This window comes from Stomoxys calcitrans, chromosome 2 (assembly GCF_963082655.1).
Source record: "Stomoxys calcitrans chromosome 2, idStoCalc2.1, whole genome shotgun sequence".
Classification (NCBI taxonomy): Eukaryota; Metazoa; Arthropoda; class Insecta; order Diptera; family Muscidae; genus Stomoxys; species Stomoxys calcitrans.
This window is the reverse complement of record NC_081553.1, coordinates 165,380,098-165,513,844: the sequence shown is the minus strand read 5'-3', so window position 1 is coordinate 165,513,844 and position 133,747 is coordinate 165,380,098. Positions and strand designations below refer to the sequence as shown.

The window sequence follows — 133,747 nt, the reverse complement described above, 5'->3', positions numbered from 1 at the left end:
TTTTTGCAGATAAAGGCCAGAAGTTCTATGAGCGTGGAATACTAAATTTGCCAGGAAGATGGCAAAAGGTTATCGAACAAAATGCCAATTATATATTTGATTAAAGTTCATTCTAAGTTTTATTAAAAATGCATTTACTTTCTTTTAAAAAATCCGCAATTACTTTTTGAGCAACCCAATACATTGTAAGTAGATAGGATGTATCGAATACATAAAAACAAAGTGCATGCGGTACTATGGCATATAGGTTAGGTTAGGGAGGCAGTATATGTTCCCAACAGACTCACTTAGACTTCCTGAAGTATATCTCTTAGAGTGCTGGGAAACTTCCCCTAACCGCAATTGCCACGTCATCAGACCACTTTTTCATCTTTTTTTTCCAGATACAATAATATATTGTTAATGGCTACACCTCCTTGAGGTGCTCCTCTGCTGACCTATCTTTTTAGATCCACCGATCCCAAACCTGCCGTAATGCATCTTTTAGTAAGTAAGTTATTAAAAAACTTTCTTAAGGTAGAGTTAATGTCTAGAAACTCCAACACCTTCATGATTGACGTCGGTTTTACATTATTGAAAGCATTTTCAATGTCAAGAAATGCTACCATTGTATATTCATTGACAGAGGGAGAACCCTTTATGTAACCGTAGGTCGTGAAGGGCAGTTTTAGTGGATTTGCCTTTACTATATGCATGATGCTGCCGATACAAGCGATCTCCAGGGATCTTTACCCTAAGATATGTTTCTATCAACCTCTCAAGAGTCTTCAGCATAAAGGATGGAAGACAAAAAGGACCAAAAATTTTTCAGCTTCGTGTGGTAAGGTTTTCCTGCTTTCGGAATCAAAATGACCTTTGGGTTCCTCCATCCCACAGGTAAATATGACATGCTGATACAATGAATGAAATGAAGAATATCGGGGATTAAAGATTTTTTTACTATTTTCTCTAATAACTCCCCGCCTGGATACTAGAAAATCTAATAGTATAAAACCTCTACTATAAATAAAAAAAGTTATTTTTTTTGTTGTTTCTAGCCAAGAGGAGAGTCGAGCTATTAGGCCATTAGAATGAATATAACCCATATTCATAAACGAAGAAATTCCTCTGGGGGTGGAATAGATGAAGCCCCCCAGAATTTTTAAAATTACTTCTTTTTTGACTAAATTTGCTAATTTTATTGATTATTGCCTTTCGTAGAATTTTTAATTATTTTTTTTATTAGGTTTAGCCACCAAATAAACCATTCGTTTAATGTAACTAGTTGAGGGCCTATAAGTCCAATTTTTTCTCCTATTTGCATTTAATTCATTACATTAACTACACTTAGGTTACCAACACTCACACCAAAGCAAAATAGGTCAAAAAATATATATGTACATATAAACCTATGCCCCCCATTTGACTCCTTAGTCGTTAAGGCTCAGCAATTACCATCCGATTTGGTTGAAATTTGATACGTGAAAAACCATACCAAACTTCATCCAGTTACGTCCATAGATATAACCCCCATAGAAACAGATCCAACGATATGACTTCAATTTTAAGTAAATTTTACCGTAATTTGGTTCGTTCCGACTAGGTTGTAAGTAGGAGGAAATCCCTTAACATTTAAATAAATATTGAATAGGGCAGCACATACTGTTGTTATCGCTTCCCCTTGTTAAGTTTAAGTAAAGGATCTATGGCTATGGTAAGTCTTAGTTACGTCAAAGGGTCTACACGACACAATTAGCTACTAAACGTTCCCTTGCGTTTATGAAACTGTTAGGGCAACTTTTATATCGTATGGTTCTTCTGATTTTCTAATAAATCTTATTGGATGTTTTCTTTTTTTTTTATTAATATTTATTATATTAAATTTTTTTTGTTCTTGTTGTTGTTGTAATGTAACACTAGGTGTCTCAGACTTATTTTTGCACATGATTAAAATTGTAGAGATGACGCCGTTCATAGGTTGTCAATCCTCTTATTGCAATGCGCGGTGTTGCAACTATTCACTCTTCTATGGCTACTGAATAGCTCTCCTATTAGCTGCATTAGTAATTCACCCATGAGTTATGAAGTTTTAGAAAGAGATAGAGAGCAGACAGAAGAAATGCTAGCTTTGGGTTTATCTACGCGATAGCATGATGCTTATAATATTTCCAGTATTATTTAATAGTCGGCGAGCTTCGCTTATGGTAATACTAGTAAAATCATTTCCATCCACATCGAGCAATTTGTCATACAAGCACAGTAGACGCGAAGCTTCCGTGTCCGGCGTGGTCGATATGACGTAGATGCCTTCTTTGTTGGGCAGTATATCTATGTCGAAACCTCTTTGGTTTTCCCATTTCAAAGAGATTTGTTTAACGGTTGGATTTTTGTGCGCCCCAAAAAGCCATGGGGATTTACTTTTGAGAGTGTTACTGTTGTTCTTGGCTGTCATTGGTGCAGCCTTAGCATTGTCCATTGGATTATTGTTTTCCTTTTGAACAGTTGAATCGCGTTCATGTACCTCTTCGTCTGTCTGGTGGTTATTTTGTTCTTTTAGAGAATTCTGTGTCACTGTAACTGGGTTGTCATCGTCATAGGTAATATGGGCAGTTTTTAAGTTATTCTGGTAGTCGGTTTCCTTTGCTAACGGTTGAATCATTTGGTATATGGCATGGGAATGTACGTTGATATTATCAGTTTTTGAATAGGCATGTTGTTGTTGCTTTTGTCGTATTACCTCATAATTTGTCAAATCTTCTGGTGTCTTTTTGGTAAAACTTCTAGCAATATGATAAGGTGGAGGATCCAACAAGCCATTGCCATTGGTAGGTTCTAAAGTCATTTGTTCCACCATAGGAGTTATGTTGGAATGATAATAGATTTGTTCTGGTGTTTGGGATTGTAACTGGTTGTGCTCGGCATGTTGGTAATAGTATTCCTGTTGGGAGTGTGTGGATTGTGGCACTTGTTGGTATATCGGTCCATTGTAGGTTGGTAAATTGTAACCATTTTCATAATAGATATTCCCATTCGGTATTGCTAAGCTATTACGTTGCTCACTTTCAGCCACTGGCACTTGCTGCCAATTGGCATTCGAAGCATGTGCTTGAAAAATGTGATGGGCCGAGTCTGCAGCGGCATGGTGCAAAGCATAATTGGTAACGTATGTGGCAGACTGACTGCTTGGCACAAATTCAACAAATTCTTGCTGATCATCCGCCATCGCTATAGCTTCCTCTCCTCCGACTTCAGCCTGAAATTGTTCTTCGAAGGGCTTATGTTGATTGCGTCGTAGATATTTTGCCATGAGCCGTAGCTCCTTTGGATATGGCGTTGGTGATCGCATTAGAAAATCCTTAGGTCCTGCAGGTACAAAGTTAACATTATCTCTTGTCTGTGTCGTACCACTGCCACCATACGCATTGTTTGAGGGAATAGGAAGAGAGGATGTGGTTGGCTGTATATTGTTATCACTGGTCTTCCCCGTAGTCTGGCCTAACGTGGGCGAAGTTTGATTTGTATTGAGTATTGTGGTCTCCTCGGCAAAGCATATGCGGCGAGTGGGACTTACACAGTTATTGGCTGGTGTGATAGGCGCCTGCCGCCTTATGCTGTTGTACAATTCTTCTGTCTCATCACTATTCCGAGGGGTTTGTTTAGAACCCAGTTGAGGCAACATAAAGCAGGTCAAATGTGTTTTCTTTGTGGCATCCACATATTGCAAGGGGACTAACGGCTGGGCTTGATTGTTGCTTATCCATAGCGATGTTAAGTTAACCAAACTAAATACCGACACTGGTAACGTGGCTATATGATTTTGTACAATATTTAATACTTTCAGCTGCCGCAAGTGGCCAATATTGCTAGGCAATTCCGTGATTTTATTGCGGCTCACACTTAAAACGCTGAGATTGGAACAGGAGCATATCTCCTCGGGCAGTTGACGGAGATCATTGTCATCGGCAAACAAGTATCTTAATTTCCTCAGCATGCCTATGGTGCTGGGCAAACGTTTAACTTTGTTGTGGCTTATAACCAACTCTTCGAGATTATGCAAATTTGATATACTATCGGGTAGTTCGGTGAGCTCATTAGACTCACACTTAAAAGTAACAAGGGATTTTAGCATGCCTATGCTAAAAGGGAATGTGGAAAGGTCGTTGGTGGATATAGAGATCACCTCTAAATTGTGCCAACTGCTAATCTCATTTGGAAGGGAGCTTATGAAATTCCCATTCGCCTCAAAGTGTTGCAGCTCCCGCAGCTTGCCCACCATTGGTGGTATGACACGGATTTGATTGAAATCAAACCAGAACTCACGTAATTGCTTCAGCTCAAAAATGACTTCCGGTAACTTGGTGAATTCATTTCCGCCAATGTCCAGCCTTTGCAAATTAACTAAGCGCTGCATGGACTTCGGCAGCGAAACCAAACTATTAAGCCGCAATTCCACAATTCGCAGATTCACCAAGCGACCAAAGTTGGCCGGCAGGAATTCCATATAGGTCTCGTTCAACAACAGCTCCTGCAGAGATATTAAGGACGTAATTGCATCAGGAAGGCGTTGTAATGTATTACAACTAAGATCCAAGTGCGTCAAATGCTTGCAGGACTTAATACTTTCGGGAACACTGGAGATATAGTTGCGATTTAAATTCAATTGCTGGAGCTGGCGCAGAGTGCCCACCGCCTCGGGTATGTTTTCTATATTGTTGTTGTTGGCATTTAGAATCTTCAGCCCCAGACAATAGAAGAGCTGGGGCGGGAGGTTGTTTATACGGGTGGACGTTAAGTTCAGCTCTTCCAAAGTTCGTTCATGCTGCCAAACCAAAGGGAACATATCGGTGAGTACAGTATTGCTGTAATCTAGCTTTGTTATGACCTCCTCGTTCTTGAATTGCAGACAAGGAAAGCATTTCGATAAAGGCATTTTGTTGCAGGATTAGTTTACATTAACATGGGGAAGAGATAGTATGAGTTGTAGTAGTATGAGAACACAGATCGTATCACACAGAAGGCACAGTGAAATAAATGCTCATTAACATCAAATGCACATGAAGCGTGGGTTTGTTCCAATATTAAGAACTACGAGTATATTGATTTTTGTCCACTTTTTTCCATTGTTTATTTATGAATAATGATGGTATAGGGATCCTAAAAGTCGATTTGTTTCGATTATACTACTTTCAAAGTAGATTTTTGGTGGTGAAAAATCGAGTTATCGATTATAAAATCCATTCATCGACTTTTGGCGATATTGATTAGTGACTCAAACCAAGGCAAATAAAAAGAGGTATTTTCTGCCGTGTTTTATGTTTGTGACACAGAGAAATTTACTTATTTGTGAGTAAACAAAAACAAAAGTACTTCGGTTATTGTTTTAATTTATTTTTTTATTTGAGAATACAATATTCCAGTTTTTTCATGCAGTCTTGAAAATGGCATCGGGTAAACGGTGACCCCCATTGCTCATTCACCGATTAATAAAACTTGGAGGAAATGTAGATAAAAATTCATTGAGTCCCGTGCTGTGGTTTCATCATGCTTGGAAGAAAAAATCTTAGATCATGTTCCTGTAACTAGCTGCATTCACCGTAAATGGGCGTGCGTTTTCCTAAAAAATTACTAATAAGGATCAATTATTCACATTACCGACATCGCACACCATACAGTACTCGTTCACAATGAAGTTGCTTCTGGTGAGTTTACACATATTTAAACCACCCCAATATCGCAAGTAGTTAAATAGAAAATATAGCCAGTTTGGTCCCTAATTAAAAATACCTCAATGATAGCACTACAACAATAAAATGTTTTTAAAGTGAAAGGCTCAAAAACCAACTGTACATATTCTGCCAAAACTTAAATTAAGGCGGATTTAAAAGATGTTCTCAAGCGAACAGCTGTTAAAACCCGACCAGGTTTGACGGTATTAAGATGTCAACATTTTTTTAACATTCTCTTTTTATACCCTCCACCATAGGATGGGGGTATACTAATTTCGTCATTCTGTTTGTAATACCTCGAAATATGCGTCTGAGACCCCATAAAATATATATATATTCTTGATCGTCATGTCATTTTAAGTCGATCTAGCCATGTCCGTTCGTCTGTCTGTCGAAAGCACGCTAACTTTCGAAGGAGTAAAGCTAGCCGCTTGAAATTTTGCACAAATCCTTTTTATAAGTGTGGTCGGTTGGTATTGTAAATGGGCCAAATCGGTCCATGTTTTGATATAGCTGCCATGTAAACCGATCTTGGGTCTTGACTTCTTGAACCTCTACAGGGCGCAATTCTCGTCCGATTTGACTGATTTTGCACGTAGTGTTTTGGTATCACTTCCAACAACTGTGCTAAGTATGACTCAAATCGGTTCATAAACTGGCATAGCTGTCAAATAAACCGATCTTGGATCTTGACTTCTAGTGTTTCGGTATCACTTCCAACAACTGCAGTAAGTATGGTTCAAATCGGTCTATGTTTTAATATAGCTGCCATATATACCAATCTTGGGTCTTGACTTTTGGAGCCTCTAGAGGGCGGAATTCTGGCGCGTTGCTACTGATTGCAGGGTTGCCTTATATGCCGCATTCTTGGCTTCAGTAGCATCTCGACACTCTTGGTCGTACCATGGGTTTCTTGGAGGAGGCATTAGGTACCCAAGTACGGATTTCGCGGCATTTTCCATGAAATGGGCAATAGTTTGCCACTGCTCGATTATATCATCGGAACAAGGAGTGCTTTCATCAAGCAGTTGGATCAGTCGAGTGGAGTATGCCGCTGCTATTTGTTGAGTTTGCAGCTTTTCAATGTCCAGCTTCGATGCAGTGTCAGATCGTACTTTCCTCGCCATGTTCAAACGGGTGCGAACCTTTGCTGCAACAAGGTAATGATCCGAATCTATATTCGCTTCACATATGGATCGTACATCTAACACGCTGGATGAATGCTTTCCATCTTTCACAACGTGATCACTTTGGTTTCTCGTTTTTTATTGGGTCACAGCCATGTGGTTTTGTGAATATTTTTATATTGAAATCTGGTGCTACTAACTACCATGTTTTTGCCGCGGGGAAATCTATCAGCCTCAACCCATTACTGGACGTTATCTCGTGGAGGCTAAACTTTCCGACTGTCGGACCAAAAATGTCTTCTTTCCCTATCTTCGCATTAAAATCTCCCAGAACGATTTTAATATCATGGGCGGGCAGCGGTCATATTCTCTCTCTAGACGCTCGTAGAAAATATCCTTGGTATGCTCGTCTTTGTCTTCCGACGGGGCATGGGCACAAATAAGGCAAACACTTAGGGGTATTGCAGTTTTCAGGCTAAACTATTTTTAGGACCCATTTTATGTAAACTTGACCGAAGACGAAGGGACCCCATATATTAAAAACAACAAGTAAGAGCGTGTTAAGTTCGGCCGGGCCAAATCTTATATACCCTCCACCATGGACCGCATTCGTTGAGTTCTATGCCTTTTAAGGCATAGAACTCAATATTCTTTGTTTAAGGCAAACAAAGAATATTGAATAAGAACTGTTATGCTATTGGAGCTATATCAAGTTATAGTCCGATTCCGACCATAAATGAATGCTGAACATTGTATTAGTCATTATGTAATATTTCAGTTCATTCGGATAAGAATTGCACCTTGTAGGGGCTCAAGAAGCAAAATCGAGACATAGGATTATATGGGAGCTGTATCAAGCTATTGATCGATTCAGACCGTATTAGACACGTATGTTGAAATCATGAGAGAAGCCGTCGTGACATATGACATAGCTGTCATATAAACCGATCACGGATCTTGACTTCTAGTGTTTTGGTATCACTTCCAACAACTGCAGTAAGTATGGTTCAAATCGGTCTATGTTTTGATATAGCTTCACGATCCATACGTGAAGCGAATATAGATTCGGATCATTACCTTGTTGCAGCAAAGGTTCGCACCCGTTTGAACATGGCGAGGAAAGTACGATCTGACACTGCACGGAAGCTGGACATTGAAAAGCTGCAAACTCAACAAATAGCAGCGGCATACTCCACTCCACTGATCCAACTGCTTGATGAAAGCACTCCTTGTTCCGATGATATAATCGAGCAGTGGCAAACTATTGCCCGTTTCATGGAAAATGCCGCGAAATCCGTACTTGGGTACCGGATGCCTCCTCCAAGAAACCCATGGTATGACCAAGAGTGTCGAGATGCTACTGAAGCCAAGAATGCGGCATATAAGGCAACCCTGCAATCAGTAGCAATGCGCCAGATAAAAGAGTGAGATATCGGGAGAAAAGGAGAGAGGAGAAACGTCTATTCCGCAGCAAGAAAAAGGAAATGGAATGACGTGAGTGTGGGCGAATTGAGATGTACAGGAGTCAGAATGAAGTCCGGAAATTCTACCAAAGAATTAAACATCAAACCGATGGCTTTGGTGCAGGTACATCCTCCTGCAGAGACAAAGAAGGAAATCTGGTAACTGACACATATAACATGCTGAGGATATGGAAAGAACATTTTACCCAACTGCTAGTGTACGACGTTGGCGGCGAAGAGGATACCGTAGAACCAATTCCTGATGATGGCATAGAATGTTTACCTCCTAGTCAGAATGAGGTCCAAGTAGCAGTGACCCGACTAAAGAACAACAACGCAGCAGGAGCCGACGGGTTACCCGCTGAACTATTTAAGACCGGAGGCAACACGCTGATAAGGCGTATGCGCAATCTGGCTAGAAGAACGCATACCCGATGATTGGAACCCCAGCATACTGTGTCCTGTACACAATAAAGGAGACAAGACGAAATGTGCCAACTACAGAGGAATAAGTCTCTTCCTCTTCGCATACAAGATTCTCTCGAGTGTACTGTGTGAAAGATTAAAACCTAAATTCAATGAGGTAATTGGGCCCTATCAATGCGGCTTTAGATCTGGTAAATCCACTAGTAAATGGAGATAAGACGAAATGGATGGTTTCAACTCCCAAAACGCCTTGCACAACCGAGCAGATAAAAAAAAAATGGAGAAAGTTGGAACCACAACTTTGAGACAGTCAGTAATTTTATCTACCTCGGTCGTAACCGAAACGAATGACACCAGTTTTGAGATTAAGCGAAGAATAATATTGGCAAACAGATACTACTTTGGACTAAGTAAGCAGTTTAGAAACAAGGCTACCTCTCGACAGACGATGATTACACTATACAAGTCACTGATACTATCCATGGTGTTATATGATTCTGAAGCATGGGTACTTGTGAAAGCAGTTGAGGCAGTGCTTGGAGTATTTGAGAGAAAGATTCTTCGTAAAATATATGGACCAGTTTGCGTTAATGGAGAATATAGGCGACGTATGAACCACGAGCTGTATGACGACGATAGCATAGTCACACGCATCAAAATACAACAGCTGCGTTCTCTAGGTAATGTTGTCAGAATGGATGAAGAAGCTCCAGCAAAGGAGTTTTTTGAAGGCAAACACGGTGGTACCCGCAAACCGGGAAGACCAAAAACCTGGTGGAAAGATCAAGTGGTGGGAGACACCTCGAAACTTGGTGTCAGAGATCTTAGAATGTAAGAAGAAGATCGAGGCGCTTAAAACGTTACTTTATGTTCGGCAAGTGGAAAAAATGTTCTGTCATAGCCAATTAAAGTAAAGCAAGTGTATCGGTCGACTCAGAATTACTTCCTAGTTCAATCTAGCCAAGTCCGTCGGGGCGCGAATATGCTTGTTTGTCTGTCCGCGTTTTGTAGAAATTTTGTTTTGAAGAAATTTTGAACATATCACTTTTTAGCCTAGGGACAAAAGCTATGCATTTTGGTGAAAATCGGTTCAGATTTAGATATAGCTCCCATATATACATATATATCGCCCGATTTTCACTTAAATGGATGTAGATGCCCCAATTTTTAATCGATTCGCACGAAATTTGGCATGAAGTGTATTACTATTCACCTGGATGCCTCTGCCAAATTTCATCAAAATCGGTACAGATTTAGATATAGATTACTGGCTTAGGTGTATGCCCATAATGGCATGGTGCGGATTAATATCCGCATCCTCTTTTCAACCTTACCTAACCTTTTCTAGATATAGCTCCCATATAAAGATAGTAGTCGAAGTTGAATTTCAACTATATCCAAATCTGAATCGATTTTGATCAAATTTATCAGATGAGTAATATAACATTACCTGGAGTTGAGTACCTTACTACTGTCCTCAACCTGTCTTTGAACACTCTTATAGTTCCCGATGTCTGGAAAATGGGCAGAGTGATCCCGCTATTGAAGCCTGGAAAGGACCCGAGTTTGGGGGAGTCGTACAGACCGATCTCTCTTCTCTCACCATTGGCAAAGACGCTTGAGGCATTACTCCTCCCGAGGCTCGTAGGAGAATTTCCCATTCGCCGAGCATCAACATGGATTTCGAAGACTGCATAACACAACAACAGCTTTGCTTGCCATCACCGCACACATTTGCGGTGGCTTCAATCAGCCCAGGCCATGTGATAGGACGGTCCTCGTGGCACTGGACCTATCGAAGGCATTCGACATGGTCAGCCATGGCAATTTATTTGAGGACATCGCCAACCCGACCCTGCATACAGGCCTGAAACGCTGGGTGGCGAATTATCTGTGTGGTTGACAGTCATTTGTGGAATTTAGGGATAAGAAGTCGAAGCACCGTAGAGTGAAACAGGGAGTTCCCCAAGGTGGGGTGATATCTCCGGCACTGCTAAACCTCTACCTATCCTCCATTCCATCCCCTCCAGACGGCATAGAGATCATGGCATCAGGCCCCCCACCCATAAATTGAACGTCTACCTCAACGAACTTGCCTTATATTTCGCTGCAAGAAATCTGAAGATATCTGCCACCAAATCTTCAGCCACATTGTTCTCTACAAATACGGGTGAGGTGAATACTGAGCTGACTGTGATGGTCGATGGAGAAATGACGCCGGCCATCAAGTGTCCCAAAATACTTGGCGTCACAATTGAGAGCGCTTACACATTCTCTCCACATGCCACAGCAATTTGCGATAAAGTCAAAAGTAGAAACAAGGTCCTCAAGTCACTTGCTGGCAACACTTGGGGTGCAGACAAAGAAACCTTGTTGACCACGTACAAAGCAATTGGCCGGTCTGTGGTAAGTTATGCAGCGCCAATGTGGTCTCGTCAACTTTGTGACACGCAGTGGTATAATATTCAGAGCTGTCATAATGCCTAACTGCGCCGGGCTGTCTCCTCAGTTCTCATGTGGACCATCTCCATTAGGAGACAAAGATCCTACCAGTGTGATGACATAACTACATGCTGTCTAAGCAATACCTTTTGGGCTGTTATCGCAAAGATCATCCAAATCATCATCTTGTGGATAGATATCCACCGTCCAGAAGCCTTAAGGTAGATCTTCATGATATAGAGCGTGAGGTTCAGCACTACAACAGAGAACCTCTAGATCAAGCGGCATTTCAAGCAGGTCTAGACTACATTCATGCTGATACGGTAGCAGATGCGGTAAATGGCTTCCCGGGTGAATGTTGTCCTTGGAGAACGACCGCAACCCATTGCACCTGAAGAAATTGACCTCTCCAGAGAAGTTCTGGCTCAATTGCGTTCCTGCAGATGCAGCCGCCTCAACTCCTACAGAGCAAGGATTGATGCCGACGTGCAAATGGTATGTCCCGATTGTAACTAGGGACCGCACGATACACGTCACATGTTTAACTGTCCAGCCAAAACCACACGACTCAGACCCAGATCACTGTGGACGCACTCCATCTTTGTCGCAGAGTTCCTGGGTCTTGACACTCAACAGAATCAATCAGACTAAAGATAGAACACAACAAACTGCTACAACAACAACATCCCATATTAAATATATGGTAGCTATATTAACCGCCCATATATAGCTCAATAGAAAGGCAGATGAGTGTAACGTACGAAATTGATATCCAAATTCTCGGTGAAAAGTCTGAGGAGCCGTCTCAACACGAACGTTAATCCACAAACTGGATATGGGGCTTAAGGCGCAACAGAGGGGCCCCGGTTTAGCCAGTAAATGAATAAAAAATACCGATAGTAAATTTGAGATTCAATTAAGATTTATTAAAAATATTCTAAATAGGTATTTACAAATGTATGTAAGTATGAGTTGTATCTTGTATGTGGCCAAGATACCTCCATACGTTCTTCATAAGTAGCTTCTGCAATTACAATGTACAATTTATTTCTAAATAATTTAATCACTTTATTTTCTTTCAATAGTTTATACGTCCAAACAACTTGTATTTCGTTTTATTTATTTAATTTTTTCAAATAATTGACATTAGATGAGTATTGTGTTTAAGGATCATACACTGGTATTGTTGTCAAAAGTAACAACAATTTCTTTGAATTCTTCTCATTTACTCTAAATATCGACAATTTTATTTTTTGTTGTTAATGTAGGCATGATGTGCAGTAGCTCCTTCAACAAGTGTTTGGTGGATGTTAACTTGCCATTTTGAATTGGAAAAAATCTCTGGGGCTCTACGCTCTACGTTACAAATTAAAGAGGCAGTGTGATTAGCTTAAATGATAACATTTGAGTGAACTAAGCCATCAAAATTGTTCGTTGTGTATTTCTAATCGTAACTATTTATATGTAGATATGTATGTCTGTATGTTTGTATATACATTTGAAGGGCGAATTACGAGTAATTAGCACATAAACAAGTAACAAAAAAATTATATATATATATTATATAATAAACATATAAGAAAAAAAGGCAGTTGGCAAAGGGCAGTAAAATGCGTAAAAAGAGAAATACTTTAAGAAAGCAATAGAATATTGCAACGGCAGTAGCATTGGGAAGACAATAAACATTTTTTTTAAGTAAAGAAAGATTTGTGACAGGGCTTAAAACTATTATGAGATATTATAATTTGTAAAAAAAACACTAATTTATATAAATTTAAATAGTTTCGTCCTAAGTTAATAGCAGCAAATCTGGTGACTTCTTATAAACGGCCCGAACTGTTGCTATTAGTACCCCATGTAACCTGCGGCGGATTTCTGGTTGTTAATCTTAGAGAGTTGACTTCGTCTTCTTCAGTCACATGTTCGTATCCTTGGTTGATGGTGCCACCGCCATTGGAACCATAGATTTGCTGAAACGACGAAAAACAGATTAAATACATTTTTATGTTAAAGACATTTTATATACATATTTAGTAATAGAAGCATTGATATTGATGTAGTTGCTATTAATTTCGAAATTGTCCAGTTTAGACAAAATTTTAAATTCATACGATCAGATATTGTCCGTAGGGTTCTTTGTTTCATTACAAATAGAAAAACAAAAAAACTTATTTTTCAAGTTTTTTGCCTGTTAGAGCGAGATCATTAAATTTTACAATTTTTGTTTATTTCTCCTTCGAGAAGAGCTCAATGATCGCAGAATGCATATAGAAAAGGAAATCCAAGGATAGCAACACACACTAACCACTATGGGACGCGTTTCAACCATATTAGGTGTGATGGCTTCAAGGGTAGTGCCTTGGTATGTTGTATTTGAATCGTATTTAGTTGCGAAAAACTCATCTATGATACAATTACCATATTAACCAAGCTCGACAACCCTGCTTATAAGCTGTACTTTTCCCAATGCATGTATTTTTGTATAATGGCAGGCATTCTGTTTGTTGTAAATTACACTTCTTCCGTACCACACATGATATTGATCATCTGTTGGAAGTCGTATTGATGGCTTCGAACGCTAAGACAACGGCAATAGCTCACGCTGTTGCTCCGTGTGCCCAGGTTCGAATCCTGGCCGGGCTCTGCCGAATTTTTAATTTTTCAAGTTCTGTCTGTGGTAAATTACACTTCATCCGTACCACAGCCATCACACCTAATATGATGGAGAAGTCTTCTAACCAAAGACGAAACGCCCCATAGTGGTTGATGTGTGTTGCTATCTTTGGCTTTCCTTTTCCATTTGCATCTCCGATCATTGAGCTCGTCTCGAAAGAGAAACAAACAAAAAAACTTATTTTTAAACTAAACTCTCAAGAGCATAGTTTTAGCCTAGAAGACAGATCCTACCGACGAGTTTTGTGTTCTTCCAAACGAAATAGCGATGAAGAAACCATTCAAATGCTATTACAGCAGCAAACACATTTTTATACCCTCCACCATAGGATGGGGGTATACTAATTTCGTCATTCTGTTTGCAACTCCTCGAAATATTCGTCTCTGACCCCCTAAAGTATATATATTCTTGATCGTCATGACATTTTATGTCGATCTAGCCATGTCCGTCCGTCTGTCTTTCGAAAGCACGCTTACTTACGAAGGAGTAAAGCTAGCCGCTTGAAATTTTGTACAAATACTTCTTATAGGTGTAGGTGTCCATGTTTTGATATAGCTGCCATATAGACAGATCTTGGGTCTTGACTTCTTGAGCCACTACAGGGCGCAATGTTGTCCGATTTGGCTGAAATTATGCATGAGGTGTTTTTTTATGATTTTAAACAACTGTGCGCAATTCCTAACCGATTTGGCTAAAATTTTGCTCGACGTGTTTCGTCATGACTTCCAACAACTGTACCAAGTAAGGTTCCTATCGGTTCATAACCCGATATAGCTGCCATGTAAACCCATCTTGAATCTTGATTTCTTGAGCCACTGGAGGACGCAATTCTTATACGATTTGGCTGAAATTTTGCTTGAGGTGTTTCGTTATGACTTTCATCAACTGTGCAAAGTATGATTCAAATCGGTCCATAACCTGATATTGCTGCCATATAAATCGATCTGGGATCTTGACTTCTTGAACCTCTATAGGCCGCAATTATTATCTGATTTGGGTGAAATTTTGTACAACGGCTTCTCTCTTTGACATACGTGTCAAATATGGTCTGATCGGTCTATAACCTAATACAGCTCAGCTATAAACCGAATCGGACCATAACTTGTCTATATAGACCAATCTCTCGCTATATTCACATCTGGACCGATCTGGGCCAAATTGCAGGAAGACGTCGAAGGGCCTAACCCAACTCACTGTTCCAAATTTCAGCAAAATCGCGTAATAAATGTGGCTTTTATGGGCCTAAGACCCTAAATCGGCGGATCGGTCTATATGGCAGCTATATCCAAATTTGGACCCGTCTGAGCCAAATTGAAGAAGGTTGTCGAAGGGCCTAACACAACTCACTGTCCCAAATTTCAGCAAAATCGGATAATAAATGTGGCTTTTATGGGTCTAAGACCCTAAATCGGCGGATCGGTCTATATGGGGGCTATATCAAGATATAGCCCATCTTTAAACTTAACCTTCTTATAGACAAAAAAAGAATCTGTGGAAAGTTTCAGCTCAATATCTTTATTTTAAAAGACTGTAGCGTGATTTCAACAGACAGACGGACGGACATGGCTAGATCATCTTAGATTTTTACGCTGATCAAGAATATATATACTTTATATTTTGATGTGTTGCACGTGTTGATGTGTTGAACGCAATGACAAAATAAATATACCCCTTCGGTGATGGGTGTAAAAAATTAAACAAACAAACGGTACAGAAAGAATATGTAGATAGACGGACATGGCCAAAGCGAATCAGAAGAATTACTGAGTCGAACCGTACACTGCATTACGGCCGCAGTAGTGGCCCACGGTACAGCTCATGTTTTAATCATAAATGCGAGGTAAATGTGTGCATTGTTTGATGCCGCCAATGGGACCTCAACATACTATACCCAAACAAAATGTTCTACTATGCTCAGACAAATCAGTTCTACCAAATATAGAGCAAACAAACTCTTTCCCATAGTTTAATCAGTGAGATAATTAGTATGGTTTTAAATCTGTTCATCATCGTCCAGACCTAAAAGAAACAGATGGAAACCTTCCATCTTTTTGTCGGACAGTCACATAGTGAAATTGACCTTAGGTGACACTCGATCCCACAGGTCAAGGATATGAAAACAGTTGAGTGTTTTCTCCGATTTTTTGTTTGTTTTTATCTCAAATAAGCGTGTCAATTCCAAATCTGGTAACGCTTCTCTTTAACAGCTTTTGTTGTTGAAATATAGCTTATGGCCATAATTTACGATTTTCGTTGTTTTTGATACTTGATCATTGTTATTGATTTTTTCTATAAATGAGGGGTGTATATATTCCCAAAAAAATTAAAAAAAAAACATGTATATCGGACAATGTCAAAATGGCGTATAGGCAGTATTTTAAAATAAAATCAGGTCATCAAGATAAGCCATTGGTGTCTCATAGGGCATGTTAAAAATGTGTGGTATTGCTATGATTATGGCACAGTGGAAAATCACCCATCGTTTGCAAATACATAATTACTTGTGAAGTATTTTGATGTGTAACATCGGAGGCCACCGTAGCGAAGAGGTTAGCACGTCCGCCTATGACGCTGAACGCCTGGGTTCGAATCCTGGCAGGACCATCAAAAAATTTTTCAGCGGTGGTTATCCCCTTCTAATGCTGGCGACATTTGTAAGGTACTTTGTCATGTAAAAATTTCTCCCCAAAGAGGTTTCGCTCTGCGGCACGCCGTTCGGACTCGGCTATAAAAAGGAGGCCCCTTTTCATTGAGCTTAAGATTGAATCGGAGAGCACTCATTGATTTGTGAGAAGTTTGCTCCAGTTCCTTAATGGAAGGTTCATGGACAAATTTGTATTACATCAGAGACCAAGGTGGCGTATGACGTATATAATTATTGAACATACATTATACACACCCATGTCCGATAAAATTAATAAATAAATGATTTTAATGAAGTAAAATCGTGTTACGTTCTACTGAGACGAATCTTGGGAACTCACCAGCATGAATTCTGCTAAATATGTACGCAAATAAACTTAGTTGAAGGACATTGTTGCACGTACGTACCACATTTCTGTCAAAGGAGACAAAAACAAAACTACTAATGGCAGTAGAATGCTAATCGGGGAGATCCGTTTATATGAGAGTCATTTCAGCTTGTAGACCAATTATGACTATACTTACTGAGGATATTGGAAGTCGTAAGCGAAAACTACATGCAAAATTTAAGTCAAAGCTGATTGTAAATGCGGCTTTCAGGAGCTCAAAATGTTAAATCGGGAGATCGGTTTATATGAGAGCTATATCAGATTATAGTCCGATTCGGACCATGCTTGGTAAGATTGTTGGGAGTCGTAACACAACGTGACCAATCATATAACAATTATGGTTTCTGGGGACTCAAGAAGTCAAGTCGAAAAACAACTTTATATGGACGACTATATCCAAATCCAAATCGATATGGCCCATTTTCAATCTTCAATGACCAATGTCAAGGCGATCAAGAAAGTATATACCTTAGGGGATCTCAGATATTTCCATGTTTTACAAAGGGAATGACTAGATTATTACACCCATACACATTCTATGTTGGTGCGTATAATCACTGATGCTGTGTCAGAGCTTTACGTCAAATCATGGGTATACCAGGAGACAATAACAAACTGGGCGGTGATATTTACCTCATGGGTGGATTAAAATTATAACATAAAATCAAATTATTGGTGTCACTTAAGTTTTGTGTCTCCATAAATATTCGGTTTGAGATAAAATCTGAATTTTTATGTATAGATCCACAATTTGTCACCTGTGACGATCTTTTCAACGTATTTGAAGCACAGCGATCGTATTTTTTAAACATTTCTTAGCACTTATCGATACGGGCCATTTTTTGGTTCTCAAATTTTGCGGAATCCAACGAGGACAAACGATCTTGCATTATTAGTTCACACATGGTATCAATGCTCTCTGGTACAACGGCCATTTTTGGACTACTTTAACGGAATTTGACTTTGAGCGAGCGTCTGCCACGATTGAATTCATTACACCAGTTTTTCAACAGTGCTATAAGACGGTGCTTCATCGCCATACAAAGACTTAAATTCATCAATGCACTCTTGTCGTTATAAGTTCAAAGTTGTGAAAAACGGTCGCATGAAAATATTCACGACTTAATTCCATTTTTTGTCAAATTACTTTTTTTAAGGCACTGTAAACTACGTAAATGATGGTCGTACGTCGAAACGCATTGAGTGCGATTATGCTATAAATTGTCTAACTTTCCAATGGAAATGTTAGATTGGACCAAATTTAAGGCCCATAAAAGCCACATTTATTATCCGATTTTGTTGATTAGGCCCTTCGATATCTTTCTTCGATTTGGCTCAGATCGGTCCAGATTTGGATATAGCCGCCATATAGACCCATCTCTCGATTTAAGTTATTGTGCCCATAAAAAGCGCATTTATTGTCCGATTTTGCCATAATTTGGGACAGTGAGTTGTTTTAGGCCCTTTGATATCCTTCTGCAATTTGCCATATAGACCGATCTCTCGATTAAGGGTTTTGGGCCCATAAAAGGCGCATTTATAATCCGATTTCACTGAAATTTTACACAGTGACTTATATTAGGCTTTTCGACATCCGTGTCGTATATAGTTCAGATCGGGTTATTTTAAGATACAGACTAATACAGAATTGAACAATGACTTGTACTTATTTGTATTTGGTCCAAATCGGAACATATTTCGATATAGCTGCTATGGGGCCTTAGGTATGCATTTTTCACCAAATTTTGACGAAATGTAGTTTACATATACCCTGGTGGGTGGTGGGTATCCACGCCTTTTTACTTGTTTTTTTTAGTTTTTGCCTATGCAAAGAACTTAACAAAGAAATTTGATGAAAAATTCAACACTTATTTCTTACACATTACAAGAACCATGTTAAGCTAAATATGTGATGTTTTGATCGATAGTATTTTGCCTATTCCTATTAAATTATTTCTATGATTTTATAGATTTTTTCAAAAATGTTACGACATCATTCCGAATTTTAGTCATTTTTAAAATGTGGATTGCAAAAATGGTAAAAGCGGGACTTTTGAAGAATTAATTAAATTAATATTATCAGATTTTCACTGGTGGCGACCAACAAAACTATAACCGATCTTTTTTTTTAACAAAAATCAAAAAAAATTAGGTAAAATCTCTAAATGATCTCTAAAAAAATAATAGTTGCTGCTCTTTTGAAAAATCAGTATTTTTGAAATAAGCGATGGCTTAGGAAACCCCAGATACATATTTACGGTGGGTCAGTTAATAATCAACAATCAAATTAATGAAAATAAATGGAATATTTTTATTCAATCCAAAATATTAAATCTTTTTTGTTACTCTTCTCATCTTTAGCGAACATATAGTAATTTTGTTAATTTTTTAAGGAGGAAAAAAACTTAATTGACTCTTTGTTAAAACCTTTCAGGCAGTAGTGGACAAAGTATTGTGTATGTGCACTAGAACATAAGCTTATGAGCTTGGAAATAGTCTGTACATGTACTGCTTTAAAGTCATTATATTTCGGCAACCAACTAATTATATAAATAAATTTTTCATAATTAACATACCTCCCCTGGTCCACCGTTGACATTGAACACATCTTTAATGCTAATGCCTGCATTAGAAATACGACCACTGCGAGCATTTGGTATGCCACCGTTATTGTTTAACTGAAATTGCCATAGTGTTAAACTCAAGTTCGTTTTAACTATTGACATGTGAATATTTAACTTACCGCTGTTGCAGTTGTAATGCCATATTCGTTCTTTGCCCCCAAGGTTTGCATGGCCGATTTCCTTCTCTCGGCCATAACTGAATTTTTGCGAACCTCCAAGGCCCTTATGGTTTCGGCACGCATTGTTAAACGTCTCGTCAAAATAGGTGTTGCTGCAGTGCACAGAGCAGTGGTGTTCGAATAAATCAGACAAAAAAATTACATGCAGTCATTTTTAACTTACAGGGATTATTTTCTGCATCCGCTGTTAATTTCATAAAACGCTTCTTGAATGCCACATCAAGAGTACCAATCTGTCGTCTAGGTTGGCGGGCCTTTTCCAGATTCTGTATAGTTTTGCGTCGAGCGATGCGATCGGGACCACTGCCGGAATCATTGTCATAGTCTCCGTCGATACCTTGCAGTCGTTGGAGATTTTTCACTATTTCAACCGCATGCTAAATTGTAAACGGAGAAGAAGTAAAGATCTTGTATTGTTGTTCAAATCTTAAATTAGACATTTCAAACTTACCTTATCTATTAGAGCATCCTGTGACATGTCCTCAGTTTTCTTTTTACAGAAATTCAATTCTGTCGAAGACAAAATGTGCGCCAAGGTGCCGAAACGATGGAACAACATGGCCGTAAATTGTATGACCAAAATCAATGCGAAGAAGAACACAAACACCAAACCGATGGGTTCCAATTGTAGATACTCTTTGGATATGTGGACCTATTAAATGGAGAATATGGAGGAAAAGCAACCGGAAATTGGAATTAGTATCAATCTTTTGCTGGGGACGGCAGTCACTTTTGGTGTTAGTTACATAAATTATTTAACAAATTTTGGATTTTTTTTTTTATGTTCTATGAAATCATGATTTTGGATAATTTGTAAGGATGTAACGAGTGAAACGATTATGTGCCACGTGTAGGTGAATTGAATGCATGTCTCTTGTTTTAGTGCCAACACTGATTGATTTCCAGTACACACCACCCACCGATCCATTGGCTCATTCCCAAGTTTTAAAATGTTATGTGGTTGTGGATTGACTAGCCACCGTAGATAGAAGTTCATACCAGTTGATCAGTTGTTTGAGGGAGAACATGTGAATGAACTGATTAAGTCGAAATGCCGAGGGAGCGTGTTATGCTCAGGAGCCGTGGTGTGGATAAAAAGAAACTAGAACAATTAGCTTGAGTTTGAGTTGTATTAGGAAGATATGAGAATGAAAACGAAAACCTTTTGTTTATGCACGAATGACATCATGTTAGATTAAAAAAAAGTATAAAATTAATTTCATTATTACAAAATCCATACATACATATATGATGAACAAAAAATTACATTATGCATGCGGTGTTTAATGGTGGTGGTAGAAAAAGAACCATTTTCATAAATTTTGCATCATTAATACAATTAAAAAAAATTGTTTTTTAATCAAACAGAGCAGGTACTCTTAGCTTTCCGAGTATGCTATATGAAATTTCCTTAAAATCTTCTTAACTTTTTTAAGTTTAAGTGTAAGCTAAAGTCTGATGAAGAAATCAAGTCCAATCAAGTCCAACTTGATTGCCTGAACTTTCGTCATTTTCTTCCTTAAACTAATAAATTAAAAGATGATCGTTAAGGATTTAGAATCTAACATAAAATGTATTCCGTAGGATTACAGCTTTAACTGCAGTTCTATGTTATCTGTAGAAATACGGTGTCGTAAGTTTATACTATAGAAACGAAACTTATCTACACAGAACAAAATATCACAATAATTTTTTCAATTAAAAATTTAATTGAAAATAAAAACATTTTTAATTAAAAAATTAATTGAATCATTAATTTTTAAATTCAATCTGTTTTATTTTTCAATTACGATCATGATTGAAACTTTTGGCAGTTTTCAATTAAGAAATTAATTGATTCAATAATTTTTTTAATTGAATCTAAAAAAAAACTTTTCAATTAAAAATTTTATTGAAAATAGAAATCTTTTCAATTAAAAAGTTAATTGAATCACTCATTTTTAAATTCAAACTGTTTTATTTTTCAATTACGATCATGATTGAAACTTTTGGCAATTTTCAATTAAGAAATTAATTGACTCAATAATTTTTTTTATTGAATCTTAAAAAATTGATGTATAAAATGTGATTGAAAATTTAATCTTCTTTAATTAAACACTAACGACCAAGACCACCAACTTTTTTCTTTTTGTCACTCAATTCGTTCCTCAATTCATTGAAAACAGCTGATTTAATAGAGGAAAAGAGCAGTTTGCATTGAATTGGCGAACGAATCGAGTGACAAAAAGAAAAAAAATGTTAGTGCTCTAGGCAATAAAGTTCTTTCACTAATTTTTTAATGTAATCGGAAACTTTTTAGACCCATCAGCACTGTAATGACTGTCTGTTTTTGAAAAAGTCTAGCCGTTAAAAATTTTGATAAATACTTTTTATATATGGAATATAAAACCTCCCAATAAACAGTCCTTCTACTACCTTTTTACATTTCTACATGCAATTCTAATGTTATTAATGATCAAAATATGCATATTAATGGCATAACGCATCGATCTAATTACAACATATTTTAGATAAATGTTTTTCTGTTGGGTTTACTTCCCCAATGCCGGGAATTCACAAAGTTTCTGCCTTGCTACTCTTTGTTTTATAATTCGGAAAACAATATTTTTCGTTTAATTTTTGGGAAAACCCCGAGATGTGTCTTGTTTCTAAGGAGTGATGAATGACCCGAACATAAATCTCAAATTCGAGTTCTAGGAGTTTTACATATGTGAAGCATCTTCTAGCCATTTTCGACTTCATATGTTGCGATGCACAAAATTATCTGCCCCGGTTTTAAACCATTTTTTTTCATTTTATCCCAGTGTGTGACACTAGAGTCATCAGCGCCACGTATAATGGTGACAGTCCTATTGGGCTCCCTCATCGACATCACCTCCAGTGTCTTTAGGACCGTGAAGACATCTACCTCAAAGACCGTGAAGATATCTACCTCCAGAAGCCTATATGAGTCGATGGGCAACTCAACAAAAACTCCGGCGACCGTAGTCCCATCAATGTAGATACATCCGTGTAGACAGAATGTCCTGAGCCCCCTCCCCCCCACACACTAAAGATTCTTTTCCGGAAAATATCCAATCAGCCAATTGGGTATTATAAAGTTAATTGGATATTTTGAAAATTTCAATAATTTTTTTTAAATTGTATCAATTAAAAAATTGATTGGAAATTTCAAAAATTTTCAATAATTTTTTAATTTAAAAAATTTTCAAAATTTTCAAAAACAGTGATTGATTGAACCAGTTTCAATTAAAAATTTAATTGGATCAATTAATTTAGTGATTTCTGTGTAAGCATAAGTTTCTGCTAAAAGTAACAGCGTTTTCTTTTCAATTGCAAATTATTTCCTTAGAAACTTTAGAACACCATTTAGATAAGGGCTGAGGGGTTTGTAGAAAACTGTGTTTAAAAGAACTTGAACTATGTAATGTGTAATGTGAATATATGTAGCTGATATTTCGGATTTACAAAAATAGATATTATAAATTGACGTGTTTCAAATTGAAGACTGACTACTCTAATATATTTCCTATACTTGTAGATTATCTTGGAAGATTAGAAATAGGTCTAAAGAAGTGCTACAATATAATACACCCAACTGCTTGGTAGACTTCTCGTCGATTTGAAAGCTTCCATTTGGTTACACTCAACGCATTTTATTGTTAGACATGGCAAAATAAAATTGATACAACAAGAAAAACTCCGCTTTAAAGAGGAAAGTTGGAATTGATATCTAAAACTCAAACGCTTTCCATTTCTGTCCGGTTTAAAGATATTGAGTGTCCTAAAGCACAAGAAAGCAAAGGATTACTTTTTTATATTCGGAGTAAAGTCCAGTACGCAACTTCTCATATTTTAAACAAAATGTTCGTTTTCACTAGGTGTTACTTTTTTTCGATATGAATGAACGAAAACTAATGATTAGAACATGTCCGCCTTTGACGCTGAACGTCTGAGTTTAAATCTTGGCGAGATCATCACGAAAATATTTTAAGGGTGGTTATCGCCTCACTAATGAATCGGACAGCACAGAATGCACAGTGGGGTATTTCGCATCCACAATGGTCAATGAAAGGAAATGTATTTGGCCGTTGAGGAAGGTAACGGAAATGATACGTCTAGATGCAAAAAAAAAATTAGTAGCTATATCATTGTGTCAAATTTAAGTGAAATCGGATTATAAAATCGCCTTTTATGGGGCCAAGACTTTAAATCGAGATATCGGTCTATATGGCAGCTAAATCCAAATTTGGACCAATTTCAGCCAATTTACAGAAAAATGTCAAAGAGCCTAACAAAACTCACAGTCCCAAATTTCGACGACATCGGACAATAATGGGGCCTTTTATGGGCCCAAAACCGATAATCGAGAGATCGGTCTATATGGCAGCTATATCCAAATCTGGATCGATCTGTGCCATATTACAGAAGTATGTCAAGGGGCCTAATTTAACTCATTGTACCAAATTTCGGCAACATCAGACAATTGTATGTTGTACAAATTTTCTGCCAAATCGGATAAGAATTGCGCCCTCTCCCAGATCGGGTTATATGGCAGCTATATCAGGTTGTGTACCGAGTTGCACCATACTTAGCACAGTTATTGGAAGTCGTAACCAAACATCTCATGCAAAATTACAGCCAACTCGGATAAGAATTGCGCCCCCTAAAAGCTGAAGAAGTCAGGAGCCAAGATCCCAGATATGGCAGCTATATCAGGTTAATAACCGATTTAAATCTTACTTACTTATCACAGTTGTCTGAAGTGATACCAAAACACCACATGCAAAATTTTAATTCTTCAAATCGGGCGAGAATTGCGCCCTCTAGAGGCTCAAGAAGTCAAGACCCAAGATCGGTTTACATGGCAGCTATACCAAAACATGGACCGATTTGGCCCATTTACAATCCCAACCGACCTACACTAATTTCCTAGCCGCTTTCTAATTTCAAGCGGCTAGCTTTACTCCGTCTTTCGTCCGTCTTTCGACAGACAGACGGACGGACATGGCTAGATCGACTTAAAATGACATGACGATCAAGAATATATATACTTTATGGGGTCTTAGACGCATATTTCGAGGTGTTACAAACAGAATGACGAAATTAATATACCCGAATCCTATGTTGGAGGGTATAAAAATACGAGCTAGCTCAGTCACATTTCGGAATGTATACCAATGGATGGATCCGTTAGCTTCTTTACAGTAATATTCTATTCTATAAATAAATCTCTCCCAACAAAATGTCCAAAAAAATCTTAAAAATGCTCAAAGTAATCAAAACAAGTAACAGGCAACCATAAAATGTAGCATAAAATTTTTTTTCAACAGACTTGTGTACTCAGAACAGCAGATTTTCTTAGTTGAAATCGCAGTAAAATATGTTTGCTAATACAGCAATCCTATGTTTGCAAAAACATCAGTAATGTCTGCTTTCCCAAATGTTTGATTTCGTTGTTTGTTGTTGTATATTTTTCCCAGCACTAGGTTGAAAACAAGATATATTCATTTACAGGTAGTGGCAGTTGACCAACAACAAAATATTGAGTGCACTATCTGTCAAATCTGTGATTAGTGCAACTCTGATTTTGAATATGTAACCATTTTTCGCCATTTTTCGTTGTTTGTGTGTGATATGGTTCTTAACTTTAATACACACACACAACCAAAACTCGTTGACAGATAGTGCACTACGCGAGAAAATTTTGTTACGGTACACTACATGTTAATTATGTCATTTGTTCAAAAACGGTGTTACCAAAATACATTAAATAATCTGATTTGCACTGAACATTTAGGTTTGCTGTTTTCCCTTCTTTATTCCTAACAAATCAAACACTTTTAAACCTCAATAGCAGAGTTTCTTCTGATATAGCAAACATTTGCCGAGTCCACAAATAAATTTTTGAGTGTAGTTTGCTAACAAACCTCTTAATATTCTTTTTTCACAATAAACAATAATTGTTTTCTATTGGAAATTTTGAAACTATTCTAAGAATAATCTAATATTTTACAAAAAAACATGCCCCAAACATTTTTATACCATTTAATGAGAAATAAGGATTGCAGTTTATTACAACAGAAGGGAAAAGCGATTGATAACACAATCACTAACAATGTCCTGCTTCCCAAGTGTGCATATGTAACTTCAACAAATAGTACAATTTACATTAAAAAACACAATGTGTTAGTGTCGAAATCCCAAAAAAAAAAACAAAAAATAAAAAAAAGGTGAGGAAGGGTATGTACGCATATCTTGAGTGATGGAAATCTAACAACATAATAATAATTAATGTCTATACAGCCCAATTTTAAGGGTAAATAAATTTCCTGGAATTATAAAAGTTGCTTTATTTTCCTTCACTACAGGTATGCGTATGTACCGAATAAATCACAGGGATGTGTTTAGGAAGAATATATAGGACAACCCAGAAACAATCATCCAAAAGGAAGAGAAGGGTGGTAAAGTGGGCGAGGTAAGTTGATTGGTTGGTTGGTGGACAGGCAGGTTAAAAGTTGGAGTAGTACATGTTATTGCGAGCTGTTGTCAAGGAAGAAAAGTGGTAGTGGGTGATTCAGTGGGAGTTCGGGGTATTAGGAAGAACATATACACATACACAAAAGGAAACACACTGAATTAAACAAAGAAACGTTTCAAAGTGTTAAAAATTATTAAAGTTCGCTTTTGTTTTTTTTGTTGTTGTTTTTTAAACGTTTATAAAAACCTCAGATGTCTCTTCAATGTATGTGATGTTCGTCTTGACGCCCAATGGCCACACAATGTGGAGCTTGTCCTTGTTCAATTGCAACAAGAATACGATCAACACAAACAAGGCGTTGGCCATGAAGAAAGCGAACACCGATTTATTCCTCAATTCAATCAGATCCGAGGCTATGCGAGCCTACGCTCAAATTTTGCCAGAGTTGCCAATATAGAGATATGTATTGCACAAGAGTTAGCATGTGTTGCGCAGGCGGCGGCAGGCAGTATACATCGCATAAAATGGTGGCGAATTTTGTTTTCAAACGACACACCCACAATATTTTTCGATAGTTATATTGATTGATTGTTTTTGAATGCCAAACGATAATAAATATTTTTGATTTTGAAATAAATGAAAATAAGAAAAGAAAACAAAATAGGTTAGTACAGTTGTTCCATAGGGATTTCCTTCGGAATAGGCTGATCTTTGAGACGTCTGGGCTCTATTCTGCTGGAAATCCCTTATAAAATTACCTCCTGTGTGGATTCATCATAGGTGATATTTGTGCGTACACCGAATGGCCACTTGACGTGGATATTATCCTTGTTCAATTGCAATAAGAACACGATTAGTACGAATAGGGCATTCACCATGAAGAAGGCGAAAACCGATGAATCGCGCAATTCTTTAAGATCTTTAGCAATTCTTGCCTAAAATTTTTAAAAATGTTTAAATGTTAATAACGTAATCATTTATTACTAATATACGGGCTAGGCGATTTTTACAATTCGTAAGTGTTTGTCTTTTTTGCACAAGAGTGGACTGTTGGCTATACTCCGAAAAATCACTAAATAAATCGGAAAAAATATGTAGTTAAACTTAATTCATTATCTTGGGGAAATTCATTTTCTACAATCAGATTTTGGCTGTAGTTAAAAAAGTAAATATATAAGCACAATGACAAATCATAGAAGCACTTCACCATGCAACGCGTTATGATTCACTAAAATATTACAACTTGATTGTGTAAGATGTGCGCCCCATAAGTGTTTAAGACTTCCAATCCCGAGATATATGGGAGCAATATACTAACTTAAACAGATGTTATGGTCTGTGGCATGTCTACAGTCATAAAAAGCATGTATGCCAAAAACATATCAGTCATATAGATATGCCATGTATTCAGAAACAAAACAACGAGAACGGTTTATAAGGGAGCTTTATGCCATAATGGATATTTATATGTTGCACAAATGGGTAAAAACATATCAATCATCTGAATTTCAACAAAATCTGATAGCAAATGCGACTTTAATAGGCTTAAGACCCTTAATTGGCAGATCGGTCTACATGACAGCTATTTCCAAATATAGTTCGATTGGATCCATTCAATAACTTAACCTGGATATGAAAAACTACGGCTCTGTGCCCAAATTCAACTCAATATCTCAATTTTTGAAGTCTGTAGAATAATTACAACAGACGGACACACATTCGGACATCGTTAAATCGACGATCAGAAATATATACTTTGTAAGACCGGAAATGGTGGCCATCGTGTCGTAGAGGCTAGCATATCAGCCCATGACGCCAAACGCCTGGGTTCACAACCCCGGGGTGAACATCAGAAAAATTTTCATCGATGGTTATCCGCTTACCAATGCTGGGCTAACATTGTGAGTTATCCCGCCATGTTAAAACTTTCTACAAAGAGGTGTCGCTATGCGGCATGCCGTTCGAAATCGGCATAAAAAAGAAGGCCTCTTATCATTGAGCTTAAACTTTAACCGGACTGCACTCATTGATATGAGAGAAGCATCCCCTGTTCCTTAATTGAATGTTCATGTGAAATTTAGTAGTAGTTATTCCCTTACCAATGCTGGCTACATTTGTGAGGTATTCTGCCATGTTAAAACTTCTGTACCAATTGGTGTCTCGGCATAAAAGGGGAGGACCCTTATCATTGATCTTAAATTTTAATAGGTTTGCACTCATTGATATGAGAGAAGTATCCCCTGTTACTTAAGGGAATGTTCATGGGAAATTTAGTAGGGTCGGAAATGGATATTTGGAAGTATTGCAAACGGAATGACTAAATGAACATGCCCCGTATGCTATGGTGTTGGGTAAAATAAGAAAAATTTTGTGTTAAATCTTTCTGTCGCTTGTATTTTTTTTTTGAGCTATGATCTTTACTTCAAATTTGAAAAAGTGCACAAACTTTTGTCAAATTCGCTTTAAAATAAACATTTTTTGCTAATTTGGAGTGATCACATGGAAACTACAAGCTCTAGTGAAAGTCACGCTTGCCTCAAAAATTGTATTTTGTTTGTTGATTTGAAATGTATTTATCCACCTAATCGTACTATGTAAAAGAAATTCCCTTCCCTATTTTTCAATAACTTTATGAAAATCCTCAAATAGTGAAAGTACGTGAATTCTTTTTTATTAGGCCAACTTTTGCTCGAATTTCTTAGAAAAGCTAAAATTCACGACCTATAATTGTCCATCCTTGTGCAAACTTACGTATCACACTGTATTGGTGCATAAGATACTAAGCAATTGATATTGATGTAAGTCTCAAGCTGAAATAAATAGTCAGTTCTTTAAGTGGTGCACATTTCCAGAGAATCCACATTTTATGTCGCAGCTTCAGTCTCTAGACACGTGCTACATACCTGTTCAACGGGATCATTATCGATGGGGAAGAGATATTTGTCAATCAAGTCTTTCCAGAATTGAATTTCAGAGCTAGAGAGGAAATCCACTTCACCTTTACGCAGATCGGGGTCTTCTATCCAATAGGGATTCGTAAGGAAGTCTCTTTCCTGCTTGGGCTCACCGGAAGAATCGGATTCGGTTTCATCGGATTCATCACCAGACTTTTCTGCCACGGAGGATAACAAATGGTGGTCCTTTGAACTGCCTGAGGTGGTACGCCGGCGACCGTGGCGATGTGAAGTTTCGTGGGGATTGACTGTCTGTTCAATGCTGTCAATGCGCGTCTTGATGGTGTCCAATGATTCGGCAATGGCTGTAAGTTGCTGCTTCTCATCGGATGTCTTGCCATGTGTACAGAAAACACAACGGAATAGACCGGCCAAGGAGAACTCTACGGAGCCTTCATCATCGGCATTGCTGCCCATGCCACCCTGTAAGAATCCCAGCATACTTTTTTGCTTAACCTTTTTGGCTGCCTCCTCGGCGGCTTTCTTCTCGGCCTCCAATTCCTTTTTGGTCTTCTTTGCCACCACTTCTCGTGTACCCCAGGAGACGACATTCAAATTTATAATCGAATACAAAATCAAAAGCAAGTACATAGAAGGAATGGACAACAGATAGATGAGACCACACGATATACACCAGAACTCTTGCGGATGGAGACACGCCGCTATGAAGAAAGACCCAGTCATGGCTATCAAGAAAATGGCAGAGGGTGAACCAATGCCGTCCTCGCCTAACTGTAATGCTGTACCAACTATGACCGCCATCATAATTAAGGCATATGCCGTGGACAGGACTTGAGCCACAAACAGCTGTATATTGGATTTACACGTGAAGCAGACTACCATAAAGGCTAAGATCGGTACGATGTTGTAGTGGAAGGATGTCCAATTGTCAATGCGGAAGGCGGCCACGAAAGCACCCACCAACATAAGAAAGATCGTTCCGGGGCCCAGGATGGTGCCACCCATCAACATCATTTGATAGAAGATGTAGAGCAGCGAAATGTTGTCATTGATTTTGATTGTGCGTTTGGCATCGCCCAGCAGATCCATAATGTTGGCAATAGTTGAGGGTACCCAACGACGACGTTGATTGTAGAATTCATTGAAGCCTTCTGGACAATGGGTGTAGGCATCTGAGGCGGCTGAGTATTCGACACGATAGCCTCTCTGCAAGAGCAATGTACACAGCCAACGATCTTCGCCCTGATCGTATTGCACATAATGCCGAGCCTCGTCTGACTGGGTAGTGTACTTCTTCATGACATTGTCGTCCATCAAGGCCTTTCCACGGAAGAGTGAGAAACAACCAGGACTACAAAGTACACAACCGATCATATGTTCCGTGGCCTTTTGCAGCCAATGACCAATGGCGTACTCGAACAGCTGATACCATACCATAGGCCCCGAACCCACGGGATGAATACGTCCACAAGCCGCACCTAAATTCTTGTTCTTCTTCATCAAATCCACCAACAATGTTACCGCATTGGGCTTAAAATCAATGTCACCATCCAGAGTAAGCAGATAGGTATTCAGGGCAATGGTGTCCTTGCGGTCTGCGGAAATAGGCAACTCCATGAGGCGATGGCCCAACAAGTAGTACATGTACATGACTTGAGACCAACGCTTACGATGACGAATACGATCTTTGTCCTTCAAGTGAGCTATGAACTTTGTCTTGCCCGGCAGGGTCCATACCAAACGCCCACCATAAGGTGTGGGATATTTCTTAGGCGGCCGCAAACGAATGGTGGTTTGATGGATTTCCGAGGCAGCGTCGTCCATTGTGGCTACCAGCAATTTGACGAAACGATTAACTTGAATATCATCGTCACTGTGATCGGAAATTTCAAAAGCGTCATCGAAGAAGGTGTGGGCTGTAAAAGAAAATGCCATAAAGTTGTTGGGCCTGTCAGTTGGAGGAAGTACTTACTCTCAAATTCATAGTAATCGGGATCGACAATCCTTAAATATTTCTGAGCTACTCGCCGAGCGCACTGATCTTCATCCAAGCGCATGACACTCTTCAAGAACTCCATCATCTCATCTTTGGTTTCATGCCACATAGTAGCACAAGCATAGATGCGGGTAATATGATCGGAAGACTTGACGGTGGGTTTGCTTTGTATAGCGGAGCCATCAGTGTGCACCGATATGGTCTCATAGTATTCATCTCCTTTTTCCTTGTCAATTTCAGAGAGGTCCTTGAAGAAGAAAAAAGACACAAATTAAACATCCACCTCCCGTTTACCACTTGGGCCTACCTCAGTCTTAACATCCGCCTGATCATCTCTTCTTCGGTTCATGGCCATCGACTGATCTATTAGCAGGGCACAATACATGGGCTTTACGAAGAGTTTTTCCGTGGTGGCCAAACGTTCACACTTCGGGGTCCAAATGTGCAGGCTGATCCAGGTCTGGCTAAGCAACCACAGAATCCAAGCCCATGCCATTTGTTGAGTGACGAAATCATTAAATCTGAAGTTCGATGGACTGGTAAAGAACAAATAGTCCGGTATGGTATCATGAAAGAAACAAGGATCGTCAATGCGAATGCCACAGGCGGCAATAAGCAGTGATACTGAGATCGGTATGGTCAAGCTGACGGGGAAGGCATAACTGAAGCCCTGGATCAAAATTTTGCAAGCAAACTTGCCGAAGATGTAGCAAAGGTAGGCTCCGAAAATCTGTATCAAAAGGACATAAATAACAGTGTAGTGAGCTGCGTCAATGTCTATGCTATCGATGTTGGCTGCGTCGATAGTGTCCGGTAAGCTTCCCGAGAGCGTCGTGGCCAACTCGTCGACGGAAATTTTGTGTGGTCCAAACGCATCGCCAAACATGGTAAAGATATTTCCTGGTTCATCTCCTTGCGTCCAATAGATGAACAAGACCGAGCACATAAACAGCGCAATTTTCCAAATCGATAAAAACATGTGGCTAAAGTAACGGGTGTATTTCAAATCGTCCTTAATTCTGCCCATAGCGCGTATTATGCCAAACGATGACTGAGAGTCCACATAGTTTTCCCACCAGCCACACGAAATCATTAGACAGGCCACCGGAATAACCCAAAGTTCTTTGCGGTTTTCTAGTAGGGGCCAGACCACGAAGCCAGTAACCTGCGCTGCCAAGGCCACCAGATCGATTAGCATTTTTGCGAAACGTTTGCCCTCCTTTGATGTTCTCGACATTAGGCCCAATATACCCGGCACCACACAAAGGCAATTGGTCAACATAGCTCCTTGTATGGCATCCAATTGGGGCAATACCACGAACATTAACAAAGCCGTCCCGAACGTGTTCAAGCTCTCCATGATGAACATGAACATGAAATGTGATTTTTGTGGTACTTTGAAAGTTTTGAAAAAGCAAATACGTGTCGAACGTATGAGAGCACCTACTTCCGGGACAGCGAACGCAATTATCAAAGCCCACAGCCATGCAATGCGTTCCTCTTCTGGTAATTTTACCACGAACGTCTTATCACGACCCTGTAAAAAGAAAGTCGATGAGTGGAGTTTTCTGAATTTGTGAAAACTTACACTAATTTGAACTTACCAAGTCTTTATTACAAAATTCTACTCTTTTGTCTTTATTGAGCTGCGATGTCATGAACAGGACAGTGCCCTTTGCCATTACTCCGCCACCCAAAACTACAATAAAGGTAATGATGTAGGCCACGATTTTTAGGATTTTCACCGTTAACTCCAAACATTCCTGATTCGCCGTTGAACCTGTTTCAATTTTAATTGGTGGATCTCGAAATACATCCCAGCCTTTTGTTTCCTGTATTGTTCGTTGGCTGCAAGAAAAAGGAGCATAAAAGGAAGAGTTGACAGTTGAGGTTGATAAAGAAGATATTTGCATGATTGGATGCTACTTGTTGATCTAGGCAAAGGTTAATTGTTCACCTTTTTTGTCTAGAATGTAGATTGCATGTTGATAATAAGTTCTCATCCTAGTAATTTCATATAATTCGAAAGCGTTTAAACATAACTTTTTGTTTGAAAATTACACCCATATTCTTATTATTCCATTAAAATATTGAAATTGGCATTCCATAAAACCAAATCGTAGCAATACGGTACACTGAAAAAAAGTTGGCCGAAAATTAAAAATTTTCCTTATACGTAGGATTTTAGCAATGAAAACGAGCCAAAGAACCAAAACTTTATGAAAAGACGCTATCTTTAAAATAAATTTCCTATTTACTAACGGACTTGACCATCCGTTTCAAATTTTGATCGATGATTGATTCTTATTTTACTGAAAAATTATTTTTTTTATCTTAGCATCTTAATTAATTTAAAGATTTAAAGACACTCCTATTTGTAAGGCTATTTGTGTCTTGCTTTTTTCCTAAGGTCAATTTCCTAACTTTCAACGATATTTCGATCTTCATGTTTTAAATAACAAGACGCAAAGTAAAGGATTTGTTAACCCACCATTTAAAAAAAAACAATCCCTAATATGAAGGAAAATATTTTTCGCCAAAGGGAAGGAATCATTGGAAAAGTTGGAAAATTGATCATCTTTAAATTAAATGTGATCATTTATCCAGCGGACCTTTAAATATACTGATTCCTTGGCTATCAGTTTACTTAAGATGCTGCATTTCTGTCTTACATCCATTAATCGGGGAAGCTTTCTCATATAGAGGTTAACCTGCGGTTGGCCATTTGGACTCGGCTTTAAAAAGAAAACCACTTATTATTGAGCTAAAACTTAAAAAAGGCACTCAATTAAGCACAAACTAATGCTGCAATTTCTGGACTACTAAATACTAACTTTTCCATGAGCATTCCACTAAGGAACAGGGGATACGTCTCTCATATCAAGGAGTGCAGTTCGATTAAAGTTAAAGCTCAATGATAAGGGGCCTCCTTTTTATGCCGAGTCCGAACGGCGAGCCGCATAGCGACAGCACTTGGCAAAGAAATTTTAACAGGGCAGGATACCTCACAAATGTAGCCAGCATTGGTAAAGGGATATCCAAAACTGAACATTTTTTTGATGTTCACGCCGGGGTTTGAACTCAGGCGTTCGTCGCCATAGGCGGACATGCTAACTTCTGTGTCACGGTGGCAATCTCTAGAATATTGAATAAGAACTGTTGTGCTATTGGAACTATATCAAGTTATAGTCCGATTCGGACCATAAATGAATGCTGAAGTCATTGTGTAATATTTCATTCGGATAAGAATCGCGCCTTCAAGTGGCTCAAGAAGCAAAATCGGGAGATCTGTCGGATTGCGCCCTCTAGAGGCTCAAGAATTCAAGATCCCAGATCGGTCTATATGGCAGTCAAGACCCAAGATCGATTTATATGGCAGCTATATCAAAACATGGACCGATCTGAACCATACTTAGCGCAGTTGTTGGAATTGTTGGAAGTGATACCAAAACACCACGAGCAAAATTTTAGTCAAATCGGACGGGAATTGCGCCCTCTGGAGGTTCAAGAAGTCAAGATCCCAGATCGGTTTATATGGCAGCTATATCAAAACATGAACCGATTTGACCAATTTGCAATCCCAACCGACCTACCGACTAAAATTTTAAGCGGCTAGCTTTACTCCTTCGAAAGTTAGCGTGCTTTCGACAGACAGACGGACGGACATGGCTAGATCGACTTAAAATGACATGACGATAGAAGAATATATATACTTAATGGGGTCTCAGACGCATATTTCGAGGTGTTACAAACAGAATGACGAAATTAGTATACCCCATTCTATAGTGGAGGGTATAAAAATCCTCTTATTATTGAGCTAAAACTTGAAAAAGGTACTCATTTAAACACTAACTAAAGCTGCAACTTCTGGACTATTCAGGGGTAATCTAGGCCGAGATTCTCGTATAGTACAAGGCCTTAACGTATGTCTACCGCCATGGGATATGGTAATGATTTTCACTTCGGGGCCACGGTAGCTCAGGAGTTAATATGACCGCCTGGAGTCAAATCCCGACGAGAACATCAGAACAAAGTATTTTAGCGGTGGTTATCCCCTAAAACAGATGGTGACACTTGAGAGGTATTTACCTTAGGTAATCAGCTGTAAAAACTTTTCTTCTAAAGTGGTGTTGCTCTGTGGTAAGCCGTTCCGACTCGGCAATAAAACGAAGTTCCCTTATCATTAAGCTTTAACTTGTATCGGACTGCACCCATCGATTAAACAGTGTTAGTGAAAATCACATCGACTATGGTATTCCTGGAAGATGTACAAAACGTCTCTAAATGTGACTATTGATGATGAATGTTTGTAGTGAGGATGTCTCCACTACATTATAGAATATTTAAAGTCCCAGAAAGCAATTACCCTCTTACGTCTCCATCTAAGGGATCGGTTAACTGTCCCTATAGGGAATGAAATTAACACAGTCGAATAAAAACATGTTTTTTATTGTATTGATATATAACATAAATATTTAATATTCCTATTCAGGGAAACCACTAGATTTGGAGCTTTTTAGGACACGCAAAACCCGAAAAGGTGCCACCTAGATCCAAACAAAAAAAGGCACTAAGTGGACGCTTTTTGCATTCTTAGTTGGTGCTTTTTAGTTTTTTGAGTTTTTCTATCAAAATAATAATTTTGCTGTTGCTTTTTACCACGGGGAGCACTTTTGATAATTTCCCCCATACAATCCTTTGCTCATACCAATGAACAGAGTTCTATTAAAGTTTTAGCTTAATGATTACTTAGCGACACCTTTTCGATTCCAATTTTGAGATGACTGAATACCGTAGAAATTTTGCCAGCATTTGTGAGGGAAAATCCAACGCTGAACATTTTTGTTTTTTGATGTTCGAGTCGGAATATGAATCCAGTATTGCTGATGTGTCAACAAAAACGATAGCAGGGAGGTAGAAGCGAAAACCTTTATGGGTGATGCCCCACTATTGTGCATCTATTCGTACCATAGTTGTAATTTGTTAGGCTTTTTGGCCTAATCCAAGACCCATTCAAATTATAATCCATCGAAAAATCGATTGCAAAAATTTTCTGTTAGAATTATATAAAAGTGTATGTTATATGATTATATATGATTTTATGATTTTACTATTCGCTTTAAAACACAAAAGGAAGCTGTAAAAATTTTTCAAATTTAGAACACAAATACATTTATTCATTTTGCAACAATTTTATTTTATTCATTTAAAGTTCGGAACATACACAATGTATTTTTTAACTGTTAATCGCCAATCTTTTGTTAAAGGTCGAACTTCCGTTTTTCACCATATTTAGTGTTTATGAAATAATAAATACATTATTTAATAACAATATTTCACATCGGCATGTATACAATAAAATGTGCAGAATTTTGACACACCCAATAGTCACATACGGAGATATAAAATAATCTATTTTAAGTTAATAATAACTTTTTATTTTAGGAAGGTCGATGTGGTCAAGCCCAGCACTGTAATTGTTTACCCTAAGTTAAATGTATTTCTTTAGTTGCATATATAAAAGAAAGAAAAAAAACTCTTAACGATAGAGCATAGACTGTTCTACTTTAGAACAACAAAGTTTTGTTTTTAATACCCAGACAATGGTATTAGAATTGAATAGAAATTTTTTAATAAAAGTTTTTATAAAGTCGCTTTGAAGAGTAGTCTGATGACTGTCAAGACTGGCCAGGCCGTGGCGTTTTATGCCATATCATTATGTTGTTTGTTGACACTATTGTATTATAAACTGCTTCATGTCTTGAAGAAGGAAACGTTTTCCTTTGAGCGAATCTCTGATATGAACTGCAAATACCAATAATCAGTACACGTAATGTCAAAATACAGTATTGACGGTGGTACACAAGTTAATAAGCTCACTTGTCAGGAATTTGATTTAAATCCCGTTAATAATTGAAATCAAATGTTAAGGCGTAGAATACGATCGGATCGGTTTTCATATACTTTCCACACACCATAAATCGCTTTCGGAAAGTTCTCCTATTACATCATGCTACAACATTAATTTTGGAGTCATAGATGAAGACAGAAGCTAATTTTTATATAATTTAGACAAGAACTGATTATGGACCCTATTTCAGTATGGATGTTTAAAACAAACAATTTAAGTTCTTCCTCCAGTTAGGCACAAATACAAATCGGAATGTCATATAAGTCGAAGTGTTGTTGTTGTTACCACCTCATCTAAAGTAAGAGTCTTCCCTCCAAAATCGAACTTTTTGTCGTGGGGCTCCATATGTTCAAACCTAACATGAAATTCAAATATTTCAGTTGGATACGAATCGTATATGTGAATTAACCAGAATAATATGGAATACTGGTAGTGGATTAAATATCATACATCCAAACATGAGTAAATTTGATAAATGGGTGGGAGTTCAAAATATTGCACACGCTATATCACATTTGAACAGCTGCACACCATACTAGCCACAAGTATTGAGTCTCAAGACAGAACTTCATACGTTAATAAATTTCAAACCGGGATATTTAAATTGTCAGATTGAAAGTTATGGCTTTATTGACAAATAATAACAAAACGATTAAGAATAAATATATTTTGCAGAATCGCAAGTATTTCAAGTTGTAACGTTTGAACATGGCGAGGAAAGTACCATCTGACACTGCACGGAAGCTAGACATTGAAAAGCTTCAAACACAACAGATGGCAGCGGCATACTCCACTCGACTGACACAACTGTTTGATGAAAGCACTCCTTGTTCCGAAGATATAATGGCGCAGTGGCAAACTATTGCCCACTCCATGGAAAATGCCGCGAAATCCGTTCTTGGTTACCGGATGCCTCTTCCAAGAAAGCCATGGTACGACCAAAAGTGTCGAGATGCTACTGAAGCCAAGTATGCGGTATATAGAGCAATCCTGCAATCAGTAGCAACGCGCCAGATGAAGGACAGGTATCGAGAGAAAAGGAGAGAGGAGAAACGTCTATTCCTTTTTATTTCTGCAGAAATAAAAAGGAACTGGAATGACGTGAGTGTGAGCGAATTGAGATGTACAGGAGTCAGAATGAAGTCCGGAAATTTTACCAAAGAATTAAACATCAAACCGATGGCTTTGGTGCAGGCATATCCTCCTGCAGAGACAAAGAAGGAAATCTCATAACTGACCTAGATAACATCCTGAGGATATGAAAAGAACATTTTACCCAATTGCTAGTGACCGACGTAGGCGGCGAAGAGGATACCGCAGAACCAATCAATGATGATGGTATAGAATTTTTAGCTCCTAATCGGAATGAGATCCAAGTAGCAGTGAATAACAACAAGTCGGCTCCTGCCGACGGGCTACCCTCTGAACTATTTAAGACCGGAGGCAACACACTGATAAGGCGTATGAATCAGTTTATCTGCACAATCTGGCTAGAAGAACGCATACCTCAGCATACTATATCCCGTACACAAGAAAGGAGACAAGACGAAATGTGCCAACTACAGAGGAATAAGTCTCCTTCGGTCCTATCAATTCGGCTTTAGACCTGGTAAATCCAGATATTCACACTGCGCCAAATCCTGGAAAAGACCCGAGAAGGACAAATCAACACCTAGCATCTCTTTGTTGACTATAAAGCCGCCTTCGATACTCCTTTATGTTCTAAGGTATTTAAAGCCATGTCTGAGTTTGGTATCCCTGCAAAATTAATTAGACTCTGCAGGATGACACTTGCTGATACGCGTTCCTCAGTAAGAATAGGAATGAATCTCTTAGAACCATCTATTACCAAACGATGTTTCAAAAAAGAAGACATCCTATCGTGTGATTTCTTTAATATCCTGCTGGAGAGGATTATACGAGATGTGAATAGATATGGCACACTAATCACTACTCGCCTATGCCGACTACATCGATATCATAGTTCGGTCACCGGAAGTAGTAACTGCAGCCTTGGAAAGAATCGAAAGAGAGTTAGTGAAAATGGGTCTGTCAGTAAATGGAGATAAGACGAAATGGATGGTTTCAACTCCCAATACGCCTTGTACAACCGAGCAGACAAAGAAATTATAAAAAGTTGGGAACCTCAACGAACGAATGACACCAGTTTTGAGATAAAGCGAAGAATAATACTGGCATACAGATGCTACTTTGGACTAAATAAGCAGTTTAGAAACAAGGCCACCTTTCGATAGTCGAAGATTACACTATATAAGACACTGACACTACCCGTGTTGTTATATGGTTCTGAAGCATGGGTCCTTGTGAAAGCAGATGAGACAGTGCTTGGAGTATTTGAGAGTAAGATTCTTCGTAAAATATAGTTTGCGTTAACGGAGAATATAGGCGACGTATGAACCACGAGCTGGATGACGACGTTAGCATAGAATACTACGGCTGCGTTGGCTAGGTCATGTTGTCAGAATGGATTAAGAGGATCCAGCAAAGAAGTCTTTTGAAGGCAATCACGGTGGAAAGATCAAGTGGTGGGAGACACTTCGAAACTTGGTGTCAGAGATTTTAAAATAAGGACGCTATTCTTGGAACGCTATTCTACGTTTGGCTAGTGGAACAAATATTCTGTCATAGCCAATTACAGTTGAAGTTAAACAGACAAAATAACGAGATTTATTGACTCTTATCTTTTTGTGTTTGCAAAAATGGGATAATAAGAAAAATCCACAACTTTGTAAGCTCTGATTTTTCTTCAGGTTATAGTGTTGAAGACTAGCTCTAAGCTTAAACTGTTAGTCTTCTTTAAAACTTTTCATTAACCTTCTCGTCTTCAAAACGCCGTTAAACCTTATGGCTCAATATCTTCAATTAAGATAATACTAAATTGAATATTCATTGGCTTGAAATGTAGCTTTTCATCATATGGATGAAGACAAATCAATTAAATTTAATTATTATAGTTTTGGCATTTCACCATGTTGTTGTGTACACAGTAAGGGGGTCTTCATGTTAATATCATATCACGCATAGCTGTCTGTCATTTCCGAATGATGTAAATGTTGCTTCCAGTTAAATGTCTGTTAAATCCCAAATACATTTGCCCTATAACAACAATATATATGTAGGTGAGTAGTGTTGTCATTCAGGTACGGTCAATTGATATAGTCATCAATCATCCAGAGATTCAAATTGTGCATCAAACGTTTGGAGGTTCGCTGATGATTGTTGCAGCACCAATTTTCAGCGGCCTTAAATTTTAAATGGGATCATAAACATATAACAAATGTGTTAGAAAAATGGCAACATAAACGAACTACAAACAGTGAAATCAAGAAACTTAATCTGAAAAACTTGTCCTTATTCAAAGTATTTGGCTACGGCTATGACCCATTCCAATGTCTGTGAATATGTGTCTGTTTTTCTATCATTCGATACATGTGTATATTCTTACGCATTACTAACACCACACGAACGGCTCAGTTTAAGAGACGCTGAAGATTCATTTGCATAAATTATATTCAGGTGTAATACTTGCACTAGGCCATCACACAATAGGCCATTCATCGGCAGCATTCCATCCACTCAATACGATAGTCAGAAATATCAATCCATTGTGGATTCAAAGATATCAAAGTAACTATCTGCAATTTAGTTTCATTCAAGTATAGGAGATGAGAATTGTACAATTACAGACCCTAGTCATAAAATTCTATAACAAACAACTACATCTATATACAATGAGAAAAAACTTCAAATACTTTTTTGAAAAAAAGATATAATATTGGTTATCTAACAAAAGTAAAGTTTTGCACTTATTAAACCCACTACTAGAGGCTCAAGAACTCAAGATCCTATATCGGTTTATATGGGAGCTACATACATATATCAGGTAATGAACCGATTTTGACCATTGTAAGCATGGTTGTTGGATGTGAAAACAAAACACATCGTGTAAAGTTTCAGCCAAATGGGATAATAATTGCGCCGTCTAAAGGTTCAAGAAGTCAACATCCGGGATCGGTTTATATGGCAGCTTTATCAGGTTATGTACCGATTTGCGCCATACTTAGCACATTTGTTGGAAGTTATAACAAAACAAGGTCCAAGATCGGTTTATATGGCAGCTATATCAGGTTATGTACCGATTTGCGCCATACTTAACACAGTTGTTGGAAATACAAAACAACTCATGCAAAATTTCAGCCAAATAGGATGCGAATTGCGCCCTCCAGCGACTCAAGAATTCAAGGTCCAAATCGGTTTATATGGCAGCTATACCAGGTTATGAACCGATTTGAATCATACTTAGTACAGTTGTTGGAAGTCATAACAAAAGACTTCGTGCTAAATTTCAGCCAAATCGGATAAGAATTGCGCCTTCTAGTGGCACAAGAATTTAAGGTCCAATATCGGTTTATATGGCAGCTATACTAGGCTATGAACCGATCTAAATCATATTTAGTACAGTTGTTGCAAGTGTTACCAAAACACCACGTGCACAATTACAGTCAAATCGGATAAGAATTGCGCCCTCTAAAAGCTGAAGAAGTCAAGAGCCCAAATCGGTTTATATGGCAGCTATATCAGGTTATGAGCCGATTTTAACTATACTTAGCATAGTTGTTGAAGGTGATACCAAAACACCACGTGCAAAATCGGACAAGAATCACGCTCTCTAGTGGATCAAGAAGTCAAGACCCAAGATCGGTTTATATCGCAGCTGTAGCTAAACGTGGACCGATTTGGCCCATTTACAATCCCAACTAACCTACACTTATAAGAAGTATTTGTGCAAAATTTCAGCGCTTAGCTTTACTCCTTCGAAAGTTAGCATGCTTTCGACAGACAGATGGCTAGATCGATTCAAAACGACGAGACGATCAAGAATACATATACTTTATGGGGTCTTAGACGCATATTTCGAGGTGTTACAAACAGAATGACGATATTAGTATACCCCCATCCTATGGTGGAGGGTATAATTAATAGGAAGTAGATGTGCAAAATCTCTATTTACTCCTTCGAAAGGTAGCGTGCTTTCTAAACCACGCAAACTTATGAAGTAATTAAGCTAGCCGCTTGAAATTTTGCACGAATGCTTTCTATAAGTGTAGGTCGGTTGAGATTGCAAATGGGCTATATTGGTCCAAGTTTTGATATAGCCTTTAGAAGCCGCAATTATTATCCAATTTGTCTGAAATATTGCATGACCCATATAAACCGATGCCGGGTGTTGATTTCATGAGCCTTTAGGCGGCGCAATTCTTATCCTATTTGGCTGAAACTTTGAGCAATGTGTTTTGTTTTGACTTCCCATAACCGTGCTAAGTATGGGCAACCGATCGCGGATATAAACCGATCTCGGATCTTGACTTCTTGAGCCTATAAAGGGCGCAATTCTTATCAGATTTGGCTGAATCTTTGCTTGAAGTTTTTGGTTTTGACTTCCAAAAACTGTGCTAAATATGGTCTGAATCTGTCCACAACATGATATAGCTACCATGTACACCATTCTCCCGATTTTACTGCTTGAGACCCCATAGGGCGCAACTCCTATTCGCTTTGGATGAAAATTTGGACAATGACTTCTACTATGGGTCCAACTTCCAAGCTAAGTTTGGTCCGATTCTGCCCATAGACTGGTATAGCTCCAATAGCATAGCAATTCTTATTCGTTATTCTTTGTTTGCCTATAAAAAGATATCGGGCAAAAAACTTGACAAATGAGATCCATGGTGGAGAATTTATAAGATTCGGCCAGGTCGAACTTAAGACGCTTTTACTTGTTCACTTCCCAGTGTGAACATCAACAAAAATTTTCAGCGATGGTTATCCCCTTACTTATGCTGGCTATATTTGTAAGGTATCCTGTCATGTTGAAACTTCTCTACCAAGTGGTATCGCCGTTCGGACTCGGGACCCCTTATCATTTAGCTTAAACTTTAATCGGACTGCACTCATTGATATGAGAGTAATATCACCTGTTCCTTAATGGAATGTTGATGGGAAATTTAGTTAGTTACTTGTTCACTTATTAGACGCACCACTAGTCATCGTTTTTGTAGCGCTTCGAAGTATTGATCTGTTATTTTCTGATATCTCCCCCATATAAACCGATACAGAGTTATATTAATCCAGTTACCAATCAAAACCGTATTTTTGTATACATAATAATTGTTTTTTTGAATTCCTAACAGTTTTTTTAAATTTACATCGTAAGATTTATTTATTCAATGTAACATGTTCAAATTTTGATCTGTGTACTTACCTTCCGCCATAAATATCATGTGTCAATGGTGTACTCTCGTCATCCGTGAAATTGTCATCACTATCGCCCGTGCCTGGCGGGGCCAGAGGGCGATGTTTGATGTTAGACATCTTTCTCTCCCACGGTTACACCAAAACAGTCAACACAGCCTTGTTTAAACGAAAGATGTTTATTGAAATTTTTCGTTGATCTCTGTCGTCACCTTTACCGCGCAGACGTTGCCGTTACCACGGCTCTTATGTTACTTTGTGGTAGCTTTGAATTCAAATTTGAATAAATCTTAAACGAATATGTACGATTTACACTGCAAATATAAAGAGAGAGAAACAAAGTGAAAAAATTACATAAAAATTGAAATCAGATGTTGAAAGCCGTTTTAAATGAAGAGCTTAAATTTAAGTAAGTAGTCACTCATACTAAACTTATATTAGTGCTGTTTTATAACTGACAATAGTTTAAATTACTTTTGCTTTTTAAATATGTATTGTACAATTGCTGATGTATTATAGTCATTATCTTGAACATTTAAGAAATGTCTTTTCTATAGCAATGAATTAAGTTAAGGTAAGCATCTTATGTCAAGTGCTTTTAACTCTGGAAATTTTTCCTTCCTGCTAAATTTTTACGATTAATGTAAAGGCTTTACATTAATGGTGCCACCAATTTCAGTACTCAGCTGAGTTTTTGCTTCGGCATCTACAATAGACTACACGTTGAGTGGAGAAGTCTTTCCTACTAATATCCCACTGTGAAGCCAAACATTTTTCACTGGAAAGCCATTATGAAGTTATCTTTAGACCAAGAATATTTATGTGTTCATTCCGGTTTTCTGACATGGAATGTGGAAACCTCTAAACACATAAGGGCTCGCAAGGATTTAACACTTCTTGTTATTGAGTGCCATAAGATTTACTATCTTCAGGTGTTGCATGTTGTACTCAAAGTGGATTTTCAGTGAATGATTATTGCACGAATAATGGCAATTTGCAAATAAAAAAGATTACAAATAAATTCGGTTTATACCTTCGTTTTATTGGTTTAAGTTGTGCTTGCGAGGATTTTAATGTGGTAATAAAAGAAGAATTAACTTACATGTTCTGTATAAAAAAGTTTAATGTAATACAACCGAACTTGATGGAAAAATGTAATTCCCATTATCTAAGTGGTATTTGGTTCAAGTTTAAATCAATAAATGGCTTTTATATCCACCACCTAGGATGTTGGGTATTACAAGCTAGTCATTCCGTTTGTAACACCTCGAAATATTGATCTGCGACCCTATGAAGTATGTATATTCTTGATCGACTGGACATTCAAAGTCGTTCTAAGCATGTCCATCCGTCTGTAGAAATCAAAATAACCGTCTTGATATTTTGTACGGATACTTCTTATTGATGTAGGTCATTGAGGTTTGCAACGGGTCAGATTTAGATATATTGCAAATTTCCCCATGAACACTCTATTAAGGAAAGGGAACTTCTCACATATCAACGAGTGTCGTCCGACTCAAGTTTAAGCTCAATGATAGGGACTTCTTTTTTATAGTGCGACACCTTTTTGAGGAGAAATTGTTACATGGCATAGTACCTCACACATGTCGCCACAATTAGGATAGGATAACAACCTCTGAACATTTTTTCTGATCTTCTCGCTAGTAATCGAACTTCGCTCTAAGCGTAAATAAACGAAAACAAGAGAATGTATGAATTTGGCACAATGAGAATTTGGCAATAAGGATAGCCCTAAGCTATATTAACTTTCAAATAAAGTTTGAAAAGGGGTTAACAACATCACATTTTATATTACAACTGAATTATAATTTACCTTGAAATGTTTTAACGAACGATAACGAGTAACGTAGTTCCAAGATGAAGAAAATGATTAGTTACTCGTTAGAATCTGATAAAATTTAACTACAAAATTGCACTCAAATGGAGTAGATAGATTCTAACGAGAACATTAATCGAAATAGGGTCATTAAACCCGGACCAAGCAAGTAAGGAAATTAATTCCGAATGTTTTTATTCAACTTAAACAACATCCGTGGTAAGTATGGTCTCAGTCCCATACCAATGATATATGAATACATAGCATTACATTTTTATACCCTTCACCATAGGATGGGGGTATACTAATTTCGTCATTCTGTTTGTAACACCTCGAAATATGCGTCATGTCATTTTAAGTCGATCTAGCCATGTCCGTCCGTCCGTCTGTCTGTCAAAAGCAATCTAACTTTCGAAGGAGTAAAGCTAGCAGCTTGAATACTTTTTGTTAGTGTAGGTTGGTTGGGCTTGTAAATGGGCCGTATCAGTCCATGTTTTGATATAGCTGCCATATAAATCGATCTTGGGTCTTGACTTATTGAGCCTCTAGAGGGCGCAGTTCTCTTCCGATTTGACTGAAATTTTGCACGTGGTGTTTTGTTACTGTGTTAAGTATGATTCATATCGGTTCATAATAACTGCAAGTCGGTCGGTAGGACGACGAGCACAATACCAGCACGGAATTCCTGACTTAGATTTTCTTTTTCGAGGTTACTTTTTAGTACTTAGAGCGCCCAACAAGCCGATTACTGGCTTAGGTGTATGTCCATAGTGGCAAGGGACGGATTAATATTCGCACCCTCTTTTCAACGTAATCTAACCTACTAAATTTTTTTAATGGATTTTCATGACATTGGTTTTTTATTTTATTCATCTAAACACACTCTACAAAATTTCATCAAAATTGGTCCAGATTTAGATACTTTGTGACCATCCATCTATCTATAATCTATGTTTGAGCTTGGTTACATGGCGCTACAGGCAGGCTATTCCCACAAGCTCGTCTGAGTAGGTGGAATTTTGAAGTGCCGTCCACCAGACCACAACACCATATATCATTAAAGGTCTGACAACTGCATAATACAGACAGTGCGTGCCACTCAACTTTTGCATTACGCGAACCATTAGAAATCATGCTTTTTCTTTTACTTTTTGCATGGAATGATATGAAAAATGGGTTTTTATCCAGAGAATGGCAGATATAAGATTGAGCCCTGCCGAACTTAGCACTCTTTTTTTCTTTTAATTGTCAAAATCGAAAAATTGATAGATCGGCTTATATGGGGCGGCTTATATATATATATATATATATATGTATATATATATATATATATATATATATATATATATATATATATATATATATATATATATATATATATATATATATATATATATATATATATATATATATATATATATATATATATATATATATATATATATATATATATATATATATATATATATATATATATATATATATATATATATATATATATATATATATATATATATATATATATATATATATATATATACTTTATAGGGTAGCTCAATATTTCATTTCATAAGTATATTCAATGACAAAAATCATTAGAGCAACATGGAAGGCGTTTAATATAATTATGTATCCTAACATTTAGAGAAATCCACATATAAACTATAAGAGTTCGAATTTGAGTTAGAATTATGGTACAATATATAATTGAACTTGGCATCCTTTTCAATCTATTTAAAAATAATGTACATATATATAAGCATGTCGTAAAATTTATATAAAAGTAAAGAAAGAGTAGTTGAAATCGAAAATAACATTTTATATATCAAGAATAAAAGGTATTGTCAGTGTAAAAACAAATATATCTGTCACAAATTCTTGCAATAATTTATCGCAAAAAACATGTACTTTTATCGTAATCAAAATTCAACGTTTTTAAGAAAAGAAGTTTACTTAGCGAAAAATTTCGTTTTGAAACGAATTATTTTTTGCGTGTAGGCATTAAGGCAGGTAAAAATTATTAAATAATTAGTGCAATAAAGTTACTTTGATAACAGATCTAGTGGTAAAAGGTATACTTCTCCAGATAATTGATCTTTGCACATTCAATAGCGTATCCGGTTAAATCCTTAAGAAATTCATAAATTCACTTTCTAACTTCAAATAAAAGAATATAAATCAATCTGAATTTTCCATTCCTAAGCTCTTGGAGGAAACAATAACTATACGATTTGGATGAAATATTTAGGAGTTTTATTTTAACTTCCATCTTCAATGACTAGAGATGGGCATATTCTCAATGCGTGGGTATTTATTGAGTATTTGCGGGTATATATAGTTTGCATATATTTTCTAGACAAATTTTGATGATTTCTTATTCTTTGCATATACAAATTACTTTTTGATTTCTTAAAATCGGGCTATAGTTATATACAGCTGCTATATAGCCCGACCTCTCGAATTAAAGTCTTCGCTGAAATTTGAAACAGTAAGTTTCGGAGGTCCCTACACATTTTTGTCGAATACGGCCCAGATCGGACTATATTTGGATATATATCTCCCAATTTAGAGTACTAAACAAATAAAAGACAAAATTTTCATCCGATATCGCTGAAATTTTAAGAGGCAGTTTTGCACATTTTCATTGAATGGGGTCCAGATTAGCGCATATTTGGCTATATCGGCCATATAGACCAATCTCCTGATTTAAGTTAATAAGCACATGGAAGGCAAATTTTTATACGATTTCGATGAAATTTGAAAAAGTGAGTTTTGGCAGACCCCTACACATTTTTGTCAAATGTGGCTCAGGTCGGGCCATATTTGGATATAGCTGAAAAATTGACCGATCTACCGATTTAAGGTTCTAGGTAAACAAAAGGTGTCTTTTTAATTCCAATTTTGTTGAAATTTGTGGAATAAAAATTACATTTATATTTCTGTTATAATCTCTAATTTTTCATCTTTTTCATATTCAGAAATGTGAAAAAATCATACACCAGGGTTCAAATCCTGGCGAGAACATCAGAAAATTTTCTGCCAAAGTGGAATACTGCTTATCTAATCAACATCGAAGGGGAAGTTAATTCTGATTAAAACTAAAATCTACTATGCAACCCTAATCTAACAAAAATGCGTTATTGTACGGAAAGAAAGTGTTAAAAAATGAAATCAGCAAAAAAAATTGCATAAATTTGTATTTGTTTTATTTGTTTTGTTTTTATATTTATGTACATTATATACTTGCGTATACAAACACATACACACACACGTATATTTATGTGTAATAAAGTAGTTTGCATAATATCGAAATAAATTATTGTGTTAAGACAAAATGTGTTGGATTCTTTTGGCAAAGTTTCCCAAGTCTTTAAACAGCTGCATATTAACAACTTTCATTTTCATAAAAACAAAATAAAATATACATAACTAAAAATTTGTTAGTTTCTGCTTGAGTTTCTATTATTTTAAGTTCTAGAACTCACTTTTGTGAACACAAAAGCGAAACATTGAAATATGAGCCACGTTCAATGTTTACTCAGCCGTCCTACAAATGGTCAGACTTGCCTCATACGAGCCGATATTGGCATTAATTATTTGCCCGGCGTCTAAAGATTAAAAATTGTTGTTTGCCTTGAAAGAACGATTAGTGTTTCTCTGGTCATGGTTTGCAATGCTTTAGATTCCATATTTATCTGCCAAAGACATTAACAACATGTTCTAGTGTGCAAAAGGGTGTGCCAGGAAAAATGTAGTGTGTGGTTAACATTGTATTTGTTTATTGGACAAAGTTTCTTTACTTAAATATATATTAAAATAAGAACGAAAGAAGGAAAGTAAAACTGTTTAGAATTACATTTTCTAAGGGGGTGCAATTAATATATAGGTAACTAATAAGTTATTTATCCCCCTATTTTGTGAAGATAAAATTATTGGAATGGACTGGAAATCCGTAGAAAATCCAAACACATCTTTAAAATTTCCTAGTGTGATTAAACCATTCCCAATGCCTTTCTGACTTCTTTTACACCAGCATAAAGCTTCGAATTTCTAATCAAGATAAGTACCAGGTGGAAAATCACCTTGAACATTTTACGTACCATAATCACAAGTTTTGGCATTTGAAATGATTTTTTCCTTAATGGAATGTTTATTGGCAAGTTTTCATTTGCAATTGGCAAAAAGGAAATCCTGAGTTAGGCTCTTAGTTTTTTTTTGAACCCAATTGGATAAGAATTACGACCAATTCTTATCTGAGGGCCAAGAAGTATTATCGAGATAACGATTTGGCCCATTTTCAATCCCAACCGACATACTTCAATTAAAAAGCATTTTGACGAAATTTCCAGAGGCTGGATTTACTATCTTTGGAATGTTAGCGCGTTTCTGACAGACGGACTGACTCAATAAGTTAACCAAATACAGAGTGCGAGAAATGATATCGCAGCGGTGGCTGACTAATATATAATAGATGTACTTTATGGGGTCTTGACGAATATTTCGAGGTGAAATATGGTATTTTGGGAGTTAAACATCTGTCGTTGTACCCAGTATTCGATAGAAGTCAAGTGTAAGCTCATAATTTTTTCAATCGTTATAATCATCTCGTATTTTGTGCTTAAAAATATGTTTTGCTGCAAAAATAACTTACTTTCATTTAGAGAAAACATGTGTTTCTTGCTAGTAATGTTAATGGTGATTAAAAATGAATAATTTACGATCAACTTAAATGCAAAACGTCTTATGTAATGCTTGACCAACCCAAATATTCAGTAATACTCGTTAGTTGGTGGCATCAGTAGGTTGTTTTTTTTTTAGACAAAAAATAAAACGTTTGGGAAATTTTTACTACAAACAAAGTACTTTAATCACGAAGCTTTGCTTTTATTGTAACCGCGTAACGTTTCGTTTCAACATATAAAATTTTAATCATAAACTTAGTACCATTGAACGTAAATAACCTTTAGCAGCTTCGTCTACAGTAAAATTACCTTTCTTTTGTTGTAAAACCAAAAAATCTTTCATTGCTTCGATAGCCGCAAATGATTATTCGTGTACTGGACCAATAATAATTCTCTTGCGTCTCTCCTACTAGAAAGAAATGGTGAGTATTTGAGCGTATAAACCAGTGGTTGGTAAAAATTCTCACTCATTACTGTGTATGTACACAAGAAAATAATCCCAAGCAGACTGATAGGCTTGCAAATAATTGCAAGAGTGTGCTCATCACTGGTATAGACACATTTTCACACACAACATTTTTTCCTTTTTTGTTTTGACTGATTCAGTGTATTAAGCAGTTCGGACGAGTTCGGATAGTAAACTCGGAAATTAAAGATTTTTAAAGTTTCGGTAAAAAAATGCTGTTATGTCCAATGTCAAAAATCATTGGAGGATCACATTGCTTGAAAAAATTTTCATCACAAAGTAGGTATTTAAAGTCAACAACAACCACTTTTTGTTTCATTTATAGCATAACGAATACAGCACATCGTAAAAAAAGACATAATGGCGTTGCGCGAAGTTGTAAGGTTTTTAATATAATTATGTATCATAATATCGAAATAATATCGAAAAATTTGTGTTTGAATTATGTTGCAACATTAAATTGAACTTGCCATCGTTTTCAATAGGCACAATCCACTTTAAACGTTTGATGTTAAATTAATTTCTAAGTAAATAAAAACTAGCTGAATCCCCGAATAAATTGTTCTAAATATATATCAAGAATGAAAGGTATTGTTAGGGTAAAAAAACTCCATATTTGTCACAAATTCTTACGAGAATCATCGTAAAAAACATTTAGTGTAAACAAAGTCCAACGTTTTTCAGAAAATAAGTTTACTTGGCGAAAAGCACAAAGAAGAAATTTGGGATTGTAAATGGGACATATCGGTTCATGTTTTGATATAGCTGCCATATGAACCGATTTTGGATCTTGACTTCTTGATCATATCCGATTTGGCTGAAATTTTGCATGAGGTGTTTTATTATGACTTCCAAGAATTGTGTTAAGTATGGTTCAAATCGGTTTATAACCTGATATAGCTGCCATATAAGCCGATGTGGCATCTTGACTTCTTGAGCCACTAGAAGGCGCAATTCTCATCCAATGTGGCTGAAATTTTGCATGAGGTGTTTTGTTAAGACTTCCAATTACTGTGCTAAGTATGGTTCATATCGATACACAATCTGATACAGCTGCCATATAAATCGATCTTGGATTTTGACTTCTTGAGCCTTTAGAAGGCTCAATTCTTTCCCGATTTGGCAAGAAATGTTTTCTTATGACTTCCAATAACTGCGTTTAGTATGGTTCAAATCGTTCCATAATCTCATATATAGATGCCATATAAACCGATCTTGGATCTTGACTTCATAAGCTATGAGATGGCTTAATTCTTTCCCGATTTGGCTTAAATTTTGCATGAAGTGTTTTTTTATGACTTCCAACAATTGTGTTTAGTATGATTCAAATCGGCCCATAATCTGATATAAATGCCATATAAACCGATCTTGGATCTTGACTTCTTGAGCCACTAGAGGGCGCAATTCTCATCCGATTTGGCTGAAATTTTACATGAGGTGTTTTATTATGACTTCCAACAATTGTGTTTAGTATGGTTCAAATCGGTACATAACGTGATATAGCTGCCATATAAACCGATGTGGCATATTGACTTCTTAACGTGTCCAATATGGTCTGAATTCATCTATAGCCTGATACAGCTGCCATATAAACCGATCTCCCGATTGTGCTTCTTGAGCCCCTACAGGGAGCAATTCTTATCCGAATGGACTGAAATATTGCCCAATGACTTCTAAATACTATGGTCTTCAACATTCAATTCATTTGTGGTCCGAATCGGACTATTACTTGATATAGCTCCAATAGCATAACAATTCTTATCCATTATTTTTTGTTTCCCTAAAAAGAGATACCGCGCAAAGAAATCGACAAATGCGATCCATTGTGGAGGGTATATAAGATTCGGCCCGGCCGAAGTTAACACGCTCTTACATACTTAACACAAAAACTAGGAAAAACACAAAAAAATAGAAGCTCGCCCGAGCCAAAATTAGATGCCCATACATATATTTCTTATCTGGAGATGGGTATACATAAAAGCTACATTCAACCTAGATTTGGCGTAGAAAAAAAGTAGAGAGGTCAATACTACCTAATTATCGGGAAATCGGTTAAAAAATAAGCCATTTATGAGGCCTAGAAGTTTAATTGAGAATTTGATCTATATATATCTAAATGTGGCCCGATATAGAAAATATTCGACGTGTATATAGAGGGTATCATACCACTCTCTCTACTACGCATTTATTCAAAACTTTGCGAAATTAGCCTTTTGTATGCTCATAACCTTAAATTGCGAGATCGATCTATGTGGCAGCTTTATCAAAATTTGTACTATATAGTCCATTTTCGACTAAAAAGAGATTTAATTTAACAAATTTTTGGAAATTTCGAAAATGGACTACATCGGTCAATATATTCATATTACTTCCTCATAAACCGATCAGCCAATTCGATTTCTAAAATCCGCGGAATAACCATTTTCCACTCAGCACTCAAATGTCGACTACTGGAAAATCCAATTTTTTATGGTCTCTAAAGGCAGCATCGAATTAAAAAATACAAAAAAAGTTTTTTCAATAATTTTTATGACTTAAATGTATACGAAATATTTTAAGAAAACACCAGAGAAAATTACTCTTGTAAATAATTATATTTATTTCTTTCATGTGATAAATTTAACACCAAAAAATTTTCACTCGTTAGTTGACGATTTTATATACATTAGCCAAAACAGCTGATTTTAACGATTTCGATTATCGTTATAAGTTGATACAGAATACCAACATTGTTAACTTTTTTGTTATCGTTTACTAACTAAACGATTTTCGTACAATCAGCTTACAGAATTCCACTATTGGTGTGTTAAAATAATTTTTAAATCAAGAATTTTGTCACATTAATAGTAGCCATTCATTGAATGGAGTCATCTATCTTGGCAAATAGTTTTAAAGAATCAGTGAAAAAAAACATACTAATCGCATCGATCGACCGTGACAGGACTCGAACCTGCAATCTTCGGATTCGAAGTCCGACGCCTTATCCATTAGGCCACACGGTCACTTTACCAACCCGTATGGCAATTTGCATCATGTACGCTTATCCTCACAAAGGATGCTGTTTGTTTTGCATTTTCCAACACTCTTTTATGCTTTCAAACAATAGCAGGAAAACCACCCTTTTGGGAATTTTCTAAAGATGCTTCATGATGATGCGCATGTACCAAAAATAAAAAAAAAAATTGCCGCATCTCTGCTTAAAGCTTCTTGAAACCAGATTTGCTTGTGTAAGACATTCGAATGTATGTAATAACTGCAACAATGTTCCAACATAAAAACCAGTTGGCGATAAATGCAACTGGAAGGTTGACTATAAAAGTCAAACAAGTTCTTAAATACTGAGGACCATACAAGTTACCGATCAAGGTCAATTCACATGACAATCGATTACATGTTGCTATGGATACTAACCGTAAGATGTTGCGTGGAGTAGCCAAAAAAATTTTTTTTTTGTGTGGAGGTATTTTATGGCGACCTGACAAAACACTCAACGGTTATAAGGACAAAAATCAATTTTGGTCGTTATGAAATGAAACCCAAAATGAAATTGGGCGTTAAAACCGCCCATGTAGCAACCATAAGTGGGGACACAACAAATTTTTTGAGGCGATTTGAAAATGTATTTATTAATACCCTACACCACTACTATGGTACTGAGTATTATAACTTAGTGCATTTGTTTGTAATACCCAGAAGGAGGAAAGATAAGTACCTTGATAAGCATATCGATTGACTCAGAATCACTTTCTGATTCGAGTTAGCTATGTCTGTGTGTCTGTCCGTCCATGTTAATTTGTATACAAAGCACAGGTCGCAATTTCATCCGATCATCTTGAAATATTATTTTCCTAGAGACAAAGCCTATTGAAATTTAAAAAATCGGTTCAGATTCGTCAAATTTTGACTAATATTGCAATAATGTGATCATCTGTTATCCGATCCTCTCGAAATTTGACATGGAGGATTCTCTTATGACTTGCCATAACTGGTATATTTCATAGGAATCGGTTCAGATTTAGATATAGCTCCCCTATATATGTATCTTTGCAAGCGAATTTATTTTCTGATCTTCTCAAAATTTTGAACAACGCTTTCCTCTATGGCTACCAAAATATATTTGGAATTTGGTCGAAATTGGTTCAGATTAAGATGTAGCTCCCACAAATACGTATCACTCGGTTTCGACTTCTAGAGCAACTGTAAGCGTATTTATTGACTAATCTTCCCAAAACTTTGGACAATGTATTGCTTTATGACTTCAACTATATCTACGGATTCACGTCGAAATAGGTTCAGATTCAGATAGAGATCCCATACATATGTTTCAACCGATCCTCATGAAAATTGACATTTTTATTTTATTTTATCAAAATCTATTCAGATTCCATATACATATATACCTCGCCGTTGTCATAGGTGGTGTAGGGTTTCCCGAACATCCCATTAAGGAACAAAACAGAGGGAAACAAACTTCTCACAATATCACTTGATTGCTGCCGTTTCAAATTAAAGCTCAATGATAAGGGGACCTCATGTTTGATGCCGAGTTCGAACGGCGTGTCACTGAACAGTTTAATCTCTTTGTTGAGAAGAGGTTGTTCAACATGACTGAAATACTCACAAATGTTGCCAGCATTTGGTGAAAGATTTCAAGATGATTTCGCAGGCGGGATTTTAATCCGGACGTTTGAGCGCGATAGGCGTTGGCGTAATCATCACAATTTTGAAATGATTTGCTCGAAATTTGATGCGGATCATTTAGTAACTGATCCAAAAGTCTCCGGTGAAGTCCATCAAAATCGGTTCAGGATTAGATATAACCCGTAATTTCCACTTATAGGGTAGGTGTAGGGTATTATACAGTCGGCACCGCCCGACTTTTGGCTTTCGTAACTTGGAGGCCTTCGCATTTCAGAGATTAGCATGTCCGTCTATAACGCTGTACACCTGGGTTCGAATCCCGGCAAGAGCATCAGCAAAAAATTCTTCTGTGGTGGTTCCCCTCCTAAAGCTGCAGACATTTGTGAGGTGCTATGCCATGTATAAACTTCTCCTCAACTAGGTGTCGCACTACGGCACGCCGTTCGGACACGGCTATACAAACCTGTGCACTCATTGATATGTGAGAAGTTTGCCCTCGTTCCTTAATGGAATGTTTATGGGCAAATTTGCATTTGCAAATTGTTTTAAATAAGTTTTGAATTTAAAATAGCAATAGATGAAATCTTTTACTAACAACCAATGGGCAATGAGACTGCAACGTGGGCGGTCATAACGCTCAATTATTTGGGCCTTATGACCGTGGTATGAGTGTTTATAACACCCAGAATTTATTTTGATGATTAATTATTAATTATTCGATTTTGATGTAATTTCATATAACATATTCATTATTTATTGTCCTTAATACATTATCCCATGTTACAGGTAGTGTGGAACCACAATTCCTGATAGAACCGATTGGAATTACGATATCCCTGGTAACAGAGGTTACATAGATTTCTATACGGATAGTTCAAAACTAAACGACCAGGTGGGCTTTGAGGTGTACGCTAAAGATCTAGAACTGGTCATATCGAAAAGATTACCCGACCACTGCAGTGTGTATCAAACGGAGATTCTTGCAATTAAGGAAGTTGTTGAATGGCTGAAATATAATGTCATTACTACGATTAGCATAAATATCTTCTCAGACAGCCAGGCAGCCATAAAATCCCTGGAGAACATATTTCTGAACACAAATCTCTCAACGAGATGGCTGAACAGTTCATGCTCAGGCTGCCGGGCCATAGAGATATCCCAGGGAATTGTAAAGCCGACGAGCTTGAGAGACTAGCAACTACCCTACAAATTCCAGGGATACTGGAATCTGTGGGTATGCCTCTAGCGACATGTAAGCCAAGTTTTCAGGGCCAGGCCGAAGGACAACGAATGATAGATGGTAACAAAGAGGGGTCTAATCTAGACTTGAAGAAGTCCACCGCTTTGCTTTCAGACGTCTCAGTCATTGTGTCCGCCATGACAGGTCACTGTCTAATCGAAAAACAAGCTGACAGACTGAAGGTGCCAGCAACGACTTTTGCAGAAGCTATGAGGACATCAAAGAGGAAGAGACTATAGAACACATTCTATGTGTGTGTCTCGCACTAGCAGTCAGAAGGAGTTTCACTTTAGGTTCTCATTTCTTTGAGAACCTGTCTGATTTAACGGATGTAAACATTTGCAACTTATTGGGCTTTTTAAAGCGATCTGGATGGTTCAACCGTAGGAACTAGAAGGCATCTTCATTTTTCTGTTCCTGTGATATCATAATGAACGAAAACGTCTAAATGAGTTTGATGGCAGACTGCCACTTAAACCTAACATAACCTTCATTATTTAGAGCATTTATGTGGACATAAATATAAAAAATAGTATTAAAAAAATAAATATTTTTTTTATTAAGATTTTTTTAGCACTTAGTTTTAATTACAGAAAAAAATAATTGTTAAATGGCACTCAGTGCCGAAAGTGGATAAATACTGGGCCTATCCCTAATTTTGCTTTAATATAGAAAACATTAAATTCTACCAGACAGACACCAAAATGGATTTCAGAAATTTCATTCTCAAAATGTTTTGCAACAAATAATGCAGGAATTTTTTTGTTTGAGTAAAATTTTTACTAAGAATGGTTAAATTTCACTATCTCAGATATAACTCGACAATATATGAACTTTTCCAACAAACATTTACCAAGTTCTCTTCGCATTCTGTCCGATTTTTTATGGAATTTTTATCTCGTTTACGATAACACCTTGAGATACTTATTTGCGGACATATAACATGTAATTGATAACATCTAAACCTTTGAGGTAAATTTAGAAATTTTTATCAGTTTTGACAGAAATTTGGTAAGTGAAGTTCTATTAGTAGTTATAGTCCTCCCGGTGTGAACATGTTATTTTTAAATTCATTTAAGCTTTTACGACTAGATGCTACCAAAAACTGTCGTTTCTACAACTTTCAAATTTCTTTAAGGACTTTCGCTACGTAACTATCAAAAGGCCAGTTTTAAGAGTACGTTTATGTGGCATCTATTACCATTTTGTAATTCTGTCTTGTTTAAATCAGTGTCTGCTCTTTAATTGAAACAATAAAGCTCATTTTATTAAAAATAAACTTAGCTCTTTTCAATTCAATGACAATGATTTAGTACATGCGCATCAATGATGTTATGGAAGCTGTAGGGGTGGTTTTACTCCTTGTATATTTAGATACTAATGTCTAATATAAAAAGCATCCTTTGAAGGATGCTTGGCTGTTCTGTATACCTAAAAGAACACAGTATATTGTTAAGAAAAGTATGTTGTGATAAAAAGAGACCGTGTGGCCTAATGGATAAGGCGTCGGACTTCGAATCCGAAGATTGCAGGTTCGAGTCCTGTCACGGTCGATACAAGTGAGTTAACTTATCATAAGTTTTGCTAAATTCTTTTGTTTGTTTTATTACTTGACATACTCTTGCAATTAGTATCAATACTAAGTATTTGTTGAAGTATTCGTGTAGATGGCAATGAAACTTTGGAATAATTACTTCAAAGGCTGAGTTATTTCTTACAAAGACAAAAACTTAATTTTGCACACTCTATTCATAGTTCATATAAGATACTGTGTGGAAGAATTTTTCACCTGTATATTTGTGGATAATCGAGAAATCAAACCAATTGTGAAATTTCTCAGAAATAAGTTCCCGTATATAGAAAGAAATCATAATGGACAGACTTAATTAAGCAAGTGTGACTAAAAACTAAAACGTCATTTCCCTGAAGACCAATGCATTCATTGGATTCAAAATATTACGTTAGGTTGAAAAGAGGGTGCGGATATTAATCGGTCCCATGCCACTATGGACATACACCTAAGCCAGTAATCGACTTCTTGTGCGCTCTAAAAGTTAAATCGTTGCCTCAAAAAGGAAAATTTGAAGTTAAGAATTGCGTGCTACTCACAAAATCCTTAATTGTTTTCCATACCACTCCCCAATCAAAATATTAACTTGGTATAACTATCAAATTATTGGTACAAATATTTACCCAAATTTAAAAGCACTAGCACTAATTCTTACACTGAAAGAAATTTGTCATTCAAACTTATAAAAACGTTTGCTAGAACAATTTGATAGTAGTAAAATTAACTACGACTGTTCGACAGTTGTTTTCTTTTACCAACAGACATTATTTTATGAGTGTTAGCAATTAAATTTAATTTAATTCTCCCAATTCATAAGCGTCTTTATTCTTATACACTGATTAACCTATAGGAAATATTGTTAATCGTTTATTGGATTATTATTTAATGACAATCAAGTTCGTAATTGCGGATGCAACCGCTTAGCCTGCTATCCCTTCATTACTTATTATCGCCTCATACATATGCATGATTGTCATCGTTATATACATATGTGTTTAGACATTCATTTATTGTCAATCCAATGAAATTAAAAAAAATGTCAACTTGTGTAGAGCATGAATCTATGAATATAAAAACCGCAGCATTGTTATGTAAATTCGTTTCGAGCCTTCAATAACCACTCGACTGTCAAAACAAAAAGCAGATGACAAAAAAAGGTGATCCATAAAATCTTATGTTTTCGTTAATGAATGCGAGTATATTGTAAAAGAGTATTGGGAAAATTAAAGAAATGGCGTTAGAAGAGCATATTTCACGCAAAGAAGTTATTAGACGTAGACTGAAGGATTAAGAATTAAAGTTTTCAATTGTTATATAAATACAATTGAACCTCGATTATCAGTTGTCTGATCATGGTATTCGTTCGATAATAGCACCAACAACAAAAAAAGGACTCGTAAAGTTCTTTCCTTTAAAGAAAAACAAAACAAAACAAACAACATGTCTTTTAGTTTTATATCAGAAAAATATGATGTAAGTAAGCAAATTTTACGCAATTTAATAAAAAAAAAGAAGAAAACAATTATAGAATATGACTCTTGAAGTGACTCTATGGATGGGTTGAAAACATTTCAGAAGTAAGAGATGTTCTACAAAATATTGACTTCGATAAGGAGTGTAAAGTGTTTTTGCTTATAGTAAGCAGAACCAGATGTCAATGTTCTGATATCTGAAAAAGTTACAGTAACGTTACCGAAGTCCACATGCTTAATTCATCCTCTGGATCAAGGTGCAATCCGAAGCTTCAAACACCGAAAAAAATTTTGGTTTGAGATAGCAGACATGATTGCGCCAAGTTTTTCTTTCTAAGGACAATGTAACACCACAAGTTTAACGTAATGTTTGGAACAACCTGTTGTCCCAAGATAACTAAAGGGCAAATTTTGCTGCTGTTATACAATCAAACTTATCCCCTTTACTCAGGTTGTCGAAGGCGTAGTCGAAATTTGACAAATTTTAAAAAGGGTATAATGGTTGTCGATTTTCTAGAGGAGAGTCTCTGTGAGGAGTCAGGTGGCACTGGCTCCTAATTAAATACTGAGTGCCAATGATTTTCGAGATGACAAGGCGAGTTATTGGCGCCTTAAAATAACCAATAACCAACATCAGCGTCTGTTCCCAGGTTAGGGGCGGCTGGAGGCGAGAGTCGGATCTTGGAGCAAGCGGCTCGCCAAAAAGAGGGATACATGTGCAATCCCACAAAACCCATGCGGTTTGGGGCGCTGGACCAGTAACCCGCCCCCGGAAAACTATGAGAAACAAAGGAATAGTAAAAAGGACCCCCCATACGTTGATAACCCACGCAAACGAAAAAAGGACCATGATTTGCGGTTCTGCATCTGGAATGTCTGCACACTTTATAGAGAAGGTGTAGTAAAGGGTGATTTTTTTGAGGTTAGGATTTTCATGCATTAGTATTTGACAGATCACGTGGGATTTCAGACATGGTGTCAAAGAGAAAGATGCTCAGTATGCTTTGACATTTCATCATGAATAGACTTACTAACGAGCAACGCTTGCAAATCATTGAATTTTATTACCAAAATCAGTGTTCGGTTCGAAATGTGTTCATTCACCGTAACGTTGCGTCCAACAGCATCTTTGAAAAAATACGGTCCAATGATTCCACCAGCGTACAAACCACACCAAACAGTGCATTTTTCGGGATGCATGGGCAGTTCTTGAAAGGCTTCTGGTTGCTCTTCACTCCAAATGCGGCAATTTTGCTTATTTACGTAGCCATTCAACCAGAAATGAGCCTCATCGCTGAACAAAATTTGTCAAAATTTGAACACATTTCGAACCGAACACTGATTTTGGTAATAAAATTCAATGATTTGCAAGCGTTGCTCGTTAGTAAGTCTATTCATGATGAAATGTCAAAGCATACTGAGCATCTTTCTCTTTGACACCATGTCTGAAATCCCACGTGATCTGTCAAATACTAATGCATGAAAATCCTAACCTCAAAAAAATCACCCTTTATATGCGCTGGCGGATGTATTAGAGAAGTACAAGGCAGATATAACCGCCATACACGAAGTACGATGGACTGGGAAAACTACAGCACCAAACGGTGACGAACTATACTATAGCTGCTATAACACGAGGCATGAATTTGGTTGTGGATTTGTGGTAAGTTGGAGACTGCAACGTTGGCTAGGTCATGTTGTCAGAATGGATGAAGAAGCTCCAGCAAAGAAGCATTTTGAAGGCGAACACGGTGGTACACGCAAACCGGGAAGACCAAGCCCGGGAAAAATCAAGTGGTGGGAGACACCTAGAAACTTGGTGTCAGAAATTTTTGAATGAGCGCAGAAGATCGAGGCGCTTGGAACGCAATTCTACGTTCGGGTAGTGGAACAAATATTCTGTCACAGCCAATTAAAGTAAAGTAGGTATAATGGTTGTCGAAGACGAAACATCTATAGAAGTTTTGGTATCACTTAAGTCGAATTAGACTATCAAATTGTACGAAAAGTATCGATTTATTGATTATTTGCACTCTAAAGTACATTCCATACAAAATAACCAAAAAACGAATGAATACATGCGCAAAAACAAACAACTTTCCATAAGTGCTATGAATAATTATGTATATGTATTTTAAAAAGCTATCTATGTATATACCAATTTACATGAAATCATTGAAACTATATGGTGTAGAAAGAAATATAAGTGCAGTAATAATAATATTAATAAAACTTTATTCGATTTTCCATGCTATGCTCGGTCTCGAGCGAGCCGGATAATCGAGGTTCAACTGTACTTTATAAAATGTCTTCTTTTCATTAAAAACTTGAAGTTGAGATTTTGAAATTGTAAAATAGAACGGAAGCCACCTTAGCACAGAGGTTAACATGTCCGCCTGGGTTCAAAACTCACAAAAAAACTTTCAGCGGTGGTTGTCCCTACCTAGTGTTGTTGGCATTTGTAAGGTACTAGCTATGTAAAAACTTCCCCCCAAAGAGATGTCGCATTGTAGCACGCCGTTAAGACTAGGCTATAAAATAGAAATTAACCTTGAATCGGGCAGCATTCATTGATATGTGAAAAGTTTGCCCCTGTTCCTTAATGGAATGTCCATAAACAAAGTTTGCGTAGAATATAGATCAGATCATTAACGATTTGTCTACACATATTCTATGTTACTAAGGCTTGATTAACTCAATGAAGAATCAATGAGGACTTAACAAGAATTTTCTATTCTATTCTCCCTTTTACAATGTGAACGGAATGAATTATTATATTTTATTTCGTTTATATTTGTTATAAGACGACGTACATTTCATGGCTCTCTACACCATAGCTTTCCTACATAGTTTTTTTGGAGTACTTAAAAGCGAATTTTTTCAATGGGATATTAGCGTGGAAGTACTGATGTGTGTAAAATAAAGTCAAAATTATTTACTAGTATCATAATACAATAGGAAATCGACATATAAAATCTACTCACTACAATAGTACCATTTAGAGATATTTAAATATAACGACACGTTTACACTGACCATTAAAACCTATTTTAGCGGCTCAAACATCTGTTTTCCCTTTTTAAAATCAGCTGACGTGATCCGGATTTAGTGGGCAGAATGCCAGAATGTCTTATTCCCAATTCCATCGAACAATTTCATACATTTCTCAGTGGTAATTGTCCCCACACTAATACTTACGACGTTTGTGCTTATTTCAGGCAAGAAAAACTTTTCTATTAGAGGCGTAGTTAGGACAATCTGTAGGACAAACAACCTTTCTTCCTCTCCTTGATTAAAAGTGGTCTAACCAGAACATTTGCTTTTGACTGTTTTTGTTTTAGTGTGTACTATTGATAATAACATTTTCATGCCACTTACCTTTGAATAATGAAACTTTCCCAATACATGTTAACCCCATTTGGGTATATCGATTATGATTTCAATGCCAAAAATGGGAATGGTAATACTCCCTTTGGGCAAACACTGTGTTTCATGTAACAATAGAAATTCCAACAGCAAACATTCAAATCGAATGGAAACTATCCTCAAAGCATTGTGGTGGGTGGGTGATTGAACAAAAGCGAATATATTGGAAAATAAACCACAAACACAATGGAATACCAAAGATAATTATAGATGATAACAGTCATAAAGTTCAATTAAAACGTAACACCAACAACCACCAACTCCTAATCATTCATTGAACACTTACTTTGCTTGGCTCGGCTCTTTTGTTGCCAAACAAGAGCCGAATCTATGAACTATCTATGATTTAATATTGAAACCGGTTGTTATTGCTATACATTCATAAATCCATTGCAAACAATTACTCATGATTTGAGACTTAAGGAAAAGGTCGTTCGTTCCATTGGAAACATGTTACAAAGACTCGGATTGGAGTGGCAAAGCAAAGCTGGTGTACCTGGCACCACCATTCATTCTTGTTGTCTTAGCAAGATTTAATTGTTTATTTCTGCATGGCAAGAAATGGGTGGATTTACCGCTAGTAAATGCAATGCCTGAAGGGCAACAATGCCCAAATAGAATATATGAAAACTAAGAAAATGCAAAATTGGTTAATTGTTTTTTTAGATTTTATCCCAATCAGGTAAATATTAAATCATGTTGGGGTTCAATAATTGTTTCGAGATCTGAACAGTGGTCAGTTGTAACAAACTATGTAACAGCAGCAAGAAGTATCTGTGTGGAATTTCATTAAAATATACATAGCACGGTGCGGCTGAACTAACGTTAACGTTACACCTAGAAAATTATTAGAGATTGTGAATTTTTCAAATTCAAAAAACTAAAATAATCTTTGGAGAGTTTTTTTTAATTAATTAATGCACACTAAGTACGCTCTTTTTATAGCCACCACCATAGGATGGGGGTATACTAATCTAGTCATTCCGTTTGTAACACCGCGAACTATTCGTCTAAGACCGCATAAATTATATGTATTCTTGATCGTCTCGACGTCCTGAGTCGATCCATGTCTGTCCGTCCGTCTGTCGAAACCACGAAAGCGGTCGAACGCGTAAAGCAAGCCGCTTGAAATTTTGAACAGATTACTAATATTGATGGAGTATATTGGGGATTGCAAATGGGTCATATCGGATCAGATTTATATATAGCTCCCATATAAACCGATCTCCCGATTTGACTTCTTGAGTTCCTGGAGGCCACAATTTTTGCTCGATTTGACTGAAATGTTGCACATAGTGTTCTGTTATGACTTCCAACAACTGCGTTAAGTACGGTCTAAATCGGTCTATAACCTGATATAGCTCCCATATAAACCGATCTCCCGATCTGACTTTTTGAGCCCTTACATGTCGAAATTTTCTTAATTTTTAAAATTTCAACAAAATCGGGTAATAATTAAAGCTTTTACGAGCTTCAGACCCTTAACCGGCATATCGGTCTATATCAAAATGAGGTCCGATCTTTACCATATTTGGGGAAGATACTTGGAAGCCCATAAGCTTTTATGGGTTTCAGACCCTTTGTCGGGAGATCGGCCTATATGGCAGCTTTATCTAAATATAGTCAGATCCGAACCATATTCGGGACGAATATCGGGAGACCTAAAACTACCTACTGTTTCAAATTTCAGCGAAATCGAATAATAAATAGAGCTTTTATGGGCTTCAGACCCTTTATCTGGAGATCGGTCTATATAGCAGCTATATCTAAATATAGTCCGATTTGAACCATATTTAGGTCGGATATCGAGAAGTTTAAAATAGCCCACCGTTTAAAATTTCAGCGAAATCGGGTAATAAATAATGTTTTTATGAGCTTCAGACCCCTTTTCGGCAGATCGGTCTATATGGCAGCTATTTCCAAATGTAGTCCGATCTCAACCATATTTGAGGCGCGTATCGGGAGGCTCAAAACAACTCACTGTTTCAAATTTCAGCGAAATCGGATAAAAAGTAAAACTTTTATAGGCTTCAGACCCTTAATCGTGAGATCGGTCTATATGGCTGCTATAGCTATTTATAATCCGATCTGAACCATATTAAGGTCAAATTTTGAGATGCTTAAAATAAAATTTCAGCGAAATCGGGTAATAAATAAAGCTTTTATGGGCTTCAGACCTTTATCGGGAGATCGGTCAATATAGCAGCTATATCCAAACATATTCCGGTCTCAACCATATTTGTGTCAGATGTCGGGAGGCCTTAAACTACTCACTGTTTAAATTTCAGCAAAATCGGATAAAAATAAAGCATTTATAAGCGTTAAACCCTTTATCGGAAAATCGGTCTATGTAGCAACTATATTCAAATATGGTCCGATTTGGCTCATTCAAGACCAGTGTGTAACCAGTGTGCATCAAAAATACGTATCTGTGCTCAATATCCCAATTTTTGAAGGCTGTAGAGTGATTACAACAGACAAACGGACAGACACAAGGACATCGTTAAATCGTCTTAGAATTTTACGACGATCCGAAGTATATACTCTTTGTAGGGTCGGAAATTGATATTTCGAAGTGTTGCAAACGGAATGACTAAATGAATACACCTCTATCCTACGGTGATGGGTTGTCATTAAAAACAAAAAAAAAAATTTCCCAAACTTTTTCACAAAAATATCCAAAATACCAGGATACCTAAGAAAGTACTACATCGTATATTGGACGTAGCACAGTAGTTCAGGAAAAAATTAGTGGAAATAAGAGTGGCATCTTTGAACGGACAAAAATATCGTCACAAATTTCATATGGTCTTAGCTGAGGTGTTGGGCGCCTCAATGGCAGAGTTGGTAGCGTGCTCGCAGTGCCAGTGCGGGGGTTGTGGGTTCGATTCCCACCAGATGCCTTGGTGTATCGCTATCGCGGTATCACAATGGACTTAAAATTGTCGAAGTGAGTCTGTAAAGGATTCTTACCTAGCTGAGGTGTTAAGCAGATTATTTCAAAATTAGTCACCGTAGCCCGTTAAAATTTTGTTCGGGCAGTCAAAAGCGCATTTTTGGTCCGTTGTTCAAAATATTAATAATTTGTTTTATATTTGCTGGAAAGTTCTCAAAAACGCCTACAAAGGACATGTCGACACTACACCTACCCTATAAACTTAAGTTGGGCGATATCATTATATTGACGCTCTATATAATTCTGAACAGATGGAAATGAACAAAGGTGTTTTGGACAAATCGGAGTAAAATTATAATAACTATGGAGCTTAGCATTTGTTTTAAGTTTCAAGCTGCCTGGGTGTTCAGTTTTTCATACCCACCACCGATGGATGGGGGTATATTAATTTTTTCATTCCGTTTGCAACACATCGAAATATCCATTTCCAATCCTATAAAGTATATATATTCTTGATCAGCGTAAAAATCTAAGACGATCTAGCCATGTCCATCCGCCTGTCTGTTGAAATCACGCTACAGTCTTCAAAAATAGAGATATTGAGCTGAAACTTTGCACAGATTCCTTTTTTTGTACATAAGCAGGTTAAGTTCGAAGATGGGCTATATCGGACCATATCTTGATATAGCTCCCATATAGACCGATCCGCCGATTTAGGGTCTTAGGTCCATAAAAGCCACATTTTATACGATTTTGCTGAAATTTGGGACAGTGTTAAGCCACTCGACATCCTTCTTCAATTTGGATTAGATCGGTCCAGATTTGGATATAGTTGCCATATAGACCGATCCACCGATTTAGGGTCTTAGGTCCATAAAATGTAAGTTATCTTAGGCCCTTCGACACGCTTCTTTAATTTGGTCCAGATCGGTTCAGATTTGAATATAGCTGTCATATAGACCGATCTCCCGATTTAAGGTTTGGGGCCATAAAAGGCGCATTTATTGTCCGATATTGCCGAAATTTGGGACAGTGAGTTGTGTTAGGCGCTTTAATATTCTTTTTTAATTTGGCTCAGATCAGTCCAGATTTGCATATAGATGCCATTTAGGCAGATCTCTCGATATAGGGTTTTGGGCCCATAAAAGGCGCATTTATTGTCCGATGTCGCCGAAATTTGGGACAGTGAGTTGCGTTAGGCTCTTTGACGACTTTCTACAATTTGGCCCAGATCGGCCGGATCGGCCCAGATTGGGATATATTGGGTTGCCCAAAAAGTAATTGCGGATTTTTTAAAAGAAAGTAAATGCATTTTTAATAAAACTTAGAATGGACTTTAATCAACGCCGACTATTGGGTTGCCCAAAAAGTAATTGCGGATTTTTCATATAGTCGGCGTTGACAAATTTTTTCACAGCTTGTGACTCTGTAATTGCATTCTTTCTTCTGTCAGTTATCAGCTGTTACTTTTAGCTTGCTTTAGAAAAAAAGTGAAAAAAAAATTATTTTTGATTAAAGTTCATTCTAAGTTTTATTAAAAATGCATTTACTTTGTTTAAAAAATCCGCAATTACTTTTTGGGCAACCCAATATATGAAAAATCCGCAATTACTTTTTGGGCAACCCAATAGCTGCCATATAGACCGATCTCTCGATTTAAGGTCTTGGGCCCATAAAAGAGACATTTATTGTCCGATTACGTCGAAATTTGGGACAGTGAGTTGCGTTAGACCCTTCGACAGCCCTCTTCAATATGGCCCAGATCGATTCAGATTTGGATATAGCTGCCAAATAGACCGATCTCTTCATTTAAAGTCTTGGCCACATAAAAGGCTCATTTATAATCGGATTTCGCTGAAATTTGACATAGTGACTTATGTTAGGCTTTTCGACATCCGTGTCGTATATGGTTCAGATCGGTCCATATTAGATGGATATTAAAAAGACCAATATTTTGTTTTACAAAATTGATCAATGACTTGTACTTATTAGACCGCTCAATTTCCGTGGTGAATATGATCCAAATCGGATCATTTTTCGATAAAGCTGCTATGGGGACATAAATTATGCATTTTTCACCGAATTGTGACGAAAGGGGGTTTACATATATACCCGAGGTGGTTGGTATCCAAAGTTCAGCCCGCCTGAACTTAACGCCTTTTTAATTGTTTTATTGTCAGGCCTGAGCCCCCCAAAATTTCCTGTTTTAATGTTAGTGCGTACGATTACTTTTTATTGTTTTGTAGTTCTAATATGCCGCCCCCTAACTATATTCATAACTACGTCCTTGGGTTGACGTCTATTTAGAGGAGCTAGAAAGTTCTTACTACAAACAGGGTATCGAAGCTCTTGAATGTCGCTGGAAAAAGTGTATCGAGCTAAAAAGAGATTGTGTTGAGAAATAATGAAAAGTTTACTTTTGTTTCTATGATAGGTCGGCTACTTTTGGAACCACCCTCATTTAAGGGAGCTATATCTAAAGTCGAAAAGATTTCAAGCTAAATCTGTGTACATAGTAGACATCATAATAAAATACACTTTGCAAAATTATGACAAGTTTGGTTGATAAATGGGCTGGCAAAGGCTCTATAAGTGAAAATCGCCCGGTACATATATATGGTAGCTATATCTAAATCTAAACTGATTTCAATGAAATTTACCAGTAATGTCTAAAAAGGGAGTGATATCAAAATCTGAATCGACTTTTTCCAGTTTCAATAGGTTTCGTCTCTAGATGAAAAAATATCTGTGCCAAGTTTGAAGATGATCAGATGAAAATTGCGACAGACAGACTGGCAAATGTAGCTAATCGAATCAGATAGTGATTCTGAATCGATCTATATACTCATTACTGAATCTATCCACCCTCCTGGGTGCTACATACAAACACAATAATTTATCCCATGGAAGCTGGTTGTCATACCGGTTGAACGGAGTCCTTCACCGGCAAGGGCTGCCGCCTTAGTGTACAACACACTATTACAAAACAACAACAATAATTTATAACTCCCTGTACCACAGTAGTGGTGTAATGTATATCACTTGGGCTAAAAGTACGAAATATTGTTAATGAAAAAGTATGTTCAGTTAATTATGGCAACGACCTAAACGAGCCATTAATAGACCACTGTGTTCACATTAATGCTGCAGTGCCATTTGCATGTTAACAATCGTGTACATGCATGCATTCACAGTTTTTTTGTAAATGAACACCTTGTGTAATTTGTAAATGAACGCCTTTTTCTTTTGATTTTAACAACAATTAACAAAAATTTTTAATGATACGCACAAAATTTCTTCATTTCAACTATGTATTGCAAAATGTTTGCTAAATTTGTACATTTGTTTTGTGCAGTGCAATAAGGCGATGTATTGTCAACCGTACCCATTAAAGCACAGTTCCTATGATAAGACTTCAATGTATGTGTGGGTAGGGCTTGCAGGCTGCCTTTCCATCCCAATGCCATATGGACTCGCTTATTCAGCGAAGGGGGGATTGTGGTGTGGCTTGTGACTGGTGCAGTTAAAATGTTTCCCTATACGAATGAAGTGCCAGAAACCGGTTGATTTACCGCAAAATTTAAATTCAACAATTGTTGGCCGACCTTCTCCTACTCTCCAACAGTGCTCATTCTGTCGGCCATTTAGCCAAGCCAAGCTAAGGCAACCAGTCAGCCAGCCAGTCAGCTTGAAAGAATACGAAAAGGTAACAACATTTCAGATTTTTTTTTTCATACCGACTACTATTAACAATTTTTTATTTCTTCGGCTTTCAGTTGTTTATTTGGTTGTCTCCGCGGATTTCTTAAAAATGCGTCTGAAAGAATATGTATATTTTTTTTTGTGTTCAGAACAAAATGTTAACAGAATTTTTAATTAGATCGCACACAGTGTGTGTTCAGCGATGTGGACGGTGCCTCATATAAAGGCTTCTAATTTATTTGTTGGTTTTATTGCTCCGGAGTTCATTTGACGTGTTCGTTGAGTGAATGATCTGCAGACACAGGAAAGGTCAACATTTGTATTCTAAACAGAATATTGTAATTTGGATTTGTTGGCGGTACAACGAACTATTTCCTCTCAAAAAGAAATGGCTTGAACAGAGATTGATTCCCTACAAGGAAATCAATTAAAAAAATACTCCCAAAGTGGGTGTAAGAAATATTTAAAAAACGGAAACATGTTGTTATTAAAGTTTAATGCATCAAATGAGATATAAACCCCGTCATAAGAATTCAGCTCTGTATTGGCATGGTTAAATCTCTTTGTTAATTTGTCTAAACGATTACTGTAACATAAAACTAAGAACACACACATTTTGTTATGTTGGTTTGATTATAGTGGTAGTTTATGACCATTGTGATACTAATTTTGTAGTGACAGACCGAAGTGGCCAGTGGAAATAGATCCCACGGCCCTTTAGTAGACCGAGCTCTTTACAAGTTCAGCTTCCAGGGGGCTTTAACAAATGGCATTTAACATTTATTGTTTGAACACCTAAGTTGTACAGCAAGGATGAAAAAATCTCAATTTTAATTTATGAGAAGACATGAAAGCGATGTACATTTTAAAATTTAGAATGCCCTAATGCCACTTTTCGGCGTTTTGAGTCTTAAAAGAACACTTTGTAAAAATCCTACCTGCACACACAAAAAAAAACTGATTAGCAATAAACAAAATTTGCCATAAGTAAACTTCATTTGTAAAAAACTTTGAAAATCTGTTACGACAAAAAAATTGGGATCTGTGTTGTTTTTTTTTGATTTATTTATTTTTTAAATAAATACCTACACAAGAAGACAAAAATCTTATAGTTACAGTTTAGGCTTATAAATGTAATGAAATTTCCTAATATAAATAACAACAAGTAAAAAGGCATTAAGTTCGGCCGGGCCAAACTTTGGATACGTACCACCTCTGGCATATATGTAAACCACCTCTCGTCAAAATCCGGTGCAAAATGCATAATTTATGCCCCCATAGCAGCAGCTTTTTTAAAATATGGTCCGATTTGAATCGGATTTGAATGAAATTCGACATGGATATTGAGTGGTCTAATAAGTGCAAGTCATTGTTCAATTTTGTACAACAAGATATTGGTCTTTTTGGAAGTCATATCCAAATATGGGTCGATCTGAACTATATACGACACGAATGTCGAAAAGCCTAACATAAGTCACTGTGTCAAATTTCAACGAAATCGGATTATGAATGTACTTTTTATGAGGCCAAGACTTTAAATCGAAAGATTGGTCTATATGGCAGCTATATCCAAATCTAAACTGATCTGAACCAAATTGAAGGAGGATATCGATGGACCTAAAATAACTCATTGTCCCAAATTTTGGCGAAATCGGACATTTATGCCTCTTTTATGGGCCCAATACCTTAAATCGAGAGATCGGTCTATATGACAGCTATATTCAAATCTAGGCCGATCTGGGCCAAATTGAAGATGGATGTTGACTGGCCTAACGTACCTCACTGTTCCAAATTTTGGTAAAGTCGGACAATAAATGCGCCTTTTATGGGCCCAAATCCTTAAATCGAGAGATCTATCTATATGGCAGCTATATCCAAATCTGGACCGATCTGAGCCAAATTAAAGAAGGACATCGAAGGGCCTAACACAACTCACTGCACCAAGTTTTGGCAAAATCGGACAGTAAATGCGCCTTTTATAGGCCCAAAACCTTATAGCGAGAGATCGGTCTATATGGTAGCTATATCCAAATCTGAACCGATCTAGGCAAAAATAAGGAAGAATGTCAACTGGCCTAACGCAACTCACTGTCTCAAATTTCAGCAAAATCGGAAAATAAATATGGCTTTTATTGGCCTAAGACCCTAAATCGGCGGATTGATCTATATGAGTGCTATATCAAGATATAGTCCGATATAGCCCATCTTCGAACTGCGTATAAGCAAAAAAAAAATCTGTGCAAAGTTTCAGTTCAATATCTCTATTTTAAAAGACTTTAGCGTGATTTCAACAGACAGACGGACGGACATGGCTAGATCGTCTTAGATTTTTACGCTGATAAATAATATATTGGGTTGCCCAAAAAGTAATTGCGGATTTTTTAAAAGAAAGTAAATGCATTTTTAATAAAACTTAGAATGAACTTTAATCAAATATACTTTTTTTACACTTTTTTTCTAAAGCAAGCTAAAAGTAACAGCTGATAACTGACAGAAGAAAGAATGCAATTACATAGTCACAAGCTGTGAAAAAATTTGTCAACACCGACTATATGAAAAATCCGCAATTACTTTTTGGGCAACCCAATATATACTTTATAGGGTCGGAAACGGATATTTCGATGTGTAGCAAACGGAATGACAAAATGAATATACCCCCATCCTTCGGTGGTTGGTATAAAATGAACAATAAATTATATAAAAAATAATTATTACGAAAATGATTTAAAGTATAAATAAAAAAGTTTAAAAAGAAATTAAAAAAAAAAAATTATTGAATATATAATAACGATCCAATTTTAAGCAGTGTGTCAAAATTCTAAACATAGAGCGAATTCTCAAATTAAGACACATGATCCGTTCTTTTCAATCTATACACATACCGAATAATGTTATTAAAAGCTACTTTCAATTTGCGCAGATTCGTTGAATCACAATTCGCGAAAATTTTACATCTGTAAATAAGTCCAGAAACCTGAAAAGTCTTCGCAAGGAGAATACGTATTTTGAGAGGAGTGAAAGAATGAGTGACCCACAAAGAACGTAGTTTTGCATACATCTGTCCGGCAATCACATTCACGTGATTCGACCAACACAGTGAACTATCAAATATCACACCAAAGTTCTTCGCATTCGAAACAATGTCAACCTTTTGGTAATTTATAAATACATAAGGAAACCTCTTATTTTTATGGATAACAAGACATTAAGATTTGGGTGGATTCAATAATAATCCATTAACCGTGGCCCACCTATAAACGCTGGCAAGATCAACATTAAGTTTAGTTACACACTCATCAATATTACCCACAGAACCGCTAAGATATATCTGTATGTCATCAGCAAACATGAGGGCTTGACATGAGCCAATTGTCTGTAAAGGTCGTTTGTATAAAGAGAAAATAATAGGGCCCTATAATCGTACCCTGTGGCACTTCTTTGGGTGATAATAATAGCTTAGATTTTTTATTTCCAATGCATACGAATTGCAGCCTACTACTAAGGGAGGACTTCATTAATTACACGGCCGTACTGCTGAAATTAAAAAGTACTCTAATGCTTGGTACGTAAGTTCACATGATTGACAGAATCGAAGGCTTTGGAATGATGAATAAGTATCTGAAAAGCAACCCTACCTATCCAAATGGTTGGGTAGGTACTAGAAATCAGAATGGAATTAAAAAGGTACGTAAAGTATGGAAGAAGGTGGGGAGGAATTATGAGAATAATTTCGGGTCTATATTATCTAGGCACACAGCATTAGACTTGACTAATGAAAAACTTTTCAAAACTTCCTCATTGCTGACAAATCTAAACTCAAAACTATTTTCCATATCCATGTTATCATTACGCGTCGCGTATTAGCAAGAAAGGAGATGTCTGTCCGTATGGTAAGGACATCGACAGAAGACTTATTAAGTTCGTTTATATCTCCATGGTAGTGTGAAGTAAATCTGGATTTCCCAATTCCAATCTCATGTATGGCATTCAATTTGCATTTTGTATCTGCTGCAGGACTAAATTTCGATGAATATTATTCAAGTTTCGCTCCTTTGATCGTGCTATTAGCTATCCTTCTTACAGTACAAAATTCATCAAGAAGCTCAGGAGTTCTGAAACGCTTCCGTCTAGAGTATGCAAGGTCCCTCTCTCTCTCTTATGAGGGTTTAAATTCTAGAACTAAACCAAGGTTTAATATTCGAACCGACTATTTTATCTCTTACAGGGACAGTTGCATCGTAAAGTCTAGTTATATTATCATGTAAAAAACTAGTCTGTTGATCAACATTGATGAGTGTGTTTTCTACACAAATTGACATGGACGGACAGAAGGACATAGCTAAATGTAATAAGAAATTGGACGAGTCGATCCGCAACACACCGGTCTATGTATATCTTTTTAAACAAATGCGCTATGTGCTATTACCCTATATCATAGCGCAGTAGTGGTACCAATTCTGATCACTGGCTGACCGGCCATTACTCAATGAAAAAAACCAAACATGAGACGTTTGAGAGTACGATTATGTCCTCACACTCTCTGGAAGAGACGCAAGCAGTAAATAATTCATACTTTTTCATACTTTCGTGAAGGTTAGGTAGGGTTAGGTTTAAGTGGCAGTCTGCCATCAGACTCACTTAGAACTTTTCGTCCATTGTGATACCACAGGAACAGAAGAAGGAAGATCCCTTCTAGTTCCTTCCTTCGAACCATCCAGATCGCTTTAAAAAGCCCAATAACTTGCAAATGTTTACATGCGCTAAATCAGATAGGTCTCAAAGAAATGAGAACCTTAAGTGGAACTCCTTCTAACTGCTAGTGCGGGACACACACGCACAGTCTCTAATTCTTCGATATCCTCACAGCTTTCGCAAAATTCGTTGCTAGCAACCTTCAGTCTGTTAGCATGTTTTCCGATTAGACAGTGACCGGTCATGGCGGACATAACGACTGAGACGTCCGTTCTAGCCAATGATATCAAAGCGGTAGACCTCTATAAGAATAGATTGGGCCACATTGTTTGGAATGCTCACAGCCTCCTCTTTGTAACCATCTATCATTCGTCAGTGATCGGCTTGTGATGGGCTTTAAATACTAAGAAGTAAGATCGGCTATGTTCGGCCAGGCCGAATCTTGGGAGTTCACCACTATGAATTCTGGTACAAATTTTCACAAATTAACTTAGTTGAAGGACTCATTTATACTTTACGTATCAAATTTCTGCCAAACCAGAGAAATGTTGAAGCTTCTAGGACCCGTAGAAGGCTAATTGGGAGATCGGTTTATATGGGAACTAAATCAGGTTATGGACGATTTCAACCGTACTTGGCGCGGTTATTGAAAGTCGTAACAAAACGCACAATCCAAAATTTCAGCCAAATTGGATGACAATTGCTTTTAGAAGCTCAAGAAGTAAAATCCGGGGATCGCTTTATATGGGGATATATCTATGGACCTTTAAGGGCGGAATTTGGTGTGGATGTTAAAGGGTTTAAAAGTACTTTGCGTACAAAAAGTCAACAAAATGGGACAAAAAGTCAAATCCGTGGATCGGTTCATATGAGGGCTATATCAGGTATTGAGAGTTCGATCAAAACTCTTTCTGTTAAATTTAAGCCAACTTGGATAAAAATCAAAACCGAAGATCGGGGCTATGTGATGTATTTTTTCGTTTCATCACTATCGTGATTTCGACAGCGGAGGGACAAACGGACATGTCTAGATCGACTTAAAATGTCAAGAAGTTCAATAATATATATATTTAAGGGATTTCAGATGAATATTTCGTGGTGTTGCAAACGAAATGACTAGATTAGCTCACCTCCATCCTAAGGTAGTGGGTATAAAAAAGTAACCTTGCAGAAAATTTAAGTCAGGAATTTCGAAAAGTCAGGAAAATCAAAATCCTTTGCTATTCTCCATTCCACCCCTGTAAGTTGTTCCAAGTCTGGTATTATATCTCCACCTAAGTGTCGGGGTCTGTAAGCCATGAAACTTGTGCATTGGCATAGGAAATTCTCCAACCTTTCATCATGTTATCACTTGACGTCCCTGTTCTGCATAAGTGCACTCGTGGTCCTATCCCGAAATCAGTACTGATCTCCTTCTTACACCCTTTCAATAATAGCCTCATCTTCTCGCGTGTCGGATTTCTGATGATTTTCTGTAGTTTAAACCACAGGTTTTGTTGCTTCAAATAGAAGGCTTCAAAAGAATACCGAACCATGCTTAAGACATTCCCTTATATACTTAATTTGGCCCAAAACAAATTTTCCTAAAATGTAAGGAACTCACGAAACTCCTGCGTTTTCCTATGATTGAGAAGATAGAAACCGAATCACTGAAAGGCCATTACAAAAAGTGCATAATACAGCTGCCTCGTGAATTGAAAAACAACAAGGGTATTACACTTGAGGGACAACACTTTAAAGGAGACCAAAAAATAATATGAAATAATAAATCATTTTTTGCACCAGAGAGGTATATTTTTGGTGTGAACATAATATGGAAGGTATACCAATCAAATGAAACTGTTTTCCCTAATATAAGCACTGCAACCAACCACTGCAACTAATTGCTATTATTACATGCGGAAGTTATCGCAATGTGGTAGTGTACTGCGATTTGTGCTACCCATATGATTGTTTACTTTGTGGTTGATTAGTCAATAGAGTTGGCTTATGAGTTTCACATGGAAGTATTCAAACAATGAATGAAGCTAAGACAAAACATATTCATAAAACTCTGGGTAATAAAAATTTTGCTTGCCTGTGACACTTGTTTTATTTAAATGTTTCCTGGTTCTTGGTTAGGGTTAATCAGTTTTAAGGAAGTTGTTTATATTGGCTTAGTACAAATAATTTTCTAAGCGTTAAGTATTCTTCCATTTTCTGTAAGGTGGGTTAGATTTTGTCGTTTCTAAAGACATTGCACTTTACTGGCAGCTGAAAAAATTTGAGAATTAATTGATTTGGTTGGCGTATCTGAATTCAAGACACGCCAAATGGGTGTTCATTTGTTATATGTTACTTTTTTAATTAATTAAAATGTTTGTGTATTAACCCAAATCAAGTATAGAAACTACGTTTAAGCAAATGCAGGGCCCTGCAAAAATTTTCGATTATCAATGAATATTCCGCGAATCTTCTAGTTGACGATTTTGGAAGAATTTATCTAAAAGTCGTAGGCAAATCCCACGTCGTGGGGAGTTGTGTCTTCAATATGAATCTTCTAAAGGAGTTTTCTGCAAATCGTCTTTCTATGTTGCCAACAGGTAACTCAAAAGACAGAATCGGGTGGATGAATAATGAATATCTTAGGAGTTTTAAAAGATTTGGCAACTATTCTTCTTTAATATTTGCTCATCGTTCGCTTAGAAAATATTAACATTCCTACCCAGCTTCATCTCCAACGATTTATAAACAAATCGTATGTGTGATTAAAGCTCCATAAGTTGCAAACAAGTCGTTGATTAAATCTCTTTTATTGGGGAATTGCTATTTTTATACTCCACTCAACCAAATTTGTTATTCAAAACAGCAAAAATGTTTGCTAAAACAACAGTTTTTGTCTGCTGAAAATAGGAAAGCAGCCATTACTGCTGTTTCAGCAAACAAAGTGCTGATGTTTTAGCAAACATTTCGGTCAGCTTAATCAGCAAACAAAATCTGCTGTTTCAAGTACAAAAATCGTCGTGACATTTTATGTCGATCTAGCCATGTCCGTCCGTCTGTCTGTCGAAATCACGCTAACTTTCGAAGGAGTAAAGCTAGCCGTTTGAAATTTTGCACAAATACTTCTTATTAGTATAGGTCAGTTGGGATTGTAAATGGGCCATATCGATCCATGTTTTGATATAGCTGCCATATAAACCGATCTTGGGTCTTGACTTCTTGAGCCTCTAGAATGCGCAATTCTTATCCGATGGAATGGAATGAAATTTTGCACGACGTGTTTTTTATGATATCCAACAACTGTGTCAAGTATGGTTTAAATCGGTCCAAAACCTGATATAGCTGCCACATATACCGAACTTGGGTTTTGACTTCTTAAGCCTCTAGAGTGTGCAATTCTTATCCGAATGGAATGAAATTTCGCACGACGTGTTTTGTTATGATATCCAACAACTGTCCTAAGTATGGTTCAGATCGGTTCATAATCTGATATAGCTGTCATATAAACCGATCTTGGGTCTTGACTTCTTGAGCTTCTAGAGTGCGCAATTCTTATCCGATTGGAATGAAATTTCGCACGACGTGTTTTGCTTTGATATCCAACAACTGTGCCAAGTATGGTTCAAATCGGTCCATAACCTGATATAGCTGTCATATAAACCGATCTTGGGTCTTGACTTCGTGAGCCTCTAGAGGGCGCAATACTTATCCGATTTGAATGAATTTTGGCACGACGTATTTTGTTATGATATCCAACAACTGTGCCAAGTATGGTTCAAATCGGTTCATAACCTGATATAGCTGTCATATAAACCGGGATAAATCGGGATCTTGACTTCTTGAGCCTCTAGAGGTCGCAATTACTATTTTGTACGACGGATTCTCTCATTACCATCAACATACGTGTTTATTATGGTCTGAATCGGCCTATAGCCCGATACAGCTCCCATATAAATCGATCTCTCTATTTTACTTCTTGAGCCCCCAAAGGGCGCAATTCTTATTCGAATTGGCTGACATTTTACACAGGTCTCCAACATATAATTTAATTGTGGTCCAAACCGGACCATATCTTGATATCGCTCTAAAAGCAGAGCAAACCTTTTCTTATATCCTTTTTTTGCCTAAGGAGAGATGCCGGGAAAAGAACTCGACAAATGCGATCCATGGTGGAGGGTATATAAGATTCGGCCCGGCCGAACTTAGCACGCTTTTACTTGTTTTTTTTGTATTTTGGGAGTTGTTTTCAACGTTCCAGTAACTTCCATCAGCCACATGTTGTAGGCTGGCGAATTTTTTATTCTTTTAACTCTCAATTTGTATAAATTTTTGTTACATTATTGATTACATCAATATAAAATAATGACATTTTTTAAAGATATGACTAATCAATTCTCTATTATTAAATACAATAATATTTGCGAAAGACAACCATAAGAAGAGAAGAGAAAAGGAAAGAATTGTCAAAGTTCAGGTCACACTTAAAATGAGTTCGAAAATTCCACATGTTAAAAAGTTAAAATGCCAAAGAATTTATTAAAATAAGCATAATCATTAATGGTTATGTGAGCCTTAGGTCAATTTGCCTCTCATCGATCATCTCTTATCGTGCTCTGATATGGCTAGCGTGCACTCACAAATTGTGATGGTGAGCTTAATTATCAAACGAACATTTGTGAATACGTCACAAGCGTCTGGAAAAATGTTTGTTGCTGTTTTAGACAAGAAACGAAATTTTTATGAAGGAAACTGAAAAGTGAAAGTAAAAGCTAAACTGAGGCAGCAGAAGCAGAAACCGAAACTGTTTTTTCTTGTCTTTCGTGTTTGAATTTTTCCATAACAAACAAAGCCAAAGCCACAAAGCATTAAAGCGCAACACACACAACAGAAGAAAGACATGTGCGCAAGCCCAAACGCTATAGGCGGAGTGGACGGAATCCAAGCAAATGTTGAACTAACGCGATAGCATGTTTCACTGCAAAAAAACAGCAGCAAGACAGACGGAAGGACGGACAAGTAGATGAATAACTGGATGGATGGATAGCCAAGATCCGATTGTAAACCGCTAATATTTGTCTGTGTGAATGTGTAATACGCCACAAAGAAACTTGTAAAAGAATTGCTTATATCTCAACCGGTCGCCCCTTTTTGCCTCTTAATACCGCCGTCCCTCAAACACACTCTGCAGATACTGGTCAGTAAGACTGACTGCTTAACTGAAAATGAAATTAAATAATTCTAGCTCATGCAACTCGTTTGCCATTAAGCCATAAGCCACTTTGTTGTCGAGTGGTAGTTATACCTCTGGTGGTGTTGTTGTGGACTTTTTTTTTATTGAAACAGAATAAAAGCCAAGTTAAAGTCTTTGTTTAATATTATGAGACTACAGAAGAAAACAACAACAACCCGAATTATGAACCAGTCCACAAAAACTGGTCACTGTGTGGTATGGTTGGTGACCAGTTAAACAAAGGCTTTAAACCAAATTCTTGCAAAATATACAGAGACTCACTCTAGATTGAGTGAGTCAAAGTAAAAACTAGATTTAAAATTCCGTATTAAAAGGATCGCAATATACATGTGCTAAAAGTTAAATGAACAAAAAATTCATATGCTAGAGATTGATTATATATCAACATTATAAAATGTGAAGCCAGTATTGTAGCAATATTAGCTCAACCTTAGTATTTTCTGAAATTTAATTGCAAACTGTCGAACCGATCTAGAATATTGCTAAAGAAAATTCTTAATAGCTTAAGCTAGGTTAAGGTTGAAAAGAGGATGCGAATATAAATCCGCCCCAAGTCACTGTACATACACTTAAGCCAGTAATCGGCTTGCTGTGCGCTCTTGAAACTAAAAAGTAAATCTAAGTCAGGAATTCTTTGCTACTAACAAAATCCCTAATTGTTTTCCATACCACGCACTTAAGTCGGTTCATGGCTGGCAATGTGTCCCCACCTGAGTGCCAATGTCTGTTAGACGCGAAAGCTGGGCATCTTCCCCACAGGCCCTACACATCCTACCACTTGCCGCACCTATGCTCCATAAATGAGCTACCTCGTAATGCTGTGTCTCGCTATGATACCGAAAGCTATACTCACCTACTTCTTACTTTCTTTCAGTAATAGCCTCGACTTCTCACGATTCGGATTCTAGTATAGGATTTTTGCCAACCTACTGACAGTTTCACTGTCCTTAACTCGGACTGTGTCGACCCGAATCATTTGCTCTTTCATTCCACCTTACTTCGCTATGGCCCAACGACCTTACAATGCGGAACGTGCCATCTTCAGAGAAGGCGTTAATCTCCTTCTTACACTCCAAGACTGTTCCAAAAAGATGTTCACAATCGATGTATTCACGTTAACACCACACCACCTCACACATTTCGTGAACTCCAAGATATCCGCCTGCAGAACCGTTTTATGGTAAGGCAGTCGTAAACAGATCTCTGTCTCTGGGTTCTTAATGTAAACCCCCAGGCCCACTCTATTCTCGAGCTTTGATCCATCTGTGTAGCATGAACTTCCAGATCGCAACACCAGAGTTCTGTCAATCCAAGATGGTGCTGCTGGCAACAATGCCTCGTACTCGAACTCAAGTATCATCTCAAATACTACTAAGTTTTCCATGAATATTCCATTAAGGAACAGGGGATATTTCTCTCATATCAATGAGTTCAGTCTGATCAAAGTTTAAGCCCAATTAAGGGCCTCCTTTATTATCCAGTATCTCAGTTATCCGTTCCAAAACCTCTTCCATTATATCCAGGTTTCCCATCGTCGCCTTGACTATACCGCGATGGTGTGACCTGCTCCTATTCTCTGTCCGGATATGAAACTATCCGCAAACCCTATTTCGAGCCTACGGCCTGTTAACATAGTGCCCAAAATCTTTGAGCCTTCTCGGTACACCCCTGTATATGACACTTCCAATTCAGTTTCCTGTCGAAGAAAACAATTAAGTATTTGACCTTGTCGGATATGGAAATCGTTCTATTGTAGAAACGTGGCGCGTTTAATTAGCCAACCTTCATCTTCCTCGTAAGCAGGCAGATTTCAGTCTTCTCTGGCCATCTCTAAAACTTTTTGGTCTTTCTGCGTTTCTGATCCGGATTCTTACCCCTTAGAAGTATTATAACATCGTCTGCGTAATGGCCTACAGCAATGGTCATGTCAAAACCGAAGTTGAATCCATAGTATGATAATATTTTCAAGCTCTTTGTAATCTTAGTCACTCCAGGGGATACAACAAGGTCTTTCTTATAGTGTCTAGTTAAGTTTGGGCAAAACGGGCAGTCCGATAGGAACTCAGACAGTTGTTGTGTCCTGCCCGGTCCAGTGCAAGTCATGTGTCTAGGATAGAATTTCAGGGCAAAGTTGCACTGAGTTGTCGCATTGTCGATATAATGCGATAACCGATTACTCGTAATTTTCAGTATACCACGACTTCAAACAGGTACTAAGTGTTCGTTATCAAATCGGTTATCGAGGCGCTTCCGACAGTGACTTATAAATATGGAACTAAGACATCGTTCGGTTTTTAATGGGGAGATTGGACTTTATAAAAGCCACATGTAAACATAGAACATAGAACTGAATGTAGACTGAAAAGGTAAATCTGGAAATTGGTCTATATAAAAAACAGATACAGATCTTCTTCTATGCCAAGATTGCTCACAGTTAGTTAATATCCCCAATTAGCTCCAATTAGCTTAAAAGATCTCTCAATTTGAATTTTTAAGCCTCTAAAAGTTTGCTTTCGACAGACAGACGGACGGACGGACATGGATAGATCGACTTAAAATGTCATGACGATCAAGAATATATATATTTTATGGGGTCTTGGACGCATATTTCGAGGTGTTTCAAATAGAATGACGAAATTAGTATACCCCCATCCTATGGTGGAGGGTATAAAAATTTACTTTTGGGAACTCTTAATTTTTTTAACAACTGGGATATTTGAAGATTCGGTTGATAATTAATATGAGATTTCCAGTTCGAGCGAGAGTGTGTATAATTCCACCGTTTTCTAACCCAAAAGAGTGAGTAACAATGCTTTACATATTAAGTGGCTTCGGATTTATATTTATTAATATCTAATTTTTTTGGCAAAAGCGTTGTAATTTTAGAATAAAACTATCTGTAATGTCTTGGGAACTGTGATTCCTTATGCATGTATTTCTTGTATTATGTAGGTTTTAATGGCGAAAAAAATGCTTATGTCAAATATGATTTTGCATAAAAATCCGATGTCTAATCATTATACAACCCTTTTTTTAATTATTTAAAGACATTTTTAATGTAAATAACTGGAAAAACCCGGATGTATTGCTTAAGGTCAACAAAGCTGTCTGCAAAATCTGACCGGAAAATATATACTACATATTTACAAAACGTTAAATGCTGAATACTCAAAGAAATACATGGTGCTAAGATTTTATTTGGGCTCTTTTTTTTGGTAACTTACCTTAAGGGAAGTGACTAATTCCGTTGATGGTGGAAGGTGTTGAATTGTTTTTCTTCTTCGACTTTATACCTTTTGGTGGGAAGTGGTTTTTGTAGTGCCGCAAATTAAATCCTTTGTTATAAATGATGATAAAGAAAAAACATTATAACGAATTCAACATTGTTGCTGTTGTTTCTTCAATCTACGAAAACAGTTTTGCTTAAAATTCTTGCTGTTGTGGCCTGTATTTTGGATCAGTAACACAATTCTTGACAGAAAAAAAAAACAATTCCTGATGACGATGTGTCACAATGGCTTCATGCTGCTAAAGAATATCTCTGTGTATCAAAAGGTCTTATGGGATTTCTGTATAGTTGTTTTTGTTTTTGTTTTTTTTTCGCTTGTCTTAAACGCAGTTTAATAAATGACTCATGACGTTCACAAAAACCACCGAGTCGAATAGATATACCAACCCAGAGCTATATCGCCAACTTTGACATTTCAATTTATTGCATTTCATATTAAACCAGTTATGATACTCTTAGCTGTTGCCTTCGATCAATGGAGTTTCTGGGCTGGGGTGGACCAGAAAAACCCAAGTCATTCAATTAAATTTGTGGGATGATTTTACACTTTCCGTTTCCAAGGGCGAATTCAAAACAAAACCAAAATTACCGTTATAAAAATAATTTCGATTATTCGGTGTCAATTAGAAATTCATAACAAAAAACTTTTGGACTCACAAGTACGCCATACTAATGAATGGCATTCATCAATATACGCATCTGTGAGTAGGTGTGTGAGTATCTACATGTGTGTTGTATATGCATGCTTGTATCTATCTATCAATGAGGGGGTAAGTGTGCCATAATGCCAAAATATTGCCACTTTTCAAAATGTAATCAAGTTTGTTATTTATTTAGCCTTTCATAGCATTCGGTAACTGAAGTTTACAAATGTTTCAGTTGTGCTTTGGTGGTGGGTGGAAGAGGGAGACTTAACAAGTCATACAATTTGTTAAATTTAATATAGTACCGTTAAATCATAACCATTCTCTTTTTTTGCTTTTCAAAGCCTCAACAATAAAATGCAGAGCCAATGAATATTTTTTTATGTAAGACTCGTTTAGCCTTTTGAAAGTGAGCGAGGGAGAGAGAGAGGGGAGAACAATGAGAATATTACATACAAAAAACATGAAACTAAAAAATAAGCTTTGGGTCGGCCACTCTCTTAAAAATGTACTTTAGTAAAATTGCAATTTTATGCCAAGGGGTTATAATAAATTCCTCATTCTGTTTGAAACACCTCGAAACAAAGGTCGAAGACTCCATTATATACTATCCCAGCAAAAACTCTCATTACCAAATAACCAGAAAGGTAAGCTCATTCAAAAACAATGAACTACTTTTTTTTGGGCATCGTTTCTAATTGATTTTATATGACGGTGTCCTAGGAGGAAAGTCCATCCGCACAAGCATACCAATAGTTCGAAAATAAGTACTTATGCCTAAGCATACAAGTTGTCAAGAAATAATGACATATTATCTTAGTTGAACGTTGCTAAAAAATAACTACAATACTTAGACTCAAACATGTTCACGACTTTCTCCAACACCACTTTCTCAATGCTCATTTTTTTTTGAAGAAGAAGACAAATTTTATATGAATAATTCAAATTATAAATGAAGTTAAAACTTTACCTTCATCGCCTTCATATTGTCCTTTCAATATTAGCTAACAACGCTAAAGCAAACTTTAATTCTATTTCATCAAAGAGGGCCATGCTTTTGTGTTAATGTTTGACATATTCTATTTAAGGACATACTATTCCGACACATGGGAGTGATTTTAGTAGTTTTGTGGCACAGAGCGTACAGCAGAAGATTTACAATACAAAGGTCCCGAGTTCGTATCTCAGACCAGCAAAATGATTTTCCAATTTTTTATTTCGTTAAAAATACGCCCGCAGCATGCGAAACAATCAACGGATTTGTGGGGAGGCAAAAAAACTTAAAAATATTTTTTGTAATAATAACGCCACAGCGACACCACTTAGTGCTACTAAGTGGTGTCGCTTTGCGGCAAGCCATTCGGACTCGCCAATAAAATGGAGGTCCCATGTTATTGAGCTTAACGTCATAACGGACAGCACTCATTGGTATGAGATAATTTTGTCCGCAGTTTGTTAATGGCATTTTTATCAATGCCAATGTTATAATAATGATTTACTTCTATTATTACAAATAAGTGCTTATTCTTGAACTTCATCGAATGTTGTATGTAATGACATTTGTACTACCGCTAACACAGATGGTATTCCTGTTGATAACTCGTTATATTTTAGCAGCTAGTAAATCTTAGGGTAATGAGTTATAAAATAATGGCATGCACTTACCAAGTTTTTGCTGGGATGTAGATTTATTTTGACAGCCAAGTACATGCGTCCTTTTGTCGAAAGAACACTAGTTTTACTACGACTAAAGCTAGCTACTAGACATTTTGTACAAAAATGCAAATTTTTTCCCATGAACATTCCACTAAGGAACAGGGGCAAACTTCTCACATATCAATGAGTGCAGTCCGATTCAAGTTTAAGCTCAACGATAAGGGGCATCCCTTTTATAGCCGAGTCCGAACGGCGTGCCGCAGTGCGACACCTCTTTGGAGAGAAGTTTTACATGGCATAGTACCTTACAAATGTTGCCAGCATTAGAAGGGGAAAACCATCGCTGAAAATTTTTTTCTGATGGTCTTTCCAGGATTCGAACCCAATCGTTCAGCGTCATAGGCGGACATGCTAACCTCTGAAGTGTTTGTACAAACATTTCTAATTGATGTAGGCCGGTTGAGATAGTTAATGGTCCGAAACTTACCAATTTGGCGGATATGATGATGAACGATGATATTCTAACATCTATCATCATTTCCAATAGCCATATCAAGTGGGGTTCAAATCGGTGTATAACTTGATATAGCTGCCATATAAAACGGTCTGTATATGAGTTTTTTTATTCCCTACAAAGCGCATATACTTTCTTATACGGTTTGCTTGAAATTTCGTAAGATGACTGATACCACTTCCATAAGCAATGTCAAGTATCTTCCAAACATAATCTGATATAGCATCCATATCTGATATTGCACCCATATTTGATATAGCACCCATATAAACCCAAAGAAAGTTTAACGCCCTTGTACAAGCCAATTTGCACAAGTTTATTTGCAGGTAAATGGAGTCCCTATATATATATACACACATAAATAGCGTTTAATTGAATTTTAAACATTTATTAAATCTATTGAATGAGAACAAGAATGCGTAGCGGGCAGCAATTGTTGAAAACAATTCAAAAGACTTAAGCAACAAGCGTTCATTTAGGCAAAAGGTATCAAGTAAAAGGGATATAAATCAATGGTTAAAACAAATATAATTAAAATAATTTGTAATGCCAATGTAAACAACTAAAAACGTGCTAAGTTCCGTCGGGCCGAATCTTATATACCCTCCACCATGGATCGCATATGACAAGTTCTTTGCCCGATATTGCTTAATAGGCAACCATAAGGATAATGGATAAGAACTGCTTTGTTATTGGAGCTTTATCAGGTTATGAGCCGATTCGCGCCATATTTGGCTTAGATGTTGGTTATTAGTAGTCACTGTGAAAAATTTCAGCCCAATCGGATAAGAAGTAACATCGTGAAATCGGTTTTTATCAGGTTATGAGCCCGATTCATGCTATAGTTAGCACGTATGTTAAAGTTTAAAGGAGAACTCATTGTGAAAAATTTCATCCAAATCAGACAAGACCTACGTTCTGTAGGGGCTCAAGAAATGCAAACGGAAGTTTGGTTTAAATGTGAGCTATATCAGTTTATGAACCGATTCAGAACATACTTTTCACTATTTTGGAGGTCATAGGAAAATTCATTGTGCAAAATTTCAGGCAAATCGGATAAGAATTAAGCGCTGCAGGAGCTCAAGTAATAAAATCGGAAAAGTCAGTTTATTTGGGACTGACTTATATCAAAATATGGATCGATATGGCCCAATTACAATCCCAACCGACTTACACCAATAGAAAGTATTTGTGCAAAATTTCTAGCATCTAGCTTTACTCCGTCAAAAGTTAGCGTGCTTTCGATAGACAGATTGATGGACAGACATGGCTATTAAAATGTCGTGACGATCAAGAATATATAAATACTTTGTCCCCAATATTTCGATGTGTTACAATGGAATGACCAATTTTGTATACCCCATCCTATGGTGGAGGATAAACAATTAAAATCGTAGACGACGCAAATCCTCATATTAATTAGTAATGCAGTTTAGTCTCAAATATTTTCTCTTTCTAACTAAATACTAAACTAACTAACTAAATTTCTCATGATCATTCTATTAAGGAACAGGGGATACTTCTCTCATATTAATGAGTGCAACGATTAAATTTCAATCTCAATAATAACGGTCCTTCTTTTTCATACCGAGTCCGAACGGCTTGACGCATAGCGATACACTTGGTAGAGAAGTTTTAATATGGCAGGATACCTTACAAGTGTAGCCAGCATTAGTGAGGGGATAACCGACGCCGAAAATTTTTCTGATTTTCATGTTCGGCGTCATCGGCGGGCATGCTAACCTCTGCGCCACGGTGGCGCTTCCCTACTATTTTTAATTGCGAAGCTATCATTTCCTGAACATGAAGACATAGTAATGCAATATGTAGTGTGGCTAACAGAGTAGAACTATATTTGGCCAAAATTAGGTCTTTAAAAGCTACGATGTCGTGCAAAAACGCTTCAGATTTGTACGAACGTGTATTGTTCTTACAACAAGTAAACTGTGCTATATTAGTAACTTTGATTTAACTCCCATACTAACCAATTCCCCATCTACTCTACTTGAGCAAATGAATGACATTAGTTCATCTAATTCGCAAAAAAACTCTGGTTAAGTGGCATTATTGTGAGTGACGTGTTAATTTTTTATTAAAAAAAATATTTGGATGGGGATGCGTGTTTTATCTAAAGCTTAACTTCTTATCTCTGAATTTATGTCGCATAAATGGCTAACGCCTAAACACCGGAACTGACCTAAGGCAAGGGCAAAGAGATCAAACGTTTTCTTTGGGAGTACATTGGAATCCTGGCGAGAACGTACGAAAACAATGTTCCTCCTAGTGCTGGTGAAATTTGTGCCATATGAAACAAGTAAAAGCGACAGAACTGAATATTGAACAGGCCTGAATCAATGGATTCTGCAAAATATGTATCCTTATTAACTCAGTTTGTATTCGAATTATTTTGTGACAATCAAATCGGGAATTGATTGAAGCTCATGAAGTCATATCGAGATATTGGTTTGTAAGTGGCCCATATCTATTTATGAATCTATTAGGGTAGGATTTGTTGCATACCAAATTTCACCCAAATCGTCCAAAAACTAAGGCCACTAGGAGCTCAAGAAGTCAAATTCGGAGATGAGGTTAAATGGGACTACATATATTTATGAACATAGCTGGGTGGAATTTGGCAAGAGGATGGCAAAATCCGCATCGGACCATAACGGAGTAAGGGGAAATGAAAAGGCAGACGATTTGGCGGTGAAGGCCAGAGTACTGGCGTCAACAATTTTGGTTAACCCGACGCCTTTCGGGTCGATTCAGTTAAGTTAAGCAACATTGTGGAACAGCGAAACGGTCGGTAGGACGCCGAAAATCCTTATGGGGATCCAGATCGTGGGAAGACGAGGCTATTACTGAAAGCAAGTAAGAAGGAGGTCGGTATAGCTATTGGTATCATAACGGGAAACATAGGACTATGAGGTAACTTATGTCAAATCGGTGCGGCAAGTGATAGAATGTGTAGGGCATGCGGGGAAAATTATGAGAAGCTGGAGCATTTTTTTTGTCATTGCCCGGCTTTCGTGTCTAAAAGATACCGGCACTTAGGTGGGGACACAATACCAGACAGAACCAACTTAGGGGAGTGGTATTGAAAAATTATAAAGTAACCTCTACTTTATAGTTCCTAGAGCGCACAACAAGAGCATGGGACGGATCAATATCTGCATCTGTTCAACCTAGCCTAACATAACTTAACCTCTTTTCAACCTAGCCTACGGGTTTTTATACCCTCCACCAAAGGATGGGGGAATACTAATTTCGTCATTCTGTTTGTAACACCTCCAAATATGCGTCTGAGACCCCATATAGTATATATATTCTTGATCGTCATGACATTTTAAGTCGATCTAGCCATGTCCGTCCGTCCTTCGTCTGTCTGTCGAAAGTACGCTAACATTCGAAGTAGTAAAGCTAGCAGCTTGAAATTTTACACAAATACTTTTTATTAGTGTAGGTCGGTTGGGATTATAAATGTTTTGATATAGCTGCCATATAAACCGATCTGGGACCTATAGAGGGCGCAATTCTCGTCCGTTGGTATTACTACCAACAACTATGCTAAGCATAATCTGGTATAGCTGTCATATAAAACGATCTTGGATCTTGACTTCTTGAGCCAATACAGCCCGCAATTCTCATCCGATTTGACTGAAATTTTGCATGAGGTGTTTTGTTATGACTGCCTATAACTGTGCTAAGTATGACGCAAATCGGTACACAGCCTGATATAGCTGACATATAAACCGATCTGGGATATTGACTTCTTGAGACTCTAGAGGGCGCAATTCTCATCCGATTTGGCAGAAATTTTGTACAACGGCTTCTCCCATGGCCTTCAACATGCGTGTGCAATATGGTCTGAATCGATCAATAGCTTGATACAGCTCCAATATAAACCTATTTCTCGATTTTGCTTCTTGAGCCCCTACAGGCGCAATTCTTATCCGAATGAACTGAAATATTACACAATGACTTCTGCAACGTTTGGTATTCATTTTTGGTACGAATCGGACTTTAATTTGATATAGCTCCAATAGATTAACAGTTGTTATTCAATATTCTTTGTTTGCCTAAAAAGAGATACCGCGCATAGAACTCGACAAATACGATCCATGGTGGAGGGTATATAAGATTCGGCCCGGCCGAATTAGCACGCTCTTACTTGTTTTTATCTATTATCGAATGATATCGAAACTTCATAGTCATTACTACTTTGCACTGATATTTTTCCAGAACATAAGACTACACTGCAAAAAATGGATTTGGATACATTCACATTGTTGTTGTTAATTGAAGCGAAATAAGTCGACTGGGTATCGCATGACAGATTTTTAATAACTTTTACACACATTTTCTATCTCAGTTGCCTTCTCTCTTCATAATCAAATATGCGCTAATTAATTTGACCAAACCAGAAGCTTGCTTTTGAAATTTATCAAATTTATTTGCTTATCATAATTATGACAATATAGTAGTTTCTTCAAACCAAAGAAACATTGAGTGACACATAACAAATCGCATCACACATCATTTTATCCTACCTTCATAGCATATCTGAAATACCAGCAGCATACGTATAACCGAACAACTCGTCAAATCTATTTCCTCTTTAATGCGCAAACTCTGTGCAATCACAAATGGCAGGCAGCTTCAAATTTAACACAAAAAGAGCAAAAAATAAACAGGTAATCGCTGGAATGCATTCATATGTCAGCAAGTGGTGGGGTATAAAACCAGATCTCCTTGGCCATACAAAATTTAGCACCAAAGAAAACAAGCCACCCAGTACTGATGATTCCCACAAGCACCAATGTTTCACTGAAGGCATCTGCCTAGATACATAGAAAAAAACCTGACAACATTTTATTAGCATCAAAATTTATAATGTCCAGAGAAAAAAGAAACAAAATAAAACGAAAGCTGAGAAAAAACAAAAAAACAACCAAAGGGTAAATGCATGAACACTCTTGCCAAACATGCTAAATATCAGCTCATCATATTCATCTGGCAAACTAGTTTAAATGATGAGCGAAATGAAATTTATTTATTCAATAGATTTAGATTTGATGTAAAACTAACATTTCTACAAAAAAAAAAAAAAAAAAATTATCACAAAGTTATAATGAATTAAATTTTGTCATTAACAAAAGACTTAAGAAACGTACACTACACCAGAGAAATTAATGAATAAATCCGTACAAAAAGTTGAACAAAAATTGAGGCATTTGCTAAATTTTAATAAACAAGTAAAAGCGTGCTAAGTTCGGCCGGGCCGAATCTTATATACCCTCCACCATGGATCGCATTTGTCGAGTTCTTTTCCCGGTGTCTCTTTTTCGACAAACAGGGGAAAGGAAAGGATAAAAGAAAAGAATTGCTATGCTATTGGAGCTATATCAAGTTATGGTCCGATTCGGACCAAAATGGATGTTGGAGACCATAGTAGAAGTCATTGTGTAAAATTTCAGCCAAATCGAATAAGAATTGCGCCCTTTAGGGCCCAAAATTTAAAATAGGGAGATCGTATTATAGGGGAGCTGTATTAGGCTATTGGCCGATTCAGACTATATTTGACACGTATTTTGAAGGTCATGGAAGAAGCCGTTGTACTAAATTTCACCCCAATCAGATAATAATTGCGCACTATAAAGCCTTAAGAAGTCAAGATCCCAGATCGGTTTATATGGCAGCTATATCTGGTTATGGATCGATTTGAACCACATTTTGCACAGTTGTTGGAAATCATAACGAATTTCTGTGAAATCGGAAAGGATTTGCGCCCTCTAAAGGCTCAAGAAGTCAAGACCACAGATCGGTTTATATCACAGCTATATCAGGTTATGCACCGATTTCACTCATACTTGGCACAGTTGTTGAAAGTCATAACGAATTTCAGCCAAATAAGATAGGAATTGCGCCCTCTAGAGGCTCAAGATGTCAGACCCTAGATCAGTTTATATAACAGCTATATCGGGTTATGAACCGATTGTGACCATACTTAGAGTAGTTGTTGGAAATCATAACAAAACACTTCATGCAAAATTTCATCAGCCAAATCGGATAAATATTGCGCCCTATAGAAGCTAAAGAAGTCAAGACCCAAAATCGGTTTATATGGCAGCTATTTCAAAACATGGACCGATATGGCCCATTTACAATCCCAACCGACCTACAGCTATAAGAAATATTTGTGCAAAATTTCAAGCGGCTAGCTTTACTCCTTCGAAAGTTAGCGTGCTTTCGACAGACAGACGGACGGACGGACATGGCTAGATCGACATAAAATGTCATGACGATCAAGAATATATATACTTTATGGGGTCTGAGACGAGGAGTTTCGAGGAGTTACAAACAGAATCACGAAATAAGTATGCCCCCATCCTATTGTGGAGGGTATAAAAATGGCAATTTTAGGCGATAATTTTTTTCCAAATTATTAAAACCATAGTAGTAGTACATTTCAAAAATTGGCAAATTGTAAAAAACTGGAAAAAGTTGTACGTCATAAGCTTGAATATAAATTTTTTAAATATTTTTAAATGTTACCATTTGAAAACAGTAAAAAATGTTTGCAGTTTTAGCAAAAAATTGCAGCTGTTCCATTTTCAGCAGACTTTCTGCGGCTGCAGCAAACATTTCTGCTGTTTTTACTAACAAATTTCTCTGTGAACTATGAGAGAAAGCAAATACTAGTATTTTATTGAATGCTGACTGGAGGCCACCTTGGTGCAGATACTAACATGTCTGTCTATGACACCGAAAGCCTGGGTTCAAATCCCGCTGTGAATATGAGGAAAAAATTTTCAGTGGTGGTTTTACCCTTAAAAATGCTGGCGACCTTTGTAAGGTGTTCAGCCATATTAAAACTTCTATAAAAAGTGTGTGTCGCTAAGCGGCACGACGATCGGACTCGCCATAACAAGGAGGCCACATATCATTGGGCTAAAACTTGAATAGGACTGTTGTTATGTGAGAAGTTTGCTCTGTTCCTTAAAGGAATGTTCATGGGAAAATTTGCATTGATGATCGACGAAGTAATAAGAAAAATGTTTGGTTAATTCAGAAGGTCAAGGTAATATCAGGCAAGGTAACTTTAGAATGACTTTAGTTCAAGAATCAATCAAATAATTGTCTCATGGAAATGTAAGAAAGACATCCCGAAACTCGATGTAAATAGGCAAACAACCAAAAGTTTTGTCATGGTCGCCAAAGTAAGTAAATAACAGGTCTCGCAGGGTTATCAGCAAAGAGGATAGCGACGCAACGCTTACTCAACGACTGAAAAATGCAAATTTACCCATGAACATTCCATTAAAAAGCTGAGGGGATAATTCTCAAATATCAATGAGTGCTGTCCGATACAAATTTAAGCTCAATGATCAAGGGGTCACTGTAGCTAAGAGATTTGCATGTCTGCCTTTAAAGCTAAACACCTTTATTAAATCCCGCGAGAAAATATTAAAAAAAATTCTGGAGGCCATAGTAGCTCAGAGGTTAGCACGTCCGCCGATGACACTGAACGACTGGATTTGAATCCTGGCGAGACCATCAGAAAAAATTTTCAGCGGTGGTTTTCCCATCCTAATGCTGGCAACATTTGAGAGGTACTATGACATGTTAAACTTCTCTCCAAAGAGGAAAGCATCGAGTTAGGTTAGGTTTAAGTGACAGTCTGCCATCAGACTCACATAGGCGTTTTCGTCCATTGTGATACCACAGGAACAGAAGAAGGATGATTCCTAGTTCCTACCGTTGAACCATCAAAATCACTTTAAAAAGCCCACTTTAAAAAGCCCAACAGCTTTAGGTTCTCAAAAAAATGAGAACAAAAAGTGGAACTCCTTCTGACTGCTGGTACGGGACACACACACAGAAGGTGTTCTATAGTCTCTTCCTCTTCGATGTCCTCACAGCTTCTGTAAAATTCGGTGCTGGCAACCTTCAGTTTGTCAGCATGTTTTCCGATTAGACAGTGACCTGTCTTGACGGACACAATGACTGAGACGTCTGTTCTAGCCAATGACAGCAAAACAGTAGACCTCTTCAAGTCTAGATTAGGCCACATAGTTTTGGAATCATGCGTTGTCCTTCGGGCCTGGTCCTGAAAACTAAGCTTACATGTCGCTAGAGGCATACCCACAGATTCCAGTATCCCTGGAATGTATAAGGCAGTTCCTAGTGGTCCATCTCGTCCGCTTTACAATTCCCTGAGATATCTTTGCGGCCCGGCACCCACAACAGGTGGATTTTGGACTATTCAGACATCTCGTTGAAAGAGAACTATGAAGCGAATAGTGGACACCACCTTCGATGCTGTAAATGTATACGTTGTCAGTGTGCATTGGCATTGAGGGGACCTTTAACCTAAAACCAATACTGATACTTTTACCAGGTGGACAAGTCTCCCAGAGATGGGATAAACCCCAAGCTGAGGAATAGATGGACAATATGTGCATCTCATCTCATCGATGCTAGATGAACCATTCTGAACTGCAGAATGCTATGAACTGTTGGATGCAATGAAATATTTGAAGGCGGAGTTGGTCAAGGAACTAAACTGGAAGTATCTTATTCAGGAGTATACAAGAATGTCCATCGATGTTGTGACTATGAAGATGAGCCAGGCGACCGAAATAGGGACTGAATCCCATGATAGTCCACTGTTTCTACGAGTACTTTCGTAGAAAATGAGCGATGTTTCTACAAAAGTGTTGTCGTGCCAGTTCAGGACGGTTCTAGGGTGCTGGGGACGGCTTTGAAGATTAGGCAGTACCATTGACATACAGATTAGGTGTGAGGCAGCCACTGCGGCTATGAGAATTAAGGCGATGGGAGAATGGGAGCAGCTCATACTATAGCGGTATAACCAAAGTGACGATAGGAAACTTGGAAGGAAGGGAAGAGGTTTCCGATCGGATACCTGAGATGAACCTTGAGGTCGAGTGCGAGGCACTGCTGCCATCGGCACAGTCTTGGATTGACGGAACCCTAGTATTATCATCTGGAAGATCATGTTTCACGGATGGATCAAAGCTAGAGGACAGAGTGAGATTGGGGGTCTACATTCAGAACACAGGGACTGAGATCTGTTTAAGACTGCCTGACCATAATACGGTTCTACAGACGGAGATACGGGCGATCACGGAATGCGTGAGTTGGTGTGGTCCTAACGCGAGGACATAGAGTGTGAACATCTTTGCGGACAGTAAAATTGCCAAAAGGGCAAAAACAACCAGGACGGTAAGTTCACGAACAGTCTTGCAGTGTAAGAAGGAGATTAACGCCTTCTTTGAAGATGACAAAATGAATGAATGGGCAGACGAGACCGTCGGTAGGACGGCGAAAATCCTATGGGGGCATCCAGGTCGTGAAAAGACGAGGCTATTACTGAAAAGAAGTAAGAAGGAGGTAAGTAAAGCTATTGGTATCATGACGGGACACATAGAACTACGAGCTCACTAATGCAAAATCGGTGCGGCAAGTGATAGCGAGTGTAGTGCATGCAAAGTTTATAATATATGCGACATTGGAGCATTTCCTTTGTCACTACGCGGCTTTCGCTTCTAACAGATACCAGCACTTAGGTGGGAATACTATACCAGACATGAACCAACTTAGGGAAGTGACATGGAAAACAATTAAAGATTTTGTAAGTAGCACGGAATTCCTAACTTAGATTTTGTTGTAAGAGGTTACTTTATAGTTTTTAGAGCGCACAGCAAGCCGATTACTGGCTTAGGTGTATGTCCATAGTGGCATGGGGCGGATTAATATCTGCACCCTCTTTTCAACCTAACCTAAGGTCGGATGATAAACACGAAAACCAAGGATGGAGGTATGGAGAAACCTCTCTAAATACCACATGGTTGCTGTTGCTATACAAATGGCTCGATGTTTGCCTTCACTAAAGATCCAATCATCGAGCTTTTTTTAGCCATCCTTCTGGCAGAGATCCAAGCTATTAGGGATTGAGTGAACGGGTATAGTGCTAATACGAAACCTGCAACTATGGATGTGTTCACGGATAGTCAAATTAGTTTTGGGACGATAGCAACTAAAGCGGCATACTTACAGCTTCTGCAGAAGTCATTATTTACAACCTTCAGTCTGTCAGAATGTTTTTCAGACAGTGACCTGTCATTACTAGCCAATGACAGCAAAGCAGTATATATAGCCTTATAATTTTTGAGTGTTCATGACCCGCACTTTGTGACCATATGTTATTCGTTGGTCTTCGGGCCTTTTCCGGGAAGCCAAGCTTGAATGTCGCTGGAATTCGTGGCATAACCACAAATTTCAATTCCCCTGGAATGTATGAAGTAGTTTCTAGTCTCGCAAGTTCGTCTGCTCTACAATACCCTGGCATACCTCTGTGGGGCCAACGTAGCGCAGAGATTAGCGTCCGCCTATGGCGCTGAACGCCTGGGTTCGAACCCTGGCGAGAGCATCAGAAAATAAATATCAGTGGTGGTTTTCTCCTCCTAATGCTGGCGACGTTTGGGAGGTACTGTACCATTTGGTATGGCAGCCATGTAAAAACTTCTTCCCAAAGGGTGTCACTGCACTGCGACACGGCGTTCGGACACAGCTGTAAAAAGGAGGTCCCTTATTATTGAGCTTTAAACTTGAACCGGACTGCACTCATTGATATGTGAGAAGTTTGCCCCCGATCCTAAGTGGAATGTTCACTGGGCGAATTTGGATTTGCATAACCTCTGTTCCTGCCACTCAGAACAGGTGAAATTTGAACTGTTCAGCTATTTCGTTCATAGATCTGTGACAGTCGAGGGCGGTTTTTGAATTCCGAAATACGTTCTCTATGGTTTTAATGGCTACCTGGCTGTCTGAGAAGATATTTCTGCCCATAGTCGGTATGACATTATATCTTAGACATTCCACCACTACTTTAATTGCAAGGATCTCCACTTGATGCACACAACAATTGTCGGGTGATCTCCTCGATATGAACATTTCTATTTCTCCGGAGTGCACTCCAATGAGAACTTAGTCGTCTAGTTTGGAACTATCAGTTTGGAAGTCTACGTACCTTCTATTACGGGGGATACTGTAGTTCCAATCGGTTGTATCAGGTAGTACTGTGCAATCGACACTACCTGGAACATCGGGTTTTGTATCAAGCACAGTAGCCTCAACCAGATGGTGCGTTTGTGATTTGTTATGCCCAAACAAGTCATCCTTTCGTTCTGCCAGATTACTGAGCAGTAGGTGAACTTTTGAAGCTCCGCCCACTAGACCACAACACCATATAGCATTATAGGTTTGACAACTGCAGTATTTAACCATTGCATGACACGCGGTTTAAGACCCAACTTTTCCCAATGGCTCTCTTACTGATGTGTAGGGCTAAAGATTTTAATTGAAGATGATTTTTTTTATGGATGACTATGTGTTCGGAAGACAGCATGCTTTTGACAGATAGACAGGAGGATTCCGAAAATGACTAGAAATTCCGTGACTATTTGATATATACATATGTATATGTTCTTTAGAGTGCCAAAGAAATATGAGATTTACAACAGAAAGCCAACGTTAGTAGAAACTATTGCATTCCAAGAATAAGCTTCATGTTGTCCCAAAAGATATAGGACTACAACGGATTTAATTGTACTTTTTATCTGCATCACTTCAAAAGCAGTAGTTATTATTATTGTTTTTGTTTCTTTTTAGAATATGGTAAAACCACATTGGCAAAGAAGAGCGCATGTGCGTAGGCATTTTGTTTGAGAGTCTATAGACACCATTAGCAATATTGTCATTTAAAACTCTCTTCGTTTAACTACCTTATTGGCCAGAGAGAAACAAACGGAAAGAAAAATATACGAAAGCAAAAGAAAACATTATAACATCCATAAAAGCAAATATAGCCAAACGGGTAAAAAAACTTTCACATGATTTAAACAATCAAAAAGTTTGACAAAATAGAAAAGCACATATGTAAAAATTTTTTGCAAATGAGATTTGAAGGATTGTAGGCTATTAAAATTCACTAGTTTTGGTCAGTAATCCAGTAGCAGTTTAGAAGAGCGAGTTCTGCATGCAAACATGCGCACATATTGATCAACAATTTTCATATTGAGGCATATAATACAGGGTTCTCAGAGATGTTTGACACTAAGCCACACTTACTCACACTTGAAGAGATCAGAATACTTCACCATCTATGAACACATCTCATCTTAGGCAACAATTGTGACTTGGAATGCCAAAAGACAAGATAAGATGGCAACAACAGCAGACAAGATTGAAGAAAGGCACAGAAACAGAAACAAAGCTCATATCATGTGGAATTTCTTAACACTTTTAGTTTCACTTTTTTCAAACACAAACTACGTACGATAGATGTGTAGCAGTGGTATGGATTTCTTTAACAATTTTCACTTTTTGTATATATTGAATTTTTTCTTTATACTAGAAACGCGATTTTTCTTTGTATTTTTCAAATGTTTGCATTCTTTTTGCCAGTTTTCATGGAATTACTATTGCGTGGCTCATTTTTGTACGGTTGCGTTATGTTTAATTTCAAAAATATTTAACATTTATTGTAGCTTTTTTTTTGGTGTTGTATTTGTTGTGGTTGTTATGTTTTATCTGAAAGATACTTTTGTATTTCTTTGCACACACATATTTACTCTTGGAGTTGGTTAGTGGCTGGTTGACTGGCTGGCTGGCTACTTAAATATTCCTCTCACTATGCGCTCAAAACCAGCCATCAGCACAACGGTTACACTCACATCTGTTTTATGCTATTCAATATTTCTCTATTGGCCACTTTGTTGTTGTTGTTTTTTTTTTTCATTTACCCACCGTTTTCTATGCGTCTCGTATCCGCGTTTCCTCGACTTGGCACTTGTCGGGTTCGTTGTCTTCAGCAAACTGAGTTGAAGTCTTGCGTTTTTTCTTTGTCGAAGCTCTGCACAAAGTCGGACTTTTGTTTAAAGCTGTTTCATTCTTCTTCTTGTTCGTTTTTGTCATATACGCCTTGCAAGTGTGTGCGCTATGTTGTGTGTTTTTGTTCGAGATATATTGCGGTTAAAATACCGAAAAACCGAATACTCCTTCTTTGATTCATAATCGTCTTCTGGGAAACGCTTAACTGTAGAACAAATTCATTCATTGATTCATGCCTATTGGAGTGACCTTCCAACCAAAAACAAAAGAGCGTTGAGGGTTTCTCATAGTAAGAATCAAAAGATTTAAGACACGAACGTCATCATTTTCATAAATGCTATCAGCATAACAGCAGCAGTCAACTGAAAAAATTCGAGTTTATCGTTAACGTTACATTTTAATGTCAATAGTTTGTCTTATAAAGATTGGAAATTATTAATAAAAAATTAAAAATCTGTTAAAGGGTGGTTACATTTAAAGGGCCGACTTTGAATGTGAACCCAATTTAAACGTCAAGTTTTTTCTGTTTTCTTTCTCAATTTCAGATTAGTTTTATTTGAAACATGGATAGATATATTATCGAGCAACGCGTTAAAGTTATTCAAAATCAACATCGGCTCCAAAGTTTAAGAACTCTTTATATAAGTCACATTGTGTTTATTTGATAAGGGACCTCCTTTTTACAGTAGCGATACCTCTTTGGGCAGAAGTTTTAAATTGTACCCCACGAATGTAGCCAGCATTATGAGGGGATAACCACCGCTGAAAATTTTTTCCAATGTTTTCACCAGGCTTCAAACCCAGGCGTTCATCTTCACAGCCGGGCTTGCTCACCTCTGAGCTACAGTAGCCTCTATTGAGCTTAAAATTTAATCGGATAGCACTATTTGTTATGTGAGATATTTGCCCCCGTTCCTTAATGAAATGTTCATGGGCAAATTTGCATTTGCTGTGTGTTTAATTGTTCTGTACAGACTCAAAAACGGCTTAAGAAATGATTATTGATATGAAGAGGGTGAACCCTCCACCTTACCCAAAAAAAAAAAAACATTCAATATAAAAAGTGAATTATGGGGACAATTTGGGACTCAAAAGTATCTAGAATAAGAATCTTCTATGAAATTTGGAGGCCAAGCCAAACAAAAAACAAGTAAAAATGCATTAAGTTCGGCCGGGACGAACTTTGGATACCCACCACCTCGGGTATATATGTAAACCAATTTTCGTCAAAATCCAGGGGAAAATGCATACCTTATGTCCCATAGTATTCGATATAGCTACTATATATGTTCTGATTTGGACCTAGTACTAATAAGTACAAGTCATTGTTCAATTGTGTATAACAAAATATTGATCTTTTTAGTACCTATATCCAAAAATATACTAATCTGAACCATATACGACACGGATGTCGAAAAGCCTAACACAGTAACTTACACTGTGTCAAATTTCAGCGAAATTGGATTATAATTGCGCCTTTTATGTCGCCAAGACTTTAAATCGAGACATGGGCAGCTATATCCACATCTAGACAGTTTTGGGCCAAGATGGCGAAATCGGACAATAAATGCGCCTTTTAAGGCCCCACAACCTTAAATCGAGAGATCGATCTATATGGCAGCTATATCCAATTCTGGACCGATCTAAGCCAAATTGAAGAAAAATGTCGAAGGGCCCAACACAACTCATAGTCCCAAATTTTGGCGACATCGGACAATAAATGAGCCTTTTATGGCCCCAAAACCTTCAATCGAGAGATAAATCGAGAGATCGATCTATATGGCAGCTTTATCCAAATCTGAACCGATCTGGACCAAATTGAAGAAGAATGTCGAAGGCCCTAATACAACTCACTGTCCCAAATTTCGGGAACATCGGACAATAAATGCACCTTTAAAGGGCTCAAAATCTTAAATCAAGAGATCGGTCTATATGGCAACCATATCCAAATCTGGACCGATCTGTGCCATATTGCAGTAGCATGTCGAGGAGCTTAACACAACTCACTGTCCCAAATTTCGACGACATCGGATAATAAATGCGCCTTTTATGACCCCAAAACCTTCAATCGAGAGATCGGCAGCTTTATCCAAATCTGAACCGATCTGGCCAAATTGAAGAAGGATGTCGAAGGCCCTAACACAACTCACAGCCCCAAATTTTTGCAAAATGGGACAGTAAATGCACCTTTTATGGGCGAACGACCTTAAATCGAGAGATCGGTCTATATTACAGCTACATCCAAATCTGGACCGATCTGAGCCAAATTAAAAAGGGATTTCGAGTGCTCTAACTCAACTTACTGTCCCAAATTTCAGCAAAATCGAATAATAAATGTGGCTTTTATGGACCTAAGACCCTAAATCGACGGATCGGTCTATATGACAGCTATATCCAAATCTGGACCATAAATTTCAGCAAAATCAGATAATGGGGAGTAATGGGGAATGAAAGAGTAGACAATTTAGTGAAGGTCAGAGGACTGCCCTCTTTTTGGTTAACCCGAAGGCTTCGGGTAGACGCAGTCCGGGTAAAGGGCGTGGGCTACGAACGCGCATTTAACACTGTGGAATAGCTAAACGATCGGCAGGACGACGAAAATCCTAAGTGGAAATCCAGATAAGACGAGGCTATTACTGAAAGGAAGTAAGAAGGAGGTCAGTATAGCTTTTGGTATCATAACGGGACACATAGGACTACGAGCTCACTTATGTAGAATCGGTGCGGCAAGTGATAGCATGTGTTGGGCATGCGGGGAAGATGATGAGACGTTGGAGCATTTCCTTTGTCATTGCCCGGTTTTCGCGGCTAACAGACATTGGCAAATACGTGGGGACACGATACCAGACATAAACCAACTTAGGGGCGTGGCATGGCAAACAATTAGGAGTTTTGTAAGTAGCACTGACTTCGTGGCTTAGATTTTCTCTTTTCGAGGTTACTTTTTATTATTATTTAGAACGCACAACAACCCGATTACTGACTGAGGTGTATGTCCATAGTGGCATGGGGCGGCTTATTATTCGCACCCTCTTTTCAACCTAAACTAGTTTAAAGATGATCAAATTTCCAACCTTTTAAGGAAACATTCCCTTTGGTGAAAAAAATATTCTTCTTCTTAAGGATTTTTATACCCACCACTAGCCACCGTAGCGAAGAAAAAATTTTCAAAGGTGGTTTTCTCCTCCTAATGCCGGCAACATTTGTGAGGTACAATTCTATGTAAAACTTGTCTCCAAAGAGGTGTCGCACTATGTCACGCCGTTCGGACTCGGCTATAAGAAGGAGGGCATGCTATTATTATCATTGAGCTTAAATTTGAACCGGACTGCACTCATTGATATGTGAGAAGTTTGCCACTGTTCCTTAGTGGAATGTTCATCGGCAAAATTTGCATTTGCATACCCACCACCATAGGATGGGGGTATACTAATCTAGTCATTTCGTTTGTAACACCTCGAAATATTCGTCTAAGACCCCATAAAGTATATATATTCTTGATGGTCTCGACATTCTGAGTCGAATTCACGATAGCGGTCGAAGTTGGTAATTTTTACGGATTGAGCTAAAGTTCTAAATTTGGTATTTAGTTACACTGTGGTGATCTGAGAGTTTTTAGAAATTTGTAGATTTTGGCACTAAACAAGTACCAAAAAGCTACGTAAAGCTAGCCGCTTGAAATTTTACACAGATACTTAATATTGATGTAGGTCGTTGGAAATTGCAAATGGGCCATATCGGTTAAAATTTAGATATAGCTCCCATATGAACCGATCTTCCGATTTGACTTCTTAAGCCCCCGGAGGCCGCAATTTTTTCAGATTAGACTGAAATTTTGCATGTAGTGTTCTGTTATGACTTTCAACAACTGTGCCGAGTACGGTCAACATCGGTCTAAAACCTGATATAGCTTCCTTATAAACCGATCACCCGATTTGACTTCTAGAGCCCTTACAAGACGTAATTTTTGTCCGAATTGGCTGAATTGGCATGCAGTATTCTGTTGTGCCAAATACGTTCCAAATCAGTCTATAACCTGATATAGATCCCATGTAAAGAGGTCTCTTGATCACAGTTGTTCGGTTCCTAGAAGCTTTAATTTTTTCTGGTTTGGCAGTCGTTAAGTATGTAGAATAAAATTATGCCCTTTAAGTAAATTTATTTTATATACATTTTTAGCAGAATCCATGGTGGTGGGTTCCCAAGATTCGGCCCGGCCGAACTTAGCTCGCTTTTACTTGTTTGTTAAAATGAAGGTCAAAATATCATTGAAAGGGGAATTGACATTGGACAAGACAACAGTGAAAGATGACCCCATAAAGTAAATATATTCTTGATCGTCATGATCGTCATTTTAAGTCGATCTAGCCATGTTTGTCCATCTGTCCGTCCGACTGTCTGTCGAAAGCCTGCAAACTTTCGAAGGAGTAAAGCTAGGTGCTTGACATTTTGCGCAAATACTTCTTATTAGTGTAGGTTAGTTGGGTTTGTAAATGGGCCAAATCGGTCCATGATTTGATATAGCTGCATTTTTTGATATACCTACCGATCTTGGGCCTAGACTTCTAGAGCTTCTGGAGGGCGCAATTCTTATCCTATTGAAATATCGAATAGAACCTTGTACGATTTTCTTGCGATGGTACGAAAATTGTGGCTTATACAGCCTTAAAAGTCGAAACGCATATTGGAGTGTTTTCTAAAACTACTTCGACTTTGATGAAATTCATCTCATGAAAAATTTTGTAGAGATCGTACCAAAATTGTATTACTACAGCTTTAAAGGACATATCGGATGAAAGATATATATGGAAGCTATATATAGATCTGATCGGATTCTGATGAAATTTTGCACACATACATACATACGTCAAAAAAAGCACTTTGTGCCAAATTTGGTTAAGATTGGATTTAAATTGTGTCTTCTACAGCCATATCGGATGAAAGATATATATGGGAGCTATAAATAAATCTGCACACATACTAGGACGTCAAAAAAAAAACACTTCGTTCCAAATTTGGTAAAGATCGGACCAAAATTTTGCCTTCTACAGCCTTAATAGGTCAAATCGGATGAAAGTTATATATGGGAGCTATATCTAAATCTGAACCGATTCTGATGAAATTTTGCACACGTATTAAGACGTCTCACGAAACATCTCATGCTAAAATTGGTAAAGATCGGACCAAAATTTTGCCTTCTACAACCTTTATAGGCCATATCGGATGAAAGTTATATATGGGAGCTATATCTAAATCTGGACCGATTTCAATGAAATTTCGTACACATATTGGGAAGTCAAAAAAAACATTTTTTGCCAAATTTTGTAAGGATTGCACCAAAATTGTGGCTTCTACAGCTTTAAAAGGGCACATCGGATGAAAGATATATATGGGAGCTACATCTAAATCTGGACGGATTTTTATAGCGTTCGTCCTTGGACCAAAAAATAGACTTGTGCAAAATTTTGCGGAAATCGGACTACAAATTCGACCTGTACCTTGATTACAAGAATACATAGACAGACAGACGGATATGGCTAAATCGAATCAGGGAGTGATTCTAAGCCGATCCATATACTTATCGATCAGTCTAGCTCTTCTCCTTCTTAGCGTTGCAAACAAATGCACAAATCTATAATACCCTGTACCACAGTGGTGGTGTAGGGTATAAATAGCATCTTTATTTAAAAGTTTTGGTTCTTTGGCTCGTTTTCATTGATAAAATCCTACGAATGAGGAAAAACATAAATTTTTGGACAATTTTATTTTCACTGTGGGACTCAAATGATATGATGTTAGAAATGGAGTACGAATCTGATATTAGTTTTGGACACCAAGTGCCTGGGAAACCTCCCGAGCCAAAAACAAGCAAAAGAGTGCTAAGTTCGGCCGGGCTGAATCTTGGGAACCCACCACCATGGATTCTGCTTAAATATCGGAGCTATATCTAGTTATATATCGGCTCAGGTACTTGGCGCAGTTATTGAGATTCAGAACAGAACACTATATGCAAAATTTCAGCCAAATCGGATAAAAATCATGGCTTGTAAGAGCTCAAGAAGTCAAATCGGGAGATCGGTTTATATGGGAGCTAAATCAGGCTATATACCGATTTGGACCGTACTTGGCACAATTGTTGGAAATCATAATAGAACACTATGTGCAATTTCAGCCAAATCGGACAAAAATTGTGGTTTCCAGGGGCTCAGGAAGTCAAATCGGAAGATCGGTTTAAATGGGAGCTATATCAGGTTATCGACTAATTTGGACCGTACTTGGCCCCGATGTTACCGTACTTGGCCCCAACAAAAATGTTGGTTTTCATGGGCTCAAGAAGACAATTGGAGAGATCGGTTTATATGGGAGCTATATCCAATTCTGAACCGATATGGCTCATTTGCAATTCCCAATGACCTACATTATTATTAAGTATCTGTGCAAAATTTCAAGCGGTTAGCTCTATGCGTTCAACCGCTACCGTGATTTCGACAGACGGACGGACAGACATGGCGTGTTCGAATCAGAATTTCGAGACGATCAAGAATTTACATACTTTATGGGGTCCTCGACCAATATTTCGAGGTTTTACAAACTGAATGACTAGATTAGTATACCACCATCTTACGGTGGTGTCTATAGAAAAGGCAGAACGGATATACAGGTTTACCGGGTCAATATAGGCCTCAAATGAAAGTTATTTTGAAGTAGAGTTTTCATTTTATAGCCCTGGAACAATATGGGATACTCAAACAAAAGGACTTTGAGAAGTAAGTACCAATCTGATACCCGAACTCTGGGGTCCGCCGAAAATCCCTTACATGGATATGCAGGCCGACATTGATAATATAGTACCAGGAAGGACTTGTCTCTGCAATTTTGGTTTTCATATGCTACTTGGTTGATGGAACAACACCAACAAGTAAAAAGGCATTAAGTTCGTCCGGGCCAAACATTGGATATCCTTCAGCTCAGGTATACAATATTAACCACAAAATCGCCAAAATCCGTTGAAAATGTATCATTTATGACCCCTTTTCAGCTATAGCGAAATTTGTTCCGATGTAGGTCGAGCGTCTAAAGCAGGACACTATCCCAAAATTTTGCAAAATCGGCTAATAAATTGGCCAGGTATATGACAGTTATATTCAAATATTATTCGATTAGCACTATATTGGAGAAGAACGTGTAGGGGTATAATGCAACTCACCATACTAAATAATAGAAGAGAAGAAGATCGAGAAGCTTGGATATCTATTCTACGTTCGGCTAGAGGAATAAATTTTCTGTAATGGCCAATTAAAGAAAAGTAAGTACTAAATAATAGAAACAATACCAAAATCGCATAATAAATACGTAAGTTATGGGTGACAACCCATAAATCAGTAAATCGGCACATATGGCGGCCATAAGATGGGCTATTCACCCTCCAGAAAAGTTTTTGGCATCCCTCCCTATTTTAAATATGTCATTGTTTTCGATAAAATTTGCTTATGTAATTGCTATCTAAAGGGTTTTAGCCCCCTAGGATGCTGGGATGGGTTCGCTAATGATGGCCAAGTATTGTCTGATCTAAACCACACTCCGCAAGGACGACGAAATTTCTTACACAGCTCACAGTGCCATATTTCAGTAAAATCGGGTAGGGTAATAAGTGCGGCTTCCATAGGCCTTAGACTTTAAATCGGTCTATATTCGGGTTATATGAAGACATTATCCGATTTGAAGCATATTCGAAACGGATGACGGAAGTCCTAGGACAAATCACTGTGCCAAATATCAATGCGAAATCGAGTAATAAATGCTGTTTCTAAGGGGTTTAAACCTTAAATCAGGAGATCGGTCTATATCAAGGTATTTCCTATCTGGAACATATTTGATACGGCTGTCGAGGATCTCAAAACATCTCAGTGTACCAAATTTCAGTGAATTCGGTTAATAAATTTCAGTGAATTCGGTAATAAAATCGTCACATCGGCCGACAAGGGGACTATATCAAGATATTGTCCGGTCTAAACATTATTCGAAATGGTTATCGAGGTTCTCAGGACAACTCACTGTACCGAATTTTGTGTAAAATCGGGTAATAAATGCGGCTTCTATGAGCTATAGACCTTAAAACGGCTGGTCGGTCTATATAGGGTTTATATCAAGATATTGTCCGATCTGAAGCATACTCGGTAAGTGTGTCGAGGGTGCCAAGACAACTGACTATGACAAATATCAGTGAAATCGGGTAATAAATGCGCCTTTATAGATCTAAGACCTTAATGGGGAGTTCGGTCTATAAGGGGGCTATATAAATATATAGTTCGATAGAGCCCATCTACGAACTTAACCTGAGTATTAAAAAAATAACTATGCAAAGTTTCATCTCAATTTCTTTATTTTTAAAGTCTGTAGCGTGATTACCACAGACAGGCGGACAGAAGGACAAACTGATCGTCTGGCATGGCTTGATCGTCTTAGAATTTTACGACGATCGAGAATATATACACTTTATATGGTCGGAAATGGATATATCGATGTTTTGCAAATGGAGTGACAAAATTAATACACCCCATCCTTCGGTAGTGGGTATAATAAGTCATACTCGTACATCCCAACTAAACAAACATTTCATCATTGCTGGCAAACGGAAACTATTTCGCCTGTGTGAAACCTATACGAATGGGATGTAACAAAAATATATTTGAAATTAATCGATTACCGGCTTTCACTAACTATGCCTCTCAGTTCATAAATTCGTTATGGAGCCCATAACTACAACCTTTTTCTTACAAAGATACTGTAGGTACATACATGCTGCCCGTCGAGGTCGTCCACTTTTTTGTTGTTACATTGCTTGAAGACATTTTAAATGGTTTGCGTTGCATACATCAACAATGTGCACATGTACAATAGAGTGGGTCAAAAAATTTACGATACAAAATAAATTGTGGAGCAATCGCAACAGCAAGATATTCCTCAAGAATATTTTTCTTAGCGAATATCCCAATGCGTAGAATCAGTTTTATCACCAGATGATACAATATTTCTTAATTTATTACACAATACCTGGTTACCTTAATTAATGGCCCACCGTACCTTGTGCTTCCATTATTACAAAATACTAAATTGCTCCACCTTCTCATTTTCATACACTCAACCAAATTTGTTATTCAAAACAGCAAAAATGTTGGCTGAAACACCAGTTTTTGTCTGCTGAAAATGGGAAAGCAGACATTACTGCTATTTCAGCAAACACTGCTGAACTGCTGCTGTATTAGCTCATTTTTCGAATACACCTTGAGAAATTTGTTAGCAAAACAGCAAAAATGTTTGCTATAACAGTAGCAAATCTGCTGACAATGGGACAGCAGTAAGTTTTATACCCACCACCATAGGATAGGGAATATATTCATTTAGTCATTCCGTTTGCAACACGTCGAAATATCCATTTCCGATATGTATATATATTTCGGATCGTCGTAAAATTCTAAGACGATTTAACCATGTCCGTGTGTCTGTCTGTCCGTTTGTTGTAATCACTCTACAGTCTTCAAAAATTGAGATATTGAGCTGAAATTTGGCACAGATACGTCTTTTTGGTCCATGCTGGTTAAGTTCCTGAACTGTCCAAATCGCACCATATTTAGATATAGCTGCCATATAGGCCGATTTCCCGACAAAGGGTCTGAAGCCCATTAAAGCTTTTTTTTATCAGATTTCGCTGAAACTTAAAGCAGTGAGTAGTTTAGGGCTTCCTGACATCTGACCTAAATATGTTTCGGACTATATTTAAATACAGCTGCCATATAGGCCGATCTCCCGATAAAGGGTTTGCAGCCCATAAAAGCTTTACTTTCTAACCGATTTCGCTGAAATATGAAACAGTGAGTAGTTTTAAGCCTCGGAAAGTTTAGCCTCCACGAGATAACGTCCAGTAATGGGTTGAGGCTGATAGATTTCGCCGCGGCAAAAAACATGGTAGTTAGTAGCACCAGATTTCAACATAAAAATATCCACAAAGCCACATGGCTGTCACCCGATCAAAACGCGAGAAACCAAATTGATCACGTTGTGATAGATGGAAGGCATTCATCCAGCGTGTTAGATGTACGATAATAAAATAGGATGAATGTTATATCCTTGGTTGTGAATATCCAAATTCGGCGCGGACGAACTTAACACGATTTTATTTGTTTTTTACTAAAGTATCTGTTTTCAAATAGTGAAAAGTTAACTGTAGTCAAAAAGCAGCAAAAGTACGTTAAAAACTTGTTAATTACAGCTTATTTGTTAATTTGAAGGGTATATAGCGTACAATTTTTTCCGTCTTCAATTTCAAAATCTAAATTATCTATTAATATCATATTTATTCTTTAAAACCAAAAATTTACATCTGAAATTGTCACAAAAATGTATCTTAGTATACGAATACAGGAAATGCTTTCGTAATCTCCAATAAGTTAACAAATTAGGAAATTGATTTTTCTGGATATGGTTCTAAAACTGGTTTTAGGAAAAAGCTGGGTTATTGATCACCCTATTGCTAATACTTCAGTGCACAATCGCACTATGTATGACATGTGTTTTAAAACCCTAACGTTTGACAACCAGGTATTTTGTGCTTTCAATTAGTAGAACATTATTTCAAGCCGACAGGTCGCACCTTGTGTACCTTTTACTTCCTATAGAAAAGAAAAACTTCGCTGGATAAAAGCCTAGACCACTTACAGTCGCCCGTTTTGCTGTCATACGTAGAGCATCCTAAAGAATGTATCTAAAAGAGCTCGGCAACTCTTCCTAAACCGTGGCCATGACATTAGTATACGCGACTCTTCTTTTCCAGAGAAAATTATACAATGTAAGTGGCTCATCTCTATGAATCTACGGACCCCAAACTTGCTGTAATAAGTCTTCCCGGAAGTAAATTATCTAGAGACTCAAGAAGTGTACTCGGGAGATCAGTTTATGAATAGAACTGCGCCCTCTAGAGGCTCAAGAAGTGTAATCGAATGTAATATTTTTCACAAAGTCGTTCCACTGAAAAGTTTTTTTGTCAGGCACCTTAAATAACACACTAAGGCTTAAAAATATTATTCGACTTTGCTATGGCTATCTAATCTTTGAAGTTGCACCACTAAATTTTTTTTTGCATTAAGGCCCGACACATTCCATTAAGTCGTTATTTCAAACCACCTTACTGCTAAAAGATTGTTAAACTTCGGGTCATAATCTTGATGCAATTTACAAGATATAGTCATTTCAAGCTCCGCACATGGTAGCTTAATATTTTGGAGTATTTTAATGCATTTGGTAGCATTTTTTCCGATGGTATACATGGGACCAACACCTTAGTTAGGAAAACGTCCCCGAACCATTGCATTTGATCCCCCATGTTTTACCGCCTTAGTGGTCTATCGAGGGTCATATTATTATTTCTACGACCGTTTTACATGTTTTCAGAACCGTTAACCACCCCACAATACAATACAATTTTTCATTCATCTGGCCACAGTTTGACAATTTTTCAATAGGCTTATTGATGTGAGATTTGAATACATATCTGTGTTCTCTTTATACTATGTTTTTCAAAAAGTGTTTATTTCCTGGAATTCGGCCAAACAAATTATTGTCGTGTAATACCCTGCGAGAAAGTGGCACAGGGGGGCATTTTATCGCCGCTCCTATGGGTGACCACCATAAATGACCTATTATGGATGCTGACGCTGCTCCCATTGGCACAGTCTTGGATTGACGGAACCCTAGTATTGCCATCTGGAAGATCATGTTACACGGATGGATCAAAGCTAGAGGACAGTGGGCCTGGGGGTTTACATTGAGAACCCAGGGACTAAGATCTGTTTTAGACTGCTGACCATAATATGTAAAACTTCTCTCCAAAGAGGTGTCGCACTGTGGCACGCCGTTTGTACTCGGCTATAAAAAGAAGTCCCCTTATCATTGAACTTAAACTTGAATCGGACTGCACTCACTGATATGTGAAAATTTGCCCCTGTTCCTTAGTGGAATGTTCATGGGCAAAATTTGCAACAATTAGCATTTGACTATAATACGGTCCTGCAGGCGGAGGTCCGGGCGATCACGGAATGCGTGAAGTGTTGTGGTGTCGACGCGAGGACGTCGAGTGTGAACGTCTTTACCGACAGTAAAATTGCCATAAAGGCAATAACAACCAGGACGGTAAGGTCATGAACAGTCTTGGAGTGTAAGAAGGAGATTAACGCCTTCTTTGAGGATGGCAAAATCCGCATCGTTTGGGTGCCTGGCCATAACGGAGTAAGGGGAAATAAAAGGCAGACGATTTGGCGGTGAAGGCAAGAGGACTGCCGTCAATAAACTTGGTTAACCCGAAGCCTTTCGGGTCGACGCAGTCCGAGTTAAGGAAGTGGGCGACGAATGCACATGCAACATTCTGGAACAACGAAACGGTTTGAAGGATGGCGAAAATCCTATGGGGGGATCCAGATCGTGAGAAGACGAGGCTATTACTGAAAGGAAGCAAGAAGGAGGTCAGTATAGCTATTGGTATCATAACGGGACACATAGGACTACGAGCTCACTTATGTAAAATCGGTGCGGCAAGTGATAGCATGTGTAGGGCATGCGGGGAAGATGATGAGACGTTGGAGCATTTCCTTTGTCATTGCCCGGCTTTCGCGTTCAACAGATACCGGTACTTAGGTAGAGACACAATATCAGACATGAACCAACTTAGGGAAGTGGTATTGAAACCAATTATGGATTTTGTAAGCAGCACGGAATTCCTAACTTAAAATTTTCCTTTTAGAAGTAGTTTTTAGAGCGCACAACAAGCCGATTACTGGCTTAGGTGTATGTCCATAGTGGCATGGGGCGGATTATTATCTGCACCCTCTTTTCGACCAAACCTAACCTAATATCCTGCGAACAATTTCCATGCTATCGGACGAAAAAATACTGTCTCTAATTATAGTGACAGTCACTAAGGACTTTCTGGTGCTTACATCTTTAATCGTGGGCTTAATTGCAATCGTCGTTAATGGTTTTTTATATATTGATTTCTCTTTCAATTTGTGTAAAAATCTGTTTCCTATAATTTTTGCAAAACAATTCAATAAAATTAAATCTTCTCTTTAAGTTGTTACTACAGCTAAAAACTTTTTTTGTCCAACGATAGCTATCCCCAAAATAACACCCGAAGTGCTCTCTTACCGTTCCACTTCAATTTCGTTTGAGAATATTGACATTTACTGAGTTTTTCCAAAATCTTTTGTTCACTGCTATTTTTTTACTGTCTTAAAATTGCGACTATTTTTAAATATTTATAATTGCAGCACTTTGAACAATTGTACCAATATTATTGCATATTCTGTTTTGCACTGACATACCGTAACGGTAAATGCAGCAGTCGGATTGGAGGAAGGTCTGTGTTAAACAATTAAACCAATAATGATTTTTATTTTCCTGCGCACCTATTATTTTGACCGCAACTGTAAATACATTCTTTATGGGGTCATAGACCAATATTTCGATGTGTTACCTACGGAATGACTAAATTAGTATACCTCCCTCTTAAGGTGGAGGATATACAAATTATTTGACATATTATTAGCAAAAATATTTATCAGATTCTTTCTAATGGCTTCGCAAAGCGTACTCGTATATAATGGTCATTTTTTTTTGTTAAAATAATGAACAAAATAAATACTGAAATTAAAACCAAAATTAATTCATAAACTGTAACCCTCTTCATTGTACTACACGTACAAAAACTTGTATCTTTAAGTTAAAGAAACCACTCACAGTATAATGCATCAAGGTGATAGAGTGCATATGTGCTCAAACTGTAAAAAGAGTAAAGCCAAGAGATTTCATTTTTCAATACGGAATTGGGCCCGCTCCGCTGTGCCTTTTTAACTCGAATTCGTGTCATTGTAGCCTATGACGCCGAACACGATCGAATCCTCTTAATGTTAGCGACGTTTGCGAGTTACAATACCATGCATGGTCATTTAAAAAATTTTCCCCAAAGAGGTGTCGCACTGCGGGACGCCGTTCGGACCTGGCTATTAAAAAGGTTCCTTATCATTGAGTTTAAACTTAAATCAGAAAGCACTCATTGATATGCAAAAAAGTTCGCCTCTGCTCGGTTCCTGGTGTTTTTAAAAATTTGGGCAATGAGGGATGGCACCTCAGACATTTCGACACACATATCAAATTCGTGTTGCACTCCCAAATACCTTTAATTAATTTTTATGACAAACAAGCTGACCCGGGCACGCTTCGCTGCGCCTTCTTTTACTTTATATGGAACAAAAGTTTCCTTCGAATATTTGTTTTCGACAATTTAAGATCTTTTAGTGAAATAATCCCATATGATCTTTATTGATCTACGAATTGAAGTTTGGATATAAGGTGTACTCCATTCTTAAAATATTTCATTTCAGCCCGATATTTTCATGATGTCTGATTTAGTGGTGTTTTCGGGGGAGAGGTGGTCCCCTAGATACTTGGCCCTGAAAAAATATCAGCATCGTGCTCTTCTCTCAAATACCATTTATTTAAACCCCATATTGCCATTGGCTTAAGAGGAGCTTACAGGATGAAGCGTCCCCCAAACACATGGCCCCAAAATAGGTTATCAAATTCGTTTTCTAATCTGAAATACCTTTCATTTGAGCCACATATTGGCATGGTCGAAAAATTTTTTCCCTTTGGGGGTGTTTTGTATTAAGGGGTGATGCCCTTAATACATGGTCCTTCATTTGGATATCAAATTCGTATTCTACTCCCAAATACCTTTATTTGAGCCCAATATTGCGATGGTCACTAAAAACTTGCTGTTTGTGGGGTATTTTGGAAAGGGGGTAGACCCTTTGACATGGTCGGTAAATATGCCCAATTTAGGGGTGTTTTGGGGATTAGTGAGGTCTTCCAAACACTAAGCCCGGAAAATATATCAGCAACGTGCTCTATTCTCATATATCTATATAGATTTCATTTATCATTTATTTGAACCCCATATTGCCATTGTCCTCAAAATTGGATATCAAATTCGTTTTCTAATCTCATTTGAACTCCTTATTGCAAAAGTCAGCAAATATGTTCGGTTTGGGGCCTAAACGCTATGAAAATTTAGAGCCACTCTCTTTAAGACCCAAATTGTCTTGGTGAGCAAATATGTCCTATTTGGGGGTTGTTATGGTGGTGGGACGTCCGCTGGACAGTTGGCCCCTAATGTTGATATCGTATTTCCATAGTCAGCAAATATAACCGGCTTGGGGGTGTTTTGGGGATGGGCGGCCACTCAGTGAGTTGGCCTTGAAAATATATATCGGATTCGTGTTCCACTTTAAAAACCCTCTTATTTGAGCCTCATATTGCAATAGTCAGAAAATACTCACTATTTGGGTGGTGTTGTGGGGTTGGCGTGGCCCCATAGACACTTTTCCCGAATATTGATATCAAATTCGTGCTTTACTCCCAAAGACCTTTCATTTGAGCCCCATATTGCTATGGTCGTAAATTTGTCCCCTTTGAGGGATGTTTTTGGTGAGAGGCGGCCCCCAAACACTTGGTCCCATTTTTGGATATCAGATTCGTATTCTACATTCAAATACTTTTTTTTAAGCCCCATATTCTCATGGTCAGTAAATAAGTCCAGTTTGGGGGGTGTTTTGGGAAAGGGGTGGACCCCCAGAAACGTGGCGTCACATTTGGATATCAGATTCGTATTCTACTCGCAAATATCTTTCATTTGAATCCCATATTGCCATGGTCCGTAAATATGTTCGATTTAGGGGTGTTTTGGGGGTTGGGGTGGTCCCCCTAGCACTTGGTCCGACAATTGGATATCAGATACGTTTTCTTATCCTAAATACCTTTCATTTGAGTCCCATATTGTCGTGATTGGTCTAAATATATGTTTGGTAGGTTTTAGGGAGGGGCAGCCCCCCTAGGTACCCCATCCGAAATTTGGATACCAAATTTTTTGCTATTATGATATGCATTTTATTTTTATACCCTCCACCATAGGATGGGGGGTATACTAATTTCGTCATTCTGTTTGTAACTACTCGAAGTATTTTGTTATGATATCCAACAACTGTGCCAAGTATGATTCTAATCGGTTCATAACCTGATGTAGCTGTCATATAAACAGATCTGGGGACTTGACTTCTTGAGCCTCTAGAGGTAGCAGTTATTATCCGATTTGCCTGAAATTTTGTAAGCCGGATCCTCTCATGACCATTAACATACGTGTTTATTATGTTTTGAATCGGTCTATAGCCCGATACAGCTCCCATATAAATCAATCTTTCTATTTTACTTCTTGAGCCCCCAAAGGGCGCAATTCTTATTCGAATTGGCTGACATTTTGCACAGGCCTCCAACATATAATTTAATTGTGGTCCAAACCGCACCATATCTTGATATCGCTCTAATAGCAGAGCAAATCTGTTCTTATAACCTTTTTGCCTAAGAAGAGATGCCGGGAAAATAACTCGACAAATGCGATGCACGGTGGAGGGTATATAAGATTCGGCCCGGCCGAACTTAGCACGCTTTTACTTGTTTCTTCTAACATCTTCGTCATAATTAAGCAGCAGTAATTTTCTGCAAATAACAGACATTTCAGCAGTCAGCCTGCTGCTCTGAAATTGTAGAACTACGGCTATAATAGCAGCAAAATTAATTAAATTAATTACTACACCCAGATATATATATATATATATATATATATATATATATATATATATATATATATATATATATATATATATATATATATATATATATATATATATATATATATATATATATATATATATATATATATATATATATATATATATATAGATATATATATATATATATCTGGGTGTAGTAATTAATTTAATTAATTTTGCTGTATGTGTATATGTATATATATATATATATATATATATATATATATATATATATACCCTCCACCATAAGATGGGGGTATACTAATTTCGTCATTCTGTTTGTAACTCGAAATATTCGTCTGAGACCCTATAAAGAATATATATATTCTTGATCGTCGTCACATTTTATGTCGATCTAGCCATGTCCGTCCGTCTGTCTGTCGAAAGCACGCTAACTTCCGAAGGAGTAAAGCTAGCCGCTTGAAATTTTGCACAAATACTTCTTATTAGTGTAGGTCGGTTGGTATTGTAAATGGGCCATATCGGTACATGTTTTGATATAGCTGTCATATAAACCGATCTTGGGTCTTGACTTCTTGATCCTCTAGAGGGCGCAGTTCTCATCCGATTTGAATGAATTTTGGCACGACGTGTTTTGTAATGATATCCAACAACTGTGCTAAGTATGGTTCAAATCGGTCCATAACCTTATATAGCTGCCATATAAACCGATCTTGGGTCTTGACTTCTTGAGCCTCTAGAGTGTGCAATTCTTGTCCGATTGGAATGAAATTTTGCACGACGTATTTTGTTATGATATCCAATAACTGTGCCAAGTATGGTTCAAATCGGTTCATAACCTGATATAGCTGCCATATAAACCGATCTTGGGTCTTGACTTCTTGAGCCTCTAGAGTGTGCAATTCTTGTCCAATTGGAATGAAATTTTGCACGACGTGTTTTGTTATAATATCCCACAAATGTGCCAAGTATGGTTCAAATCGGTCCATAACCTGATATAGCTGTCATATAAACCGATCTTGGGTCTTGACTTCTTGAACCTCTAGAGGGTGCAATTCTCATCCGATTTGAATGAATTTTGGCACGACGTGTTTTGTAATGATATCCAACAACTGTGCCAAGTATCGTTCAAATCGGTTCATAACCTGATATAGCTGTCATATAAATCGATCTGGGATCTTGACTTCTTGAGCCTCTAGAGGTCGCAATTATTATCCGATTTGCCTGAAATTTTGTACGACGGATTCTCTCATGACCATTAACATACGTGTTTATTATGGTCTGAACCTGTCTATAGCCCGATACAGCTCCCATATAAATCGATCTCTCTATTTTACTTCTTGAGCCCCCAAAGGTCGCAATTCTTATTCGAATTGGCTGACATTTTACACAGGTCTCCAACATATAATTTAATTGTGGTCCAAACCGGACCATATCTTGATATCGCGCTAATAGCAGAGGAAATCTTTTCTTATATCCTTTTTTTCCCAAAGAAGAGATGCCCGGAAAAGAACTCGACAAATGCGATCCATGGTGGAGGGTATATAAGATTCGGCCCGGCCGAACTTAGCACGCTTTTACTTGTTTTTTTTTTTACTTTTATGCATTGGTTTCGTGTTATATGTTTGCAGGGTTGCATTTTTCAACGCGACGTTCAGCACAACGCGTTCAAGACCAAAACAGAATGCATTGAGCTTTGTTTTTAAGTGTCGCGTTGCAAAAATGCAATTCTACACACAAGTCCTACAAAAGCAACCCGGTAAAGAAAAAAAATTTTGAAGCTTTAAAGTGAGCGCCATTAAGTGCTGCCACATGTAGATAGTGTTTTTGCCGTCAAAGTTAAAAATTTTCTCATTTTTGCGTTTTGATTTTTTGGCATTTATTGCAGAGTTGCATTTTTCATTCTGTTTTGGCATTCATTCTGTTTTCGCCTTAAAGGCTGGTAATATTTATATTCGCTTTTAGCGATATTTTTCGCCGATTACTTTTTTTTATAATAGATTTTAAAGCAAGAAAACTTGCTGATTTCATTTAGTAGGACATTCCCTCAATACTTATGGTAATATTTTAATAAAATTGTTTTTATTGTCATTGTTATGTTTATAGTGTTTCAAAAAAGTAATCGTAAAAAACAGGTTTTCAACGGTAAAAATCGAACATAGTACCAGCTATAAGGGTTGGAACAAACTCCATATAGAACAAGTAAAAGCGTGCTAAGTTCGGCCGGGCCGAATCTTATATACCCTCCACCATGGATCGCATTTGTCGAGTTCTTTTCCCGTCATCTCTTCTTAGGCAAAAAAAAAGGATATAAGAAAAGATTTGCTCTGCTATTAGAGCGATATCAAGATATGGTCCGGTTCGGACCACAATTAAATTATACGTTGGAGACCTGTGTAAAATGTCAGCCAATTCGAATAAGAATTGCGCCCTTTGTGGGCTCAAGAAGTAAAATAAAGAGATCGATTTATATGGGAGCTGTATCGGCCTATAGACCCATTCAGACCGTAATAAACACGTATGTTAATGCTCATGAGAGAATCCGTCGTACAAAATTTCAGCCAAATCGGATAGAAATTGAGCCCTCTAGATGCTCAAGAAGTCAAGTCCCCAGATCTGTTTATATAACAGCTATATCAGGTTATGAACCGATTTGAACCATATTTGGCACAGTTGTTGGATATCATAACAAAATACTACGTGCCAAAATTCATTCAAATTGGACAAGAATTGCGCCCTCTAGAGGCTCAAGAAGTCAAGACCCAAGATCGGTTTATATGACAGCTATATAAGGTTATGGACCGATTTGAACCATACTTGGCACAGTTGTTGGATATCGTAACACGTCGTGCAAAATTTCATTCCAATCGGATAAGAATTGCGCACTCTAGAGGCTCAAGAAGTCAAGACCCCAGATCGGTTTATATGGCAGCTATATCAGGTTATGAACCGATTTGAACCATACTTGGCACAGTTGTTGGATATAATAACAAAACACGTCGTGCAAAATTTTATTCCAATCGGATAAGAATTGTGCACTCTAGAGGCTCAAGAAGTCAAGACCCAAGATCGGTTTATATGGCAGCTATATCAGGTTATAAACCGATTTGAACCATACTTGGCACAGTTGTTGGATATAATAACAAAACACGTCGTGCAAAATTTCATTCCATTCCATCGGATAAGAATTGCGCATTCTAGAGGCTCAAGAAGTCAAGACCCAAGATCGGTTTATATGGCAGCTATATCAGGTTAAGGACCGATTTAAACCATACTTGGCACAGTTGTTGGATATCATAACAAAACACGTCGTGCAAAATTTCATTCCAATCGGATAAGAATTGCCCATCCTATGGTGGAGGGTATAAAAACGTATAAGCTTAAAACATGTGAAATAAATAAATGCCTATTTTATGCTAATGCCTATAAAGGTGCACTTAAAATAAAAAATCATAGTGTAATATGAATGTAAATTTATTTAGAACAAAAAAATCGTTTACTTATTTTTTAAAAAAAATTATGATATTCTGTTAAAGTTCTTCGCAACAATTCCGAAAGCTGAACAGAATACCACTGCACTACGGTGGTCGTTAACTGTTACATATCAAGGTATATTAAGTTGAAGGTATCGTATGTTACCCAACAACAAAATGTATATCCAACCAACAGTTGTTTGATTGGCAAATTATGTAATATTTGCTGTTTTAATTTTAGTTCTATTGAGTGCAAGTCAGATGTCCTAGATAAAATATCAGTGCAAAGTTGTACTGGTAAGTTATCGATAAGATGCAATAACAGGTAATAAGAAACGATTAATCGTAATTAGCACTATATAGCTATTGGGTTGCCCAAATGCATTTTTAATAAAACTTAGAATGAACTTTAATCAAATATACTTTTTTTACATTTTTTTCTAAAGCAAGCTAAAATTAACAGTTGGTAACTGACAGAAGAAATAATGCAATTACAGAGCCACAAGCTGTGAAAAAATTTGTCAACGCCGACTATATGAAAAATCCGCAATTACTTTTTGGGCAACCCAATATATTGTACTAAAATAAATCAGCAATTGTATCATATTGGTAAACTTTTATGCTTAATGGGACCAATCGTTGCGTCTGTGTCCGATAACACAAAATGACGACTCACCCTGTCACACCGTTAATAGGTAGTTCATACGGCACATCATGTTCATACTCATCGTGTATAAAACCATGTTTCAACTAGAGCCCTAATCCACTTGATATGAGATGATCACCAAAACACGTTTCCACTACGATTTATGCGGTTTTTATTTGTCAACAGTGACGTTTTTGACAGCGTTTTTAGTGTGATTATCATTTTCATTTTGTTCAGGATATACATTGCGGTCAGCAATTAAGTTTGTGAAACAATTTTATTAAATTACCACTAAATTTTATAATTTCAATAAGAAATTATTAGATGTTAAGAAAAAGTGCTGCCCAAAAATCCCAATAATAACCGGTATTGAATGCAAACGCAGTGTTGCATTTGAATTTGGAAGGAGATTGCTGCAAATCTCCTCAAATAAACAAATTTGCTCACATTAAAAATGTATGAGAAACCTCGTTGTAAAACACGAGATTTCCGAAACCTCGTCGCAAATCTAGATTTACTCCAAACGTGGTCTAAGTGTTGATTGGAGGTTTTGTCAACAACGGATACACCGAATTTTTTCTTTTCTCGATTTTATGATCTTATTTAATTCTCCATACTTTTCTTCTCCTTTTATAACTTTATTTAAGACAGAACGTGTTTCTCAATATCTGTCAAGTAATGACTACACCTTTCTTTTAAAACGATTATCGATAGAGGCCAAGCATCGAACAAATCAAATGCTTTTGATTTTGGCATGACTGATGGTTATGTGTACATGTGACTCATACACCCCTATTTTCACCAATACTATTACAAATTCCGTGTTTTATTTACCCATTAAGAAGATTTTCTCGCTTAATTTGTATGGAGAAAAATATTATCCCCGATTAGCTAAGCAGCTAGTCTTTTTGCCGTTTATTAAAACGTATGGCGTATCATTCAATCTGAATGACAAAGCCAAGTAGGAAGAACGCAACATATTTATTCAATGATTAAACGTTCTGGAATACAAAAATTGCTTAGGATTTTAATAAAATCACTTTGAAGAACTTCGTGAAACATTGATTTAAAATTAAAGCAACTTGTTTTGTTGATATTTAAACATTTTTTATGTGTGTCAGTGCTGCCAACGTTTAAGGTACAAAGCATTTAGCGGGAAGAGTATTTTATTTATCTATAAAGTATTAAAAAATTTTAAAAAATTGCCGAATTGTTTTCATTTTACCATGACATGTTTTTTCAACTATTGGAAATTTGACATTTAGCGACGTCTAAGGAAAGCACAATCACAGTCGCTATGCAACACACGCAAAAAAACGCTATCGCTGAGGACTTGATTGTAACTCAACGTTATTAGCACTGGTGACCATAAACATATGTTTATACACACATATGTTGTAAATTATTAATCTTGTTTATTTTTTGTACTATAGAGTTAAATGTGTTATTTATTGAAGAAGTATGGACACACCAACAACTTTCGCCCTGTGAAGATGTTTAAGAGCATAGAATATTATAAAAAGCTATAAAATGTGATATAAATATGTTTGGTTAAATTTAAAATGTTTGATATTTTTAGGGTGGTTGCGGAATGTGAGGTGAAGTGGATGGTCGTTCGCCCCGCAGACGATCCGAGTGGAAACAAGCTTAGAGCAAAGGGCGGTTCGCTGAGATAAAATGTTGCATACCGTAACCTAGTATTAAGCAATCGTTTTACTAAAAATTTTTTTGCATTCCTCCGATTCTGCAAAAGCATTTGATCTCATAACGCAAAAATAATTCCGAAAGAATAATATGAAAGAAGACTTGGGAGCAAAGTCTTCTTTCATATCAACTGGCACTGGAGCGTAGCAGTGTCCATTCTACAGTCACTTGGTATTCTCTCTTAGAGCGAGGTTTTTGTTAACTATTTACCACCAGTAGTTTTATCGGCATTGATTTCTCCATGTACAATACAGCCCAATTTCTTGGCCTACAACAGAAAAGCATCAACTTCAACGTACTCCTATGCATACAATTTGAAAATACATTTTGGAAAGTAATAATTTAAAACCCCACTTGCCTTTGCTAATGTGTACGATACTCTCTCCAAGCTTCGGATTTCAAAGTAATTTGCTCGACTTTAGCTATGGCTTTTGTGGCAATGGCGAAGCTCCCATCAAATCTTATACGAGAATTAAGTTTTTTTTTTTTTAATACATGCCATTTCAGTTGTTGCCTTTCATTATTGCTCAGTAGATTTATATATTTTGTAGTAATTAATGAAACATGTTTATTTCACTTTTACCAATGCTGCCAGGTGCAATTTTACGAAAAAAAGGTTTTAATCGCCACTATCACTAAAGTTTCCAATACGGAATCTCTTTTTTATTAAGCGAAAACCCGGATTTCCGAAATTTGTTCACTTAAAAGAACGTAGTTCCCATGACATAATTACCAGGTCGTGTACCGTTAATAGCTGAGTACAATTTTTTCTCACGAAGTGTACTATCTGTCAACGAGTTTTGGTTGTGTGTGTGTATTATAGTTAAGAGCCATAATACACATAAACAACGAAAAATGGCGCGAACTGGTAACATACACAAAATCAGAGTTGAACTAATCACTGATTTTGACAGATTGTGTACTCAATATTTTAGTGCAACTGCCACTACCAATAAATGAATATATCTTGGTAGAACCACCCTTACGCTAGCGTTTACGCTAGACTGGAAAATAAAACTACCCAATTGTTCACGAAGTATGACGTGCCATGTAAAGTCCCCATAACGATTGTTTTTATCGATGACAAATGTGGTGTTATTGAAATGTAACAAGTATCGATAGTGTCTATTGCGCTATCGGTGAATAAAGTGTCAACGATATTAAAATAAAAAAATATGAGAAATGAAATTAAATGTTGAGGAGAAAAATTTTTAGTTAAGCACATATCACATCTGAAATCCACTCAGAACTGCATAGCATATAAAAAAGAAAAAATGAATGAACGAATGAATGAAATTTGAACAGAAGTAGAAAAGGTGACTACGATAAGTGACCTTAAGCAGTGAAGAAAATATATATTTTTTTTTTGCAATTCAACAAATTGAGAGAGTGAGCGAGGAAGGAAGGTGAAGTGATAACAAAAGCGGAATAATCTTTCTGTATAAAACGCACAAAAACATTCTTAACAACAAATTTGGATAAGGTGGAGTTTTGATCGTTCAAGATTGTGAAATGGGAGGTTGTGTGGGTCGCTACAGTGGCGATAATGAGACAGTGAGTGTATCATCGGCAAGTGTATCCAGACCGCCGACAGCAGGTAAGGCAAAAACTTTGGAAGAAGAAAAGTCACACGTCCGGAGAGTATAAAGAGACGCGTTACTATCTGTGTTCATGGCCAGAAGATAATGAAGTGCTTTTGTTTTTCAATCCACCCAGGAACGCAAGTTGGACCTGCCCGCAAAAATCGACCTTTGTGCCATGAAACGATACGCTGGCGTTCAGATGTTCCTTTGACCGAAGGCCAATTGCGTTCTAAGCGCGACGAATTTTGGGACACCGCGCCGGCCTTTGATGGCCGCAAAGAAATCTGGGATGCCCTAAGAGCGGCAACTACGGCAGCCGAGGCTCTAGATTTTCAACTGGCCCAAGCCATTTTGGATGGGGCAAATGTTTCAGTGCCGAATGGGTGAGTAAGAGTAACACGGAGGTGAGATGTGATGCGAAATTTGTATCTGTCTCATCTGATTAACATCTTTTCGTTATGCATCATATGAAATGGACGTTCCAGTACAACTACGCTTTGGTAGCTTAAATCGTGTAGTTTTTTTTGCCTTGTTTTAAAATGCTTTAATGCGTTACAGTTCCGTACTCCTTTTGTTTAGTCTCTATCTACAACAACAAAAGGTTAAAGTTAACCTTTGGCACATTTATTTACTTTCGTCAGCGCGCCGTCTAAATAGGGGGAATAGCTGGCCAACAACATTAAAAAAAATCAATGCAAAACTTGCACCTCAGTGGCAAACAAAGTCGCCACAAAAATTATTGCCCCCTCAATTCTACAACGTACTGTGAGTTCGGGGGCCACCGCTAGTCATCGTCACCTTGAATACCAAAAAAGAGTATGCAAAAGGGGAAACGGGGGGTGTTGTAAGGGCCCACTGGCTGACGGTTGTAACTGTTGCTAATTGTTTCTAAAACTTAATGGCCTGTTCGTGGTTTGTTTGGGCTGATTTTTTTTGTTTGTTTGTAACTGCCGTAGTCGCTCGACTCCCATTGGCAATTGTCAATGTCCTGGGAGAGTGTGGAGTTTCTCCCCTCTTTGTATTGTCTATGTATGTGTGTGCGTGTGTGTGCACTTGTTGTTGGGTTTCTACGTCGGAGCTATTTTTACACTTGTTGTCCATTCATGCAATCGATGTCTGTAGTTTTTGTTGTTGCGGCAATTCTTCGGTCATAATTTTTACATTAACTGTCCGAGCTGAGTCAGACGGAGGGTGTCTAGAGTGAAAGAGTGGGTTACCCTTTCCGTATAATAGCGTTTTGAATAACCCTATCATTAATTGTCACTTCCGCACAGTAGATTATATGATAAACTTAACCTGACTTAACAAGTTTGCAACGCCTAACTGGAAAAGTTCAGGAACAATAATCAATAAAAAAGAACTTTACTTTTATAAAAAGTTTATGTTATATTTGGGTGATGTGGAAAGCAGGCTTTAACACGTTTTAAAGAAAGTCGAAACCTATCAATTGCGCAGAAAATTAAATTCGTTCAATTAAATAATCATTCTAATATGATTTCAGCTACTTACTTGAAGTTTATTTAAAGTGCGATAATTGGCATCAAAATAATTTCAAAACTTCTTTTAGACAGCAGTTCCGGACTGACTGACGGGAAAAACGTTATCAAAGAGAGATCTCCGCCATTAATGCGCAAGGTGCTGAAATCGAATTTATTACATCTAGAGCAATAATGGACAAATACAAACATACTAATGCATATTACTGTACATGTGCACAATTACATAAGCCATCCCAGCCAACAAAATTTTTCCATTTCGGTCCAACGATCGGATGAATCATCCGATATCGGATCCGATGTCTTACCGACATCGTAACTTAAAACGAGAGAAGTGGGTGTCATTTTGTCGTAACGACAAGGCTTAGGGAAATATGATATATTTCCCACCATATCGTACCAATGTCGGAGCAAAATTCCAGGTAAATTCGGATGGGAAATTTAACGTCGTACCGAATCGGGTCCGAATTCGTAGACACCACTTATGTACATTCCACACACGTGGTAACGAAATGTTGCTTGCAAAATAAAAATGAACCAAACAAAACATTACTTCTTCACGCCGTACAGTAATCATTACGATTTCGCTTCTAAGTATTTCTTAGATTTAATTTATTGATTTAGAATAGTGACTACGGGATATGGGTGGAAGCTGACGACTGTATTGAATACCAGGCGGGGCGACGTGGTCAGAAATGGGATGGTTGACGGCTTGAAGATAAGATTGGCGTTGGATGCCACAAGGCGTGTAAAATTTTTATCAAAGTTACGGATGTTACGGACTGGTATACGAAATTAGGCATGGCTGGACAAATCAGATTGCAAATCAGTTTTGCAGTTGACATTCCCTTATATCCTAAAAGAAAATTTGCATACATTTGTGTTCAAAGGGATGCAGTAGATAACGAAGACTATTTAAGGACAAGAGAGGCCACCGTATCGCCGCGGTTAGCATGTTCCCCTTCGAAGATGAACGCGAGAACATCAGAAAAAAATTTCAGCGGTGGTTATCTCCTCCTAATGCTGGCGACATTTATGAGGTACTTTGCCATGTAAAAACTTCTCCCGTAAGTAATGTCGATCTGCGGCACGCCGCACAGTGGACAAAAATGCAAAAATCGACAATGAAAATTGTTATGAAATTTTTTACTAATCTTCAATAAAGAAGATTTAAAAAAAATATTTATATTTGAGGTCCCCTTTCAACTTAATGATATTTTTGTACGAAGATTTTTTTGTTAACAAATGAATTCTACATATTTTTCCAAAAATTAAAATGGATTTTTAAAGTGGGAACCAAATTAGAATAATATCTTAAAGAACACATAACTGAAAGCTCATTTGTCAAAGTCAGGTGTCACTTGGGCCTTTTTTATTCTTTTTTTGTATTCTTCAGTGAAGTGTCCTGAATCAAAAAAAGCTAAATTTCAGCTGCACAAACTTGCAGCAATTCAATATTCAGGATTATTCTGTAAAAAATTATTTTTTGTCACTTTTTTGAAAACGGGATTAAAAACTTTAAATTGGGATTCCGGAAAATTTTACTATAGTTCCCTGAATACACCAAAACCTAAAACTTAACATAGAAAACGAAAATCAGTAAGAGATCTGTTTATATGAGAGCTATATCCGATTATAGACCGTTTTGGACAATACTTATGGTAGTTCTTGAGACTCATAACAGATGTCGTCATACAAAATTTACTTATACTTCAACACTGCGACGTACGGACTCGGCTTTAAAAAGAGGCTTAAATTTGAATCGGGCAGCACCCATTGATATGTGAGAAGTTTGCCCCTGTTCCTTAAAGGAATGTAGGCAAATTTGCATTTGCATGAGAGACATTGGCAGAGAAAATAATAAGCATCTTCCACGGCGTCAGTTTCATTACACCTGCGACAGATAATATAATTTCTATTCCAAATGCGAGACATATGTTTACTTAGCTTATTGTATCCCGTTATAATTGCCATGATTGTTCCTAGATGTAATCTCTCCATCGATAAAAGCGCATCGATTTTGCGGTTCAAGTGTTCGTCCAATAGTTGTTTCGTATGCTCACAACCTGCTTTTGTGTTCCATCTGCTGAACCACATTTCCTGAATATTACAATCGTCCCTCATCCGACGAGAGACATCCAAACGTAGTTCCGCGCAGTGGATTCCAAAACCGGTTCCACTATCCATCTTCGATCCATATGCAAAGATATTGAAATCCCCAAGCCTGAACCGCTCTTTTTTGCCACACCGCCAAGGTAGGTATAAGCACATGCAACCAACAGTTTGCAGGTCAGACATATCCCTGTCGAGTATACCTTAGGTATAGCCGGTAACCTCCGAAGCCGAGCAAGTTGTGACAGCCTTAACAGTGTCCTCTCGACCTATTTCTTGACGTATAGGTCAATCGGCTGTATTCCTAACATCACATCCAAGAGCTTGGTCGCATTAATACTCATAGCCCCATGTATAAATTTCAAAGCCACCCTATTCAACCTATCCAGATCCCTCACGTGTAGTACGTACTCAGTCACCAGCCATTAGATGTGGTATCTATAGTTCAGAACCGGTCGCACCACTACAGAGTGCAGCCAGTGCATCACTCTAGGCCGTAGACCCCATCTACTTCCAACAAGCCTCTGAGACAAAAAGAAAGCAGCGAAAACCTTCATTATCCTAGGCTCCATATTCCATCCCCAATTCAACTTATTATCCAGAATAGCGCCAAGAAATATAGCCTACCAGGACAGTCTCAAAGTTGTTCCCTGTAGCCTTGGCAGTCTGAACTTAGTTATTTTCCTCTTCCTCATGAACAACAATCTATCTTCCTGGTGTTAACGCTTGGACCACACCCAGGCAATATGCAGAATCCCAGATATGGTATCCGGAACTTTTTGGGGCGTCCAGTGCATTCAGTTACCTAAGCCTCGAAGTGTCTTTGTTGTTGTTTTTGGTGTAGCAACATATTCATGTGAAGATGGCGATCTTCAACTCCTGTAGGTGAGCAAGCTCGATTCGGTTCAAATGACCGATCGCCGCGAGAACAAGGTGGCCATTGGTTATTTAAAGTCGACAATAACTCGCTTTGTCATATTGAGCATCATGGGCACTCAGTATTTGCCCAAGAACCGGTGCCGCCCGGCCTCCCACTGAGACTGTCCGCTCGATACCGCTGATTGTCTGGTACTGCCTTTGCAGCTACTCCGTATGGAGCATTGCACTATCCGCATCCAGTGGACGCGCTCGGTAGCTCACAGCTAAGCTTCTCGTGACAGCAATGAACAACACACAAATCGGACCTCAATGTCTTTGACACTGGACAACTTCTCTGTCAATCTTACAAAGTCCTCTCTCTTCGAGCTTATCAATTTCTTCTTATAAACCCTCAATTCTGCCTATAGACCTCTCAAAGCTGCCTGTTGACGCTTCTACTGACCGCATTGAATGCTTTTCTGGCATCCGTTCGGAATATCCTGAGATTCTTGTTCCAACCTCTTCTGACCTTCCTCTTCCTGGACCTCCTTTCCGGAAAAGCCACCTTATAGTCATCCCAACCTACATTTTCTGGACCAAGTACTCGATGTCCTCTATACCCGTAAATTGCGACGGAGAACAGAAAGAGAAAGATTTCTAGAGGATTTTTCATTCCAAATTCGGGGCATATGAATTGGTAAAGTTCCTAGGCTTAAATCAGGAAGTGATTGTGACTCATTTCACTTCATTGCTCCTACAGTATGGATGCAGGGTATTGCATCCGATAGCACGTATTCAAGTTTACCGGTCGCCATAATGTTTTGTATTTTGTCTATTGTTATCGAAGGAAAAGATGAAGATTAGTTTTGGCAAAAAAAGAAATATCATGGGTCAGCCTAAAATTCACCAATGATTTGGGATTAACAAATTTATTTCCATATTTTGTTGATTGCCAATATTTAATCGGTTTACCATTTATGCTTATTGGAGACCACAATATTGTGAATAAATTTAAATCCCGACGAGAACATCAGAAAACATTTTCAGTGGTGGTTATATCCTTTCCTAGGTTAGGTTACGTTAGGTAAGAGTGGCAGTCCTTTACAGACTCACTTAGACAATTTTAGGTCTATTGTGATACCACAGTAGCGACTGACCACGGATTCTGGCGTGAATCGTACCCACGACGGATACCGGGGCCCCCTTTCCTATTTATGTTGTAGTCAGCCATGTAAAACTCCTCCACTTAGTGGTATCGCTCTGCCGTTTGAAGTCGGCTATAAAAAGGAGATCACTTATCTTTGGACTTACTATGAATCCGACAACACTTATTGATACGAGATGAGTATGAGTAACTTTGTCATTGTGTTTATTTCTGTTTTATAAGACTTATAAATATCCTATTATCCGAAGCGTACGGAGTAACAAAGCAAAATGCTTATAAATCTAATATATAACACTTGGCCTTTGTTCTTGGTTTTTCTTTTAGATATCTTACAGAGTGCTACGATGAACTAGGTACACAATACAAAGTACCAATTTATTGTCTATCATATCCTATTAATATAGTTAAGGAGGAAAATGGTCGTGATTCACCTGCCGAATTTTCAGAGCCCGTCGATGGCGGCACAGAAATATTCCTTAAACTGAGAATATCATCAACAATGTCTGATGTTAAATTACCTGTTTACTCCAAAGACACAGTGGGCCAATGTAAAAAGAAATTGCAGGTAAGCATACCCGCTAATTACTGATCTCTGAAATTTCATTAATACTTCTTTCGAATATGCATATTTATTTCACCACATGGTTAGGCTGTAGAAGGTGTTGATGCCTGTTGCCAACGCTGGTTCTATGGCGGCAAACTATTGGGGGACAAGGTACCCATCGAGGAGTGTAATATACAGAACGGCTATGTGGTACAAGTCATTGTAAATACTGAACACTATAACCATGACAATAGCACAAGTATCGCCACTGCAAGCTAGCCAACATTCATCATAGTCCAGCAGCACAAAGTGAACAACACAATGCTAACAACAGCTCTACTATCTACTATGGCAACAAATTGCAATAAAAACATTGTTGTCTATCATCCATTGTATCCCGCTTTCAAATACCATCAACAAAAATGGTCGTATCGACAGCAGCAGCTGCAGCAACAGCGGCAACCGCAATATCATCGATATCACAATCTGAGCTGTTGCGTTGTGCAGCCTATACAGAATTCATTGTCATTGCCAGCGACAACAACTACTCCCCCCTCATTACCAACGGTGAAGCCATCATCACCATCGTTTGTATTGCGGACAACAAGAATAGAACATGACATTGCATTTGTTGTTGGAAAGACGAATAGCTCCTTCTCATTGGATAGTAGTTGTTGTAAAATTGTGAAGATATCATTGATAGTTTTATTAATACTATTGTTAATCATAATGCATTTTGTTGCAATTTGTTGTTAAACTGAATGGAAAATGCAAACGAAACGAAACGGAAAACTAAGTAAACGAAACATAATAATAATTATAATTATAACAATATAAAGAAACGATTGATTATTCAGTCATTTTTGTTTCCGTTCCACTTACTGAAAATCCTCTTCCCTCCCCCCCTCCATCTCCTCTTCCACTATTTTTGCAATTTTTTTTTATATTTTTCTACTAAACAAAAAGTCCTCATAATTATATTTGTATTTATTTCCTGCCACTCTCCTTAAAATCGATTACAATTTATCGCTTTGATGACCACACAGCCTATGTAACTATACTGGCCACTGGCTGGCTGTATGTCATTGATGTGATAAATTCTGAATTCTGAATGGCATCAGATGAGAGCGCCAACAAAGATATATCAGCCGACATTGAATCTAATGGAAATGATTTCTTTTTGTACATTATACAATTTTTGATTTATACTGCATTCAATTTTTTTATTGTTTTCATTTTCTAGTTTGGTTTTTACTAAAGAGCAAAACATATATAGTAGGCAATTAGAAGAATACAAAAGATGAGAAACACAAATATTAACTAATTTTAAGTGCGTACAATTTAATTTGAAATTAATTTAAACTTAAAAGAAACCCTTACCCATTTTCAACTACAGCCCAAAAATAGTAAAGTATACTTTATGCATAACATGTACACAGCCATATTAAACAAAAATAAAGTAAATAATAAAAACTGAATCCCAAGCCCCAAATACATACATATAGCGAAAAGGAAAGCAATTAATTTATACAACATTTCAAGTAAATAAACTCTGAAACTATTATTTAACAAAATCAAAGCTATATCCTTTGCATGTATGAGAATGTGGCCAAAGTGTAAACCATGAGCCCTAACCGTAACCCAAAAATGTAAGTAACAACATTTTACAGTAGAGGGTTTTTATTAAAAACTCTTTCTTTTTTTATTCTTAGGTTGAAAAAAGGGGGTGTTGATGTTAATCCGCTCATGCCACTATGGACATATACCTAAGCCCATAGCCTTATAGATGATAAATTCTTACAGACTTATATACACTATACATATACAGTGGTGGCCATATAATTAGGGACTAGGTTAGGTTGAAAAGAGGGTGCAGATATTAATCCGCCCCATGCTATCACTTGCCGCACCGATTTTACATTAGTGAGCTCGTAGTCCTTTGGTCCCGTTATGATACCAATAGCTATACTGACCTCCTTCTTGCTTCCTTTCAGTAATAGCCTCGTCTTCTCACTATCTGGATCCCCTTATAGGATTTTCGCCGTCCTACCGACCGTTTCGCTGTTCCACAATTTTGAATGTGCATTCGTCGCCCACTCCCTTAAGTCGAACTGCGTCAACCCGAAAGGCTTCGGGTTAACCAAGTTTATTGACTGCAGTTCTCTGGCCTTCACCGCCAAATCGTCCGTCCTTTCATTTCCCTTACTCCGTTATGGTCCGGCACCCAAACGATGCGGAATTTCCCATTCTCAGAGAAGGCGTTAATCTCCTTACACTAAAAGACAGTTCATGACCTTACCGTCCTGGTTGTTATTGCCCTTATGGCAATTTTACTATCGGTAAAGATGTTCACGCATTTCATGATCGCCCGGATCTCTGCCTGCAGAACCGTATTATGGTCAGGCAGTTTAAATCAGATCTCAGTCCCTGGGTTCTCAATGAAAACCCCCAGGCCCACTCTGTCTTCTGGCTTTGATCCATCCGTGTAACATGATCTTCCATATGGCAATACTAGAGTTCCGTCAATCCAAGATTGTGCCGATGGCAGCAGAGGTTTCCGATCGGAAACCTCTTCCCTTTATTTCAGGTTTCCTATCGTCGCCTCGATTATACCGCGATGGTATGAGCTGCTTCCATCCTGCCTCACACTTAATCTGTATGTCAATGCGTCGGATATCTAGAATAGTCGCCAGTGCGTGGTCCTTATCGCTCCGCCTATGCCAAGACAACATGTCCTCTAAACCTGGTTTATCCAGTCTCTAAGGACAGGGTCCACCCGGTACTGGTCTAAGGATTGGATCAGTGATCATATTCCATCAGTTCCGGGTGACTAAAATGGTTTGAAGCTCCTCAAGGATTCCTTCACCACAAATTCCGTTATTATAAACCTTTGATCAACGTCATTATTCCAAGATTTCAGTGTCTCCGTGAGTCCGTCGTACCCTGTGGAAAATGGGTTTTCATCAAAAGCCTCAACATGTCCTCAGTTGTCTCTGCTCTCACTCCTATGTCGTCTACTTAAGTTTCAGTTTGGACATGGGTTTTTGAGAGAAACTTTTTTATCTTGGCGGCGCCATTAACGCTATCAACCTGTTCGCAGAAAAGCTTCCAGGAGGCACGTTTTGCCGCTCTGGTAATCTTATTGTATTCCTTAGCCGTGTGTAATACACATCCCAATAAACTTCCGCTTTAAAAAAAAAATGTTAAAAAGTCTGCGGACCTCTTTCCCAATATTGCAATCTCCCCGGTCATCCAGGGGTTTTCTTGGGCTGATTTCTTTTCCGAAGAGGGCAACTATCTTCGAAGGACCCCACCAGTGCTGTCGTAATCCTGTTGACATTTTCGTCAATCTCTTCTATTCTTGGACAATCTAAATTATCTTGCCCAAGTCTTCTTCTGAGTAACCTTCCGAATTTGTCCAGTTGGTTGGCCGTGCTATTCTAAACCTAATGTAGCGATGGTCAGAGAAAGAGTGTTCCATGGAGACCCTCCAATTCTGAACCTAATCGATCAGATTTACTGAACATTTAGGGAATAAGTGTTTAATTCGAAAAAAATCTACCTTTTATTGAATTTAAATGATAAAAATATATTTTTTATTGGTAAGCTAGACATTGAAAAGCTGCAAACACAACAGATGGCAACGGCATACTCCACTCGTCTGGCCCAACTGCTTGATGAAAGCACTCCTTGTTCCGATGATATAATGGCGCATTGGCAAACTATTGCCCACTCCATGGAAAATGCCGTGAAATCTGTACTTGGGTACCGTAAGCCTCCTCCAAGAAACCCATGGTACGACCAAGAGTGTCGAGATGTAGCTGAAGCCAACAATGCGGCATATAGAGCAACCCTGCAATCAGTAGCAACGCGCCAAATGAAGGAGAGGTATCGGGAGAAAAGGAAAGAGGAGAAACGTCTATTCCGCAGAAAGAAAAAGGAAATGGAAAGACGTGAGTGTGAGCGAATTGAGATGTACAGGAGTCAGAATGAAGTCTATTCTAATTCTACCAAAGAATTAAACATAAAACCAATGGTTTAGGTGTAGGCACATCTTCCTGCAGAAACAAAGAAGGAAATCTGGTAACTGAGACAGATAACATGCTGAGGATATGGAAAAAACATTTTAACCAACTGCTAGTGTCCGACGTTGGCGGCGAAGAGGATAGTCAGAATGAGGCCCAAGTAGCAGTAACGCGACTAAAGAACAACAAGGCAGCAGGAGCCGACGGGACACGCTGATAAGGCGTATGCATCAGCTTATCTGCGCAATATGGCTAGAAGAACGCATTCCCGCATACTATGTCCCGTACACTAGAAAGGAGACAAGACGGAATGTGCCAATTACAGAGAAATAAGTCTCCTCCTCATCGAATACAAGATACTCTCGATCGTACTGTGTGAAAGATTAAAACCTATAGTCAAAGAGAATATTGGGCCCAATCAATGCGGCTTTAGACCTGGTAAATCCACTTTGGAGCAGATGTTTACACTGCGCCAAATCCTGGAAAAGACCCGAGAAGGACAAATCAACACCTACCATCTCTTTGTTGACTACAAAGCCGCTTTCGATACCCCATTACGTTCAAAGGTATTTCAGGCCATGTCTGAGTTTGGTATCCCTGCAAAATAAATAAGATTCTGCAGGATGAATCTTGCTGATACGTGTTCCTCAGTAAGAATAGGAAATAATCTCTCCGAATCATTCAATACCAAACGAGGTTTCAGACAAGGAGACAGCCTATCGTGTGATCTCTTTAATATCCTCCTGGAGAAGGTTGTACGAGATGCAGATGTGAATAGATATGGCATACTAATCACAGGAGAACACATGCTATTCGCCTATGCCGACGACATCGATATCATAGGTCGGTCACCGAAAGTATTGGGTTGACCAAAAAGTAATTGCGGATTTTTTAAAAGAAAGTAAATGTATTTTTAATAAGACTTAGAATGAACTTTAATCAAATATACTTTTTTTACACTTTTTTTTTCTAAAGCAAGCTAAAAGTAACAGCTGATAATTGACAGAAGAAAGAATGCAATTACAGAGTCACAAGCTGTGAAAAAATTTGTCAACGCCGACTATATGAAAAATCCGCAATTACTTTTTGAGCAACCCAATAGTAACTGCAGTCTTTGAAAGAATCGAAAGAGAGTCAGTGGGTCTGGCAGTAAATGGAGATAAGACGAAATGGATGGTTTCAACTCCCAAAACGCCTTGTACAACCGAGCAGATAAAGAAAATGGAGAAAGTTGGAATCACAACCGAAACGAATGACACCAGTTTTGAGATAAAGCGAAGAATAATACTGGCAATCAGATGCTACTTTGGACTAAGTAAGCAGTTTACAAGATTACACT

General features: G+C 37.6%; 3 protein-coding genes and 2 non-coding genes across 6 annotated transcripts; 2 read left to right on the top strand and 3 right to left on the bottom strand.

Annotated features, from left to right (window-relative positions):
• Window positions 1-1,871: 1,871 nt before the first annotated feature.
• On the bottom strand, window positions 1,872-5,144 carry LOC106085819 (protein lap1). Its single transcript, XM_013250242.2, has one exon. The coding sequence runs from the start codon at window positions 4,907-4,909 to the stop codon at window positions 2,114-2,116; it is 2,796 nt and encodes a 931-aa protein (XP_013105696.2). The 5' UTR covers window positions 4,910-5,144; the 3' UTR covers window positions 1,872-2,113.
• A 6,923-nt stretch (window positions 5,145-12,067) lies between these two features.
• Window positions 12,068-98,113, bottom strand: LOC106085815 (chitin synthase chs-2). 2 transcript variants are annotated; one of them, XM_013250236.2, is made up of 13 exons: window positions 98,043-98,113; window positions 82,330-82,440; window positions 43,259-43,562; window positions 32,669-32,912; window positions 31,372-32,601; window positions 31,041-31,311; window positions 29,057-30,984; window positions 26,912-27,088; window positions 20,124-20,324; window positions 19,836-20,049; window positions 19,613-19,764; window positions 19,446-19,547; window positions 12,068-13,133 (listed from the first exon to the last, which is right to left on the bottom strand). In XM_013250236.2, the coding sequence occupies exons 3-13, from the start codon at window positions 43,366-43,368 to the stop codon at window positions 12,984-12,986; spliced, it is 4,779 nt and encodes a 1,592-aa protein (XP_013105690.1). In that variant the 5' UTR covers window positions 43,369-43,562; window positions 82,330-82,440; window positions 98,043-98,113; the 3' UTR covers window positions 12,068-12,983. The 2 variants fall into 2 exon arrangements, with proteins under 2 accessions (XP_013105690.1, XP_013105691.1); XM_013250237.2 differs by lacking the exon at window positions 26,912-27,088 and adding an exon at window positions 26,400-26,576.
• Window positions 53,163-53,235, bottom strand: Trnar-ucg (transfer RNA arginine (anticodon UCG)). The gene has a single exon. It is a non-coding gene; the product is annotated as a tRNA-Arg (tRNA).
• Window positions 57,595-57,667, top strand: Trnar-ucg (transfer RNA arginine (anticodon UCG)). Its single transcript has one exon. It is a non-coding gene; the product is annotated as a tRNA-Arg (tRNA).
• Window positions 98,114-121,749: 23,636 nt separating the features above from the next.
• LOC106085817 (ubiquitin domain-containing protein 1) lies at window positions 121,750-129,861 on the top strand. The gene is made up of 4 exons (XM_013250239.2): window positions 121,750-122,222; window positions 122,342-122,591; window positions 128,164-128,404; window positions 128,489-129,861. Exons 1-4 carry the CDS (start codon window positions 122,138-122,140, stop codon window positions 128,660-128,662), a joined length of 750 nt encoding a protein of 249 aa, XP_013105693.1. The 5' UTR covers window positions 121,750-122,137; the 3' UTR covers window positions 128,663-129,861.
• Window positions 129,862-133,747: the final 3,886 nt, after the last annotated feature.

Excerpts from the sequence above, each read along its gene's own strand:
- LOC106085817 (XM_013250239.2), top strand. The coding sequence starts at position 122,138 with ATGGGAGGTTGTGTGGGTCGCTACAGTGGCGATAATGAGACAGTGAGT. Across the intron at positions 122,223-122,341 it reads ATCCAGACCGCCGACAGCAG|GAACGCAAGTTGGACCTGCC; the intron begins GTAAGGCAAAAA and ends CAATCCACCCAG. Across the intron at positions 128,405-128,488 it reads AATGTAAAAAGAAATTGCAG|GCTGTAGAAGGTGTTGATGC; the intron begins GTAAGCATACCC and ends CCACATGGTTAG.
- LOC106085819 (XM_013250242.2), bottom strand. The coding sequence starts at position 4,909 with ATGCCTTTATCGAAATGCTTTCCTTGTCTGCAATTCAAGAACGAGGAG.
- LOC106085815 (XM_013250236.2), bottom strand. The coding sequence starts at position 43,368 with ATGTCTAACATCAAACATCGCCCTCTGGCCCCGCCAGGCACGGGCGAT. Across the intron at positions 27,089-29,056 it reads ATAATGATCCCGTTGAACAG|GCAAGAATTGCTAAAGATCT; the intron begins GTATGTAGCACG and ends TAAAAATTTTAG. Across the intron at positions 19,765-19,835 it reads GGATGCAGAAAATAATCCCT|CAACACCTATTTTGACGAGA; the intron begins GTAAGTTAAAAA and ends TGTGCACTGCAG.